The 144,179-nt window shown below is 40.3% G+C and overlaps 1 protein-coding gene and 2 pseudogenes across 2 annotated transcripts; 2 read left to right on the forward strand and 1 right to left on the reverse strand.

Moving 5' to 3' along the window:
* The first annotated feature begins 16,291 nt into the window (after positions 1-16,291).
* LOC135710619 (homeobox protein B-H2-like) lies at positions 16,292-115,014 on the forward strand. 2 transcript variants are annotated; one of them, XM_065233239.1, is made up of 4 exons: positions 16,292-17,669; positions 94,186-94,364; positions 94,525-94,682; positions 114,638-114,726. In XM_065233239.1, the coding sequence occupies exons 1-3, from the start codon at positions 16,889-16,891 to the stop codon at positions 94,666-94,668; spliced, it is 1,104 nt and encodes a 367-aa protein (XP_065089311.1). In that variant the 5' UTR covers positions 16,292-16,888; the 3' UTR covers positions 94,669-94,682; positions 114,638-114,726. The 2 variants fall into 2 exon arrangements, with proteins under 2 accessions (XP_065089311.1, XP_065089310.1); XM_065233238.1 differs by lacking the exon at positions 94,525-94,682 and having other exon boundaries at positions 114,638-115,014.
* On the reverse strand, positions 48,320-49,641 carry LOC135710620 (dynein beta chain, ciliary-like; annotated as a pseudogene).
* Positions 58,955-60,281, forward strand: LOC135710618 (uncharacterized; annotated as a pseudogene).
* Positions 115,015-144,179: the final 29,165 nt, after the last annotated feature.

Genomic DNA, 144,179 nt, shown 5'->3' on the forward strand with positions numbered 1-144,179 from the left:
ACTATGTACCCATCGATAAATAGGAAAATCCACGAACCCCTCATTTTATCTGTCAAACTTTCATAGCGAATCAAAACAAACAAAGTGTAGTACTAGAAGGCTCGAACAAAATTTCTCTAAGAACTAGTGTTGTTACCAATACACTGGTAACATTTCCTTGCAGTCAAATGCTACATCCAGGTGGACATAGTCAACTCAATAAAATAAAATAATTATATTAGATTAGTTATTAATAAATTAAACTAGTGGCACATTAGATTAGGAGTTAAAATTAAAGTAAAAAGAAAAGGAAACAAAAATAGGTACAAACACCCCATAAAGACGGCTTACATCTCTGCCTACACATCAGCAGGCGAAATTGACCTGTCAGTTTATTTTGGCATATAAATATCCGGACAAGAGAGAGAGAGAGAAGGAAGAAGAGTAGATCGAGGGAGAGAGAGAGTGAAACACAAAAAGGGAGACGAGAGCTAGTTGCTAAAAAAAACGAGGAGACAGTTTCCAACCACCACAGAAGACGGATCACAAGGAAAACTATTAAGAAAAAAAGGACTGAAGCAGAAGGAAGAGAAGTGACTGGAAGTACGGTTTCTTCGAAAAGTGGTTCCCCCGCGAGTGATTGGTCAGCCCGGGGTCTCTCAGTTCGAGACGTGTTATACGAGACGTGTGTTACGGACATCATCGAACCATACCTGTTGAGTGGATCCCCGGTGTAGTGATTGTCGACGGTTGTTCGGCGAGCCCAGAGTGCTGGTGGCTGACGAGCGTTGTGCCATTGCCGCACCACACGCTACGGGTGAGTGGTAACAAACGTTCTGGAGGTGAGGGTTTGGCCAGGTCTGTGTGGGTTCGCCCCCGCTGATCGGACTCAATATCCGATACGTTACCGCCCCGTTAGCGAGCACTAGGGACGTCGGACCGAAGGTACGGAAACCACGTGGAGTTGAACCAGCCCCTAACCACGAAGTCGATCCGCTGTGGAGACAAGGGACGAACGAGAAATCGGCGAGTCTCGTGCTGGTGGTGGACGAGCGTCGTGCCATTGCCGTACGACACGCACCGGGTGAGTGGTAGCCGAAGCCTTGGAGGTGAGGGTCTAGCGAGGTCAGGTGGGTTCGCCCCCGCTTGCTAGTGCCCAATATCCGATGAGCTACCGCCCCGGCAGCGAGCACGAGGAACGTCGACCGCAGTGGAAGCATCGGACCAGTTCCCCGTCCCAAAGTCCTGAAGCCCAACAGTACCTAAGCTAACCACGAACCACACACACTCTCTCTCTCTCTCTCTCTCAGCATGCATGCAATGGCCGCAACGAACCCCCTTTCACAAAATGTAACTTTAAAGAAAAAAAAAAAAAATGTAATTGAGTTAATTTGTTGTGTTTGTGCCACTATCCCTCAATAGGAAGTCCCTGCATGTAGACCGACTGTGTTGTTGTTGTCCCCTTCGATTATTAAGTGGGTTGTGAGTCCACCGAACAGGAAGCCGGCCTTGAGATAGAGGTAAGAGTACCCGGTTCGAGCTAGCCGCTACTTACAGTGTCTAAAAACTATTCGACTTAAGCACCACTAACGGCAACTTCACCGCTAAAAAAAACCCTCTTTGACAACCTGATAACGCTGGCGTTGCACAACTTACACTAGACATTAAGTGCTGGTAGCGTCAAGTGGCAATTTTCAATATAAAATTTATCGATACTAGCGCCAAATTGGTCGAAAGTGTTACCGTTTTGGTTCCTGTACCTTATTGATTCACTTCGAGCGAAAAAAAAATCAGGAGATAGCGAGAGCGAGGAATAGGGTATATGTGTATTCATTGTGAATTCAATCAGTATGTTTCTTGTATGTAATATTGTCTTGTTTTGAGTGTAAATATAATTAAATACCTATGTAAGCCAAATGAAAGACCACTCCCAAACCAACGGTCCAAAAAAATATTGTAACCCAGTCACACCAACAACACATAACGGGAAGGAGTAAGGATGAAGGTGAGCGTTGGAAACAGGAGAAGGATATGGTCAAGGGTTGGTGGAAAAGTGGGAGGGAGGTGAAAATGGGCTTAGGTCAAGGGGGAAGCTACTGGGTCAAACTGAAGAGAAGATTCTCTTCTACTTCAGCCATTGCGTAAGATAGTTCATATAAATTAACAGTAGTGAAGAGTTACCAACAAATACCGGTTAATACCATCGAATACGGAGTCAGGTACACAGCAAAAAAATAATTTTGATATCACGTCAAAGTGGATGCACTACAATCATGTCGAAAATATGGTGTAATATTACTTGCTAAAAAGGACAAAATTATCATTAATACAATGCATGAACTGACATTGCGCTGCTTTTACTGCATTTGTTTATTTATGTGGTCATAAAAATTACATGAAATTTTCGACATGATTGTAGTGCATCCACTTTGATGTGATATCAAAATTATTTTTTTACTGTGTAGGACCCAATTAATAACCCGGTAGCGGAATTTCCAGCCCTAAGACCACCTCTCGTATTCCCCTCAGGACCCATTAATTATGGGCTAAGCCACGAGGGCGTCCGTTAACACGCCAACACCCGTGTAGCAAGCGTCCATCGGTAATACACCGATGACCACTGAGAGACCACCGTCGATCACCCGATCGAGCCCCAGTGCAACATCCGTCGTGCAACACGGTGACAACCGTCGAGCACCGGCATCCACTGTGAACAATCCGTTCATCCGCCGCCGAAAAACTCCACCCACTGCAGAATCCCGTCATCGCTGGCCAGCAACCTACACACTCACACTAGACATAACAAGTGAGTGAGACAATAAATAGTAAAAGTGATTAATAAGTGTTTTGTGCTTCTGATCAGTGTCTACAAGCCAGAAGCCGACCTTGGAGCTCTAGGGTTTCAAGCTCGAGCCAGTCAACAAAAGAGGCGAGTGTAGCCCACCCCATACGATCTCCGTGGCTAGACCAGAGGTTAGGGGAATCCCTTTAAACTAGCCCATCTGGCTAGCTATTAACAAAAGTTGAACATTTATAGCGGAAATCAGGAGATGCCAGCGCCACGTAAAGGCGATGTTCCCACTTATCTTTACACAAGTTTCTGACCGAAGTAGGACGTCTGTTTTCTGTGGTTTATTCAAGGTTCAGAAAGCACCAAACCGCAATGAACGACAGAATACGACAACTAGAACGCGGACACGTAAGCTGTACACACAAATGTTGACATAACCATACTGCTGTATCATGGACGATGAAACATCCGGAGTGATTTGAGATTCGGGCGTAATTGCTTTTGTAAACAAACACGTCAATCGCCGATTTCTCGTCAATAAAAGCTCAATCTCGTAAACTAACTATACCAAATGATAGAGGAATCATTCCTTTACCTCATAGTTTTGTTAGTTTTCGAAATTGAGATTTTATTCGCGAGAAATCGACGATTGACGTGTTTGTTTACAAATGTAATTACGCCCAAATCTCAAATCACTCCGGACATACGTAAAAACGGACTTCAAATAAATTTCGGGAAACCAGTTAGTGACTGCGAAAGACAAGTTCGATATTTCAGAGTCCCTCAGGAAACAGCAAGTGTCAAAGTCATCAAAAAAAAATCATGATTTGGCAGGCGATTTGTTCGTGTGCCTTGCGTAACAACTACAGCCGTAAATGGCCAAGTCTTCCTGAATGAGTGCCTGAAGAAACGACTGCCTTCATTTTTCAAATCACGCAACGTTCCTGCAATACTCCAAGGATGTTCTGGAGTGGTTCAGACGAATGGGGTCAATTTCGTGCCGAAGGATCTCAATCCCCGAAACACACCGGAGTTGCGGCCGATCCAAAGATACTGGGCTATAATGAATCACAATCTCCGTAAGCATTATGAAGTTGTTACTACGGAGCAGGAAAAGTTGAAATCATGGTTGAAAGCAGACAAAAATATCGATTCAACCGTAACGTAACCGTTGTACAAAACCAGATGGGCATTTGGATTTGGTGAAGAAATAGAGTGAAATAAAGATATATAAACCAGGTTTATTTATAGTATTACATTCCCTGAACATTTCATTGCAATCGTTGGGGGGCTTAGTTTGGGAGAGTACACAGCGTAATTTCTGCCCCATCTATCATATAATTTGCTTCTACAACAAAACAACCGTAGGTTTTTTTAATCTAATTTCCGTCCTACTAAGCACATCCCGCACTTTACCGCTCTTTTTTGAAAGGGTTTGAACGAAACATGAAATGTTTTTATTGAAGATAACTTCTAAATGTATTCACTTTTCCATACGTACCGTTGGATTTGCTAAAGAGTCAAACAATGTTGAGATATTATTAAAAATCTAACACTGTTTCTGGATTCTAAATTCGTCCTACGAGTTTCAATTCCGTCCTAACGCATTGAAACGCCATTAGATTTTCGGATGATGGTAGAAAAAGTAGATTCGCTAGAAGCGCTTCTTTTGTTTTGAGAACAATGAGTGTAAATATTCATACAATGCGCTGTAATAGGCTTCATGTTGTGGCTTATGAACTAACGGATCGAAACAAACGCATTATTGTTTTGTGCATGATGAAATCATTGACATTATTGATGATTTCTGCTCGATAGAACGGAAATGGGCGATTACGACGAAGTAGCGTTGTTCCCTATGCTCTATACTAAAAGGATAGTATGCCACACAACGAAGTTGTGACATTCCCCAGAGCGTCAATATGTAAACTGCACAAAGATCGAATAAATATATTTTGAAATACGCTTACCAGAATGACGTAAAAAAATCATGAAAATGATATTTTTTAGAATTTTGTTTCGAATATTTATCTACGGAACTTGACAGCTGTCAAACTTTCACAGTAGATTGTTTCCATCAACTACGGTTGAACCTTGATTCGATGATAAACAATGGTGTGTCGAGCATACTATCCGTGGGTGAACCGATGTAAGAAATTTATAAGTTTACAGCAAATGTTACATTTCATTTGAAAAAAAGATGCGGCAGGCTTTTAAAACTTCACTTTATGCACTTCAATAGAACAAGACTGGGTTGTGACTAGCTTTTTTATCGCTTGATATCGCTTATCGTAATGATGCAAAAATATATATAGGAAGGAAGCTTTTCAGAATATTGTTTTTATTATTGATTCTAAACACATAAAAGCTGTCGAACTTGCATAGTAGAGTGCTCTCAATAATTACTTGAATTTTCCATCATTGTTGAATTAAATAAACGTTATATTCATAGAAATTCAAGGGGCGTTTTATTCATTTCTACCCTATGCTCTACTCCGATTTTCTGTTATTTTCTAGATTTGCTGTTAGATTCTCTAGAAATACTTTGGGAATTCGCTAGAATCCTTCCAAGAGTACTTTTGAAATTCAAATCCTAAGATTTTACAAAATTTCTCTACGACTACTGTTCATATAAATATTAGATTCACACTATTTTTTGCAGCAAATTTTCAAGCAGCTCAACTGTAATATATATTTTAATAAACAATTATTTCACTTTGAATTAATTACTAACTTACTTAAATAGTCCTCTCTAATCCCTCGTGCTCTGACACAGCTTATGCTGCTGTTTTGCGTTCCAACACTAGTCCTAAAGTTTCTTATTGTTTTTGCATTTAATATTATTCTTTATAGGTACTCACAAATCAATCAATTAATTTTACTTGTTTACGGATCTATTTTGGTGGTGTCTTCCACTTCTGGCACTTATCCGATTTAGAAATTTTACCTTAGTTTTGAAATAAGATATATCACATCCAGTAAATAAAGTGCATTACATTATGTTTACTCACGGAATTATTAGCACTAAACTAATAAACTACCACCTCCACAGAAAACTGGTTTAACTTTAAATTATATATAATTTTCCAATTTTGTTAATAAACTAAACTCCTCCACTATCTATTGCGCGCATACATCTCGCTTCTCACATCTCACTTCACGGCAGGCCGGTCGCGAGTACAGCTGAAGCCCAGTGGCGTCAACTTCAAAATTCCAAGTGAGATTTATCTCCTCCAATTGCTCGTGGAATTCATCGAAATTCATTGTTATGTTCTTCATCTCCTGTTTGCATTCAATGGAATCTCGATTGGGATTTTTTAGGATCTTCCTAGCAGTTATAAGGAGCTCCTGTCTGACTGAAAATTACACTTGGAATACTCTAGAATTCAATTCCCAATATATGGTTGAGAACAAAGAAAATAAGAAGAATGCAATCGTCCGAGGCGGGAGTCCCTACTGGAGCTAGTCCTGGAACGAATGCAAGAGCGGTCTTTCAGTCAACCGGCTCGACCCGTAGCTCAAACCCGAGACCGAACAGGCAACAGTAGACTACACCAAGGCAAGGCTGCACCAGCAACAAAATTAATGATTTTTACTAAACATCACATAACATAATAAATTCTATGTGAGTTATTGATTTCATTAGACACTTAAGGCTCATGTCATTAAGTAGTGCAATTTCCAATTATAAGATCACAAGAAAGTTAGGTGAAATTTACATGGATTTTTTTCCATTGGTGATGTTATTTATTTTATGAGTGTAGTATATCTTGAAGTTAACAACAATGGGTGGTTCTTAACCGTACTACTTTATCTTATTGCAACGTTAATGGAAATAAGTTTCACATATTCAACTTGAACCTTCTCTGATGTGGTTAGGCTAAAGTTCCTTTGCAAAAATTTATTGGGAAAAAGTAAGATTTCGTATGGTGATCGTTCTTAATCAATATGGTAAAAACTTTATCTAGGTATGGTTCGATTAAAGTTGGGTGAACCATTATCATTATGGTTTTCACAAGAAGATAAACCATTTTCAATATGGTTATCGTATGGTTGCGTGTTATGCGGAGAGTGCTTCAAGCTGGATATGGGGAGGGAGCGGTAAACATGTCAACGGAGGAGTCAACCAGTCCAGGACAAGTTATGGACCAGCAACGACAGCAACTACCGGATGAACTAGCTTTCCAAATGAATGCAGTGGCTACACAGTTCTAAGGGACAGATCATGTCCAAAATAGGAATCCAAAGCTGCAGTATTCCTACCGGCTAACGAGTGCAGTAAGCATTCTAAACCAGGATATTGTGCCACAGTACTTGGAAGCCGTTTAAAACCTTGATGCCCTGCAGTACATTGAATATATCCTCTGCAGATGTGGTTGTTGTACAAATGTTGAGATTGCGGACGTACCCGCAAGATGTGACGGTGAAGGTCGTGCACGCCCCAGAGCACCAAAAACCCGCATGGGTGACACACTTGGAGAGCGGAATCGTCACACAGCGGACTAAGGTTGATCGGTAGACGCAGTACAAAAGGAGAAACCCATCATCGAAGCTAGCTCGACACATTGCTGAATTTGTCAAGCCCACAGAGCTCTATGACCTCATTGAAGCTGATATGACTGAGGTCCTCGACACCCATGTACAGTGATTGAGTGATCTTGTTAAACGGATGTGACGTTATGGAGAAAGTTCGTTGCGGAAGCATGAAGATCGAATGTTTAACACTAATGAAAGGGAGTTCTACAAACGCATCCATTACAACAAAACAGACTACAGCGTGGGTGGATTTGTGGTCCTCCCGCACTCCGGGAGCGGTCTGGTTGTACAACATTGAACAGTCGACTAAAATTTAATTTTGTCTCCATCCAATCATTACTGACTAAATGGATTGATTCGAATTTGTTTTAATATATGTAAGTGTCCCTTAATGTTCTTTTCAAACAAGGTTTTAGTTCACTTAAGTCTTAGTGCGCTCTTTTCAGCATCTAATTACACAAATTGGTGTAGTGGAAGAAGACTTAGTATCGCATCTAAGGCTTTCGTATGTGTGCTACGCATCGCGCCTGTTGTAGATTCCGTAGCCAGTATTTGCAACTTTTCTAGTTTGTTTATTGCACACTTTTCCTTTGCTTTTGGTCACCATACTAATGAGGCATATGTAATTCTGGGTTGTATTTTAGCCGTGTATATCCAATGGATCATTGCTGGCCTCAGTCCCCATTTATTTCCAAAGGTTCTTTTACTTATCCATAGTGCATTTGTTGCTTTACCTATGATTTGGTTTAAGTGTTGGTTCCAGTTTAGTTTATAATCAATTGTAACTCCTAGATATTTGACTTCAGGTGAAAGTTTCATTGATGTCCTTTCCATGTGAAGACCAGCTATTTTTATGTTTCTTCTTTTTGTGAATGGGATAATATGTGTTTTTTGAGGATTTATGCTCAATCCTTCTGACTTGCACCACGCAATGGTGTAATTTATGGCTTGTTGCATCCTGTTTGTAATGACATCATATTTTCCCCGAACAATTATTACAATATCATCTGCAAACCCAATTATTTCAAAACCCTGTGATTCCAGATTTGTTAGTAAATCGTCTACTACTAATGACCACAGAAGTGGAGACAAAACACCGCCTTGTGGGCATCCTTTAACAGCTCTTACTGAAATAGATGAACTACCGACGATCGAAGTGATATTTTTTCTTCATCCAATCCTCATTTTGTAACACAATAGAATCAATATTGAACATTTTTAGGATGCTCATATGTCCTCTAAGATCACCTTCAAAGAAGTGCTGTGACCGTCGGATTCTTAAGGCACTCCTTTCGGCTTCTAATTGAATAAATTGATGCAACGGAAGCAGATAAAGTAGAGCATCTAGTGCCATACTTGGTGTGCTACTCATTACACCAGTTATTGAGAGAGTAGCTAGTATTTGCAGCCTCCCCAGCTTTTTGTGAGCTGATTTTTCATTGGTTTTAGGCCACCAAACCAATGATGCATAGGTTATTCTGGGTCTTATAATCGTCAAATAAATCCAGTGGATCATTTTAGGTTTTAGTCCCCATTTCATGCCAAAAGTTTTTTTTTACTTATCCAAAGAGCATTTGTTGCTTTACTAATGACTTGCTCTAGATGCGAATTCCAATTTAGTTTGCTGTCAAGAGTAACTCCCAGATACTTGACTGTGTTTGAAAGTTCTAAAATTATTCCTTTCAGTTTAATACTATTTATGGACATTTTTTTCTTCGTGTAAATGGTACAATAGTTGGTTTAGATGGATTAATATTCAATCCTTCGCTAGTGCACCACGATGAAACATAATTTAAAGCAATTTGCATTATACTTGAAATGATATAGTCATATTTTCCACGCACTAATATGACTATATCATCTGCGAAGCCAATAATCTTGAAGCCCTGTGCTTCTAAGTTTTTGAGAAGATCATCAACTATTAAAGACCACAGTAGAGGTGAAAGAACACTTCCTTGAGGACACCCTTTTACAGCTCTTACTGTTATGGATGAGCTTCCAAGGTTTGCTGAGATTTCGCTTTTGCTAAGCATTTCGTTAATCCAATTAACTATGCTTTTATCCAACTCATGTTTTATCATTGCGTTTTTCATTGAGTGATAAGATGCATTATCAAATGCTGCTTCAATATCAATGAACGCTGCTAGGGAAATTTCTTTTGATTCAAAAGATTTTTCGAGTTTTGTAACCAGCGTATGAAGAGCTGTTACGGTTGATTTATCAGTTTGATATGCAAACTGATATTTATTAAAAGGAATTGTTACTAAGTACTTTGACTTTATATACTCATCTATTATTTTCTCCATTATCTTCAGCATAATGGAAGATAGGCTAATCGGCCTGAAGGATTAAGGAGACGTTTTATCCTTTTTGCTAGCCTTCGGAATAAATATAACCTTAACTTGACGCCAGTTTATTCGAAAATAGCTTAATGTTAAGCTTGCTCTAAACATGTCTGTAAGAATAGGTGTCAATGTTTCTTTCCCTTTCTGGAGTAGTACTGGGAAAATTCCGTCCCTACCTGGTGATTTGAAAGGTTCAAAAAAATCAATCGCCCATTCAACTCGTTGCTCTGTAAAAATTATTTTGGCCAGATTTTGAGCAGCTTTCCTGGCTCTCTCTGATCCAGTCGACTCGGTCATTGTTTCCTGAACATACGTCCTGGTTTTTTCAGAGACAGTTTTTTCTGCACATATATTCTGGTCTTCATTTATGTTAGAAGTTGAACATGGAAAGTGTGTTTTCATCATTATCTCTAACGTTTCCTCCGCCATTTGAATGATCTTTTGAAAGAACTTTTTGCAATCTAGCAGCAATTAGAGTATTTTCTTTTTGATCTTCTAATTTCCCTATTATAAGCTGTTTGGGCTTCTCTATATTGATCCCATTGCTTTGTTATTTTTGCTCGGTTAACATTGATGTGCGTGATGCAGATTCACTTGGATGAATTTGATTTTTTTGTGTTTAATGTTGATTTGATTTGCCGCGCTTGCTGGGTCTTGTTTTATACCCTACATCGGTTTTGCGGTTACCAGTAGATGGATGTTTATTAGCCTGATCCTTAAGTTGTCGTTTGATCATCATTTTTTTCTTCACTAACTACAGTTGTAGTATGACCAGAATTTAGTTCCCGGCACCACTTGATCCTGGGATTTGGGAATCTGAATGATCTACGATCATTCTATTATCTCCAGTTTCCTCGTGGGTCTTATCAGATCCATGGTCGCTCCTAATGTCTGGCCTCCCACAATTATCTTTGTTTTGATAGTTTGACTCAGTTTTATCCGCTTGATTTTTGCTTTGGAACTTCTTCCTTATTTGGGCATTTCCAAATTTAAAATCCAGCACAAACTCACAATCTTTAATAGCGTTCATGGAAACCCCATCTACAGTGAACACGAGTTCAACATGCTGCAGGTAAATAATGTTACGCTGGAGTATTCTCCATGCGTCAACTACTAGCCCATTATTTTGGCTCTCCAAGAGTGCTAGAATTTGGAAAAAAAACCCAATGAGTATATCTGGTCGAGGGATGTCTTTTTCATCGACCACAGTAAATTTTGCCCCAGTCCATGGGTTTAGCTCCGGAATTATGCTTCTTAACCAGTTAGCTGTTTCCTGGTTTTTACAAACGATGACTAAGTAGCCGGGTTTAAAGGCACCATCTACTTAGAGAACGCAAATCTTCATTCAAGTGTAAAACCGAATCATCTACATCCTTAGCTGCAACGAATAACACAGTCTCATGTCATTAGTATACATAATGAATAACAGGGGCCCTAATACACTTCCTGGGGCACTCCAAGGTTATTCCTCACGGGACTGGAAACATTATCATTAAAAACAGTCCGTTGAGTTCTGTCAGACAAATAGCCTTCAAACCATTTATATGCAGTACTCGTAATTCCAAATTGCTTGATTGATCTCCACAATAAGGGCATAGAAATTGTTTCAAAAGCACGTTTTAGATCCAAAAAAATGCAACAATCGTATCTTTAACTCCAAGCTAGCTTACTGACTAGCTTATTGGTCCCAAGCAAATCGATTCTAGTCATTCTACCCATTCTAGTCGAAATTATAGTACTACGCTATGTTTGTTTTGACTCGCTATGAAAGTTTGACAGATAAAATGAGGGGTTCGTGGATTCTCCTATTTTTCGAGGGGTGCATCGATTAGCTTGGGACCGAAGAGAGTACCAGAGCTGAGTTAAAAAGATGAGCATGTTTCTTTGGAACCTTCTGGTCTTAGAGTTACCTCTATGCTATGACTATTTAAATACTCCAACAGCTGGCCTTTAACAACAAGTTTTAAAATTTTCTCAATGTCTTCGGCTTTGATCGTTCCAGCAACTTTTTGAATAGGAACCACTAAGGATTCCTTCCAAATTTCAGGATAATGTCCTGTTGGCCTTTTTGTAATAATTGGTCGATATACGGCTAATAAAGGGCTTCCCAGCTCTATATTCACGGTTTCTCTAAAAGAAAATTATGATTATACATCATCAGTAACGCTGAAACATCCACCAAACGAAAGCTAAGAATCGCCCCTATCCAATAAAGGCATCAAAATGTTAAATCGGAGGGTATATTTTTTTTAGTGTAAATAATATCCAAAATAGTTATTTATGCAACAAGTTGCAAAAAGAAGACTTTTTCAACACGGGTCATAGTTTCTGAAAAAAAAAAATCGAATTTTGCAACGAGTTACCTACATACAGAGTTAATGTACACGTGCATCCATCCCGCGTGATAGAGACACGCTTTCTATCAGATCTTAGGTTCCTGGTACATTTCGAGACGAATTATTTCGCGTCTCTTTTTTGTTCCTACGTGCCTCATTCCTGTCACATGTGCTGTGTCTCATGAGCTAAGCTCGGCGAGCTCCAGGGAGATCGGCAGCGTACCTACGTCCTGCGTGCATGCTAAAAATGGCTGGTTGGTGATTAAGAAAACAACGGAGAACTGTTGATCGAGTAGTCCTGTCACATTCTCGTGTTGCTGGTACAGCTGATTGATTTCAATCAGTTGGTATTCAGTTTTTGAGCGTTGAGAAATTGCGGTTCTATAGAAGTATTTCAAGTAGAAGATTACGAACCAATTACCGGCGGGGTTATTTGGTACCGATCCATGCGCACGGAATTTCTATCGTTCAAAATATTGATTTTGCTTCACCAAGTTCAAACAATGTCAAATCAGCTCCTGATCATTCTCACAAAATTTGATCTCATTACGATGCGAACTCATTCTGCACTTGGCCCTTTGTAGTTTATGTGGAAAATTGAAAATTGAACTTTAGGATAATTAGCTATAATAGGACATAATGGGACTATTATGGGCTATTATGTCATAAGGGCAAGATGCAGTGTTGCCCTGAAAGCAGCCGATCAATCCTACCAGAATGTTATCAACTTGGAAATAATTAATAACAAATTTTCTTGACATTCAATTGAAAAGTGGTTTTCATCAAAGTTGTAGCTGGGAATATTTCACGTAAGGGAGGGGGGGGGGGGTGCTTCGATGGACAACTTTTCTTATAGTAATTGCCATATAAACTTCAAAGAGCCAGTGCAGAATGAGTTCGCCATCAAATTAGCACAATATTTTGGAGATTGATCAGCCTGATTTGGAACCGATTGAGCCTGGTGGATCAAATTGAAACCATTATATTATGAAAAGATACTTTGCAGCTGGCAGCGAACCAATAGTTCGGAGGGCCCTTTAAAACAATATCTTCGTTATTGAAATTTATTCGAGTGACTTCATCCTTCATTTGTAGAATTTTTGTCCATTACATATTTTGAAAATAACGTGTCAAAAGATGTTAGTCATGCAAAAAAATAAACAAAGAATATTCTAATTGACCGGCAAATGAATGGTTTTGGCTGTTTGAGGATTTCAAGAATAAAAGCACTGCAAACATATCAAGACCAACAATTGAAATGACCTCAACTCCATTTTGCAAAAAAAAACCTTGTAAGGCCATTTTCTCGAGAACCGAAACCTACATTCGCAATCCTAAACCACAATCGGGGTAGAGGAGAATTTTCCCTACCTGATCATTCTGTTGAAATGCCTTGGCGGACTTCGGTTCGCGAAAAAATGGCCTTACAAGGTTTGTTTACAAAATGGAGTTGAGGCCTTTTCAATTGTTGGTCTTGATATGCTACCTTTCCTCTAAAATAGGAATGGTTTGTGGTAACGGATATGAAATGTCGGTCAAAGCAATCAAGTTTCAATAGCCTGTATTTCGTTTACCTACACTTTCCAGAACTTAGAGCTCTGCTGTTCTAGCATTAATCGTAGCACATGAGATTGAGGCACATGAGATCAGCGCGAGTTTTTGGGTGTCGCATTTGTTTCTCGCTCGTATCTTATTCTCGCGTGTCTCTTTCTCTCTCGTCACATGTTGTTTTCGTTGCGACGGGAGACGGTTTGTTGAGAGTCTCGGCAGCACATTTTTGCACACACGAGGATAATGTAACTCTGCCTACATACAATTCGCCTTGACACCAGTCCCGAAGTGACGTTTCTTCACACACATTTTGACAGTTCCTTATGGGGTTTTGCGTTGGAGTGAGAGAATAAGAAAAAGTCCGCCATGTTTCACGCATAGACTGACAGTTACATGTGAGATTTCTCCAGAGGAGTAAAGAGTTACTGAGCTCTCGTAAAAGCCAATATTTTCAACACTCAAAAGAGTATCGCAAAGTAGAACTTTTCGGAACTGAATGCTGATAAGTAGTACTCTTCGATACTGTTATTTTAGTTATGAAAAGTAGGCCATTATGTTATTCAAAACTGTGTTTTTTTTTTATCTAGTTCGTTTATTTGGAAGGCTCAATCGCGTTAGCTTTACGGAGCCGATAATTCATTGTTCACTGTGTGAAACAAAATTCACTTAATTCTATGTCTAGTAGGAGTTAGGCCGATTACTCGCGGCTTACTCGAGGTTAGGGTTCAAAACTGTGTTGAAAAGTGACACTTTTCAGTAATGAGTGGTAAAAAACATTGTGACAGTTATACATATTCCATAACCTACTTGATCAAAATTTTTTATCAAACGCATGGATGTTCTCTTGAAGCTGCGTTATATACAGATAGAAATAATTGAAATACAAAGGGTATTTTTCAAAATTGCAAATAATGCTGTATGCAACTCGTTGCAAACATAATTTTTTCAGCACTCGCCTTAATTATTTAGTTTGGCAAGCATCGTTGTATAAACTACGACTCGTGCTGAAAAAAACTTATTTTTGCAACTTGTTGCATATATAGCTAATTTCGCCCTAAAAATGTATTGGAAAATAAACCCTGATACAATAGTTTTAAACTAGTCTCAAATGGTTGTTGGGTGGGTTTTATTATATATTATTCTACAAGAGTATATAAGCCAAATATTGCAAACGGTGAATCAGTATGGGCTTGTTAGTTATTTGGATTAGTTGCTGAGAATAGACCGCATGCTGCTGCCGTTGTTGTTGATTTACAGCCTGCCAAATATCACTCTTTCGACTGGCTTTTCGAGGGTCGGATTGAAAAGAAGCTTGATTCATGAACATTGGTCAACGGAGGGATACTGTAATTCAAACATTAAATACACGTATATTCAAAACTGGATGCTTTGTTAAGTAGGTATATTCTTGATACACCGACGGCAATCTGACCGCTCGTCATGCAAATTGAACCCCTTCAGAGATCATTCGCAAGAAGTAGGGTAGGATGGGGAAAAAAACGGCCCACGATGTGTTTCATAGCCATTGTCAATTCGTGAATTTAAAGAGTATCATTCCTAGTTAACAATACTTTAACCATTCTGGCACATAGCACCCTTGATTTAATAATGGGAATGCAACGAAAAACCGCGTGGGGCCATTTTACACCAGGGTGCATTATGGACTGTTCTCCCCTATCCTGGAATATCCGCTCAATGCTCTTGATTGACATGCCAATCAGATCGGGCATTTGCACAGATATGATAGAATAAAAGACGATTCACCATTAGCGGAGCAAGAATAAGCTGTCAAATTAGAAGCCACTGCCGACGACCATTATTGATTGAAAATTCAACGAAACGCAGTGGCGGCGATGACGACGGTTGCGGCCACCAATTATTGCAATCGAACTAAATTACACGATAATTAATTAATGCCTTCTCTCGAAATTGCCTTTCCGAGTGGATGGGTTTTAAACTAATTTCAATACACTCAGGCTGAGTGGCAGGAAAAAGAGGTCGGACGGTCAGTGAAAAAATAACCCGTCCGCATCGACGACGGCTTGTTCAACCATTGCTAATTCGTGTTCGTGTTTTAAAAGTGAGTGACACCCACATTGATTTATATTAATGGTAACACGCCGGACTGGGTGCGAGAGAAGCACAAAGAATAAGAAAGAACAGTCACAGGACGCACACTACTACTTTGCGTCACGATTACGAACTTAAAACAGAAACAGGGAAAATCAAGTTTAGTCAGAGAAGGGTGGCCGGCAGCCGCTGGCAGAACGACGGTGAAATGTGTTAATGGAGAAACAAGAAACGACGGCTCCGCAAGCAATAAATAATACATTTAACTCTAAATACTTTTACACTTAGCCTAACTATATGCGCTCAAAAGTCAATTAACTAACCTAACAAATTAGCCTTCCCGGTGAAGCGAGCAAACGCTCACATCTTGCCGTAGTTTGGTGTATTGGTGCCCGCTATCTTGACAGCGCCGACATTTTTGCTTTTATGAAGCCGCCGTCACAGTAACCGGGCCCGTCATTGGTGCAAAGCCACGGAAGCTCCTCCTCTTTTTCTCCGTCGCTTTTGCGCCCATCTTCCATCAAAGTGAACTAAACCAGTTGTCTGCTCTTTTCACTCACACATGCTTCAAACGAGGTTGGGTTGCTTTTTCACACTTACACAATCCAGCCAAAGCGAAAGCGGCAAACAGGCAAGAGAGTAGGAGAGTTTCGAGCCCGCTGTCAGTTTGTCAGTGCCCGCCGTCTTCGTGTGCCGTGTGCGTGTTTTTGAAGCAACCCGCTCGAAGCGTTGTTCAGTGTGTACACTTTTTGAACCCGGTTTTAACCTGCCAGCCCACCGATGGTTGAGAAAGGTGGCTCTCGTAGTTGTAGTCCCAGCGTACAGATCGACACTAGTGAGCGAGTGCGCGGGTGAAGAGGCGGCTGACTTGCCATTAGCGGCTTGATTGATTGATTGATTTGAGCATACAGACTGCCGCCGTCTGCTTTGTTTGCTGCGAAGCAGAGCAGAAAAGAGCGAAGGCAGCCCCGTCAGTTTCGAAATTTGCGTTTGTCGGTGCGTTTCGCGATTGCGTTTGGCTGTTGTTCGTTTTTCGACAAGTGCAGATGCTCAGATATTTCTTTTGAAAATGATGGAACAAACTTGGCTACGGCAAAGGATTATTAGCAGTGTTATGGCGTATTGTTGAATGACACGTGAAGAAAACGGTTGAAAAGTTTGTTTCCACTTTGATAAGTGACAACGCGGTACCAGAGCGTACTTAACGACAGTGAAAAACAAGAAAGCGTGTCCCAACGCTGAATCTGTGATTTAGTTGCAAGATATAAAATAGTGGTAAAATGTTGTGCAGAAGTCCTCCGCCAGCGAGTCCAGTTGGGTCGGAGATCTCCGTCGGATCGCCCAGTCCACCACCGGTAGACCACCATCACCATCATTTGCAGTCTCATCACAATCGAGGTGATGACTATTTTAGTCCATTGAAGCGACTTCGGATGGTTGAGCATCACAGTACAAGCCCGAAGGAACCTAGTCCAAAGCCAGAACCTCCTAGCCCTCCACCAACAGCTGCCGCGTCCGCTTCGAGCGTAAAATCGTTCTCCATAGCGGACATTCTTGGCCGGGACACGGAAAACAGCAATCGTGATAGTGCACTTGCCCTGCATCACCACCACAGTACGCTTCAAGCTGCCGCTACGAAAATTGTGCGACCATGGGATCACCTCCGAGGTCCAATTCCTGTCCGACCGTTCCTCCCGCCTGCACTGTTACACTACGAACACCGGTTGGCGCTAGATTACCACCAGCAGTTGCAGGAGCATTTTCGAGCGCAGGCTCAGCTGCTACGACACATGAGTATGGACATTATTCCCTCGGAAAGTGGCTCGGAGCGGTCAAGTTCGGCGGCTAGTGGTGATTGCTGTTCGCCGGAGATTGGACGAAGTTCTGAGCATCAGTCCTCGCAATCGTCATCTTCGGGATCGAACAACAATAATGGTGGAGGTGGAAACGGTGGTGGAAGTGGGAAAACATCCGGCCAGAAGACTACCCCGAACGGAACTCCCCTGGATGCGCTATTCCAGATGACCAATAAAAACTTTGACGAAGGCAATGAAGATGGGGGTAAGTTGAAGACAATTATTTAAAGAGCGTATTGATTGGATTTAGAGATTGATGCTGAACAACTTACCGTAACGATACAACAAAATTACAAGTTGAACTTTCGTGGAGTCCTGTACTAATTTACAGTGCAGAGCATAAGCATAATACAATTCAATGTTCTTTGAGTGACTAAGCGTCTCCACCTGACGAAGGCTTATTTGTTTCTTGGTTGGTCCCAGCTTAGGATTGGGCGATCTTCAAAGCAAGATCGATCTCGACGGATTTTATATTCGGCACTAGGATCGACGCTCCGATGAAATTGATACCAAGAATCGATCTTTTCTTCATGGTGTTTACATAAATTTTGTAATTAATGAATAAATTATGAATACGTATTACATGATAGATTTGTTTGTTTTTAAAATGAAATCAATGAACAGCACACCATCCGCTCGCCAGCCAAAACAGATCCTGTGATAATCCTGACAACCACATCTAACCGATGAAAAATGTCAACTTTTGATGAAAATGATCAATTTTTGGAAGTACACACTAATCAAGGCCTCTGCCGATCGGTAAATTTTGAACTACGGAACGGTTCGGTAAAAGTTTGAAAATGTTTTAAAAATCCTATAATTAGTAAATGTGTTCCAAACTTGTACAGACTTTGTTCCCCATTTAGCTATGAAAAATAAAATCTGTCAATTTTATTGACTTATCACGTTTAACGGTCATTTGAAAATTTTACCGACTTGATCTGCTGTTCAAAAACCCGGTAAAACTCTACTTACTTCGGTGATCTGAATTAAGTGTGTAGGTAGTCAAAATGTGTAGTGAAACTTAATAAATTATCAAAACAGTCCCTTTTAGCTGAGTTGTTGAACGTTTAGTACACCTCTCAATTAACTCTCTCAGTGAACAAGCAAAATAATTTACATTCTAAAGAATAATATAACAAACTAAAACATAGAATCAACAAGGAAATGAACGTCCCACTAGATAACTATCAATTCGATTCAATTGTTTATTCAAATATCATATCAGGCCCGGTAACGTCAAACTTACTTCTTGGGGCCTCCAAAGCCAAATCGGTAAAGGAGGCGGCGGGTGGTCTAATCGAGTTAGTCTTTCTCCATCAACTTTTCGAAGCATAGAATATCATTGCGCTGCCACACAATATACAAATTCATGTATTGATTTATATAGAACGCTGTGAAATAATAACTGTGAAAGTGCATCAAGAGTACTAAATTGAGTGCAGGCAAAACGCTCGCATAAGAAGCGTAAACAGCCTGGAAGAAGCCGAACGTCTAAGAGATGGCATATTTAATTTACGTTGTTAGACCTGTTATTTTGAACATAGTTAAAGATGCTAATTTCAAATTTCAGACTGTAGTGGTAATTTTTATACGATAGATGGAGTAGATGAAAGCATAGAGTTGATAGTTCCGTTAGAGTACGGCAGTGTGAAGATTGCATATAGGTGGAGGGCTTTTGAACATGTTTAACCTTCACTATCAGAGCTTTTAATTTGGTTGAGAAACTTTTTAAATAGGACTAAATTTAAATTTCAGCAATGTTAGGCTATTTTGGAGTTTCTATGATGTTTGCATGTGATTTTAACACTCTAAAGAAATTTCGGAGTTCAAGGTAATTAAGCGGTTTTAATGCAATTGGGTGTTTTCAAAGTCAGTCTGGCGATACTTAGGCAAATTTTTGGTGATGGTAGGGTAATTTTCATGTTTGAGGCCATATCAAACTGTTGAAGAATACTTTGATGGCTTTCAAGGCTGTTTTGGAATCTTCAAGCTGAATGAAGTAATACAATTGGGTTGTTAGCGGAAAGCTTAAATAAAAACAGCAAATAAGGTAATCTTCCATTTAATTCCACTTAATTAATGTTGATATCTATGACAGATACGTATTTCGACTACACTGTGCAGTCTTCGTCAGTGTCAATCCCACAAAAGACTTATCGAAATCTGACCCCTTAAGTACTCATCAGATTTTGCCTCTCAGAATTCCAGGGGTAACGAACCAAGTTTGTGCGGTAGTTCGGTTATTTTGAATCACGCCTGTTTTTTTCTGAATGGCGTATTCAATATTATTCAATAAATCATAGCATGAAAACGGCTCATCTATTCGAAGTGACGTCTGACACAAAGTTGTAGAAAATTGGATTCCCTGTTCAGAAAATATTTTAAAACTTACAACAAATTCTAACTGTTAGAAATGGCTGCAACGGACTGTTGAAACCAAATTTGAAATTTTAACTAAAAGTTTATGATTTACGATCTCGGTCTGTTTTCAACCGTATGTTGTATCCATTTCAATGGTTTATTTGTAGGCTCAAACATCCAAACTGACTCCACGAATTTAATAATTACATTTAAATATTAAGAGGTCAGTGTTCACTCGGCTGTCGACAGAAGCAGGCCACTCTTGATGTGTGTCACGCGATCGTCTGTTTACTCGGCAGCAGCCATTGTGTGGTCCTCCTCATTGTTCTTCATCAGCAGTTATTTCGGTCCATGCGTCGTCGACTTTGGAAAGCAACCGTTTCGTGATGAGTGTGTGAGTGCTGACCACGTTTTGCGTCCATTGATGTTGGCGATACTGCCATACAATGAAATCACTGGAAGTGGCTTCCGTTCTGATGGAGCAGGCTTATTGGATAGCGGAAGATAAAGTGTTTATTGTGTTGTACCTTTTGACTATAGTTTTAAGATGTATTTTATAGTGAACAATCGGCTCTGTAAAGTTAATTCGATTGAGCCTTATCAAATAATATAGTCCACTATCCCGAATTCGTAGTAGTAATACGCATCATTTTTTAACTTGAAAACAGCCGTCTGCTGTTTCTCAGCAACGCTTGCTTCCTCTACTCTGTTCTTCTCGGCATCCGGGGACGTCACATCCATCACCGCAACGTCTTCTTCCAGGTCCTCAACCAATTCCTCGTTTGGCGATGCACCTCCAGTCACTACACTAGTGTATGTACTGATCTCTTCCTTCATTCCGTTGTTGGTTTTCTTCTTCCGTTCGTTGTTGTATTGGCTGCTTCCGAGTCTTCCGCTTGGGGCTGGAATTCATCCGTCTTACAAAGGAAACACAAATTTGGGTTAACTTGATAAAGTATGTTCCACTTTCGATTGAAGAAATGCAGCGAGTTGGGAATCTACTTTTTACATCCATATATACACCTCGCACACCTGTTTGCATATCGAGGCCCAAGGTGGCTGGAAATTTCTCCCGAAATACACGCTTTACATCACCGTATTTCCCTAGCACCAATTCTAGATAGCTATCCGAGACTCCTGGTGGGAGCTTGTACACTCTCACGTATTGAACTGTGCTTCCAATAGGTAAAATGCTTATCTCAACGAAATTAATTATTCACGGTTGTGTAGCAAACAATAAAGCATCGAATCCTCTAATTTAAACTTGATGAACATAGATTTTTTCTCTACCATGTGATATTTAGCGATCATCTTAGTGGGACCGCGTCCAGCGATTTCACTAATTTTGCAATTTCTTCCATTGATGGTTTCGCCGAGCCATGGGGGAAGCTGAACCTTATCGTCAGTTTTATTTCCACCGACATCTTGACTAGTTGTTTACTTCCAACGAGGTCACGGCTAAAGCGAACAAACTTCAAACAATAAGCAAGCACCGCAACAATGAGTTGCTATCGAAAAACAGACTATCACGAAACACTCACAGCTGCTTGTGTCGACAGCTACAAGGGAACTGAAGTTTGCATTTGTGATAAGCTTTCAAATGAACAGAAGTTATGTATTCTTTAAAATATACTTTTCTTGTTAATGAAATTTTAAACAGATTTTTTTTTTCAGGTTTTGTTGAAGATCTGAGACTTTTGTTCAGTATGTATTTTTTTATGAAAAGGTAATCCAGTTTCTTACTACTTTGTCTCAAACGTCATTTCGATCAGATCAGCCATTAGGTGTAAATCAAAATGGCCGAATTACAGCACATATATACTCATCCCAAGTAACAATTTTGATTTTACCATAGCCGTGTAGGCTATATTTGGTCTTAAAGAATCCTTTTTTTTTATCTAGTTCGGTTATTTGTAAGGCTCAATCGTGTTAGCTTTACGGAGCCGATAGTTCATTGTTCATTGGTTGTAGCAAAATAAACTTATTTTTATGTCTAGTAGGAGCTGGGCCGAATACTCGCGGCTTACCCGAGGTCTGAGGGATACATTGTCGAAGGATAGGATCAGGGGAGAAACTTGGGGTGGGGTTTCGTTGTCTCGTCAGTAACTCTAAGACTAGAAGGTCCAAAAGAAATGTGCTCAACTTTTTGGCTCAGCTCTGGTACTATCTTCGGTCCCAAGCTAATCGATTCACCCTTCGAAACATCGGAAAATCCACGAGCCCCTCATTTTATCTGTCAAACTTTCATAGCGAATCAAAACAAACATAGTGTAGTACTGGAATTTCGACTAGAATGGGGTACGTTAATTGATTTGGTTGGGAACAATAGGCTAGTCAAGTAGTGAGTCAATTTAAAATCTTTAGTTTCGAATTGATTGTTGGTAGTGCGGTTCTAGCTTTTATATTCTCTTGTTTATACATCTGCTTACAACTTTCATATTATGTATTTCACTGTGGTAAAGTACCAAAAATCCTCAAAATTACACAAACTCTAGTCTTTTCTTTCTTTTGATGATTTGGATGATTTGGATAATCCAACAATATTATTTTAGGACACAATTCATAACTTTATATGATGTAATGAGTCTCCGCGAAGCACAAAATGCTCAAAAATTCTGAGTAGAATTCGAACATGATTTCGATTAACCTGTGAAATATCTCCAGGCAAATTTGGAGAATGATGTATTGGTTAGATATTTTTGTATTCCACAAAATGTTGTTTGGCATATAGAACTTCAAGATCTGAACTCCAAGAAGATTTGAAGAACTTTTAATACTGCGCTTATCCTGCTGATGCATTGATACATGCTTTTTCCGACATACCAAAGCAACATTTAGCAGGTTGGCAAGTGAACCAGGAAAATCAGGAAAACCGGGAAAAAGTCGAGAATTTATTTTCACCAGAAAAAAACCGGGAATAAACCAGGAATTTAATAAGTCCACCAGGAAAATAATCTTGTTTGTATAATTTAAAAAGGTTTTAAATTTTATGTATGTCAAAGTTTCTTTTTATAATCAGGTCAAAACTAATCATTTTGTTCAAGCTAAATCTTTCACACAACTAAACATTGATGAACAAAATTTACCCTGAGGGTTTAGTGATTATATTTTGTATTTATTTTTAATTTAATTTTTTTCTCGAATCAATTGCATGTATGATTTTTGCTTGATTGATAGTAGACTTAAGCAGTGCCGACGCGTAACTGCTTTCAAGTACCTGTTCAACATGTTCAATAAAAAAAATCTGTTTCTAAAAACTTCAGATAAGGCCTTCGAACTTCATGCAAGTCTTAAAAAATTCGGGAACGTCTTACAAGTTTCAGGAAAATCCTGTGAACTACTGTGATGACCTACGACGGTCAGGAAATCTTTCCGAACCTTCAGAGAAGGTCTAAAAATTTCAGAGAAGTCTTACGAACTTCAGGGAAGTCCTTTGATCTTTGGGAAATAACTACGAATTTTACAGAATTTTCTACAGATTTAATGTAACTTCTACGACATTTATGCATTGCTTAAAACATAAGGATAATCCTACACTGAAACAAAGACCATAGTTAGGAATACTATTTTGCAGAAAACACTTATTTTCAGTATAACTACGCTTAATGCCGTTAAATCTACCATGATTTCAGTATAGTTGACTAAAAATATAATCAAATTTACTACCATTCTGTCAAAACTACTATGCTTACTCAAACGGCATAGTAGTTTTGATAGAAACAATAGTAAAATTAAATGAATTTCGTTTCTGCACAAATCTATTGGTGGGAGTATTTAATTTAAACCATCAATATAGTATTTTTGCCAATGGATTTTGTTTCTGTGTATGACACTTTTGCATTTTTTCCGAGCTTCAGAGAAGTCTTCAATACTCTTGGGAAGTCCTCTGAACTTAACATAGTTCTCCAAACTCAAAAAAGTTCCTAGAACTTCCGAGAAGTCGAAATTTTTAAATCATTTCCGCCTAACCCCTTCCATTAAATTTTGCATGGTGGTCTCATCAACCTTATTTGCCGCCGAACGCCAGTTAGATTTGAACTACTGCTCGTTTTCCATGGATTTATTAGTTTTTTTGAGATTCTGTTTGACTAAGGCCCAATACTGTTCGATAGGGCGGAGTTCTGGGCTGTTGAGAGGGTTGTGGTCTTTGGGTACCACAACCACGTTGTTCGCATCGTACCACTCGATTGCCTTTTTTCCCATAGTGGCAGCTCGCCAAGTCCGGCCAGAACAGCACAGGTCTATTATGTTGCTTTAGGAATGGTAGCAGCCGCTTTTCCAGGCACTCCTGGATGTAGATCTCTTGATTGATGGTTCCTTTTCTTGAAGTTGCTTGAAATCCGCCTTCACATAAGTTTCGTCGCCCATGACGACACAGCTTTCGGTACCGCTGCTTTGCCAACGTGTTTTGTTTGTAATCTCGGTTCGCCACCTTCACCTTCTTAAACGTCGACTACCCGGCTCGTTTCTTGGCCCGCTGCACTGTAGTATGGGCGACATTGAGTTTGCCAGCGACGTCGCGATTGGAGAGGTTAGGATTTCACCGCCACCTTCTTCGTCGTCGCTGCCACGTCCGGATTACGATTGCCGCCGCTTCCAGGCTTCCTGGCGGTTGACAGACGCTCCCCGAACACTTTGTCGCGGTCGATTTGGCAACATCCAGCAATTTTGCCAACTTGGCGTGTGAGAACTTCGGATTCTCTTGCTGCGCGAGCAAAATTTTGACACGCTGCTCCTCTTGCTTGGACGTCATTTTGAAAACTGGAGAGCAAACGGTGAAAACTCATCATAGCAACCATTGTATATACACTCAACTTCCAAATGCAGCATTTCTAGAGTAACATTTGAAATGGGCCTATGTCCAAAACGTAAACAAACCAGAAAATGAATTTTAAATTTTTCCGCCACTAATCAATTCATATTTAAGAAAATTGTAGTATTTTAGGCATTTATATTGTTCACAAAGTAACTGTATCTCAGTATACAACATACAAAACATGCGAAAAGCTTTCAAAAATATATGAAAATCGATAACAATTTAATTTAATAAATTAATGAGCCTTTTTGTGAATCTTTCAATGGATAGGCCCTTTTTGTTAAGCCGTTGTGCTTGTCATCAGAAATGGTACGCCCTTTGCTAAGCCTTTTCGCAACGTCAAATAAATTCAAAACAAATCATCGGCCCTGCCTCAAGCACCAGGGTCTAGCTTTGGTTTCAAAATTTCCAATCATCGGCCCTTCTACGTCACTAGGCTTATCATTGAAATGAAATAAATGAATGGTTGGCGTTTTAGCGTGCGGGTCTATTGATGAATCGAAAAATTTCTTTGGTAGGTTGTTTCGAAAATCGAATTATTTTTAATGATTTTTCTCGATTATGCAGAACTTTCCTACACGATTAGTAGCTATCAAGCGGTGCTAAAGAATGGTATCAAAACCCGATTTGTTTACGTTTTGGACATAGGCCCATTTCAAATGTTACTCGAGATTTCAGGTTTTTTTATGCATTTTTAACAGAAATACACCAATTTGAAGTTGACCAATTTTTGCGCGTTTCTAAACAGAGAGTTACATAGCATTCACATGGAGACGCATGGCTGTTATCTATTGGAAGATTGCCGTAAAAGCTCAACGCAGATGTCGCCACTGCATGATGATGATAATGTTGACAGACTGCATATAAAATTCGTGAAAATTAGCGTTAAATCATAATTTTCATCAAGCCTGTGTAAAATCCTTCCAATATAACATTCGAATTGAAGAAGAAAACGTTTTTACGATCAGACTGATGTGCATCTTTGACTTTTCCAGTTGAACTTTCATAAGATAAATTCATTTCATTTCGCGGCTCAATCAATGCTGCATCGTAAATATGATGTAAACAGAAGTAAATTACTCAATTACTCAAAATAACGATGAATTGTCATCTTGTTATCACTTTGAAGACCATCTAATACCATTTTATAGTATGGTGCGTGTTGAGTAAAGCAAGTTCCGTTGCGTTTTTCGTCGAAAATTGTGAGTATCAATATGTTTGCTTAGAAAAGGCAAAAATGAACATTTATTTAATATTGGCGTCCTATACAACCAATTCTCCATTACCACCAGGATGATACAACCTTTCCTAAGTAAATTAACTTAATTTCCACTTTCATCTTAGTGGAAATCGCACATATTCACCATTTTCCGAAAAATGCAGCTGCGCAGGAGGTAACCTCTCGCTGTGGGTGCAAACTTGTTATGCATTATTTTCCATGAAAACCTCTCCGATCCATACCGAAATAATAACAATTAGTTTTCAAACACGTTTTCTTACACGATTCAAGCAAAAGTTTCCACGGGAAATTATTAGTTTTTCTTTATGAACCGATTTGCCCCAAAAATCGTCTGTTTTACTTGGAAAATTTGGAAACTATCCTCTTTCTAGTAATTCTCACTTCGAAATGTAGGAGGCAAAAGCTTGGAAAAGTTTCACTGCAAGACGCCAATAGTGTATGAGTTTGTTTTACCGAATTAACCGATGGAATCCGCTTCTGCCGGTAGTGACATGTAGGAGGCCAGCCATCTTGAAATGTATGGGCTTGGTATTGAGTAATAGTTTCCACCATCAAATCCAACAGATGTCGGCCCACCAGTAGTGGATAAATCAGTTTTGCGGTATGGAGATTTTCATAAAATCGTCAATTTCTTTTCCAACCTTGCTTTCAACAGTGAGAAAACAAATGTGACATTATGTATAATTAATACATCGGACAAATTGTACCATTATTGATACTTTAATTAAAAGTCAATTTCGTTACACATTCTCAAGTCGATCTTCCACCAGCCCATACGACTGAAGGCTGCTCGCGAGGGGGAAGACAGAGCAATCCCGAGTAACTCTGAGGAACTCTCTTGCTCTCTGATGAACGATTTTATTATCTCGATTGTTTTGACAGCGCAGCCCAAGCAATCACATTTATCGGAGTTTGGAACTCGCAGGACTTATCCTCAAGTACAAGTCACCGGAGTTGGTTACTGGAAGGTTTTATTTATCTACTAGCTTACTCTAAGCATCTGGATGCTCAGTAGTATTACGGTGGCAAGATCTTGGACTATTTCATTACAATTGCAAAACGAAAATTGTCCTGCAGAAAGCCATCGCCACAGTGATTTAAGAAAATAGTCAAAACCTCTATGAACTGGTAGAAAACGAGATCATTTCCTTATTTAAGGACACTAATGACGGAATTAATTTTCTACACAATTTGGTTTAACCACTTTGCAATTTCACGGTTACACATCTGGCGATCTACTAAGTTCAAAATTAATCTACATATCTGCTGCAGAGAAGCAAGCATCTTATTAAATTTGCCCACCTGTATGACTTCTGGATGGCCAGTCAGTGCTAGTAAAAACGCGAAGTGGAGGGATTCCATGAACCTCAAATATTGCATCTGAACTAACATTTGCATGGTCAGATTTCAAAGTCTATATGCAATACTAATTCTGTTTTCGTCGCAAATCAAAAATCACAGAATTTCCCGCCGAATTTTATGTATGGGGCGGGGCATAAAGTATCTTTTGCGCAGAACATGTAAAAAGGAGGGACTTTAAATGTTAAAGCAAATGCATACATAGAGGTACCAGACATGTTTTGTAGTGTCAGGTACTCTATTTTGTAATCTGTGAAAGGGAATTCACTAATCGAGTGTCAACAAAATACATGGCATGTGGAAAGATTCAGGTCGTGAGAGCAAATTTTCTCTCTCAAATTTGAATTTTTTTGGCTCTCTGGGAACTGGTAGTAAAGCAGGTAAAATTGTATGGGGAAAAATCATTTTTATTTAATTGTAGCTTGTTTAGCATTAATTTCTGGGAAAAAACTGAACGACAAAGCCCCTGACTAATTTCTTTAGGTTGTCGTTCACTTTTTTTGACCTGAATTTGCACCGAAAGCGAATTATTCCCACTTCTCTCAATTTCTATATGGGGATTTTTATTACTTCCTACCAGCGGAACAGCGCCATCTCTGTGGAAAATGGTCGAACAAAATGATTAATTGCTGAGAATTTCATAAATCAACGATTTTTCCCATACTGGAAAAACTGCTTGACTACACACCAAAAAATTCTGAATTTTACTGGCGATGTAAACATCCATGCATGCAAATATTCATACATGTAAACTTCCTGTTCACGTAAACTAGCAGCTTGCAAGAAATGTTGCAAACAAAAGTGGACAGTTGCATACAATATATGGAATATTGCATGGCATGTCTCATAAATTTACACGATATATAATCTAAACCTGTATGATATATGACGCTCCATTTATGTGCATCATAGTAACGGAAATTTACACTACTTTTTTTAGCTGTGTACCACGAAGGGGGTTGCCATCTTTGAGAAAAAAAGCTAGCCAGCCGCTTTGAAAATGGTTAATTGAACGCATTTCTAAACTGAATTCTGCTTTCTGAAGCTAACGAAACTAACCTAACAGTGATCATATGTCATATTGAAACACAGGAAGAGCCAGTAGCTTAATTATTGACAGTACCTATTTACCATAGATTGAGAATACATTGATCAACAAGGTAAAATTGATGACGATGTTCCCGCGTAAGTTCTCTTTGATAACAATTTACTGAAATTTACACAGAAAACAAAGTTGTTGAATATTACATCCAAACTGCTGCAACCAGGTCAATCCATCGGTTGTGTAATATAACGTTGTACGATGTACATCAATTTTGCATTTTGTTCGTTTGCACATCCATTGATGTTATATTGTATCTACTTTTTGCTATTACATCATTATTTCATACATCAGCTTGAATTACATTGATCGATACTACATTTTTTTTTGCTGTGTAAATATTATTACACAAAGGATACCTCCAATGGCTGTTTTATAAGTTTTATATTGCTAAAAAATCTCGATTGCAGCAAAAACACTAATTTTATTAGCACTTTTTCCTAACAAATGATCACGGGGTTTGCAGCAAATTCTGTTCATAAGCGTGAGCTTATTTTCACCGGTCTTTTCACCTTCATAAAAGTCTGCACCATTTACAAGCAACTTTCGCCAACCTCTCTACCAGTACATTAACCATGCTACATTGTCGTTCTTTGAAATTCACACGGAAACAATCGCTCACTCTCGGTTCGTTTGACTTTGCTTATTGTTGGTGATTACGTCACACGATTACTGTCACAAACCTTTGTTCGATAATTGTTTCAACAAAGTAGCGAATCACCTTCCAAATTGACAATTACCACACCATTGTCGTCATTTGCCAATCGGAGGTGTTTTCTAAGTGCCCAAACGGCCAATGAGAGTAGCTCAAAATTGAGTCGAATTTGACTCAAAATTGCAAAAAGTTGGGATACTCCGTGAATGAGCAAAATTTTCCTCAATTTTCCAGGATAAAAATCTTGGATATATATAAGACCATAAAAAGATGGACAGGAAACATAAAAGTAACGTGTTCGAACCGTACCTACTGTAATGCGCATTAACGTGCATCTACTGTGTTCACCCCAACAAAAGCCTTTTCCATCGATCGATCGTATCCAATTGTATCCGCACGTTACGTTACCCACATCGTTTGGTTCGCTACCGCTGCTGCTTCAGCACCGCACCGACCGACACGGCGCTAATGTTGGCTAATATCTTGTCCGATTGAACGATGGGGCTACCTCCTTCTTGAACAATTTATTGGCTTCGCTCATGCAACTTTCATGTGATAACGAATCATTTCTGCTGTGCCCGGCTTGTTGGAAGTAGGTAGCTGGCGAGAAGGTTGCCACGCTACTAAGTGCACACGCGCATTCGAACGCGTGAATTCAAATTAGATTAGTGATTTACAAATGAGATATGATTATCGTGGTGGTTTTAGATGGAAGTGGTTGGCTGGTAGGTGATTCGTTGGTTGTTTTTTCTACGTCTTTTAAAACTGATTTAAAATACAATGCATAAAAAAATAGTTTAATGAAACATGAACACGAAGAAATCTGATTCAGTCCGTGCATGAGGTGCTCGGAGGGGGTTTATAATTAAAAATGTTAACTTATTTAAGTTGCTTTTTGCTTCGTTGTCTGACTTTCTGACATTAAGATCTCATTAAGGCTGCGTTGAGTCGGTGGTCGCGCAGCGGAGTAGAAGTGAAGGAGGTGTGAAAATCTGAAACCGTTTTGTTGTTGTTGCGTGCCTTGCGAAACGGTAACACAGATGTAGCAACATATTCATAGTCAGCCTAAGCATATGCAGTGGTTTAACGAGATTCTAGTTAAGCGAAATTTTACTTCTTATCATGATTCAAAAATACCGCATTTGCAGTTGCTCAGTTTTTAGTTATGCTGGCTTTAAGCCAGCTGAACGATGGAATTGTTCTTCCAAGTATGGCTGCCAATTCGCTGAACGCCTTTCGCGTTACGTTAAATGGACCACCCTAGGGGCTAACGGTGAGGAAATTCAGCTGCCGCTCGAACTGTCTTAATTAACACGCTTCGACTGCATATTATAAACAAAGAATGACATTTCTGCTTGTTTGCGTTCCGTCAAAGCGATGCCAGTAGATGATAAAATCTCTCTCTTCATTTGCTGTTATTTTGCATACGAACAAGACTCATAATTGTGCCCCTTCGTGTTGCGCTCCTTCTCCTTCGAAGGCATCATAGGCGTGCGAAGTCCCTAAAAAAAAGGGCCAACTGTGTTGTTTTAATACACAATCGGTCACTGTACTACAACAAAGCCAAATGTCATTGCTGTAAATTGGTAACCATGCAGCACAAACCTACGAGCATCACCAACACTACTCCCAGATTAAGATAAAGGAAACGTGTTTGATCTCACGCGCTTTTGTGTCTCATTTTCGCGGCGGTTCCTTTTAGTTTTTGTTTGTGTGGCGTGCATAAATATGACTGCATTAATAAGGTAATTACTGGGCGATCGTTTCCATACCCCTTGCGTTCGGAAACACACGGGACCCCAACCCCGAATCCGGAGTTCCAGGGCTTACATGAATATTAACACCACACAGTTCGTGTGTTCTTTTTCGGCCTCCCTATGCAGTTTCGGCAGGCAATCCTTTTGATCTTTTGCGCTTTTTGTGCAAATCGACGCCGCCGCCGTCACCGCCTTCCCGAAACAAGCGCACACCGAAAACAAGCGATAAAAATGACAGGCGTGAAGCGCGTCTGTTGGAGTTGCTGTTTTGCTTCATTTTCTGTCCATTCAGCTGACTTGCAGCGAATTGATGGACCCCTCGGATTTTGACAGTTGGTTGAACTTTGTACACGTCCGCGCCCGGGCAAGGTCGAAATGATTATCACCTGTCATAAACGGTCAGCCGCGCACAATCACTGCTGTCACTTGGCGTAGTAATAAAAGTAGCTGCTGGATGTTGTTGGATGATGAAAATTCATAGTATTGAGAAATATGATCAGCAACAGTGAATCAAAGCGAAAAAACTGCTGATACAGCCACAAGAAGAACGGACGGCGCACAGTGGCCCTAATTGGCTTGCCACGGTCGGGTGTAATAAATCATCATAATTTCTGACTAATAATCTTTAGCCGTCTCGCAGTTGGTAGTAACAGCGTTCACCTCGGCGCGAAATGTGTGCGCGTTTGTATGTGCGAGAAACGGCAGGTATCGTGAGTCATCTAGGGAGTTGGTTCACGAGTCTCGATTTCGGAGCAATCACTGCAGAAGCTCCCAGGTCGACCTTAATTACAAAAAAAAATATATGTTGCCTAGCTGCTAGCCAGACTAACTGAGAAATATGGTTATGCCATGAATATCAACCGAACTCCTCTTAACAAGTTGCTCGAAATACAGAAATCCACCCATTAGTGCGATTTTGTATGTGTGATTTTTAATTGGGTAATTCGCATTGCAAAATACTAGAAGTATCTTCGAACGGGTGGGCTAGTGGAAAATGAAGTTCAGAATGTGTGATAATATATGATGCGTTTTATTCGTCGAACTATATTTACTTAATATCGCTATTACTAAAAACAATAAAACGTAGAAATGTGTTCTTCACAAGAAACTAATTATGTCATGCAAAATTTAGTAAAATTTTAGCCAGAGTTGCTTCCACTCACTTGCTATAAAACAATGGTTTTCTAATTTATGAGATCATAAGATGATATAATGCTATGCTGTACTTGTAAGTAACAAGAAATGGTGTAAAGAATGTGTTTGACTCCAAAAACCTGTCAATTTCGCTTTCAGACCGTCACAATCGGCCATCTTCTGATTCGCGAGCGTTCATTCTGAGTGAGCGCTCACGAATCGTTAAATCGCTGATTGTGACGCACTAAAAGCAATATTGACAGGTTTAACGTGTCAAACACATACTTCACGACCTCTTCACGAACTTACAAGTACTTTTTATCATTATCACATCTAATGTTTTCATAATTCGGAAACACAATTTTTTTATAGCAAGTGCGTGGAAGTAACCCTGATTTTAGCCCTTTTCAACAGTCCGGGCGCGAGTATTAATGGTTTGAAAGTGAGGATAACAATTGTAAGATTACCGTAAAAGCTCACGCAGATGTTGGCACTGCATGATGATGATAATGTTGACAGGCTGTATTTCTTAATGTAATAAAATGAGCGTTAGAATATTATTTTATCAAATGTACAAATCATCCTTTCAATACAACCTTCGGATTGTGTAGGAAATCGTCATACCTACCATACTGATGAGCATCTTTGACTTTTCCAGTTGTATTTTCATTCGAAATAAGAATTTGATTCTACGACACCGTCAATGGTGCACCGCACATAAGATGTAAACACAAGTAAAATTCTTAAATTGCTGAAAATAAAGATAATTTGCTACTATGGTATCAATGTGAAAACCAGCCTAATGCATTCTAGAGTAGATTGCTTGTTGATAAAATGAAGTCCAGTTGTATTTTTCATCGAAATGTGTGAGTATCCAAATGTTTGGTTAAAAAGAATTATTACGAACTATTGTTGAATAATACCGTCGTATTAAATCATTTCTTCAATATCACCAGCATGATTAAAGCTTTCCTTAGTAAATTTACTCAATTTCAACTTTCATCTCAGTGGGAATCGCACATTTTCACCATTTTCCAAATAATGTTAATAAATTAATCATCTTTTTACTGTTATTTTGAAGGCTTACACTCACATGAAGCCCTGATATTGTTGAGTTCACTTTATGCATTGCCAAATACAAAATCACGAAGTTCAAGGTTGACCCCTTCCATTTTCCTGTAATTTTTCAACGAATAACTGTGAAAAATCACAGAAAATCAATGAAAAATCACCGAACTGTTTACCGAACGTTCAGCTGTTGAGATTTCGGTAAAATTTCACAGAGTTTGGTAAAATAATCTTAGTGTGATAGTTTTGCACAACCTTATTGATTAAGTCCGATGACAATATACGCCATTTTTTTTTCACATTATCAACTTATTCTGGATCCTTCTTGCGGTTTCTCATAATGATTGTATAATGAATTTAGCGGGTTCTAGTTTATGACTACAACTGCAACTGGTGTTCGTCGTATTTGCAAATTGCTGAATCTGATACTTGGCTACCTTCACTCGGATCGAAGACAACAAATCAAGAAGACTGGCAACTTTGCCAGAATCCAAGCAACAGATACAATGGCGCTGCGCTTGAGTGAAGGTGGAAGCAACGCATAGAAAAATGAGTAAAACACCAACTCTTCTTCAGAGGATGCAATCTTTGCTATCAAATTCGTTCGAAGCATTTACCTTTGAGCGGCAGATGACACAATTGTACCTGTCTCATAGCGTTCGTATGAGAAAATGGAAGAGTTGCCAGTTTTCTTGATTTGTTGTCTTCGCTCGGATCCACCAATCGACTACAGCCGAATATGTTTTATCCCAAGCCGGAGGATCACTACATTTGGACACTTCAAACTGGTTCTACATACACAGTTAGAAAAAGTAGTGTAAATTTCTGTTCAATATGATGCACATAAATGGAGCGTCACATATCATATAAGTTTACATTATATATCATGTAAAGTTCTGACACATTTCATGCAATGTAGAAAATATTGTATACAAAAGCCCATTGTTGTAAACAATATTGTTTACAAGTTGCTCGTTTGCGTGTAATGAAACACAAGTTTACGAGAATCAATGTTTACATCACAATTATTCTGTGTAGAACGGGACTAGTTTATGTTGATCCCCATTGATCCCCATCAAGCGAACCATCTTTGTTTGGAACTATAATGCAACAATAGCACGGATGCTTCCTGTGGGTTCATTTGGACTAACTTGGTGAGCTCGTATCTGATTTTATCTATTTAAACTAAATTTTTCATGACTATCATAAATTTGACAAATTATTAACGGAGTTTTCTCCACGCATCCCATTTTTTGTGTCTTTGAAATCATCATTGAACGCCAAATGGATTGTCTGTACATTTTTGAGCATGTGATAGAACATTACTGTAAATCATATATGTTAAACATTATATTATATACTGGGTTGGGGGGCAGCTCAAGAGAATCAACGGATTTGTTGACTGGACGAGAGTTCGTGGATTCGCCAGTCCCTTGTCACGTGATTACAGATGGCCATCTAGTCGTTTTATTTTCCAAAGGTCTTCAATGAAGCTGATTCACCTTCCTGCATCAAACCATCAGGCAGAACTTTACAACCGGTAAAGTATCTGCAGACATTGGTAATCCTTGCACTGATGGTGGGTTCCATACACATCACATCGCATCACATCACTGTAACGTTGTTGGTTTCATACAATGTTCATGTAACTATACCGCAATTTGTCATTTGTCAAATTGTCAATGACACGATATCAGGCCAATACAGCTTGTAATTTTCGTCTAGCCCGTGGTTTATCCACTCAGGGTCGGCTGGCTTGCTCAAGGAGGACTCAGAAACAAAGCAGACAAAGACACAATAAAGCAGAACAAAGACAAGTCATCCTTAGGCTCGGAAAATAGAAATAAAGTTACAAATAGAAATTTCACTTAAACATTCTTAAATTTTATTCCAACAAGATACATAGGTTGGAGGGTGAGCTCGTTGCGGCCGTTGCTGCATCCGATGGGGCCCTTTGGTCCGTTGCATGCGAGGAGGAGGAGGAAGGGAAAACTCATACCTTTGTTGAATGCAGGTTACATGCCAAAACGTGGTCTCCGGGCAGTTTCTGGTTACCGCTTGTGACTACGCCCGGTGCTTCTTCTGTCCGGGGTGATCTTGAGAGGGTTCGTCGTGTGCCCGCCGACGGGAAGTGAACTCATAGGTCAGGAGCCCAATAAGCGGGGGCGGACCCGCCGGACCTTAATGGGCCCTAACCTCCAAAACGTCCGTTCTAGCTTCCACGTCGCGTGTGGTCCAACGAAGTAGCGGTTGGGGCTCGTTGACCACCGGCACCGTAGGGTGTTGAGCAGGGGCTTACTTGTGGTCCGTCCTGGAATGATGTCCAACAGTAACCCTCCGGATGACGTTCCAGGGGGGAATTCCGTGGATATTCCCCACACTAATCACCGAAGAGGGGTTCGAACACGCCGGACTTGCAGCGAATGATCTGGACACGCCGAGGTTGACGCCCCGATCAGTACAGTCACACGATCGTAGTCTTCCACGCTGTATCCTCCAGGCTAGGAGCCGTAATAGTACCCCGGTATCACACTTCACTGACTTCGTGGTTACTTCACCAAGGTTGACTCGTGACCTTCAACCAACCACTGTCACTTGAACACCCGATAGCTGGTAGTGTTTTTTTTTTTTTTGCGCACTTCTGCTCGTTTCGACGGACCAAGCTCAACTGTCCCGATCTCTACCATTCATCTCCTCTCAACCTCCTAGATGCTCCACTCCTCGTCCTTTCCTCTCTCTCCTCCTCCATCTCCTTTGACATATCTCCGGAACTACGAAGACGCATTGTTTGCCATGGTGAGATGTGAGATGTCTCAACATTTATTCCCATGAAGCAGCATTCAATAGTTTTTAGTACTTTTTTGTAGGGTAAATGGTTTAGTGCGGTCTTTGCCGTCTTTTTTATCATTTACAGTAATAGCAATCTAGTAAACCGTACACCACTTTTATTATGTGTGTTTACGAGATTGTTCTTTTTTTTATCTTTTGTTTTTGGTTCTTATTTTGTCTACATGCAAAGACTTACATGATTCAATTAAGGAGTGCTGGGTGACTAGTTATATGGTTTTTTTTTTATTTAGGGTTAGGTATTTCATTATGTGTTGTGTAGCCGGTTCTTCAGGTTATGACCACGGGAGTCCAGCAATGTATATATATGTTTTCAAGTCTGCCTTATATGTGTTTCAAATTGTATAATATAATTTAACAGACTGTTTTTTTTTAATACACATAGAAAACAAACCCCGTGAAGGAAACAGAACACATGAAATAGTAACTTAAAACTACTGTACATTTGAAAGAAATATATCGAGCCGAGCAAGAACAATAAATAAATTAAGTATTTTTAAATATTTGATTACTCCTAATGGAAATTTACTGTGATAAACAAAACTGTGTCCCTTATCTTTTAAGTATAACTTGTCCTTGGACATGAATATTGTGCCGAGCATTGAACCGGTAACAATTATCCCGCCTCCCAAGGAAAAATTGTTAACCAACTTAACAATTTTTTTTTCACCATTTCATAAATCGAAACGTCCGCGCAACTTAGCTGTCCGTTGAAAATACAAATATCCGGAATTTTTATTTTAGGCTAATTATATTCACCCGCTGCTTACTGATTAACTGGATTGATCCCATAATTCCGTTCCAACTTCAATCTGCGGATACGTATTTTGCTCAATTTTTGTGTGTGTGTGTTTTCTTTTTTAGTATCTTTACTTTAAATTATTGCCAGAGCTATAATCCTCTAATCTACACTAGTTTTTCTACTTTTTAACGATATTCCTAAATTTAACATTCTCATTCACACTCTCAATCATACTCTCATTCATTTGGGTACCCTTTTTACACATTCATTCAACCGTTTCATTCTTTTTTTTCTAACCCTATTTTTTGATAAGTATTTTTACCAAATTTCTAACTTATGTGTCCTAGGAGACAGTGTTCGTCATCCAGAATCTTCGTAGAGGCCAAAGATACAACTACCTCCACGAAGGGTCGTAACCAACCTAGCCGCTAAATACCTTAGAAGACAATTTCTGTCTTCTAGGTTCTCGAAGAGGAGAATATGTATACTACCTCGACGAAAGTTTAATTATTTTGACTTTTCGCGCGCGAACTATCATCCTTTCTCCCGGAAAGGTGACGTTCTGGAGAATTCCTTTTTTTTTTTTTAGTGTGACCAAACCGTTTTCTTAATTTAAAACTTTTGGTCCCTCGATCACAGGATTTTACTATAAACCCCATCGACCACAATAAGAAAAGATGCGAGCCAACATTTTGCTCCCATAATTTAAATGTGAACGCACAGTCGCTATAATTCGCAAAAAAGGGGCTCAACATGAACACAGAGATAATCCAGTCACCTATGCTATTGTTTAGCTAACAACGACTTGCTACGTGCTGATGCGAGTGAAAACGTTGAATTTCGATCTGGGATAAGATTTTTTTGAGGACAGCTTTTTCTTGGGACAGATCGACTACAAAGCGGATATGATTCGACATCTTCGGACTGAACCGATGACAACTTCCGAATTTAGCTGCTTTTGGAGGACTTAAACAGTTTGTTTACCCTTTTTTTAATAAAGTGTTGCTATTTACAGGTCAACGACCGGACGTGTCGGATTCGAGTTCGAGAAACAAAGCGAACCATTATAATCCCAGTAGTGTTTACGGTATGGTTCTTCTTCCTCACCCTGGCTTCAGATGTACGGCGGGCCAAACTCCGAGAGACTTTCCATCAAGGTCCTCAATCTCATACGAAGACGAACCTATTTTACGAACGATTTTTGCAGGCAGATACTGAGGTCCGTATTTAGCGTTATACGCTTCTAGAGCGCTGGACAGTTTCATATTTCGTCTGTAAACTAACTGCCCTACATTCAGGGTTTTTCCATACACTCTGTGGCGAAGCTCATAGCGCTTTTGTCCTTCCCGATGAGCATCTTTCAGCTTATCTTGTACCAGCCTGTTGATGTTGTTGAACAATTCGGATTGTCGTTGTTCGCGTTCAGCAGTGGATCGGGCAGGATCACCATCACCCAAACGATGATCAGTTCCCTTCAAAAACATCTCATACCCGTGAGTGGTGAAAAAGGGGGTCAAATCCGTCGCTGTGTGTACAGAAGAGTTCAACACTGCTTCAATTTCGAATAACCTGGTATCCCAAAGTTTTTGGTCTGTTTTGACATAGGTTCGTATGGCTGCGTTGACTGTTCTATTCACCCGCTCAACCGGATTAGCCTGTGAGTGATACTTAGAATTCAGCCAGTGCCTGATATCGAACCTAGTCAAAAGTGAACGAAATTCATGAGACAAGAAGCACGACGCATTGTCAGTGATGACTACTTCTGGAACCGAATTGCGATAGAACCACTGTTCTTTCAAGACTTTGCACAGCACTTGACTGTCGATCTTGCGAAACGGAACTAGCATGATCCACTTGCTGAAAAGATCGACAACTGATAAAATATGTTGATTTTGTTTCCGACTTCGAGGAAGAGGGCCTATGAAATCCAGAGCTATGATCTGCCACGGATGAGTAGTGATGCGTCGATCACCAAACGGCGGTGCTAATGCTATGTTGGGAGCCTTCGTTTCCTTGCAGACAGTACATTTGTTTACATATTCCCGTACTTCAATAACCATCCGAGGCCAATAGTAACGCAGACGGATTCTGCTGAGAGTGCGGTCGATTCCAGGGTGCATGGAATTATCGTGACTCTCTCTAATAATCTCAGGTCGTTCATTCGGAGGTGGAATTATCTTCCAGTCGAAACGATTATCATGAGGATCACTGGGATTCGGTACGAATTTAAACAGCACACCCTCATGAACTTGGAAGTCCACATAATCATCTGGTTGGTCAGAGGCTTTCTCCAGCAACTCTTCATACCAAGACTGGGGTAACTCAATTGGGTTTGGGTTCAATTTGGCAGTGGCGAGGGGAGTGGACGGAGCAACAACAACAACATCATCTTTATCAGCAACAGCAGCAGCACCTTGATCAGCAACAATAGCAGCAACACTACGCGAGAGAGCGTCCGCTACAATGTTCTCTTTGCCCCGACGATGACGAATTGTCATATCGAACTGTTGTAAAGAGAGGCACCATCTACTACAACGGGAAGCTGTCTTCCATTTCGCAGTCAGGATGTGGGTTAGGGCAGCGGAGTCTGTGATGACCGTAAAATGTGAGCCCTCGATATAACCTCTGAAGGCCTCGATGGATAGAAGAGCTGCTAGTGCTTCTTTTTCACAAGCATGATAATTTCTTTGCGGAGTAGTAAGCTTGTGCGAAAAGAAGGCTACAACTCTTTCGTATCCACCTTGTATCTGCGTCAGAATCCCTGCGACTGCCACGTCACTGGCATCAGTCTGGATAGTGAATTCTTGGGAGAAATCTGGGCAGGCAAGGATCGGGGCTGAGATGAGCTTCTCCTTGATTAAGTTGAAGGCATCTTCTGCAGCCTCATTCCAGCCCAGGACCTTCGACTTTGTTTTCAAAAGGTCGGATAACGGAGAGGTGACTCCACTGAAATCGTCTATAAATCGGCGATAATAATTTGCCATCCCTAGGAACCTCCGTAGTTTTGTGACCGTTGTTGGTCTTTCGTAGTCTACTATTGCTCGGACCTTTTCCGGGTTGGCCCGAAGACCTTCCGTTGATAGTAGGTACCCTAGGAATGGCAATTCATTCACTCCGAACTTAGACTTTTCGACATTGATGGAAAGGTTGGCCTCTGCTAGACGTTTCGCTACTGAGCTAAGGAGCTGCATGTGATGCTCGAACGTCTCCGATACGATGACGATATCGTCCAGGTATACGAAGACGTTCGGCTCTAACTCACCGTGCCCGAGAACGCGGTCCATTAATCGGGACAAAGTAGCCGGGCTATTCGCTAGGCCGAACGGTAGTCTGGTAAATTGAAACATTCCCTTGCCCTGTACGCTAAATGCCGTGTACCGCCTAGAACCTTTCTCCAAAGGAATTTGGAGGAAAGCTTCGGACAGGTCAATCGTACTCAGGTATTTGGCCCTGGGGAGTTGACCGAGGATCCGGCCTGGATGGGGCAAGGGATATGCATCACGAATCGTCCTCTCGTTTATTTTTCGAGCATCTAAGCAGAGGCGAACCTTCCCAGAGGGTTTAATGACCGGCACAACATTTGAACACCAATCAGAGTGAGCTCTTTCGATTATACCGATCGATAACATTCGCTCCAACTCCTTTCCAACTTTTTGTTGCACCTTCGGGGAAAGCGTGTATGGATACTGGCGAACAGGAGGTTTCCCCTTCCATTCGTCAGAAATTTCAATACGGTGTTTGATCAGAGGCGTCATGGTCAGCCTTTCTGAACATGCCCCTTGAAACAAATTCTTAACTTCTTCTAGTTGAGCGAGTTCAAAATCATTAAACGTTATTTGAACTGGCTCAGTCCTTGGAGAAGTATCGTCTTCTACTGTGGCACAATCCTGGATGGTCGGCCAGATCCGAAATTTCCGCCAAAAGTCCATGCCGAGGATGCAGTCTGCAGATAAAGTTCTAACTACTAGAGTTTGAATTATCTTTATACGCCCAGCGAAGTTAAATGGAATGGACAATTGACCTAGTACTTCTAGTTCGGAGCCATTTGCGGAGCGAATCACAGTAGGACGGATTAATGGTTTCAGTTTTTGGTTATTTATTTTGCAAAATACATTTTCACTAATAAGGGTAAGTTGGCTACCAGAGTCCAGTAACCCTTTTGAAGGAATGCCGTAGATTTTAATTTTGGCATACGGTCTGTTATCGTGGGTATCGACTAGGGTAATATTGAGAACCTGAGATTCCTCCTCCGAACACAAATCCCTCGGAAAAGGTTCCCAGAATTCCGCAAGGGTGACATCTAACGGCACGGAGTTTACGCGGATGGGCTCGACGGTCGGCGATTTTGGGCCGTCTGCAATCCGTTTTTTCTACAATATGGGCAGTTGTGGGCTTCGAACCCTTTGAAACCACACACCAGGCAAAGTGAACCCCTATAACTCCTACACTGCTCCAAGGAATGATTGGGTTGTCGGCAGTATAGGCATTCGTAGCTACGAGGGGGTCGATGCGCTTCTATCAGCCTCTCCAATGTCCTCGTAGGTTTAGAAGGACCTTCCTTCGGATCGGGTTGCTTTGAGGGACCTGTTGGTGGAGGATTGTTGGGTTTCCCAACCTCCATTTCTTCTTTCTTTTTAAAATTCCCCCCTTTTGGCTTGTTATTATTTGGACTCTGCTGGTTTGGTTTGAACGGAGGACGGTTGTTGAAATTCCTGGGATCTCCTCTACCAGGTTTGAATTCCGAAACCGCATTGGTGGACTTTTCATTCCCGAACACTTTAGCATACAGCGAAAAGTTTGACGCATCAATCACATGCCCCGCTTCTAGCAGTTCGGGAAGACAAAAAATCGGCTTCCAAAGAAGCGTCTTCTTGTAGTCCGGCCTCATATTCCTTTTGAGGATATCCAGCTGCTCTGTATCGCTCATGGGTGTGATCATGGACCTGAACATTTTTTCCATATCGTAATAGTATTCCTGAAATGATTCGTTCCTCTGCTGACGCCGTTGGTAGATCCTTGTTCGCACCAACGAGTCCAATTCTGGGTGAGCAAAAGTTCTCCGGAGTTCGCTTACTAAGTGTGGCCAGCTGATCAGCCGCCCTGAGGAACGCATGGTCATGTACCAGTTAAGCGCTGGTCCTGTAAACAGATGGAAAGCCGAGTCAAATAGCTCAGCCTCGGTGGTCCGTTCCGATAGGGCTAGCTGTGATACTAAAACCAGAAACTCATTTAATTTAAGTCCCTGATCTGTTCCAGCGTATTTCTCCAATTTCCACTTGGACACAGGTAACGATTTGTGTCCATAGTTACCACGCGGGGCCTCTATCGGAAAAGGGTACAGAGATGGATGTGGTACCTGAACTTGACCTGGAACTGGGTAAGCAGGACCGCCCTGAAAATGCTGAGGATTCTCACGGCTTACCGAAGGCTGTGAAACTGCCACCTGCCCTGAGGTGAGAAATTGATTCCCTGATGGCGGAATATACTGCCCTACAGTGGAAGCGGGAACGGTGTTCCCCTGACCGAATGGTTGCCAAGGATAATATCCCGGCCATGGTGCATATGGCATCGTAGGGGCTGTCGTCACCGGAAGATACGCTGGAGTAGTAACCGGAACAGCCTGAGTAACGTACGGCATCGTTACTGGACCTAGGTGTGGGTTCAAATTGACCGAAGTCGCAACACGAGGTATCGAACTACTCGATGTTGAATTAGTTGTGAAACTGATCCTTGGAAACGGAGCGGGCACCTGAGGAATTGACGGAATGACTGTCCTCGGAGGAAACCAACCCGAGCTGACTACAGTCGGAAACGAATATTTGGGGATTGTACCCGTGTAGGTGGTGGTACAACTTGGTATCGTGTGGTTTTCCTTGGTCGTAGTCAGAGTCGGTATTTGATTCTCCTGGAAAGCAGACCGAACTCCCCTATACTTCCGAAGTGAATAAAGTTCCTGCTCTAGCGATAGAAGTGCGTTCTTCACATCACCGGTCTGTATTCCCTCTGGATTATCAGGGTCTAACAAGCCTAACCTGAGTAAAGAGTCCATAATATCGTTTTCTTCTCCTGTGAGGGGATTTGTGGTTATGGCTCCTACTGTTGACGAAACGGGCGGGATTGACAAAGGGAAAGTAGTTTCCACTGAAGGCTTTCCTGTTTCATCGAAAAGATTAATCAACTCATTCTCCTCCAACCCGTCCGATAAAGCCAAACGTTTACCATAGAAGTATCTATTCAGCCGCGACAAAACTGCTTCTTGCATTCTACCAATGTCTAATCCATCTTCCGGTTTTACATATTCTTCCAAAAGAATCAACCGACTACCTACATGTAATAATCTCGACTGACACCTTGGTGGTACGCTCTTGGATGATATCTCAATAATCTCATCAATTTCATTGAATTTTGCTACGCAAACGCGAAAGTCCATCACCGGATTTTGTTTGAGGGACTTTTTTGGATTCTCTTCCGATTTTTCAGTTTTCAACGTCTCTCTCAAAGCTCTTCTTTTTCTCGATATTGATTCGTTATTATTGAACACAATATCCCTAACTTCTAATTCAAAATCTAATTCATCTTCGTTTAAATGGTCTACCCTAATATCGTAATAAAGCTGTTTTAATTTTTCAGCAACTAAATCCAGTAAAGCTGCCATTTTTAACAATTGAGAGGATAAATAAAAAAAGCTATGTACAAAAAAGAATTCAATTAACTTAATCACTAATAAATTTGAGCAAAATAAGGTATCTACAAAATGAACTTAAACGCTAAAATTGTGAGGATCAATTCAGTAACTTTCTGTGGAGCCATTATAACTTACCAATTATTTTATCTTGTATCAAACAGACTTTGCATTGAATCTTCGAACACGTAAATCAACGGATCGTTACGACAATTCACGATGAAAAGAGGCGGAATCGTGAGTCTCCCCGAGCAAGTGCCAAAATATTCTTGGAAACAAGAATATTTTGTTTTTCTTTAGTTATTTTTCGTTGGATCGCCAATTGTAATTTTCGTCTAGCCCGTGGTTTATCCACTCAGGGTCGGCTGGCTTGCTCAAGGAGGACTCAGAAACAAAGCAGACAAAGACACAATAAAGCAGAACAAAGACAAGTCATCCTTAGGCTCGGAAAATAGAAATAAAGTTACAAATAGAAATTTCACTTAAACATTCTTAAATTTTATTCCAACAAGATACATAGGTTGGAGGGTGAGCTCGTTGCGGCCGTTGCTGCATCCGATGGGGCCCTTTGGTCCGTTGCATGCGAGGAGGAGGAGGAAGGGAAAACTCATACCTTTGTTGAATGCAGGTTACATGCCAAAACGTGGTCTCCGGGCAGTTTCTGGTTACCGCTTGTGACTACGCCCGGTGCTTCTTCTGTCCGGGGTGATCTTGAGAGGGTTCGTCGTGTGCCCGCCGACGGGAAGTGAACTCATAGGTCAGGAGCCCAATAAGCGGGGGCGGACCCGCCGGACCTTAATGGGCCCTAACCTCCAAAACGTCCGTTCTAGCTTCCACGTCGCGTGTGGTCCAACGAAGTAGCGGTTGGGGCTCGTTGACCACCGGCACCGTAGGGTGTTGAGCAGGGGCTTACTTGTGGTCCGTCCTGGAATGATGTCCAACAGTAACCCTCCGGATGACGTTCCAGGGGGGAATTCCGTGGATATTCCCCACACTAATCACCGAAGAGGGGTTCGAACACGCCGGACTTGCAGCGAATGATCTGGACACGCCGAGGTTGACGCCCCGATCAGTACAGTCACACGATCGTAGTCTTCCACGCTGTATCCTCCAGGCTAGGAGCCGTAATAGTACCCCGGTATCACACTTCACTGACTTCGTGGTTACTTCACCAAGGTTGACTCGTGACCTTCAACCAACCACTGTCACTTGAACACCCGATAGCTGGTAGTGTTTTTTTTTTTTTTGCGCACTTCTGCTCGTTTCGACGGACCAAGCTCAACTGTCCCGATCTCTACCATTCATCTCCTCTCAACCTCCTAGATGCTCCACTCCTCGTCCTTTCCTCTCTCTCCTCCTCCATCTCCTTTGACATATCTCCGGAACTACGAAGACGCATTGTTTGCCATGGTGAGATGTGAGATGTCTCAACATTTATTCCCATGAAGCAGCATTCAATAGTTTTTAGTACTTTTTTGTAGGGTAAATGGTTTAGTGCGGTCTTTGCCGTCTTTTTTATCATTTACAGTAATAGCAATCTAGTAAACCGTACACCACTTTTATTATGTGTGTTTACGAGATTGTTCTTTTTTTTATCTTTTGTTTTTGGTTCTTATTTTGTCTACATGCAAAGACTTACATGATTCAATTAAGGAGTGCTGGGTGACTAGTTATATGGTTTTTTTTTTATTTAGGGTTAGGTATTTCATTATGTGTTGTGTAGCCGGTTCTTCAGGTTATGACCACGGGAGTCCAGCAATGTATATATATGTTTTCAAGTCTGCCTTATATGTGTTTCAAATTGTATAATATAATTTAACAGACTGTTTTTTTTTAATACACATAGAAAACAAACCCCGTGAAGGAAACAGAACACATGAAATAGTAACTTAAAACTACTGTACATTTGAAAGAAATATATCGAGCCGAGCAAGAACAATAAATAAATTAAGTATTTTTAAATATTTGATTACTCCTAATGGAAATTTACTGTGATAAACAAAACTGTGTCCCTTATCTTTTAAGTATAACTTGTCCTTGGACATGAATATTGTGCCGAGCATTGAACCGGTAACAAGCTTAGGGTATCAATGCTTTTTAACAAAAGACAATACAGAATTGTTCAAACACTCGTTCACGTAAATATTCTGGATGAAGATGCCAGCTGTCATAAAGAAAATTTACCTACAGCTAACCAGTGCAAATCACCTGCCCGACCAAATAGTCTTCTTTAAAATATCATTTGATTTGTTTGCCTAAGTTATCCTGAACTAGTTCTGTTCCGGTTGCAGTATAAAATTCTTGACAAGGAAGCTGTTTAAAATCAGCCTTCACAAATAATGATTTGAATTTAACTAATGAGCGTGCAAACTTTTAAAATGCAGGTTATCTTATTTGGTAGTCATCTTAAAAGCTGAAGAAAACACCTTCGAAAATCAACGAGAAATAGACTACATTTTGCTCGTTTCACCCTTTAAACGTTTTGAAAGTCTGAAGTATCTATAAGAAGTTGTGGATAAACAATGAATCAATTCGTTTCTCAAATAATCGATTTTTTTAACGCATTAGGAATGGACATTTGCGCGCTGCTTGCAAAGACTTCATCATTGAAAAATTCTACCGCAATTTATTAAATAACTAGGATTCATTGAAAGAATGATTAAATGATGATATACATTTAAGATTTCTCTTGATATCTATCGCCGACCATGTTATACGTGACAATTAAAAGTGCAACGCATAATGATCAATTTCACCCCGGTGATCAATTTTACGGATCACGGTACTTCCTAAACAACTTACAGTCTTGAAAGAACATTTAATTTTTAAACTGTAATTTATGCAACGTTTCCTGAACACCTTCAAAACTCCCTTAAGTTTTACAAAATTTCCTCAATTTTAAGGAAATTCCCAGAATTTATTACAAATTTCATATATTTTTTCCATCTCTCTTAATTCTACGAAGATCTCTGAATATCTTTGCACTTTTGGAAAAGCACCTATCATCTACAAATATTCTTGAACATCTGGAAAGTTCCTTGAAATTTAACGAAGTTCCCAAAACCCCCAAGAAGTTCATGGAGCTTTTTCGAATTAAGATCTCTGACAAACTACAACGAAGTTTCCTATACTGAATCAAGGATCCCTGAAGTTCTTAGTAGTTTATTGAACTTTCTTTAGATTTCCTACAAAATTCTCTGAACTTTTTCAAAATTTCTTACACTTCTATGAAGTTTTTGGCAGCTCCTCAAAATTGTATGAAATTCGCAAAACTTCTACAAAGTTTGCTGAACTTCTACATTTCTCGTTGATTTTTCGCGAAGTTCCATGAACTAAATTTCATGAATTTATAGGTTTTTTTTTTTTGCTTTGGTTTGTTTTTTCCGTCGATCTTGTTTTCTGTGCTGAGCACCAATGCTACCGACGTACCAGGAAGGCAGCTCCCACACACCTGGACCCTACCTATCGACCAACTCATGAACCGGGGAACAACGGCTTTACTTCCCTTCCGAAGGAAGGCGTGATCAGAGATGTTATGCCTCAGAACATCCCGGCGGCGCGAACTGGGATTGAACCCAGGCCTGCTGGGGTGTGAGGCAATCACGCTTACCACTACACCACCGGCGCCGTTATGAATTTATACGTAATTTCCACAACTTTTCCAAGATCACAAGGCTTCAAAAAAGTGTTTTGAAATTATATAGAGGTTCCCGATCAATAATGAGCTTCCCTGAAGTAAAATAATGTTCCCTTAACTTCTACAAAGCTTCTCAAACAAAAATATATTTTCCATTTCTACGCAGTTTTCAGAACTTTTCCAAGTTCCTTGTTTCTACGATTTTTTCGGTAGATCTATGAAGTTCCCACAATTTCTAATAAGTTTCTTCAATTTCAACGATGTCTCCTGAATATCTTGGAAGGCATTGAAGATTTACGATGTTCCCAGAAGTCTTTTTATGCCATCGATTAAATATCTGTATAATATAATTTCTCATAATTGCTGCTTCGAGTCCAGAACATAAGAAAAGAAGTCAACAAAAAGGACTTTAAAAAAAGAATAGTAACATTGAACTTGACAAGCTTGACAAAATCCCGGTGAACAAAAGAAAACACCAATAGTTCTGGGGGCCTAGATAATTCTCCTTTTTGGGTCCCGAAGAAAAGTGTTCAACTTTTTGGCTCAGCTCTGGTACTCTCTTCGATCCCAAGCTAATCGATGCACCCCTCGAAAACATAGGAAAACCCACGAGCCCCTCATTTGATCTGTCAATCTTTCATGGCAAATCAAAACATACATTGTGTAGTACTAGAATTTCGACTAGAATGAGGTACGTTAATCGATTTGCTTGGGACCAATAGGCTAGTCAAGTAGTTAGTCAATTTAAAATTGATAGTATCGTATTGATTGTTGCTACTTCCACCTTCGCCCGAGTGCAGCATTACTGTATCTGCCGCTTGGATTTTTGGCAAAGTTGCCAGTCTTCTTGATATGTTGTATTCGACCAAACTTATCCTACCTTAACATGCAGGTGATTTCTAGTTGCCGATAATAGAACAGCTGTATGACACGCAGATTAAATGGCAAGGATGCCGAATAGAAATAGGTGGCAATGAGCTGAGAAGATTGAAGTGTTGTTAAAACGTTTTGCAACAGTTTTCGACAATTTCATCGATTGGAATGGCTAGAGCAACCAGCAACTAGCAAATGTAAACAAACAAACACGTTGATATATGTGCGCTATTCAGATTTCCACTTCTATGGACGCTGATTAGATTGCCGAGAATACGTAAGATCCCATACTGTTCTTGAAATGATTGTTCCCTTTGTACACACGTCAATGTTTTCGTAATGTTCGGGAGTCGTCAAGCACTTACGTAAAATCGTTTTTTTCTGCTTCTTGGTGACATCACAGTGCAGACACATCTTTTTCAGAGGAAGCTCGTTATTTCTCACCGTTGACTGCATGATTGCAATGAGCAGTGACAGTGAGTTGAAGAATCCTGCGAGCTAAACTGACGTTGGAAGCTGAAAATAACCGAGATTGAGTTCCATTATAAGAGTGAATAATTGTCAAACCCGGCACCGGCGTCACATTGTTCGAAACCGGTTCTCGGTTGTTGTTGTTGTTGGTAGAAAACCGATTTCCGCATTCGGGTGTAATCCCTACAGATACGGTAACTCTGGATGCATTGTGTCGTCTATGTAAGCGTGATAGTCAACATAATCAGTTTTCAGGGGAGCGACGAATCCTGGAGCTAGAAACAGTTCGCCGTCGACTAGATCAGGTTGCATAAGTTCTTCAAGATAGGTGATACACGTTCTGCGGTCCCAATCGTCGGTAATGTTACCACCGTACATAATTTCACCGAATAGATAACGCAGATCTTCCAGATAGTTGTACAATACCGAATCTGAAATTTTCCGATTCACGATCACGTTGAAGGGATAGATTTTGTTCCATCCTTGTGGTCAAAATTTGCGCCGTTCGGTAACGACGACATGGAAGTAGCAAAGTGAGAAGTGAATTACTTTGAATTCAGCTTCCTTTCCACATATTTCCTGTGTTTCCTGGGTAAAGTTGTCTAAGGCCCCTAGCAGCACGCTTGTCACTGAACAATTGTGGTTACTTGTGTGCAACCCATTCCAGTCACAATCAAGTTATTTCTATGCAAGTGTGCTGCTTGGGCTTGTGCCGGTTGGCCTGCATTCCGGTTGGCGATTCGTTAATAATCTTGATCGAGAACTCCAGGATGCCTTGGGGAATGATATGGGCCGATGCGGTAGCCACAGATTCTGCACTCATGAATATGCGATAGCTATCGTGGGATCCTTCCGAGTAGTACTCCATTTTTGTCTTCAAGGCGGGAAGCCATTTTTTCACCAGATGAATGTTTTGCAGTACAACCCAGTGCCCACTGGTTGCTGGTTTATTCATGGCCGCTTCGGCAAACACTTCTTGACATTGGCCAATGAGACGTTATAGAAATTTTCATTATTTGCAGAGTAGCCCAATGTTTGCCCAGGGATTCAACATCCTTCAGTGGATTGACACCCGCTAACAGAATGAAGAAAATTGGCGTTAATGGACTGGCTTCTTCGAAATGATTTTGCAAATTCCACACACCAAAAAATTCTGAATTTTACTGGCGATGTAAACATCCATGTATGCAAATATTCAAACATGTAAACTTTCTTTTCGCGTAAACTAGCAGCTTGCAAGAAATGTTGCAAACAAAAGTGGACAGTTGCATACAATATATGGAATATTGCATGACATGTCTCATAAATTTACACAATCTATAATCTAAACTTGTATCGGGACTTTTGGTTTTGACGACTTTGGCCAGAAGTTTGTCCTCGAGACCATCCCTGGTTACGGTAAAGTTGATGAGCGTAGTTTGCGCTTGCATTTCGAGTTGATAGTGCTGAAAAAGAGAATTCATATATACAGACCAATAGTCGGGCAATCATATTACATTCTAGGTATACCGAATTTGCCAGTTTAATATGCAGAATCAATCAAAACTTGTCATTGTACTCCACTTCCTTGTCTCCTATCTTGATGGCTCTGTGAGCTGTAAAAATGTATTTAGAATTCTACATAGATTTTATACATTCTAAATTCTGACGAAAAAGAAAATTGATACGCCCCTCGCGCGCCGCTAGCACGCCTCTAGTATTGAGAATCGAAAATCTTTGATGGTTTGTTTACACTTCTATAGAGAACCACTGGTGCAAGTTTGATCAAAGTAGTCGATCGCGTTCAGAAATAACGTCAAATAGAACTCGAAAGAAGAAAATATATTGTGCAAAACTACTGGAAAATCCGAAGTGGTTCGGTTCCAAGCTGGCTAAAGTGCTGAAGATGCCGAAAACAACACTTTGTTGAGTGTTCAAAACCTACAAGGAAACCCTGAGTGTTGAAAGGAATTAGCGGACCAACGAAAAAACTGGAACCAGGGATCGTCAGCTGCGCAGCAAGGTGTTGAGGTGCGTTAAAGCCAACTCCCCGGCAAGGTGACAGATAATCTTAGTTTCACGTACCCACTTGCAAATAGTAGATGTCGCCACACAACGTAAACAAAGGGACTGCCCTTCACCGCCGCAATAGTATTTCTCTATGGGAAGGCAACTTTTTGTTTCACCATGTGTGGATGTCAAGCAACAAGCAAGAATGCCATGTGAAAAGAACGATTTGTGATTTTCGTGGTGAAATGAAATAAATCCAAACAAATTGAAACAGATTGATGGAAGTTTTTCTTATATAATCAAATAGAAATAAAAACACATTGGTTAATTCTATTATATTTTGCTCTTGAATATTATCAGTCTTGAGAATAATGTTTCTGAGCATACTTGTGCGGTGAAGACTTGCAATAAAAAGCCGTATCATTAAAAACAGTTTACTTCCCCATCTTTCTATTGAGGGGTGAAAAAAAATACAAAATTGATTCTTATTCGCGGTGAGTAGCAGGTTTGCTGTGTGAACGCTAACATTTCGTATATCCATTCAAACATGAAGAAATAAATAAAATAAATTAAAATAAGCGTCTCTCAACAAAAGATATTCATAATGAGCTTCTAAAACGAATAAATTTCAGTGATTGTCTTTTGTTACACCCGTCCGTTTAATTAACATTGTTCCCCATCAACTTGAAGTTTCAAGAAACAGATGAGGCTATCTGTTTTTATGTTCAGTATTTTATTTACTTTATTTACATATCTGCATTCGCCCTATTCAGATAACACTTCTGAAATTTGTGAGTTTGACAGAACCACCAGCACCAAATTTTCGGAGTACACTGGAAATGTACTGGACTTGTCAAGTTGCCCCCGGGTTGGTTAAAGCCAACCCCGGTCTTTCGATCCGAGATGTGGCCAGAAGGTACAGCGCCAACTTTCAAACGGTGCGGAACATCCTTTCCAGAGAAGGATACAAGCCGTACAAAGCCAGTAAACATCCAAACCGGCACATGAAGCAGAATTCCGTGGCCAAAAAGCATGCAAGGCTTTTGTACGACCGTGTTTTGACGAAACACAAGGGTTGCACTTTGATCGAGGACGAAACATACGTCAAACTCGATTTTAAGCAGCTTCCCGGTCAAAAGATATACATCGCGACTGGACGCGGGGATGTGCAGGGAAGATTCCAGTTTGTGTTTGCCGATAAGTTCGAGAAGAAAGCCATGATTTGGCAAACGATTTGCAGTTGTGGCCCGAAAACGGAAACATTCGTGACGTCCTCGATGATGACATCCCAAGTTTACATCAAATAATGCCTGAAAAAGCGTGTATTACCGTTCATTCGCAAGCCTAGGGGCAAAGTCATATTTTGGCCCGATTTGGCCAGCTGCCACTACTTCAAGGTAGTTCTGGAGTGATATGCTGCCAACAAGATCGATTTTGTCCCCAAGCTAAGGAATCCTCCGAATTTTCCGGAATTTCGACTAATCGATAAATACTGGCAATTTCAAAGTAGTGACTTCGCCGACTGATTCCGTGTTCGTTTCCACTGTGCGGGCGCTGATGGGCTTTATCAAAAGGAAGGTTCGAGATTCCGTTCAAACTGGAGAAATGTAACCATCTTATGTTTTACTAAAAGTATTGTAAAGCAACCATTAATTGACTTTTAAACTTATTGAATCACGAATTACAGGTATTTTTTGTGGGTACTAATTTACTGTTAGTCAGCCTTTACTTACCTTCTTTTTTTGACCAGGTTTCTTCCTAGCAAAGGGTTTAACACAGGGTCTACATTTTCTCAGATATTCTCAATCAGCATGGTACTTTCTTTGGCTACTGCATTTTGGAATACCTCTAGATATCCTTTAGCTCCAAGACGGATAACTTTCAAAATGTCTCCGTAGTTTTGCTTGATCCATTTGATACCTTGTAGCTGCGGGTCGATCATCAACGGCCATCGATCGGAGTTGGAAATCGTAGCATTTTCGATGGAGATTCGATCACTAGGCAAACCCTTATTTTGCCTGCCAGGTTGCAATCTGAGTGCCATCGGTTAGTAATCTTAATGGTTCAAGGCTGTCCGTAATTGGAATGCCTGGTTCTAGAGAGCGCCAGAAAGGTAGCCACATTTGGTCAAGCAAGTCCACTCGGAACTGTTTTGTGAAACAGCCGACGTATGATATGAAGGCCGTGATCTAGGCCGTGATTAACAAAATATTTCCCGGTAGGGTTGTCGCTTGCTGCATGAATCTGAAAATGATAAAGAGCTTGCGTTTATTGACTTTTGATAATTGTATTCCGTTTAATTGATTTACCCAGCCACTGCTTCCGCCCAACGAACGTGATATGTTGTCTTCGGTTTAATAGAGTCATTTTTCCGTTTTAAGACACATGCTCTTTTAAGGCATTTTTAATTTTTATTTAGCTAGGGTAAATGACGGCTCCGGAAAGCACTGACTGTTTATGGCAACCAAAATAAACAGCTGGTTAATTTTTGTTTACGACGGCGCGAACGCAACGCATTAGTTCGCGATTACAAAATGTTGTACCTCTGCTTGGAAATTCCTTGCAAAATCTTCCCAAACTAATCAAAACATGTGAACAACTCGCCCAACTGGTTTTGGGAACGACCAGCCGTCAGCTTTCACACCCTCCCGAAGCTCCATTTATCGACGTAATTGAAAACGCAAACAAGCGGTGCAATTTCGCTCTTGACGGCCTTCAATCTCGTTCACCGATAATGAGAATCTCGTCCAGTCGGAAACCTGAATCCTTTCTCCCCGTCGCCGTCGTCATCGGCTTCGCCGTAACATGTAGTTACCCAGTTCTCCAAGACAACGAACGGCAGAAAACCAGAAGCAAAATCACGTACCACCAAGGATCATTATCCAAGTTGGTTGCGGCATTCGGCAGACATGGGATTCCCACCGGCCGACGTCTTTTAATCGAGATTAAATTTCCACTTCCAGAAGTCGAAGGAAAATTTGCATTTTGCACCCCTTCTGGGAAAATTGCGGCTGATTCATTGAAGCCTGCGGTAGCATCAGCAGCAGTAGCAGCGGGGGGTAATAAATCAAAATCCAATTACCGAAAATATGATTCTCCACTTGGAACGAGCAGCGCGGCTCATCCCGACAAGGTCGTACCGGCTGCCAAAGTTTTGATTAGTGAACAAATCACCGACCACATGATTGCAAATTGGTGGCGTCTCGGTGAAAAAGAGTGCGGTTTTTGCTTTCGTACTAACCGCGTGTGAGAAACGCAATCAGAAACGCATAAATTTGCGATTGTCGATTTCCAACCAGATCGATGACTAGTTGCTTGCTTCTTGCTTCGATCGGCCATAAGTCAGTAAGTTATTGGCCGATATAAATCTAACGCCGAATTCCTTACTGCTGACTGTTGAAACGCCAAGCGGCGAGAAGGAGAATCCAAAGTGAACAAGAAAATAACATGTTGTATCCAATTTGATACACCCGATTTAGATTGATCCAACAATTATGTTATTGTCGGTTTCGGTCGGTGTTTTTTACGAATTCCATTCCTTGACACCCTGGGTGAGTAACCGATCATCAGCACGGCTAATCAGGTGATCCTTGACGAATGATGCAGTTGCTGGGATTTGCCACACACTCGCAGTTTCCCGAAAAGTGCACCTTGCCGTAGCCAATCGAGCAACATCGCAGCGCAACAGTTGGCAACACTGCTGTCAGTTCGAGTTAGGCGGTTATTGTTTTCTTTTTTCTTTTTGTACCTTCAAATTAGCATGTAAGGCATGTCAGAGAATGCACGGGAATCTTTCAAGCCGCTCACTCTAATGAGCGCATCACTGACACTTTAGTGTCGGACAGGTTTCACACGCGGTCGGGCGTGAAGATTGTTTCAATTGTTTTTGGAAGCCTATACTATAAGAGTTTGACAGCCAGACGTAGTGATATGAAAATCTGCGAAGCTTCCTTGAGATAGAACAACGGTTTCCACAAATGAGGTTAGGTATCAGTGATTTAGAACAATAATTATACATTGTGTTTAATTACTATTACTCATAGAGTAAGTAGCATTCAAATAACTCTCGATCAATCATGGTATCAATCATACTATTGTGCCTGATGTGAAAATATTGCTATGCTGTCAAGATATCAGCGTTTTGTGATGCTGGCAGTGATGCTAGTTTGCTACTCGGAAAACAATCTGCTCCTGAAAACGCTCCCGTTCTCGAATATGGGAACGGTCTTCTATACGTATTTGCAAATTTATTAGCAATGCTGTCATGATTTTTATGACTGCTTCCGATTAAAAATCTGCAAATAGGTTCGGGAGAAAAATAAAAAAAAAATGTGCTGAAAATGTGTTAGAAATGATTTTGCAGATGAAATTACGGAATCCATTTGCCATTACCGATTCTTTCGTAGAAGGGTAAATTTTACTCAGGAAAACGCATGTTAAAGTCTTTACACCTTTCTGCAGCGATGCAGCATCATATTCTCTCACACTACAGAGAGAATTCACGTTCTTGTGTTGCGCCTCTCTCAATCGCACACTCTCTGGCCGTGGATAAAAAAAAAGTAGAAAAACGAGCCAACCCCGCAAAGAGAAGCCAACGAAACCGGCTTGGAGTATAATCAACCGGTACTAAAGTGATTAAGTCAATCAATGAAAAATTGATGATCTGTCGGCAGGTTCTTTGAAGTTTCCGCATTCCCCGGCACCTTCACCCGTCGTTCCTGGACTCTGATTTTTTTTTGGTCTCCCGCTTTTCGGGGGTCCCTCGCGCTCTCACTAATAAGCTTTGATAGGGTTGTAAAAAAGCATCGGAGCTGCGATCCGCGCCGAAACCGGGATCGTGTTAATTACGATGATATATTTTAATAATTTTTTGCCTATCGCCTCGTTGCCTTGGTTCCCACTGCCATGTATTATTTATTTTAATCATTTCCCATATCCGTGCGCTCAGAAATAAGCAGAAAGCTAGAACTGTTTAAGCTTTCGGCCTGTCTTTGGCGGCGTTCCTATTAAATCATAAGTTTATTACCTCGACCACGGCTTGTTTCATGAGTAGAGAATAAGGCGCCATTTGGATCGGTAATAATCTCCATAAAGTAGTGTGCGTAAGTGAAAATTGGCCTTAATTGGATTCAATCAAATGGACCGCTTTAAGTTGGAGCTACTGCGTTCCATAGGGTAAACCAGGTTACGCCAAGTATAAAGTGGGTATCTGTTATGAAATCTCCCGCATATGGATCCTCTGGACCGGCTTCCGGTCTCGCGCGAACCCATAAATCTTCCCATTCTACGTAGGTACGTTAAACCATCCCTCCCTCGCACTTCCGGAGAATCCGATGCCGACCGTTGGTAACCGCACGTACGGCAATATGTACCTCATAAATCCTACCTCCGGCTTTGGCGATTAATCACCTGCTCTCTGAGACCACAAGCTATCGCGGATCAATGGGTAGTGGCCGCAGCAACAGCAGCAACCGCGGCTCCTCAGAAAACTAATTAACGCTAGCAACAAATTAGATTTGAAAGCGAAGGCTTCCTCCCATTCGCCTCCCCTTTTCTCGCCGGCCGCACGATGTGAAAGAGTGGCCATCAACGAGCAAAAATGGGCTTATAATTTGCTTGCACAGTGGGACCACCCCGAAGCCGGACCAACGCCCGCCGGAAGCTACTTGCAGCCTTGGCATTACTTGCACCCGCTTAAAATAGGAAATTAATTGAAACCAGTCCAGGTGACCCGAAATTTCTGCCCGGTCACTCTGTACGACCCGGACCGGGATCGACTGTAACCGAAGGCCTCCCAGGCTGCTGCGATGGTTGCCGTCGCCGCGCGGTGCGATAGAGTTATTACTCCTGCATTGATCTTCAACCCGCGCGCCCGGCGCGAAAGATGATGATGAGAAGGCAAAAAGCGGGCTTCGCCTCGCAGCTCGCCACTCACACACAAAGACCTCGGAATGGACGAAGACGAAGAAGCAACCCGATGAGGCTCGTTTTGCGTTATATGGTGTGGCGGTTTCCTTTGATCTCCTTCCAATTAGCTCAGCCGACACCTTAGGCTCTGGCGGCATTGGCCTTTGATCAGTGCCCAAGCTCTCTGGTTTCTCCCTCTCGCGAGCGCGCGCACATACACACCCATGGGGGCTCTCGCGCGCACGCACGCAGATTCTGGAGAGTCTGGATGGATGGACCACACTCGGAGGCTGCTCATTTCGAAGCTCCATTCGAGACGCTTTTGCACCTCCGCTTTGTGCCTTCAATCATAATACTCATTCTTTCACGCTGCTTTTTGCCGTCATTTCTTCGCGCGGCAGACCCCCTCTTGTCAAGTCGGCAATAGTCATCAAACCGAGCCGAAATCCTTTTTCCGCGCTCGCTCCCAAACGGGCTAAGCCCCAGAATAGAAGAGCCGTAGAGGCTCCCGGGTCCCGCGGGACCTCTTTGTAATGCTATTATGACGTTTATTGTTGGTGTCTAATAGCTGAATGAGTTATTGTAGCGGCGGCGACGGCAACGGCGGACAAGTCTTCTGAACGTGTTGTGGTCACCCGGACAACCGACGGTTCGCTAGGTGTGTGTGAGTGTCTGTTTGTCCACCGCCTTCTCCGTTGAACTATTGAAGCGAATCTCTATTCTCTCACTCTCAGCAGTCTAGCGACTTCAACTAGCTCCGACTGGTGTCGAGAAAAAAGGCGATGATTTAGATTTCAATGGAATTATCAATGGACTAATAGCTATTAACAGGTTTTCGTCGGCCCAGTGCCCTTCCCTATGCGGCCCATGGCTGATGCCTCATCGACCGACACGGTGTGAATAGAGCATTTTGGGAAGTTTGGAAATCTTTTGTGCCGTGATTCTCCTCACCGGGGCTAAATTAGGTAATGTGAATGTAAATTTGTTAATTGTAGCGCTAAAAGAGCGTTGAATTGGCTCGCTCTGGCACTGGCTGCAGCGTCGTTCGGCGGCGGTGCGGTTACTTTTGATATTGGGGTTAAAAGTACGTTAATACGGAGCAACCTGGTTGGATAGGTTGAGGGAAGGTGTGCGCGCTCAATACGATAGATGACAGCTGATCCCAGGAGACGTTAGAAAAGGCGTGCGAATGGACTTTGAAGAGCAATCGTAGATTTCCGGTGTGCGGGAAGATGCGTCGTCGGCATGATCAGCGGCTGTGGTAATCGTGTGGAGGGCATTGAGTTGCACTCGCTCGACTAGTTAGATTCGAAGCAGCATCATGCTAGTGGAAAAGGTTCCTAATGCTCTATGTCAGGCAATGTTTATTTGACGTAGCTCTTTTGTTTTTGCCTGTTTGTACACCTTGGTGTACCGAAAGGCTATAATATTCAATAATAGAAAAATTCTGGGAGATTATGAAGAACAAGCTCCGGAAAACAGGGAAGTTCTTCAAAAACGACAAGGATTTGAAGAAAGATGTGGATGAAAGAGTGTAAGAAAGATGGCGCAAGTGGTGCACAGGATTTGATGGGTAGCGTTAAGTGCAAGGTGCGGGCATATAGCATAGGGGGTGTTGAATAAACCAGCTTTGCAAAAACATAGCTTATATGTGTTTATTTATTCCCTGAGAGTTTCAAAAATATCCGACCTAAAATGAAGTTTTGGTGATCATTTTTGTCTGCTGCATTTTTTTCGAGTACATTCTTTACGAGACGTATTTTTAGAATGAAGAATAGATATTCTTTTTCTATAGTATATTAGTCATGGATGCCGTATTTCAGGGTGAGCCCAACAACCCAGCCGAAAGCCTCACCTGCGGCATGTCATACCATCAACGTCAGCATGACCAAATTGGTGGATGTCAACACGGGCAACCCTTCCAATTTTACGGTAGCGGATTGTATGAAGATCAAATTTTCAATTCAAATGTAAAATCTGTGCTATTATACGCCAGCGAGACGTGGTGTGTATCAGCTCAACATCAAAAAGCAACACTCAAAATCTGCAGGTCTGCATTAACCGATGCCTGCGCTACATAATTCGTGCCTGGTGACCTCACAACTGGAACTCGAATGTTGAGCTCTATCGACAGAAATTCGAAAACGTAAATGGAGGCGCAAACGAAATATGCAAGCAAGCGCTGGATTGGAGCCCGGTAGGATATCACAGCAGAGGCAGACCCAGGGGCTCATAGTGGAGGAACCTTAACAAGGAAATAAAGGAAGTCGACTGGAATCTGACCTGGGCCCATATCAAGGCAAAAGCGAGTAGCCGCTCATTATGGAAATCTTGCACGTTGGTTGTATACCCCACTAGGGTGTGCAGGATACATGAATGAGTGAAAGAATTCCCCTGTAGATCATTTTATCTTAGCTTCTAGACGATTTGTAGAGCCTAGAAAATCTTATAGACATGGAATTTTTAAATGATGCGTCTGCTTCCCAAGCAACAATTTTGGTTTTATAACACTCTTGAAGACCATGGTTTAGGGTTGTAGAGTGCCTTAAAATCTCGATAAAACTGGTAATGTTACTTGGGTTTAAACATGTGTCGTTGTGGAATGTTTTTTTCAGGTGTCGTTCTGAACTCGCTCTACCCAAATCGGAGGTACAAAACATCCTTATGGCCTTCAACCAGTACAACCCACACCTACAATTCACAATTGAAATGGAAAACAATGGAGCTCTACCCTTCTTGGACACCCTAGTTTTTCGCAACGATGACCAAACCATGAACACAGATTGGTATTCAAAACCCATCTCCTCCGGACGCTTGCTGAATTATCACTCTTTCCACCCAACGACCATGAAGATAAACCTCGCAAACAACTTCATAAAACGCGTCCAACGGCTGAGCACTAAAACAACAAGAAACCAACAGAAACAAATAATTTTCCAAGATCTCCGACAGAATAATTACCCCTCATCGTTGATAAACAGGCTAATTAACCAAACCCGTAATACAACTCAGGAAAAACCTTCGCAGCACTCAACATCATTGATACCGCTAACACAAGAAAATCTACCGACAGCATCCAATATCCAAGATCCAACGTTCACCTTCAGTCCAGCTTTCCACGGCCCATGAACGACACGAAAACAACAACCAAATTTCGGAACAGCTAAAAAACCGATCAATGCCAAACATCCCAATCTTGAAGTCAGCACTTGCCGCAATCCTAAAAACAGAATACCCTACAGTAAAAATAGCTCCAAGAACGATCAAAACAACCAAAACACTCCTACAACCGGCAAAGGATCCAATATTACCACAACAACACCACAACGTCATCTACAGCATCCCATGTAGGAATTGCGAAGAAGTTTATATTGGTATGACCTTGGGGGGTGGGGGACGTGCTGTCAAATCAGCCTACTGATAATCTTGAATGAAACTTGTTCCAAACGTAAACAAACGCTGTAGGTTTCTTATGGCTTGTTTACGTTTGGAACCAGTTATGCGAGGTAGGCGACGATTGTTCGTATTTGACAGCCACCTCCCCCCCTTGGGTATGACCACAAACCACTTAAAAATACGATTAAGTGGACACAAATCCAATATAAACAAACTCGCAGAAATCCTACAAACGACACAGCACATCCATGCGAAAACCGCACTTATACCGAGGGGGGCGACTCTATCCACGATGCAAAAAAAAATGTGTTTTGCAGTGGCTAGCTGCGCGCACGCTGAGTAGATAAAAAGAAGATTGATGACGGTTCTGAAGATTTCCTGCAAAAAGATGATGAGCGATGCAAGTAGATGCGACAAATGAAAGAAGATTTTTCGAAGATTGATTCGCTAGTGTGAGATTTGTTGAGCATCCAAACTTGAGATTTAGATGTGTCGCCCCCCTCGACTTATACAACACATAGCAGATCACCAGCACACGTTCAATCTTGAAGGTACAAACATAATCGATGACACCTACCGAAGTTCTGCTTTATCGATGCTAGAAATGTGTCATATAAACAACACATCTAACACTGTTAATTACAGAACAGATGTAGCGGGGCTAAACACAACGTATTGTGGTATTCTCCATACCGTGAAAGCTAATCTCTCACGCAGAGAACGATCACGAAACAATACACACAGTCAAGTTGAACAAAGCACAAACGAGTCGACATAGATGAGCTTTATCTACTTTTGTGTATGCTTTATCCCACCATCTTCTTCAAAATAACCGTTGTATAGTGTAGTGTCATATAGTGTCCTATGTTAATTAATATTGAACTCAATGTAAGTCCAGTAAAACAAAATACCGCCAAATGGTACCTTAACAACATTTAAAATACAGGCACCATACAGGAAGCTCCTCCAAGCTAAACACGCTTATCGTGGCAACAAACAAAAAAAAATGACGACAAACGGTAGACTGTGTATGTTCATGTTATATCAATGTTTAATGTTAGTAGTAGTCTCTATAAGTTTTAATATCTTTCTAGTTCACCCTTGAAAAAGGCCACAATAAACGGCCGAAACGTCGAGCAATGCACAACTAACTGTTTGAATTACCCTAGACTGAGAAAGCCATAAAAACGAAATGTCCATACAACCAGTCGAACAACCAAATCAATCACTAAACATATAGTCAAAGAATATCAAGTTAGTTTGTCGTATCAAGCAAAGTAATCGCATATCAGCCCCAATCTAAAATTCAATCGTTCAAAAGTCAAGTTACAGCCCATGCCCACATATACACGGACGGATCGCTTCCCCGAGCCAGGGTGCGAATTGGAGTAGCCGGAGTTTCAGCACCGTTGAGTAGCAGCCTACCGCCACAATGCTCGATATTCTCCACCGAAGCGGCGGTCTACTTTGTTTCAGTTACAACACCCTCGGACCGGCCCATACTGGTGCTATCCGATTCGTACAGCGTGATACAAGCCCTTACATCTGAGACCCCGACTCACCCCGACTGGATACAGGGTTTCGTTGAGGCCACACACCCGAGCACGGTGTTCACCTGGATCCCTGGGCACTGCGGTATCCCAGGAAATAGCGAAGCCGACAGTCTGTTAGGGTCTGGACCAGCTGGTCCTTGTTACACCGACGAAGTGCCATTATAGGACACAAAGTGTCAGCAAAATGTGGGAAGCCTAGGAAGTAGATTGGTGCCAATCCCAATCCCTCTTCATCCGAAGAATCAAAGGAACGACGAGCAAGTGGACGGATATGCCGAAACTACGGGGCCAGAAGGTGGTTTCTCGTCTTAGGACAACAACAAGGATCTCACATAGTTTTGGTGGGACGCAGTTCCACAGAATGTGCGACGTTTGCGGGACCACTGCATCGGTGGAACACATCCTATGCCTGTGTCCGTAATACCAACATCTACGGGTGCAGTACGCACTTCTCAACAGCATTAGGGACCTCGGGTGACGAACCTTCCACTTTAGCGACAGTGCATTATTTCCTCAAGAACGCTGGACTATACAACAACATTTAGGTACCTTTAACTTTCTTTTGGCTGTCGGGATATCTCTTCCGGACGGAGGCTTAATCCTCCTACGGTGGAGCTCTGATCTCGTTCAAAACCCTACACAAGTACCAGATTGCATTATTTTCGATTAATTGTCACATATTAATCAGCCTAGTAATGATCCAATAAAGTAGATTAAAGGCTTTGGACCCCTTGGATACTTGGGTTTAGAGGTTCCGGATGACTTTTTCGATCGAGGCATGAAGCTCAGAGTTCACCTAGAGTGAGAGTACGAGCGTTTTATGCCCTTCCGCTCACAAGTTGTGAGCCGCGGTGGAATGATTTGTGAGGAGGGTTTGCCAAGAGTAATGCCAAGCTCAACTCACTTCAGGCTCACCAGTGAGGCTCATATCAAGCCCAGTATTCGGAAAACCATTATCAAATCTCATTCATGGAGCTCTTCCGAGAGAATAAACACTCATGTGAATCTGGCAAACTAATCTCACCCTTGTGATTCTTATGCATTTTTAAGCACTCAGACTCACAATGCCAACAATTCATTCCTGCTTAAAACGCATGACATCAATTGATAGCATGCTAATGCATATTTGTAAGCTTCCCATCCACTGATACAACACTGATGCAAATGAAAAACGCTAAAATATAAAGCAATGAATTCGGTGATCGGTGATTTTTGTGCAGTTGAATTTCGCATTGCAAAACTCGTAGGCGAATAATCTCAAGCGTGAGATTTGAATTTTTGAGGTTTTCCGTCAAGCCTGGATCGTCTCTAAATTGAAAAGTTCAGAACGTGGAGAGGGGTTTTTCTACTTTCATCCGTTTGTAGAAATAACCACGAAAATTGAAAAAGATCTCGCGTCAGCTGGAGGTACGTCCGCACCTTGTTTCTCCACGCTGAATCAAAAGCCATCCCTCCAAAAATTTGGTTGCTTCCTGGACCAGTACGCTGGGAAAGTAGGATGTGACGGCCAATTCCAAAGATACCGAAAACTCGCCCTCGTCGATTTCTCCTGCAGATTGTACCTACTGGGTGAAGTCCTGGGTGTGGAACTGTGTGGGTGAACCATCCATTGAATCATTCTGGTATTTCGTTTTCCGGTTTGTGGGTTTTGGGTTTTGACAGACCGGGTAAAATGGTTCTCGATTACGCAGCGGGCAAGGTAGATCGAAGACCTCCCTAATATAAATAACCATAAGAAAGAGCTTATCGACGTGTTCAGGGTATCATCCAAACCATCTGTGGGATAGTTCTACCATCCGGGTTACCGTTCGTTTACCGTCCTGCGGAGCCTTCGCAGATTGCGAGGCTGATGACGTGCAGCCATGGATCCAGTGATCTGTTTACGAATAGCAGAGGACACCCTGGGCATAACCTGACTGGTAAGGAAAGGACTTTGGGGAGACCGTTAATCCTAGGAACAGCGAATCCAAACACATAAAGCAACCAACGATACAGACAAGACGCTTGCTACGACTATCCCGACAAACTCTCTCTGCAACATGCTATATTGCTTGCCTGATTTGTTGCCATATACATGGTTGAGGACCTAGCTTGATCGGAATCGGGACAAATACATCATCTTCGGCTTTACTTCGTGAAGCAGCTTGCCAACAATTTGGTCGTTTCCTTGTACCAGCCCGGGTGAGCTGTGTTGCAGGAGCTGTTTGTCATAAAAATCTAGGAAGAAGATTATATCATTATTGCTTTCCATTAAGCTGAGTTTAGACTAGGCAAGTCAAATGATCAACTCAGTTGAATTCAATTGGCTTGAAAAGTTGAGCCTGGTTCAACTTTTTTCAATTCAAGTGAGTTGATCGAGTCAGTTTACACGTTCAATTCGCATTCAAGTCAGCTGAATTCAACTGACTCGATCAATTGAATTGCCCTGTCTAATTCCAGATTTACTGATATAGCGTTATCATTTGGCTCGTTAATCGCTTGTCATTTTGTCATTTGGAGATATTTTTGATTCCTTGCCTAGGAAGACTAGAATTCAACAACCGCAAAGGGCCTTCTGCATCTGCTAACACTGACTTACATTCCTTCAATGTTTTCTCCACTTGTTTCTCTAGGGTTATGACCAGAAAAATGACTTAACTTTAAACCAATTTTGCGTTCTTGAAAACCATAAAAAAAAACCCTTTAAAACATCCAACGAAAACGACAAAACAGTTTTTTAAACGTCAAAAATGGCCTTAGAAATATCATATTTACGCAAGCAAAACTAAAAACTAAATTTAAAAATGCCTTTGAATCTCTACGACAATAAAACGCCAAATCGTCCTGAAAATCCAAAAAAATTGCCATGGATAGACCAAAATTATAGTAAATTAAGTAAATACATCAAAAACTGGTATAAGCAATGCCAAAATTGTTACAGAGATTTATTAAAACGTCATTAAAATTATAATTCAAAAGCACTTCATGAAGGGCTCTGCTCTAAAATTGACAGTACTCATGAGCTTTTGACGTAGGACTACTTCTGTGATTTCTATATGAGAGTACACTTTGAGAAAACCGAAAATGTAACAAAATTATGAAATATTTTGAACGCTAATAACTCAACTGCCCCTGGACCAATTTCAATAATTGTATCCCCAATCGATCAGATATATTTCTACGCATCTGTCAAATTTAAGACGTTATAATTTTTCAAAATGTCACTATTGAAAATTGCACGACTGTGCAACTGTTGCTTTGAGCACCGATTGCCTGTGAAAAGCGATTTCCCTAACACAGATTTCAAAGTTGAATTCCATCCGGTCTCACCAAACGGTGTTTATTCAATTACAGCGTGGTGAGTGGTGATGTTCTCCAGTATACAACGAAGGGCTGTCTGGAAGCAACGAGCTGCATCCCACATGAGCATCCAAAGAAAGAATCTATAGAATAGATAGAAATCTTGCGTCACTTTTCAAATAGACCAATGTAACATATCCGCCATATTGAGAAATACGAAGTTGAAGATCGACAGATTATTATTTTAACTGTTTAAAAGCAATACATTTTGCAGTACTATTTTTAATGTTGTCAGTAACGTTCAAAATTCAGTAAAAACGGTAGAAGCTCAATTTTACTTTGAAATTCATGCTACAATATAGAAAAAACCACATAGGACGTTTTGACTAGTCAAGTTGTACATCGGACATGTTACATTGGACGATTTTTCTCAATGACATAATCAATGAGTGTTACATTGGACGCTTTTTTTTTTTTTATAATTACTTTATTTGTACAGGCTCAATCGAATAAACTTTACAGAGCCGATTTATCCTTTGCGTTATACATTATTACTGTCTTAAATTTAAAGTTAAAGGAACTGGACCGAGTACTCGCGGTTGTCTCGAGGTTAGTGGAGATTTACAATTTTTTGGATGGGAAAAGGGAAAAAGGAGGTTTGAAATGTGGTTTTCGATACAACTATTTAATTAATCCTAAAGCATGAAATTATTTCTATTCATCTTGAAAACAAACATTGAAAAAAAAAACCCACACGTACAAAATACAAACTAAACACAAGGTTAATCAAACTTACAATCTAAGGTTAATATCCTTAAAGTAAACATATATGAGTTTCATAAACTCCAGATCGCGTCTAGCCAAAATATCCCGAACTGGAACATTAGGTTGTCTACCTCGAGCCCGAAGGGAATCATAAAAATGTGATCTGACTCCACGATACTCCGCACAAGACCAAAGGATGTGATCAGCGTCCTGGTAACCTTGTCCACATTCACAGAGATTGCTGTCTCCCAACCCCACACGGAACAAGTGAGCGTTTAGACAATAGTGATTGGACATGAGACGAGACATCACGCGTATGAAGTCTCGACTCAAGTCCAACCCTTTGAACCATGCAAACTTCGACACCTTAGGGATAATTGAATGTAGCCATCGTCCCAAGCTCCCTTCATTGGACGCTTTGTTCTACATGATATTAGATTCCCATTCACAGACTTCAGAGTAGAGTACCTAACTTTAGATTGGCCCCATCTTTAGAAAATGAGCACCAATCATGTTAGGCAGTCGGAATGACCGAAGTAACAATCATGCACCCATCATTTCAAACTGTACATTGGACAATTTTTGACCTATGATTATCTCAAATAAATGAAAGTAAATTTGGATGGATGTTTTTGTATCACATACAATGATAGAAGAGCAATAGTTGGTATCGCTTAACTCGATTTGTTTACATTTGTTACATAGGACTTTTTTTTAAAAGACGCGAGCACGCTCAAATGCCTATTCCTACACAAAACGCAAGCTCCTGCTGCAGTTAACAAATAAGATTTATTATATAAGACCACGTATGTAGTTCTACGTCACCATTGCGTACAACCCCATAGGTCTGTCCCTTGTAGTTTTTAGATAGATAATAGATAGTTCAAAAGTTGATTGTAAATGCATGTAAATTGACCCTCCCATACATCGCGATGCCAAATTGCCAAATCTGAATTTTTTTCTTATCTTGAGTCAAGTATCTGTGTTACGAGTCCACTTGAGCGCATCGATTACTCAAAATCCTCTATCGCTAGCCCCCCCGAATAGTTTAATACCCTCAAGCTCGTTTGTCAATCCGACCACTGACAGCAAACAGTCACAACACACCGGTTCGCTTCTTCTTCGCTCGCCGTACTCCGGCTTCGGATACCTGGTTGTCACCGGTACCGGCCACCCGTCACTCCAAGACGCCAAGCGGACTCTCGGAGACGGCGACGGAGTGGGCTTCACACTTTAACAAGATTACGATACACTACTCACCTGTCACCGTAACGTGTTGTGTAGTTGTCAGTCGTTTTTCTCTCATCCTTCCTTCCTCGCGCTTCACCGGTCCCGTTGTTCGTCCGTTCTCGCCCGCCTCTCATGTACCGGTTTCCAGGTAATGCGTGAAGTGTTTTTTGTTTCTCACCACCTCCACCAAGCGCTCATCAACCTCTCATTAGCGAAGAGCGCGCGGTGCGGCGGCTCACGGGCCCTTGTAATCTCTACTGTTGTACCTCCGCGCACCTCACAGTCAGTGCATACATACATATCGAATTAATCTTATCGACAAAAAGTGTTATCCGATCCTCTTCGGGCGGCTTTGTTTCCCATCTCACACGTCATCATCATCGAAGGTAGCAGCGAAGCTACGATTCTCTTATGAATGAACATCAATTATTGATTTGTTAATTGATTTCTTTCTTCGCAGTTGGCAGCCCTGATCGACTTAGGAGCTCCCCGCGCTTTCGATCTCAGCCATAAATTCTGTTCGGATTTCGAAATGCTGAAATTGAAGTTACATATGAACCTGAGTTTGGGATAGCAGTCATCAGGAAAAGTGGAGGAGGGAAGAGGGAGCCTGACCTAAAGTATCATTATTATCACTCCCGAAGCACACTGCGGTTGCCGTCGAGAGAGTGAAAGAGTACTCGCGCGGCGTCCTTTGATCTGCACGGATTGACCACCGCGGCCAGCGAGAGTTCGGATTGCGTGAGAGCGAGATGGGTTTACATGTGTGAGTTCATATGTGAATGTAATGATATGCGTTTATGATTACTCTTTTGGCTTATGGAACTAAATTTTGGAGGCTCTCCGGGAAACATATGAGCGAGAGAGCATCGCTCACCACCACTCGGCTTACTTTGATTTTTTTTTTCGGGTGTTCGGAAGATTGTTATAAATCCATTTAATGCGATAGCGGCAAACCGGAGGCTTGTAATTATGTGGCCAGCCCTGGGCTATATTCTAACACCAGAAAAGATCAATTTAGTTCTGGGATGGAATCTTCGTGTGGTAGATTTGTGACCGTTGCCACAAATTGAATCTTACGACGATGATAAGTACGTCGCGTGAGCGTAATACAGGGTTTTTTTGAGGTGAGAATTAGACCACCGAGTTCAACCCTGGTGAGAAGGGAAGTGTGATGTGGAAAGCGAAAAAAGGAAGGTGCAAGAGCGCACTCAAAAGCTGCTCGTGTTGACGTTTATGATGATAATTGAAGCCTACGTTGAGCCGACTCGTTTTTTTTTTTTCCTGAGTGCAAGAGTTCCTCCCGAAGGCAGTTAAATTAGAGCAATTTGCGCTGCCCGAAAAATTTGCATTTCTTTTTCCGTTTTCCAATCGGAAACCAACAATTGAATGCTTTGCGATTTTCTTCCGAGTTTTTTTTTTTGGTGTTGTTGTTTTGAATGGAATACGAGAAAAAAAAATAAACCATAATTATGTTTATTTATGACCACTTATCATTAACATTGTTATGTAAATAATTTTCGTAAACAGAACGGGAATACTTTTGTTGATGTTTCACAGCGGTAAGTCACCCACAGAAGCGGTGGAATAAAATGGAAAAAATCGTATCGTTGATAAAATTCTCGAGACACTAAAAACTCAACTTCATCGTTTTAGATTGATCCGACGAGTTGTCCCCAAAGATAAATTGGCAAACTTAAAAAATATATCTTATGCCAACCCTAGCTGGTGTTCCCTGCTTATGGATGGTTCTGAAATTACGTTCACAAGACTATGTTTCCTCTCTCTGAGTTTTGACAGTTGAACCGTGTAAACAGCCAAATGAGTCTCCTGGGAAATGAACGGATAGGGAGCCGAAGAGATGTGGTAACGGCTAACGGAGAGCGGAACCGAGCCGGTGTCCGATGACAGATAAAGTGGGTGTTAAATGATTTTTACTGAGCTCAAGACATGTGAAAGCCATTGAAAGTATGGTACCTACATGGATGCGCTTCGATGGAGCTGTTGATGGAAGTGGGTTCTCAGGGACAAGTGTTTTCAATTTCATTGCCTAACTCGGAGAAAGATAGGAATTTGGTGTTATATTTTATGGCTGATAAGTATGATTGGGGCAGTCTGATGTAATCCGGCCAATCAATCAAACTATAAAATCACTTAAAAGCCCATAGACAGGAAGCATGTTTTGACAAATGACCGATTCTGAATGGTCGAAAAACTAACAAAACTCACACTAAAAAACTATAAACATTAAATTTATGATACGGTCCATTGCGGATGCAAGCATTGAGGGGTAGGAATTGCTGACTCCATTTCCCCGCCCGTTTCGAACGCCTGTTTTGTTTACGACCGCTGCCACACGGCCGCTCCGCTGAAGTGCAGTCGTGTAAAATTATGACCTGCTATCCGCAAAAAAAAAAACAACAACCGTATCGGAAGGCGAGGTATTAATAAATACGAGCTTCTTGCTTCGTTTTACGATCACTCGAATGCTCATTCATCAATTCCGAATGTTTATTTTTATTGGTTTGCAATGGTACTCGCACGCGTGAGCAAAACAGTATGCATAATACCCAAAGTTCTTCTCTCGAGCGATGGCAGTGGACCACTTCAAAAAGTACCGAACTATCACAGTGGAGGTCCGCATATATGTGTACTTAAAACGTTAGAACGCGCTCGCGCGCCACTTCTGTCGGATGCAAGCAATCGATATTGAGCAATTACCGGTGGCTACGGCCTGTCCGGCAGCTGAATAGGTAGCGGCAAAACAAACAACAACTCACGGAACTAGTCTCAATAAAATTAGTCATGATTGAGAGAATTAACTTGAAAGGCAACACTAAGTGAAGTTATTAGATTTCGGTATCGCTGTTGAGGAAGTGTCAATGGAAAACAACAGTGACGGGGCAGATTAGACTTTAAAGTTGGGAGGATTGGCCCTAGGAAAGTGTGATTACTGCAATTAAATCTAATGACAATGACGCTTAAATAGATTGTTTGTTCAGGATTTTCTTTGCGTAAATAAACAGAACTCACCTGCAGGTCACAAATGTCACTTGTCACTTGTGTAAACAGTTCATATCGCCTAAGTCTAACATGGTCACACGCACGCATAATGACATTTACCTTAACGTGCCCTAGTGCTAGAAGTATGAACTCCTTCGGGAGCTTAACTGAAACAAATTTCATTGCCTCACGCGTGAATAACATCAAAAAATGTCAACGATGAGTGAACGAATGAATGAAGAATAATCACCATGGATATAAATCAACGTGCCGTACTGCGGGTGCCTTCCCCCATTTGACAGCAAGAACATGGAGCGCTTAATGCCATAAAACATTTTCCTTTATTGCCTTGTTGGCTCGGTAAACTGGAGAACAGTTAGATCGAAACAAACCACGCTCGGTGACGCCTGAAATTGACTGCACGCTGTTTTTGTTCTCTTACCGGCCAAGAAGCCCGATGTTCCGTGTTTACATTGGGGATTTATTAAATGGAAACAAATATAACAATAAACACACGCACACACACATAGGCGCCGAGCCGGGTCAAACCAAGCCGCTTTTCCGCCTGACTGGCTTCCAATTGAGCAAGTGTTGCCGACTTTCAGACCAAAAGGGAGGCAGGGAAAGTGGCAAGAGATTGATTTATGGCTCCCTTTCGGGTTATTCCATCAACTACGGAATCAGTGAACGGTGGCTTTCAGAAGGGTCTAAGAGGGATCGATTACAATAGCAACGCTTAAGGTGGCCTACTGCGGGAAAGCTGAAAATTAATTAGCCAATAATCGACCGGCATTAATTTATTGACTTTCCAAGCATTTGGGAGCGTTGGGAAAATCCGGGGGGTGATAAATGAAAATTTATCGCACTTTGCATGACGAGCTGTCAGCGAGGGGTGATTTGCTAGACAACCGCAGCCACAGGTGACAGTATCGTCATCTTCCTATGGGCGAGGAGCGGTCCGGAAGATTGATCGTCGTGGAAGGCAGGAAATTAAATTCCTTCAACCGAAACGGGCCGAACAATGGAGCCGTGCACGATGACATAGTTTTTTGCCTCTCCACAAGAAAGAGACTAAACTAATGTTACCAGGTGACGATGGCTTGACACTGAGCGTCCGGTATCCATTGAAGAAGTGTAGAAAAAGCGGAAACCCGAAAAAAGTTTTTATGCGTGGTGAGAGAGGGAGAAAAACAAACAAATGCCATCAATAAAATTAATGAGAAGCAACGAGATACCGCGAGCGCGATAAGAAAACCGCTGCGGCAGTCGCTTCAAGATGGCGGCGATGACCAGCTTACGCTCCTCCAAGCGTGACGGTGAAACGCTTCGGCAATAAATCAGCCAATGAATTGGAAAATGTTTCCATTTTCTGATCGGTGCAGACCACACATTATGACCAGCCGCCCAGCCCGTGCTGGATGGAGATCAAATGGGCGAGAAATTAGTCTTGGCTGAGCGGAGAGGGCCGTTAGGTTCGTTTAGCGAATTGATTGAAATTTTCAACTCCGTAATTAATTACTACATGCAGGGTGCGAAGCGTTAATTAAGTTAGCAGCCAAAGGATTAACGGCAATCAGCTGGATTGGAAAAGCGCTGCGGTAGGTGGCTGTTGAAATCTGGGCCGCTCAGGCAGGAAGCATTCGTGTGCGGTTTCTGGGTGGGCCAAACTACTACCCGGTGTGCCAAAAGTTGTGAGAATCCGTACGTCCAAAACGCTTCACCTGAAGGCCAACGGTTCACCTTGAAGAGTTTCCATCTGCCACTGGAAGGTTATTTCAATGGACAGCCATAGCAAAAACAAAACCACCACCACCACCACCACCGGCTCTGTGTGCAAATGTCCGTACTTGTTTGTTGTCAGACTGCAGCAACCGTGTCGATTTGCATCTTCCTTTGACGTTGGATTTGGCTCTTTTGCTACGCCGGCCGCCGTCTGGTCTCTTCTCGATTCGTTCCGCTCACTGTCATCGCAAACACGCAACAGCCTTCTTCTCGTCGGGAAGAAGCAATTCATCTTACCGCGAATGCACTCATCGATGGAATGCCGGGAATTCCCAACCAGTACCAATTGGTAGTATCGTTTAAATACCATAAAATTAATAAATGAAGAGAGCTAAGGATCCTACCAGGGTCAATCATTCATAAGTGGTTTCCAGTGGAAGCTGATTTATTAAACCTTGGTGAAGTTCCTCGCTGGTGTTTTTGCCCGATTCATATTCAAATACTTCCATTCCGACATGAAGCCGTATTTTTCACTAACATCAAACCATACAATTCTTTTTGCCCTAAACCACTTACGAGTAATATCCCTATTTAAGATACTACACCACCGATAAGCGGCCGTAATTATGATATTTTCAAAACATAAACATTGACTTAGTTTTGTTCACTTCTGCACACAAACCGACGGCCCTATTACTAACGTTCACAAGGGCCAAGTGATCAACAACAACAACCACGGTTCAAACGCTCAAGTGGCTGCTCTCGACAACAGCCTTGCTCCTGAGTCTTTCCAGGTGGCGCAGTGCATGCGTGTTCACTGTGTTTCTGCGTTCAAACCCCAGGAAAATGTGATTAATTTTCCCTTCCTCGGCCGATTCAAAGTGGAGAAGCACCCAGACAACACCGAGTTGAAGAAAGAAAAAAACCTCTGAGATCTCTTTCGGACAAATAACAATCATTTTTGTCGGTCATTACGGTTGCTCGGTTCTCCTAAAAAGGGGGAAAAAGAGTTTTATTAATTTAAAAATCATTTACTTTTAACAAAAGTGTTGCTCCTTTTTGCGCCTGCTCTGTCTCTCTCGCACACATTCACTCGCTCACCGATACAAACAAGCGGAAAGCGGCCCAGCTTGGGTCGGCGGTACTTTTTGCCGCTGCTGGTGCTTCTTGTGCCTACCCTGTTACTGGAAATGATGATGATGATCAAGCTTTTATAGATGAGCTGCTCGTTCATTATTGTTATTATGATGATTATACGATGATAATGACGAAACACGGCCTGGTTGCTTTTGCCTCTGATGGTGGGATATATTAACTTTCAATTTTAAGGATGAACGAACCCTTTGAAGTTTGCCGCCACGGCTTGTAGAGCACTGCCTTGTTGCCGGTGTGCGAAATTGGCCCACTTTGTTGCGACCATTTGATTTTCGATTGGAGCAATGCGTTGTAAGATTTCTTCTTCGCCTTGTATTGGGTTCTGACAGTTATCAAGCCGCCGTCCGCCCAGAAGGCGCCATCTGCCGCTTCCCGATAGATAAGCACTTTTTCGGTGATTCAATTGAAACGTAATTGCATCATTCGTCTACTTAAGATTGCTCCGTTATCTGCCAGAAAAGGGAAAACAAACATAGAGAAGTGCCGCCAAAGTGTCAGTTTAAGGGAGGACAAGCAAACAGAAAACAAAATACTTCACTCCTATGTCAGCTGATAATTTATTGCTCTCATTTTTCCTCAAATTATGGTAATTGCTTTCCACATGGTTTCTCCGTCCTTGGGCTAGGAAATTGCTGCCATGTGCTACACTTGTACGATTGAATTCTACCGAAGACTTTCCGTTGCTGGAGAAAGCAGAAGGAATTCAATTACATCTCTTGCAATGTTTGAAAATATTTTGACTTGAAATTGGAGAACAGGGCTTTTGCCGTACAGCAAACTGTAAGCATCGTAGGGGTGGTCTAGCTGATGACCACCCGTGTGAAAAGTGACCGGTTTAAATCACTCCAGAACATGGAATCCAATCATAAATGGAGAAGCTTTCATACATGCTATTGCTGGAGTTATTTATTTACACTAAGTGTCTACACTAAGTCTTTATAATTACGGTTAACGAGATTTCGCTTTGTTGATGCGGGCCGGCATTGTGTGGTCCCAACGAGCATCGTCAGTGCCCATTTTGCATGCTAATTTAATGACTTGTGCATGGCTTTGCGTCGTACAGCGGAGTATCAATTTTAACACGCTTTGATATCAGTAGCTCCATCGTTCCAAAATAAAGCATAATATTCTAAACTCACTCGATCACAACCGTACAGAAAATCGACCCATCACTGTCTTCTTCGTCCATTTATTAAACTTGATTTGTTCGTGCGCGACAATCTACTCATAGTTAGCATAACACAGAGCTCATTTTCCATCCACGGCAGGTTTTATTTTATGATTGCAAAATAGCGCCTCTTGCACTACACGACTATTGCTGTCACATTCCAACACATACACAGGTAAAAGTCATACGTTGCATTCGCCCGGCGAGTCTGAACCGTCATAATTTTCACGGCGTCTGGTGTCTCGCGTGATAACCATTTAACTATTTCCACTCACCCTACTTCAGCGATTCCTTTAAAGCCAACTTCTTTTTTCTGCTATTATTGAAAATTTGCGGCAAATTATCCGCCTTCTGGATCCTAACTACCGCTATAGGAACAACATCAAAATAAACACGCACACAGACATACACTCAAACCACCCTGGCTGGCTGGAAGCGAAGAGTGGTTTGAACGCGATGCGAAGCTCGTTAAATCCGCCAGTCACGTTCGCAACTTTTGTTTAAAGGCTCGTATATTTTCCAAATCGATCAACTTGACGTTTCTGCCGCCCGGTCAATATTCGTTGCAACTTGTGCTACTGTCAGAGCACGCGATACTAATATAAATAGCTACTTGTTTGTGCCGATGAGTAACAGCAACCGAAGCCAACGAGGCACCGTAGTTTTCTGCAAAATGTGTCATAAAAATAATTATCAAATTTTTATGGTGGCACCTCTGAACAGCACACTGAAAGAAAAGTGTTCACATAGTTTCTATTGGGAACGCACATAACATTTCTCCAATAGAGCTTTTTGGCGTTTAATCGGCGCACACTACTGCACCATTTAAATCGAATGAGTGCAAGCAAGAGGGAAACAGATTAGTGGGAAAACAAACCGTTCATTCATTCATGTGTGCTGGATAGAGAAAGACTATCAAACGTCAAAAAGGTCTATAACAAAATTAATGATTTTAAGGTTCATACACTCTACGAAAAAGTCATGTAAATTTCAGTGCTCTGAGACCGGCACATACAAGCGGCCCTTTTGACATAAAAATCAGTTGAAAAGGAAGAGAAAATCAATACAATCAAACGCACTTTTCGTCGAGTTGCATATGTTTCAGGTTCAGGACACTTAATTTTACATGACATGTTTGTTTACGTTCTATTATTTACGTCAAAGCTGAATAACGTCTCGTGTAAACATTGAGTATGATTTTGTGGTGCAATTTACAATTATGAGGTCACGTGAAAATTATGTGAAACTAACATGCACACTTAGAAATAAGTAATTTTATACGTGACGCAATCCACCTTTGACATAAAATATGAGACGTAAACAAACATGTCATGTAATATTAGGTGCTCCGAAAAGTTCGCTGTTCGACGAAAAGTACGTGTTTCGCGTCTGTTATGACTCAATTTTTTGTCAAAATTTACGCTCATTTATGTCACTCTTAGAGCACCTTAATTTACATGGAATTTTGTTAAGTGTGTGTATCTTTTCCACTGGTTATTTGGGTTTTTTTATGAGTACAGGGATGCCAATTACAACTGTCAAAATTATATTTATATCTAGATAGAGCTGGAATTAGGGCGTAACAGCTTTAGTAAACAATGACTTCTGTCGATGATTTCTAGAAGTTCAAGACAAGTCCACGCAACCAAACGTAACCATCAGGTAGCGGAAGTCTTACCCTATCCGATGGAGATGTTGATTTGCGTGAGCGAGCCTTGACTTTTTAGAAATCATCGCGAAAAGTCATTGTTTACAAAAGCTGTTACGCCCTAATTCCAGCTCTATCTTGATATGCCTAAACCCTTTATCACTCGCTCAGCTAACAACATACATGAATTCGCAAATCAACTTCAGGCATTAGGAGAGATTCGGGAAGATGAAGTCATGGTTTCATTTGATGTCACAGCACTTTTTTCGAGTGTACCAGTAAATGAGGCCATCAGCCTTTTAGACGATTGTCTTTTGAAGCAACGTGAGGATTTTACTTGAAAAAAACAAAGTTCGGTCAAATCCCAAGCTTATGTAATTTCGACAAAAACATTACCAAACTATTCATTTCGAAGTTTAGAAGTTTTGGCCTAGATTTAGTATTCAGCAGCAGGACAAATCAGCTGAAGTCACTGTTAGGATCAAGAAAAGATTCAATAAATGTCTTAGGGAAAGCCGGAGTCTACAAAATCATTGGTCAGACGAAAAGGATTTTGGAAACAAGGTTTAAGGAACACATCGCTGATGTAAAAAAGGCTAACAAAGATATGGATAAAGGATTTCATTGTGAATTTAAATCCAAGGTTGCAGAACATATATTTACAAAGGGGCACAATTTGACAAAGGATTACATTAATATTCTGCGAAGTGTATCATCGCCTTAGAAACTAGACGTACCAGAAAGTTTAGAAATATTCAAACATAATCCATCAACATTGCTTAATAGAGATCAAGGAAACGGATACTCGAGCATGCTACCTAAAACCACACATCGTAGCATGCATCTACCTGTTGGAGACTAATGTCGTTTTCGGTTTTTAACCTGGGTCAGAGTCAACCCTGACTCTTAATAAACGAATGAAAATGGATCCGAGTAGGATCTGAGGTCGAGTCAGTATGATGGTGTTAGTGCAATCGTTCGAACTGTCAAAGTCAGAGTAAAGAAATCGACGAAATCCTAACAGCCCATTTTTGTGCAGTGCTTCAGAAGTTCAGTATTTTAAAATTGTAAAATGATAGAAGCGGAAATCGATTTGTCCAACTATCAGCTTGTCCTGAATGAGGAAGGGAATGTGCTACATTCCCTGAGTATTCCAGGTTTTCCAGGAAAAATAAAATTCCGTGAGGATTCCTAGTTTTTATGTAGTAGGCACCCTGCTTTAGTACCCCAAGGAATTCCGGAACATTTTTCTACCATGTGTACTTTAATGAGTCTATATGCGTGAATCTAAACAAGAATTCCTTTTTTGATGACTTCAGAACATTTCAGCCCAATCTTCAAAATTTGTCTATGCTAATTTTTTTTTGCTTGTTACCTTGATAAATCGCTCGGAACACTTTGCAGAATATCTTCGGAATGTTCTCAAGTTCATTAGAATCATTCCCCTTCTAAGAGTTCTTTTTAGAATACCACTAAAACTAAAATAATCTTAAAATTTTCAATGGTATTCCTTTGAAATTTTCGTAATAACAGTCGACAAAATTTTCGAATTTTTTAGAATAGCCAAAAAATTCGCAGAAGTTTCCTTTCATAATTCTACTTAAACTACGCATGCAATTCATTTCAGATATGCTTTGAAATTCTGCACAGTACTATCTTGGGATTCTCCTCTGCAATTGCCCTTGGAAACTTCCAATATTTCCCTACTCTTCAGAATGCCTTGGATTTATCCTCAGAATTCCTTGAAGCTTTCCTCAGAATCCCTTTCTAATTACCCTCGAGTTCATCTCGGGTTTTTCTTAGATCTCACCTCAGAACTTTCTTGAAATTCTTCTCAGAACTCCTTCAGAAATCACTATGAATTGTCTGAACTTATTTGGGATACTCATTAGAATTGAACCTGGAATTTTCCTCGCAATCGTCAAAACGAACGGATTTACCTTGGAAGTCGAAGATTTCCGCCAGATTTACTTCCAAGAGAACTATGACTAATGAGGATGACTATTGCATGTTGAAAAAAGACGAAGGCCAATTATTAGTCGCAAATGGGGAATAAATAGGAAATTTAAAATCGCAGCAGAGTTTATTCTGGAAAATCAGGAAAAATATCGATGCAATGCAAAAATATAATGTTCCGGTATTTATTAATTCCGTCTTATTATTAATTGTTGTACAGATTGACGTGATGAGACATACGCCTCTTCCAACATGTTAATCGTCAGTTTAAACTTGCAGCAGGTACAAATAAGGCACAATAAATTTAAGAAATCTCAGTGTAAAGCTTACTTGCACATTATATTGGTTCAATTTATGGTTAGTTTTGGGTGGCCTATTTGAATCCGGGATAATATTACAGTCACCCCAGTATTATGGGCCACTTCCATTTGATTAACACGCAGAAATGACTGACCCATAATATTGTCTAGCTGGCCCATAATACTGGGGTGATTGTAATTTCTTTCGATTGCCGATGGTAATTAATAATGTCACTCGGCCTGAGACAGCAATTCCAATAAAAACCGGTAATAAATACATGACCACTATGTGGTAGCTGGTGCACAATAATGATGAGGCCACTGTTGCCTTGTCTGTCGTGAAAACTTCCGGAACCCCGGAGGCCTTCTACTAAAACCAAACTAATTTTACACATATAATATGAAGGTAATTACCTGCTCATCGCTGTAGTTATCCACAAAATCTTCAACGAAATTGTAAATCCTTATTTTTTTCCTTTGTGGGCCATCTGAGGAATCAAGATTACTGAACAAGATCTCGGTGTCGGAGTCATCATCAGACGAACTTGACGATGATGATAATAACATTTCAATAAATTCCATGTTCTGTAACGAAAACGTACGAATTAAATACAATTAAATAATCTTATCACAACACTTACCTCAATTTTTCTATGCTGATTTTCAATCCGTTTAACATTCGATTACATTCGCGAATGGTGAATAATGTAAACAACATTTGATTTTGACAGCTAGCGTTTGTGTGTATTGGTGAACCCAGGTTGGATCTCAAAAAATCGACAGAGCAAACCTCTTCAAGTTTGAGTCAGACCCAGGGCGGATCTGGATCCAACCCACTCGAATAAAGAAACGTTTTGACAGCTGTTAGGGCGGATCTAGGGCGGAACTAGTTTCGCACTAGAAATAACCGAAATGTGTTTAAATTTAGGTACCTGGGTAGGTAAATTGTGACATGGCAGTGAATACCTCCTGTTTTTAGTACCTATTGATTAGTATACAACTCGTAGATAAAAGATGGATTCTTCAGTGGTGTTGAGTACTTGGCACTGATGAATTCTGCAAGTAGTAGACGAAATACGCGTATCTCTCAAAAGATAAGCAATTATAACGGAATTTAAAGGAAATTAACCAACACATTCAAAGCTCTTCATATATATATGTGTTCACCGTGGACCACCGTTACTCTGAACCACACTGCGTGCATATTAACCGGGTTCTTATTAATTTGAAGTTCTAGTAACCCTATGCCAATCAGAAAAGCGAGTTTCTGCTAGTCTTATTTGCTGTTTTGTTTTGATTTTGCGTTCCACTTCGAATCGTTCTATTTCGCTTTACTCCATTCCATGACGTTTGAACAATCTTTAGTTTGCACGGCGTGCAGATTAGTGGAGCTCAAACTAAAGAGAGTTCAGATTAAACACGATCAGATTACCGGGAGTCCAACCTCCCCCCAATAGCCAAGAGCCACTGGCTGGGAGGAAAAAGTTGGCAATCGAGACCGTTAAACATCGAAAGCCGAATTAAGAACGAGTTAAGGGCAGGAAGCAACTCGGCGGCGCTCAGACATTCCGTCGCGAAGATGCTAAACTTCGGGTACCCCAGGCATACGCACCGTTTTACGGACGGGTCCAATATCACACAACGGAGTTGGGATAGGCATTGCGGGAAAGATCTCGCCAAAGAGCTTGAGCCTACCGCCACAATGCTCTGTTTTTTTTCTGCAGATGCAGCGACGATTTTCGAAGCAGCAATCACACCATCCGACCGACCAGTCCTAATCCTCACTGATTCACACAGCGTAATTTTTGCTCTCCGGTCTAACATGCCCACTCATCCGTGGATTCAGGAGATCAACAGACATGACCCCCCCCCCCCCCCAACACAGTATTCACTTGGGTTCCGGGGCATTGTGGCATCACTGGCAACTCCGACGCTGACAGACTGGCCGGGCGGGACCATCTGGTGCCAGATACACCGATGTAGTTCCCCTTCTGGACATCAAGCGATGGGTTGAAACTTCCATGCAGACTAGGTGGCAAGAAAAATAGTTGGCAAACCAAGGACCGCTTCTAAGTAAAATCAAGAAGAGCACGCGCCCATGGAAGGACCTTGGGAACCTGAAGGAGCAACGAGTCATCTCCAGGCTTCGCACAGGTCACACCCGGCTCTCACACGATTTCGGCGGAGGAGTTTTCCGCAAGACCTGCGTCGTCTGTAATAAAGGGTGATACGGTCAAAATTTGGTCAAGGGAAAACGCGTGTAAATCGGTGACATCGTTTATTTAAAAAATCAAATTAAATTTATTTTTCAAGTTCAATTAGTATAAAATTCAGGAAAAATATTCAGTTAGGCTTCCGCTTTTCCAAATCCGAATTGCCGGGCCTTATGCTTGACCCCTGCCATCAGATTTTGTACAGCCACCTTGTCCACCTTCTTCGCCGCAGAAAGCCAGTTTGCCTTGAACTGCTGCTCGCCCTTAGCAGTTTTTTTTTTGTCTTCTTTAGGTTCCGCTTGACAATAGCCCAGTATTTCTCAATTGGGCGGAGCTCTGGCGTGTTGGGAGGGTTCTTGTCCTTGGGAACCACCTGCACGTTGTTGGCGGCGTACCACTCCATGGCCTTTTTACCGTAATGGCAAGATGCCAAATCCGGCCAAAACAGTACGGAACAACCGTGTTTCTTCAGGAAAGGCAGCAGACGTTTATTCAAACACTCTTTCACGTAAATTTCTTGGTTGACAGTCCCGGAAGCTATGAAAATGCTGCTTTTCAAGCCACAGGTACAGATGGCTTGCCAAACCAGATATTTCTTTGCGAACTTTGACAGTTTCATGTGCTTGAAAACATCTGCTACCTTTCCCCTTCCTTTTGCCGTATAAAACTCCTGTCCCGGAAGCTGCTTGTAGTCGGCTTTGACGTAGGTTTCGTCGTCCATTACCACGCAGTCAAACTTCGTCAGCATCGTCGTGTACAGCCTCCGGGATCGCGCTTTGGCCGTCGTATTTTGTTTATCATCGCGATTTGGAGTCACTACCTTCTTGTAAGTCGATAGTCCGGCTCGTTTTTTGGCTCGATGCACGGTTGTAGACGATACACCCAGCTTATTTGCGGCATCTCGGAGAGAGAGGTTAGGGTTTCGCTTGAAACTACCGGCAACTCTCTTTGTCGTCTCAGCGGCTTCCGGTTTTCGATTTCCCCCCGATCCAGACTTCCTGGCTGTCGACAAACGTTCCCCAAACACTTTAATTACATTTGTAACGATTGATTTGGCAACTTTTAGCGATTTTGCAAACTTTGCGTGCGAGTAGCTCGGATTTTCGCGATGCGCGAGCAAAATTTTGATACGCTGCTCTTCTTGCTTGGATGGCATTTTGACAACTGAAGAGTGAATTCCAAAATCAAAATAGGAGCAACATTCTACACACACACCTTCAAAATGAGGGGTGTTCAGGTTTTTTAAATGCAAAATTGAAAGAAATACGTCAAGTTGATATTGACCAAATTTTGACCGTATCACCCTTTATTCCAGCCACCGTCGAGTATATCCTCTGCGTGTGTCCAAAGTACGAGCTCGTGCGGCAACACTACGGCCTTTTGGGGAATATTGGCGACATACTGGGCGACAGACCTTCGATCCTGGCTACCCTGAACTCCTTCCTGAAGGACGCTGGTTTGTTTTTCCATGTTTCATTCCTTCCTTTCGGCCGTCGGGGCATCTCTACCGGACGGGGTTCACCGCCTTCCACGGTGGAGCTCTGCCTTGTTCGGATTAGTCAATAAGTTAACTCAATGTCAATGGTCCAGTTTGTTCTTCTGTGTTTCCCAAATTTTAAATGTCGTCCAGACAAAATAATTTTAAATTCCAACTGTGTTTCTCCCAAGGCAGGCCTTATACCTCTTATATTTTTCCTGTGAAGTGAAGAATTAGCCAATGGCTAAAATTCACTAAAATAAAAAAAAATACCGGGAGTTCACGGTATACCGTAGAACCTATGTATGTCTGTTATCTGTTTGAATATCTAAAATGGCAATTAATCGGTGTGAATTTAGCATTTGTTTAACTGGTACTCCTACACAGGTGTATAACGCCGTACCTGTGTAGGGGTACCAGTTGATCAAATTCTAAATGAACGCTGTTTAATTGTAATTTTAGCTATTCAAACTAACGGAGTTCTACGGTATATATTTATATTGAACGGGGGAAAATCCCCATGATAAATAATTTCAGTGTTAATTGATCACTGTGTTTGAGGTTGTGCCCGCCGAAGTGGACTGCGTAAAGCCGAGAGCAGAAATTAATTACCAAATAAGGAAATGTCGTGACATCCACATGGGCTTGTCTGCTTACATACCACACACTTGATAATTAATTGTTTCGTAACCTGCCCCGGTTGACTCCGTGTTTGGGGTTTTGTTGAGTTTGGTGTGCGTGCATGTAACCGGCGGCGGATGGTGGTGGATTGTCAAATGAACAGGAGGAATGCGAAACTGGGAAATAAGAATAGCTTTGTGAAATTATATGCGGATTAATAAAAGTTATGTTAAATTTTGAGCAATTTAATAACATTGTTTGAACAGTAATGGCACCGGTTGGAAATTAATGATTTAAAATTGGTTTACTACTTGACTAGCCTATTGGTCCCAAGTACATCTATTAGCATACTCCATTCTAGTTGAAATTCTAGTACTACACTATGTTTGTTTTGATTTGCTATGAAAGTTTGACAGATAAATAAGGGGTTTGTGGATTTTCCTATGTTTCGAGGGGTGCATCGATTAGCTTGGGAACGAAGATAGTACCAGAGCTGAGTTAAAAAGATGAGCTCGTTTCTTCGGGACCTTTTGGTCTTAGAGTTACTTCTATGGTAATGGTGCGTTAACTTTTCAATTCTATTAAAATTTTATAGTCTTTTGACGTCTTCAAGGTTCCAACTCTAACTATGCCGTCTTTTCCAGGACGGCCGGCATGAATGTGGGCTATTTTTCAACAAAGGGGAGAGAGATCCCAGCCGAGGTTGGCTGGGATCTCTCTCCCCTTTGTTGAAAAATAGCCCAACTGAAAACCAACCTCGGTGGGATTTTTCTGAGGCAAAAACAAATCTTTGGTCACGTCTTCCTTCGGAAGGGAAGTAAAGCCGTTGGTCCCGGTCCATGTGTGTTGAATAGGTGCGATATCGTACACAGGCGTGGAAGCGGCCTTCCTGCACATTCGATTGCCGTCAATGGATGGCAATCGATGTCCGTCGGTGATTGAGTTAAGTAATCTATTATCGAATGTTTCCAAATCAGTTGCAGTTTCTGTTGAATCAACTGCCAGTAATATAGTCTGTTCATAGGGATGTTAACAAAGATCGAATCTGGAAATTGTTTCAAAGGAGTACCAATAACGAAGTGTTCATTCGGATCATCTGATATGGCTGTCAGAAGTTTGGCTTCAAGATGATTCCACCTGCGTCAGTACCGTGTTGAGATCTGAAACTTTTAGCAAGTAACACTTTGCAGATTTAGTTTTGGCAATCGTTAAAGTTGGTTACGGGTTCCTACGAAATTATTCCCGTCATCGGATAAAACGTCGATATAACGTCAAAAGGTCAGTTAGAATGAACTGCCTTAGTACATATGCAGACGATCAGTGCAACACTCACTGTTGCTTTAAGCGCCAATCCTTGTCTTGGAAAATGTCCGAGCAACAGTAAGTTTACCCATGAACTCGTTTTGGGTTTGGTTCTAGAGCACCGTAAACCTTAATTTTTTACCAGGTTGTTTATTTGGCAGGCTCGACATAGTGTTTCCGATCCGAGACATCCCGGAATGCCATTCCCATCTAATTTACAATAATTGTCATTTGTCGATTCCCGGGAAACTGGTTTCACTTCCCGGGAAACCGACTTTTTGTACAGATGCCATGCTAAACATACATTTTCACTAAAAATAGATGGTAGCCTTGGGAAATTTACTTATTTGAAGATATTATTGGATATCCAGAGGTGTCGGTTGAAACTTTCGAAGGATGCCACGGGAAGCCAGAAAACATTTTAACCAGATATAAGATACATCGAGGAAAAGTCTGAAGAGTCTTCTGAGGAAGTCAGATGAGATTTCCTAGGAAAATACGTAGAGGTGGGCACATCGTTAATGATTTCCACTAGAACGGTTAGTGGTTTTTCTGCCCACCACTGAAAATTACAGTTGCTATATTTATAGTCTAGCGGATAGAATTTCGGGAATCAATTATAGGTGTCAAAAAACTGAACCAATCGAGTACTGAATTTGGCAGTAGAAGTATTGTGATCGAGCCATCATTTCTGGATCAATTTTAGACTAAGTATAATGATGTTTTTTTCCTCTGTTCGGGACTTAAAACCACTGCGACCAGTAATTTGATCTATTGTAGTTAATCCCGTGTTCTTAGTTTAGTGCATGTCATATTACTCCATCACTATTGAGAAATGATGAAGTATTCGATTTTTTTACAGTTGTCATTCTTGCATTTATCGCAAGGATCCGACTCTAGTTGAAAGGTTCCGCTCTTTATACCCTTCGGAGTGTTGAAACACCCTCCAAAGGCGCGCCCCTTTGTCAGTCAAAATTGGATTCCTTAGCAACAAATTAAGGAATCACACTGATAATGACCATTGGAGTTCACATGACTTACGTTAAGCTATTTTCCCCTATGGGTAGTTCACTTAAAACGAAGACAACAAATCAAGAAGACTGGCAACTTTGCCAGAATCCAAGCGACAGATACAGTAGCGCTGCACTTGAGTGAAGGTGGAAGTAACGCATAGAAAAATGAGCAACTACACAAAACCCTTCTTCTGAGGATTTCTCTCTTCTTTGCTATCAAATTCATTCGAAGCATTTGCCTTTGAGCGGCAGATGACGCGATCGTACCTATCTCATAGCGTTTGTATGAGAAAATGGAATAGTTGCCAGTCTTCTTGATTTGTTGTCTTCGCTTAAAAGTAATATCTTGCGAAAAGTCAAGCGAGCCTTTTCAATTACTTTTGATTGCACTCCCGATCAAGTACATATGGAGCAAATGAGCCAGATAACCCGTTTCCTGGATTTTACTGATGGTAAATGCCAGATCAGAGAATGCTTTATCGATTTTATCAACACGGCTGAGAAAACTGGATCAGGACAGTCGAAAGATATTTTACAAAAACTGCAAAACGACGGAATCAACATAGGTGATTGAAGTTATGACAACGGTGCTACACACTTAGAAATTATTATTTTTACACGAGACGTAATTCAGCTTTGACGTTAATCATGGAACGTAAACAAACATTTCAAATTAAGTGTTCTGAAACTGAAACATATGCAACTCGACGAAAAGGGAGTTTGATTGAATTGATTTTCTCGTCCTTTTCAACTGATGCTTATGTCAAAAGGGCCGCTTGCATGTGTCGGTCTCAGGGCACTGAAAATTACATGTCTTTTTCGTAGTTTGTAGTATGGCGGGAGAAAATAAAGAAGCACACGCCAAAATTTAACAAATTAACAAGCCCGTTTTGTTCTTTGCGCTGCCCATAGTCTAAATCGTGTCGGAGTTCATACAGCCAGTACTTACCCTACAATGATAACCTTGTTCGGAACTGTACAAGAAATGTTTAAATATTTCAGTAACTCAACTACGCGATGGAGTGTTCTTAAAAAGTATTTGGGAGTATCGTTGAAAGGGCATTCCGATACAAGATGGTCGTCTAAACGACAAGCAGTATCTGCTCTAAAACGATCAATTCGTTGCGTTTTTTCCGTTCTCATCGACTTAACTCAGTTGACAAAGTATAATAGTGCCACGGTGCACGGTCCTCAAGTTCTTACAAAACAAATTGATTGAAATTGAGAGAATCTTGAATAATATCGACAAAGTGAACGAATCACTGCAGGTAAAACCATCACCATAGATGAGGCCAGTAAACATATCAGAGGTTTGCAGACATCATTTGATGAAATGAAAACGGGTGAAGCTGATCGTGCAATACAGTATGCGAAGGAAAAATCCATTGAACTTGGCATCGACAATAACTTTCGACTGACACGACAACGGAAAATGAAAAAGATCGATAAAGATAATCAAGCTCGAGTGAAGACAGCTTTAAGCGGGAAGTAAGCTCCATATTCGACAAAATACTCCAACAGATGGAGCAGCGCGGCGAAGCAATGGCGGATACAGCTTTGTAATTTTCATTTTTCACAGGACACGGACTCGCATCTATGACTATATTTACAACAATTGAATAAGCTCGGGGCATACTTTAGGCTAAAGCATTCTACTGACATTGATACAGTATATTTAGTTTGTTTCTGAGGTAGAAGCTTTTAAAACATAGATTAAGGAACTGTTGCCTAACCTGAACTCTTCGACTCCCTTACACATCAACATTAGCAATATTAAAAATACAAACACTTTCGTGAACATAAGTTACAAATGACCCAAGAGGGCAAACAATGGCTATTTGAAATGGGGCGTAATTTTCTTGGTTTGCCAACCCTCACTACGTCCCAGGTTGAAGCTACAGTCTAGATTAATCTTCACTAGGGTAGAGAACTACTTCGGCCTAATAGCCCATTTTGGGCCTATCAAGCAGACAACATGAAATATATCCATGATTTCGACATAAAAGAGTCAATGATACGATTGGTACGATACTTTAATTCAAAAGCTACTAAACATAGTTTAAACGCATGGTATGAGTGTTTACACCCAAATTTCTCAAAAACATTCCATCAGGCTTGCTGTACTGGAGTGGCGTTTGTCCTTCATGACACGCCACACTGAAAAATCCAAGGGGCTGGATGGCGGCCACATATCTTTCGGCCAGAATGCAGATGTTCCTTCAGCCGAAGTAGGAGAAATTGCAAAACTTAATAATTTTCGTTTTTATCACAAGGCGACTGAAGTGGTATGAAGAATATCCGTCAAACACTTTTGAAGCATTTTTTTGATTCAAAACAATGTCAAAATCTGAACATTCATGAGGTCCCCTGAGTAGCAAACTTGAATTAATCAACTCGTTATACATCAGAACAACACTATCAGAATGAACCAGGGGAAGCTCATAAGTTTTGACAGGCACACCGGCGACGAGATGGTGGGCAGGAGCTCACGATCTTCCGGTGAGTTCTTTGCCGTTAATGTTCACGAAAAGTTCACTATTTTGCCATACAGAAATTCAAAACAAAAAAATGTATGGGTGGATTTGGACAGTTTTTGACCTGTTTCGTACGACCGGAAGGTGTATGCTAGTCATAAATGCCGTGCCAAACTGATTTCCTACTCAATGAATCCACCTTTGATGTGAATTTCGCTAATAAACTCGAGGAGCATTTCTTATAGCAAAACATTCCATGACAAAATGAGCATAGTTCATTTTAGTAAACAAACTAAACCTTCTTGCTTGTGTGTCACTTTTGATGAAGTTCCTAGCACGGACGCAACCAACGGATGAGAGATTTACAACTGACAAGAGAGTGAGAGCGAGCTTTTGCACTCTCTTTCTCCCATACCCTCTTTGCCTGCAATCAGATATCCAAGTGCACAGCGAGAAATGCACGCTTTAGACACCCATAGATCACGAATTTTCTTCTAATTTAAACTTACATTTTAAACCGGTTTGCAAGTATGATAACGTCCAAAGCGCACCAGACTGCTGTTTCCGTGTTGCTCCCGTTTGACGCGTGACTGCTGAAAGCTTCAATTACAACCAGTGGTGCAAACCGCCATGTATTGTGGAGAATGTGTTTCAAGAGGTGATAGAAGGTCTGCTTTGCTTACATCACGCATTTGACCATTCACAAACTTGTCACCCACCACCCAAAAAGCTCGCTTTTAGATGCACTATTTAACGAGTGTTGTCATGATAGTAATATCAAAATTCTTAGAAATCAATGCATTAGTGATTAGGCAGACCATCCGAACTGAATTTAATTCTTTTTGAAGCAAACCAAGGTCGAAGATTTAATTAAGCCACACTAAAAAATAGTGCATTCATGGTCGCTGGTGGTCAGGAGTAAAGAAGTACAGCAGTGACCAGAAAATCTATCTAAACGCATTTTTTAAAATTATTTACACCTGTGTTGTGCACAGGTTGCACATGTGGACGCGACGCAACTGGTTCCGACAATTTTCCTGGTATTAATGGAACCTACCGTATGAGCCCACCGTTTTCGGAACATTCCTCAAATTTTCGGAACTTCCCATAATTCCTTGAAACTTCTTGATAGTTTTTGAAATTTTCCTGAAGTTAAGGGAAGTAATCCAAAGTTCTTTGTTATTGCTCGGAGTACTCGGACCATTTCTGTAGGTAAAGAAACTGCCTTAAAATCTCTAAACATTCCTGAAGTTCTTTGAACTTCCCTTAAGTCTTAGAACTATGTGAACGTTATTTGATCCACGACATTTTTCTTAAGTTCTCGACACTGCATTGAAGTTATCTGAACTTCCCTAAAAATGATATCACATTTTCCCGCAGTTCATGAAACATTCCGAAGATTTCGAAATTTTACTGAATCTCCCGGAACTTTGCTGAAGTTTTCAAAAATTTCCTGAGCTTCTCAGAAATTATTTGAAAGTCCTGTAATTTCATTGAAGTTAAGTGAACTGACCTGAGACTATCTGTTCTTCTGTGATGTTTTCGAAATTCTTCTGAGGTGCTTCTCTGAAGGTCTAAAAAAATGGAAATGTTCGAAAAACTTTAAACTTGCATGAAATTTTGCGGACTTCTTTGAACTACTTGGACTTTTCGGTATTTTTGTGGACTTCCCTGAAATTTCTGGCACTTTTTACAGGATATCTAAATATTCCTGAATTTTTTTTTCTCCATGATTTGTTTTTCGTCGATCTTGTTTTCCATGCTGAGCACCAATGCTACCGCCGCCAGGGAGGCAGCTCCCACAACTAGACCCTACCTATCGACCCATCAACTCGTGAACCCCGGAGACCAACGGGTTTACTTCCATTCCGAAGGAAGGCGTGATCATAGATTTTATGCCTCAGAACATCCCGGCGGCGCCGACTGGAATTGAACCCAGGCCTGCTGGGGTGAGAGATTATCACGCTTACCATTACACTACCAGCGCCGCTCCTATTCCTGAAATTCTTGGAACTATCCTGAATTTCTTTGGAACTATCCTGATCTGCTTAAATTCTAGTATTTAATAACCCAGAAGTTATTGGAACTGCCCTTAAGACCTCTGAGATTCCCTGAAGATATCTAAACCTAGCGTCACTGAGCTTTTTGAAACTTCTTTTAAGTTTTTACAATTTTCTTCAAGTTCTGTGGACATCTCTGAAGTTTTCTTGACTTCCCAAGCAATCAAAAGTTCCGCATTCAACGATAAAACTCACGTTAAAGTTCCATAAAGTTCAAAAAATGTTTCGATAAAATTTACAAGTTCCATAAAGTACAAATAAAGTTCCAATAGAACTTTCTCCCCAAGCAGCCAAAAGTTCCGCATTCCACGATAAAACCTACTCCATAAAGTGCATATAAAGTTCCAACAGAATTTTATGGCTACTTTGTCCTTAAGAATGCACACGAGGAACTTCAGGCTCCAAAAAGTTCTGATGCGTACTCTTAGCAACTTGAAGTTCAAAATAAAGTTCCAAAGAGCATCACTACACACTACAGAAATAACTATTTTTACACGAGACGTAATCCATCTCTGACGTAAATTATGGTACGTAACTCAACGAAAAGTGCGTTTGATTGAATTGATTTTCTCCTTTCTTTCAACTGATTCTTATGTCATTTGGGCCGCTTGCATGTGTCCGTCTCAGGGCACTGCCGAAATTTACATGACTTATTCGTAGTGTGTAGGAATTGCTGGCAAGTTGGAGTCCCAGCGGAACTTATTAGCAACTTTAAAGTTTATTAAAAGTTCCCTGCGGAACTTCTTAGCAACTTGAAAGTTTCTAAAAAAGGTTCCTCAAAGCCCACATGCAACAATCCGCATAAGTCTTTATTAGTAACAAAATTTCATGTACGTTAATATGAAATGATTAGTGATTAAAATAAATCATAATTCTTATATTTATTCAGTTCATCAATATTCGATCCAAACATTCGTGCTGGGGCTCTCACGCAGAAGGACTGGGTGTAATTTTTCAAATAGCTCTAATTACTACACACTTAGAAATAACTCCTTTTTCACGAGACGTAATCCATATTGGATGTAAATTATGGAACGTAAACAAACATTTAATGTAAAATTAATTGTTCTCAAACCGAAACATAATCAAGACGCCGAAGAGAACGTTTTATTGAATTGATTTTCCCGTTTCCTTCAACTGATTGTTATGTCAAAAGGACGCTCGGCCTCAGGGAACCGAAATTTACATGACTATTTCGAAGTGTGTAGTATTAATACTACTAGTAATGTTGATAAATCAATACACGTTCATTCCTGGGTTCAGAAATAACTTTCATAAATACCTATTCATTAACTTTCATAAAAATGCGAACTAAATTTAAAACTGGTATAGAGTACAAAAACCCTTTTTTACCTATTTCCTTCAAGTGCCGTTTATTTTCCGCCAGAAGCTGCTTAGAATTCTCTTCAATTATGATACAGGAACTTTCAAGTTGAGGATATACGCCTTAAAAATGAGGCTGCTTAGAATTCTATAGACCACCTTTAACTAAGCTTCTTAAGCCTCAAATAGCCTTTTATCAGAACTTTTGGTCACTTGGTTGTATTTTGTTTTTCTTTGCAACATCACACTATATCATTCCCAGGTAACAATATTGAAATGTTATTACTTGTTTTACAGAATTATCTGATGAATAATAACTGCTTTTAAGTTGGAACACCACCAAATTAGCTACTTCCCATCTAAAAAGAATCTCAACGAGAAAACTCCCAAAAGGCGAATGTTGGCTATACACAAATGATAAATTGATATAAGCTTTGAAAGCTTAAAATTAACGACTCTGCAAATTTCCGCTAATACGTATTAAATAAAGAAGAAGCAGATGTTAAATAAGAGCGTCAAATTGGTACAGGCATGGTATGAATGGTCACAGTAAAAATTTGTAGCCCAATTAACGACTTTAAAGTGTCAACATTTTTGAAACATTTTTGTTCGACACAAAAATTAAGAAAGTCATGCAAAATGTGATCCTGGTTTAGACGAACTCTCAAACTTCCAACGTTTGATATTGAAAAATGCTAAAACTATCATAATTCCGTAATTTCTGAACCAATGTTTTATCTCAGGCATAACATTTGATAACGGCTAAAAGCATTTGTAAACAAACTTTATAAGGCCCTTTATACGCGAACCAAAGTATGCCCACGCAAACCAACAACATCATCGGATAGGGACAACTATCACCTTTCCGAAGCTGGTATTGGTTTGTGTGGGCGTACTTTGGTTCACGTGTAAAGGGCCTTAGAAAGTTTGTTTACAAATGCTTTTGTGCCGTTATCAAATGTTATGCCTGATCTATCCTTATATAAAAAAAAAACACTAACTCCGCAAGTTTCGATGAGCTATAAAGGATTTATAAATTAAATCTTTTAATTCTAAAATATTTTGAATTCAACTGGGGTAGTTTTTTTTTACATTTGGAGTTTGAGAGTTAAAATAAGTCTTAAACGTCTGATAGACATCCCGGAGAAATCGATATCCACACCAATGCATTGTGTTCAATCATTAGGCATTCCCACTCCAGTCCAACCCGAATCTAATGGGAAAATTACCTACTTCCCGTCGGCAAACAAACCCATTCACATCAGAAAAAATGCACAAAAGAAAGTCACAAAATCGATAGCAGTTCCATCTTTCGAAGGTTTGTATTCGCGTCACAGCAGCAACGTGTATTTTTTTCCACAATGTGGTAGCCCCCAACTGTCACATCAAAGTCACCGAGTTGTCACTGTCAAACTTACCGAGCACTGCCAGCACTGTATGCCACGTTGCTATTGTTTGCGGTTTAGGATGGAGTGATAGACTGCACTCGTTAGTAATCGATCGAGAAATGGAGTCTACTTAGGCAAATAACACACGGGAAAGACAAAACAACACTAATGAGTTCCGAACAAACAGGGCTGGGCTAGCCCCATGACACTATGGTATCATTTATCATTGCCTACGCTAGTGCTACCGTTGCTTTTATTCATAATTGATTAATTAAGCAGATATTATAGCTGGGTGGCGGTGGTTGTTGTTGTGGTTGTTGTCAGGCACCACTCCTTGATTTGTGCTGGGTACACGCGTGGGTAGGTTATGTCACGAGGGAGTAATTACGATGCTCACGCTCCAGGGGTCTAATTACACATCCTGTGGCGGAATCGATTAGAGACAGCGGCAAGATTCAAGACACACCATAAATTATGATATTACACTCTAGTAAATATCATTCGGTACACTCCACGACCCGGCGGCTTTTAAGTGCCCGCTTTGCACAAACACCAGTTCACGAAAAACCTATACAGGTTGTCAGTTATGCGGCGTCGTGCCCCCTCGCTAAAGTCACCAGTGAGAAAGAGCGGATGAAGAATGAACAGCAAAAAAAAAGAAACGAGAGCGCCATCTCACGTGGGGCGTGGCAATGCTCACACCCTACGCGCATGAATCGGATCTATTCTCTCACACACGCACGCCCCTGCACGCGCTATGCTCGGAAAGGGAGAATATACAATCTGAAGATCGACGACGCAGATCAAAGGCATTGGTGCCGCGACAAGAAGGTACCCTTTACAAAAAGCATGGCATGGAGTCCAGTTTGAGCTTTTTTTTTTTTTTCGTTCGCGCTATCTACAGTCCACAATATTTACTTTACCGATGGTGACACAGGTTGCTGCGATAGCATAATGGTGAGTGAATGACATGGTTCCACCAATACTAACGCAATCTTGGGGACGCTTCGGCTCAGTGAACCGCGTCGTGGTTGGTGTGATCTTCTTCACAAACATAGGTTGTTTGTTTTCATGGTTAGGGCTATTGACTCACGTGCTTTCGGCCATTGTCTTGTATGCTGAACTTTTGATCGGTTCGAAGTTTTCTTGATACTCGATTATTCATCAGTTTTGGTAGATCATAGCAAATGTTTTCTCAGTTCCAGAAACTAATTACCACTCTCATAAAAACATCTTCGTTTCATGGATTGCTTTTTTCCTGATCATGGAGGCGAAGCCAACCAAATCAAACCGGCTCATTCTGAGCAGCAAATGCGGTGGCAATGGATTATTCTGGAAGCTAATTAGAGACATCATCAGTCATCAACCGCGTTGGCAGCGTAACATAATGTGCGACCAATGAGCTATTGAAAACAACTGGCAACCCTGCACACCGGCTGTCATCAAAGCGTTTTGACTGATCAAAGCAATCTGCAGGCAGTGCGGAGCGCAGTTATTCGCATCATTTAGCCACTGCTCGCTGGCAGGGACCATTTCCCAGAAGTGACGATTTCGACTGCTGGGCTAATTAGCCGCCTCTCACTTTGCGGCCAATTTGTGCTGGGACAGATTAAAGATCTCTCTGCCTGCGCCCGCATTACGTTAGGCGTTCTGAACCCATTTTGTTGTATATTTGCATATCAGTAAAGCAGCCACACACGGCATCTGATCTGTCAATTGGTTTTCTTGTTGCATCCTCCGTCGAATCTGGAAAGAAGAAATCATTTTTATTTTAATAATTTTATTGCTTCTTCTAACCAAAACGAAAAATAACAAACCGCCAAAGTTCTTTTGGCGGCTTACCGAAAAGAGATCCGAATGAAAAGTCTAATATATTATCGTTTAATTTAATATTTCCTTTGCCGGTTCCAACAATCAAAAACGCAGTTGGTTGCGAGAGAAGTTAATTAGTACTCATTTTGCTGTTTTATGAATACACATGCGCTTTTGATCAAAAGCCGCACCCATATCGATGCACGACAGTGACAATCGATGCTTGCTGTGATGAACATGCTAACGAGTACGACAGCACGCGGCTGTCAGCGGTGGGCTACTACAACAAAAGCCCCTCGGTCAATTGCGGGAAAGCAATTTTGCGATTGTTGCTAATGAGATTACACCTGAACACGACATTCTTGCTATTCGGACCTTCTCGTATATTACGAATAATGCTTTCAACTTATATTGAAACCATTTTGTTCCACCGCACACTGTCAGTACTGTGAAAAATTGGACAGCTCGTATTAAAATGCAAATGAGCACGCATTCTTCTTCAGCCGTTCGTCAATTATAACGTGCGCTCTTCTTGGCCCGAGCTTTTCGTCCATCAGAGTTGCTCGTCAAGATATGGATTCAACCTAGATGAATCAGCTTTCTTGAAGGAAAAAAAAAACTTTTAAATTAAATTAAATTAAATGAGCTTAATTTACGACTCGCTCGTAAATTCGTTAATTTTATGAAAATTTATCACCGGACCTACGAAGCGAAAACATTGGAATTTTTAATCAGACAGCTCCGCAAGAGTTATACCAAGTTCGCACTAACTAGCAAATGGAGTCTACTTAAAAAATACTCCATTCAACTGATTTGAACAAGCAGGAAAAGTTCACGCTCATCAGAGAAAAATATGAATTAGTGTTAATTTATCCACGCTACGGTGGTGCGGTAACCCTCTTCCGGCGGCTGACATTTTATGACCTTTTGTGCCGCTGCACCGCTCGAGAGCTACCGAAAGGAAATCAACATTAACAGAAATTATCATTTCAACCTCCTCAACAGCCATAGCAGTTGTCTGGGTTCGTTTTCGAAAAACTGTGGAAAAGAACAAGAAGAAAGTCAAATCACAATAAAAATTTATGAATTTACAGCAGCCGCTGAATCCGTCGCCCGACCTAGCCGATACGCGGCGGCTTCTTTCTTCTCTCATTTTAGCGAACCAATTAACAAGTTGTTCACCGTTTCCTCATGTTTGTGTATTTGTTTGTATAATTACAGAACAATCGCATTTAAACCTATTTGCCAACCGGCCCCAACCAAAGAAAAAGAGGAAATCCCGAACGGCATTTACCAACCACCAGATCTTCGAGCTCGAGAAACGGTTCCTCTACCAAAAATACCTATCGCCCTCGGATCGGGACGAGATTGCGGCGGCACTCGGCTTGTCCAATGCTCAGGTAGGTCATGGCACTGTAGTAGCAAATTCGATTTCCTCGAAAGGTTTTGTGGGACCCGATGAACACAATTCGATTGCCTTTTAAAGTCCCTTAAATTGACTTTAATCACTTCTATTGATATTCCTTTCATCCGTTCCTTCTTCCTTTTTTCCTGGTATAGGTTATAACCTGGTTCCAGAATCGACGTGCCAAACAGAAGCGCGATCTGGAAGAACTGAAGAAGGATGTTAACGCTGTCGAGGTGCTCTCGGCCCACAAAACCTTTCTCGAGAATATTGGATTCCGGGAGGCGGGTTCGCCGTGAAAGTTAACGGAAAAGTAGGTTTCTTTTTGATTTTCATACTTTGGCTAATAGGTGATGGGAGTTCAGGACAATTTTTAAACTGAAATCATCTAGATGGGGAAATGCCCCTGAATTCATGGTTCATTCACACTTTTGCGCATGTGTTCTTGGGTTAAAATTTAGTCAATCGCCGCTGTATTCAGTTGCGTGGTATATACGACATAAAGTAAATGTTTGACATTTGACATGAATCATTTTAATAAAAAAAGAAATTTTGGTACATTTAATAACTATAAATGGACCTGATCGAGGGATTGCTTTCCAAAACAGAAATGGGTTCAAGGGTTTAATAATTTCTCATTGAATTATTCCTAAGTGTTTGTATTAAACAAATGGAATTCTAGCATGCCGTTATCCACTCCTGTATCTTGTTTTTGTTTTATTAAAATCACTGATTGAAAGCTGATAAAGCCCGATGGTATAATATTTAAACAAATAGTTATACGATCGTGCTCCGTGCAGCACTTAGTGCTCCGCTATGGCTTTACTAGTGCTTTGTAGGTATTTTATGAAACATGATATTTTTACCATACCTTTTAACTAAAGTTTGAAGTCACTTTCGTATTATTTTAAAACGCTGCCCAACAAAAAGTTTGAGCTGATTAAAAGCTGAATAAGCCAAGTTTTAGCAGAAGAAGTTAATTTTGGCATGAATCAGCTCATATTCAGTATGCAACTTGGGGCAAGACAGCTCTTCCTCACGACAGATTTTTGAGTTGATTTTAAGAAACTCTGCGTAAATCGTGTTGCTCAATGTTCAAAACCCGCAGCAACCTGATTTTGTTGTTAATTTCTCTACTGTCATCTGGTAATTTCCTGTGATTCGTGAATTAATGCAGAATCGATCGCTGCCTCGTAAGCATATCAACGACAGGTTAAATGAGGTGAGATCTAGTGAGATTATTGTGCTGACTTAGATAATAATTCTTATCGTTGATCTTAACAACTCCATGTAGTTATTGAGAAAAAATGATAAATTGGAGAAAGTATATTCCAACACAAACATAAGGACAGTGAATAATGTGGGAAGTAGGCATTTTGATAAATTAGTACTCACAAACATCAATTTCTTTTTTTTTTTTGTTTATTAATTTATTTTATAAGGCTCAACCGAATTAACTTAACAGAGCCGAGGATTCTTGGTCACTACACAATACATCTTAAATATATAGTCAAAAGGTACAACACAATAAACACTTTATCTTCCGCTATCCAAAAAACCTCCTCCATCAGAACTTGAGTCGCTTCCAGTAGTTTCATTGTATGGCAAATTGTTGTACGCCAACGAGGGTCAGAGCGCGTCCATTGCAGCAATGGACGCAAAACGTGGTCAGCACTCACACACTCATCACGAAACGGTTGCTTTCCAAAGTCGACGACGCATCGACCGAAAGAACTGCTGATGAAGAACAATGAGGAGGACCACACAATGGTTGCTGCCGAGAAAACAGACGATCGCTTAGCACACATCGAGAGTGGTCTGCTTTTGTCGACAGCCGAGTGAACACTGAAACATCAATTTCCTCTGGCATAGATTTGCAATGAAATCATAGGAAGAATCATTAGAGGAAGAATATGCAAAATATATTAAAACAACAGTAAAGGAAATTAATTTAAATAAATAAATAAAATAAAACCAACTCTTCAACAAAAACATCGAAATTGCTATTAAATATTTTATAATTTATTTGTCATTCAAAGCAGAACAACTGCAATAGAAAAAAAAATATCAATTTGAAGATTTTGGGTACAGGAATTCTGGAGTCACACAAGGCGTATTGGAGCGAATCTAAGTTATAAAGGAAATACTATGAGTTGTTTGAAGTGAGGTTTGAAGCTCTCATTCTGGCTGAGGCTCTTACTCTTGCTCTTGCTCATGAAGGTTTATTCTCTTAATTGATGCTTGCTGGTTTGAAATTATATAGCACAGCTCAATCTATTAGGGACTGTGAGCATACATTATCGCAAGACCAACAATTGAAAAGGCCGCAACTACATTTTGTAAACAAACCTTGTGAACCGAAACCTACATTCGCAAAACTAAAACACGATCGGGTACAGGATAATTAACCCTACCTTTTCATTTTGTTGGTTTGCGTTGGCGGACTTTGGTTCGTGACAAAATGGCCTTACAAGGTTTGTTTATAAAATGGAGTTGAGGCCTTTTCAATTGTTGGTCTTGATCGTGGATTGATTTTGACAAGTTTCAGACTGCTGCGTGGACAATCATCAGGGCATATTTTTCAATTCAATCGTCTCCTCGAACAGCTCCTTAACATGATCAATCCTGCAAATAAACAGTGACTTTATTATAAAATTTCAATCTCGGATAGGTGACACAACTCTCAACTTTTCAGTTGCTGCTCTCGCTGCAATACTATTTACTCTGAGTAAAGCTGACTTGCCCCTTGGTATGCAATGTTTGTTGAGTAGGTATCTGAGAATCTGATAATAAGTATTGTTAAAAATGTAATTTCCAGTGACGGCATAATTCTCACTCAAATTAGTTTTTTTTTCTTTCTCATCTCACGAATGATATTGGAATAAAATATCAAGCATGATTTTAATTTGACAAGCTCCTTTGATATTGCGAGACTATTCAGAACATGTAAAATTGTAGAACAACATGTAAAAACTGATTCCGTTGGACATCATTTTCATTGAAAGAGAAAGCATAGTAAGCTATATTTCTTTAATCTTCACTGATGGCAGACACGAAGCTACTGCTGCCAGCAGTGATGGAAGTTTCGATTCATGTTCGGGTGTACATCAAAAATCTTGAAGCTCAAACTCACCACAGTTTGGTGAGAATTGTAGCTGGTGAGTTTTGTTAGAATGATATCAGGGCTACCGTATCATAGCTTGTAATATCATCCGCTGTTGTTTGCTTGTTGATTTTGTTCACGATAATCATATTAGGTATTGCTCATTGGTGAGATTCGATCTTTTGATCAGTGTTGGGAAAATATCAAAAGATCAAATCTCACCAATGAGAATAATCGCATTTGAGTATCGTAAACAAAAATCAACAAGCAGACAATATCGGATGCTATTACAAACTGTGGTACGGTTGCTCTGATATCATGCTTACAAAACTCACCAGCTACAATTCTCACCAAACTGTGGTGAGTTTGAGCTTCAAGATTTTTGATGTACACCCGAACACGAACCGAAACTTTCATCACTGCAGTAGCTTCGTGTCTGTCATCTGTGTAGAGTAAAAAGAGATAGCAAGGTATGCTTTCTCTTTCTAAGAAAACGATGTGCTACGGAATCATTCTTGTGGTATGTCAACTCGTAGCCTCAATTTTACATGTTCTGAATAGTCTCGCAATATCAAAGGAGCTTGTTAAATCAATATCATGCTTGATATTTTATTCTAATATCTCGTGTGATATTGGGAGCCCTTGAGAGCGAAACAAAATCATTTGAGTGAGGATTATGCCATCATTGCTTTTGATATTCTTCCAACACTGGACTCATTTCATTGATATACGTTTGCAAGCTGTTTTCAAGCTACTGTGATTGAAGGTCATTTTTAATTGAAGCTAAAAAAAACGTCTAATGGTAAATAATAATGCAGCTTTTCCGGTGATAATGATAATGTCGAATGAAAGCTGCATTCATGAATCCTAAATCAATTTGGATTCCAATCGACCTAAAGTTCTCCAAGTCCTTTCCTTGTCGTTTGATTTTGGATATACCTCAACGAAAAATAGAAACTTGTAGTCTTTACACAGTTTGACAGGGAAATATCTTTTGAACGTTTATATTTTCTCAAAAGGCTCCAAAATTGTGTATGAATTTCGAAATCTGGTTTTTTTTTATTAAAGATTTTCAAAATTTGATGAAATGCATTGTTATATAGGAGAGTGAACTCAGGAACATGTTACATACATTCATTCCTAAATGTACAGTATTCTAAGATTTGCCATAAATCGCATTTTTAAGAATTGGGAGAAAATTGGAGGCCTTAAAGCTCAGTCAGTAAAGGCATAGCTACAAAGCAAAACCATGCTGGAGGTGGCTGGGTTCGATTCCCGGTCCGGCCTAGGAATTTTTCTCGACTTCCCTGGGCATACAGTATGATTATACTTGCCACACAATTATACTAATGCAAAAATGGTACACGCAATCAGGCTTCCGGAAATCTCACGCGTACACAAATGCGACAGCGAGCTGTGAGACGGAGCGTCGCATGACTCTCAAATCCATGGTGTGCTACATTAATTGTACAAAAGAGACACCAGAACTATGCGCGCGACAAGCTACACGCTCTCAACAAATTCAAGCGTTTCAATTTTTTTTTTTCTCATCGCATTGCTCTCTCAATGTGACGCATGTATTCAATCACATGCGACTGTTTCGTTGAAACATCTCAATGCGCTCGCTCAGGGCGCCATCGCCGTGCGCTGTTTCACATGCCTTGACTCTCGCGTTCCCATCATATGTGATGTTGTCGGGTGACGAGAGAAGGGACTGCAAGGGTTTGTTCACAGAAGACTTGTGTGCCTTTTTCGTATGTGTCTTTTGAAATGGGGTGAAGTTTTTAGATGGTTCCAGAAATATCTTCTAGTATAGATTCAAGCAGACTCACCGTAAGATCACCACTCATGATCCTAGGAAGACGCAATGGCTTGTCGAAAGGATGCTAAAGGAAGGTAAAGGAAGACTACATGAGCGGTGGATAGCAACCTTACGGTAGTTGGGATACCGTAAGCATGTTAGCACCCCAAATAATACCGGAATATCTGTGGAACTATGTGTCCTTCAACAAGTCCTTATGCGGAAATCTTCTAGAATGCATTTTTTGGAAGCCTCTGAAGCTTTCAGCCCATTTGGTGGAAAAATATTAGACTCAGAATCCCTCAGAATACTTTTACTCAGACCAGTAAAAATATAAATGGACGATTTTGAATGTAAAACAGCACTACATTATACTATACAAGATCATATAGTCGGCGTTTAGTCAGAAGGGACTAAGTAGCAAAATAAAAACAAGAAATGAGTTAATGATATCATAAGATCAAGAATTCCCTCAGCTAGATTTAATTTTTTCAGCTAGATTTGAAAAATTAGAGAAGCAAGAGAAAACGGTCAAATGATTTGTCCCATTACATAAGACACAAACAGCCAACTTTAAATTCGTTTTTCTCGAAATCAAAAAAAAAAATCACAGTTCGGTCTGACTTGACCGATCATATCAACACGCTAGCAATGATAGAACTCTGAAGATTAATATTTGTATTTTGTCTGGCTTGAGTGAACACTATTTTAAGGAATTATTTTCAATGCAGTAGTGTACTTTGCTGCAAAAACGTTGGTGGTGACTTCTCATTACATACACACAAGTCTACACTTAAAAATTAACTAAGTTTAACATGTTGTAAATGTGTTCTGTTATGATCCATTGAGCTGAAATTTTGACACAAAACTTGCTTTTCCATTGACCTTTGTCCGATCAGCTATGCACAAATTTTATTTTTATTGTCACCTTCCAGCAGGTAAAGGGTGTCCACGATGAAATTGCCACACACAAAATTGATTCGCAAAATTCGAGTTTTCATCCGATTGCCATCAAATTTTCAGGGATTGAGAAATAACTATTAAACTTCATTTTACCATTTTACTCGTATTTTATTTACAGTCCATACGCAAATGCCCGCACCTTGGCCTTAACCCCGGCCATAAGATTCTGCACAACCTATGAATCAACCGTTTTTTGCATGTAAACCCATACTTTCTTCAGTTCCTCGACTGTCTTCACTACCTTAGGTCGTTTAAAAAGGTACTGCTTCATAATCGCCCAGTACTTCTCGATGGGGCGGAGCTCCGGAGTGTTGGGAGGGTTGAACATTTTCGGCACGAAATTGACCTTATTGTCCGCATACCACTTCAGCACGTCCTTGGAGTAGTGGCATGAGGCCAAATCCGGCCAGAAGATTGTTGGGACGTTGTGGGCCTTCAGGAGAGGAAGCAGCCGCTTCTGGAGGCACTCTTTTATGTACACCTGTCCGTTCATCGTGTCCTGGGTCACGAAAGGTGCACTCCGCTTCCCACACGTGCAGATGGCTTGCCAAACCAGGAATTTCTTCGCAAATTTGGACATCTTCTGAGTGCGGACATGCTCCGGAACGCTGAACTTATCCTTGGCCGTGAAAAACAGGTTGCCGGGGATCTGTTTGAAGTCGGTCTTCACATATGTTTCGTCGTCCATGATGCAGCATTCAACTTTCGTCAGCATGTTGAGGTACAACTTCCTGGCACGGGTTTTGGCGGACTTGTTCTGCTTCTCGTCGCGATTAGGGGCCTTTTGTACCTTGAACGTTCGAAGCCCAGCCTTAGTTTTGGCCTTCTGGACAAAACTTCGGCTTAGGTGCAGCTTCTTAGCCACATCCCTAACGGAGGCGTTCGGATTTCGGTTGAAGGCCCCAACTACGCGGTTGTGATTTTTGGTGTTGTACGGAATACTTTTTCCTTCACTTCTGGGCTTCCGATCGGTGGTCAACCGTTCCTCGAACCGCTTAATCACTCGCGACACCGTGGAATTCGCGATTCCCAACGTTTTAGCGATGCACACCAAAAAATTCTGAATTTTACTGGCGATGTAAACATCCATGCATGCAAACATTCATACATGTAAACTTCCTTTTCACGTAAATTAGCAACTTGCAAGAAATGTTGCAAACAAAAGTGGACAGTTGCATACAATATATGGGATATTACATAACATGTCTCATAAATTTACACGATCTATAATCTAAACTTGTATGATATATGACGCTCCATTTATGTGCATCATAGTAACGGAAATTTACACTACTTTTTATTAGCTGTGTGGAACGATGCGAGAGATCCTTGTTCTCGTGATGAATGCGCAAGATTTTATCACGCACGAGCTGTTCTTTCGACTCCATTTCCGCGAGTTTTGATCACAGGACTTTAAAACTTGCAGGATGTAAATAATGCACTATGAACTAAATCCACCCAAGTTTTCATTAAATTCTACCCAACGGTTAAAAAGTTAGAGCAATTTCATAGTGTGGCAATTTCATCGTGGACACCCTTTACTTCAAAAAATTTGGTATTTCTTACACGTGAAATTCAACATATTTGTAGTTTTGCGTCAAAATTTCAGCTCAATTGATCATAACAAAACACATTTACAACATGTTAAACTTGGCTAGTTTGTATGAAAACGACCTTTGTCCGATCAACTTTGCACCGCAGTGTACGTTGGTACGAAATGCTGGATTAAGGTTAATGTAATAAATTTAGAAAAAGTTGTGTCATATCTGTATAACGGATTGTTGCTAAGCTTCTTGCTTCAGGAATTGTATTGAATACCTGTCAATCAACAAAAATTACTACGGCAGCAACTGAATTCTTCAGATGTGTTAGAGTAAACGCTCCTATAGTTGTGATACGTTAGAAACGTTAGGTTCCTATAGTTGTGTATTGAGTCTCCATACACAACTATAGGAACCTAAAGGCCGGCGCACAATGCATACGTTTTCAGGTTTTTTGACATGGCATGGGCTAACTGTCAAAAAACCTGAAAACGTATGACAACATTAACGCTTAACGCTTCTAACGTACTGCTATTATAGGAGCGTTTACCCTAGTGCTCACAGAATAGTTCATATCAGCCACCATGATGCTGAATTGACACAATCAATTTGCGACAACAGATTTCCAAAAAGTCCTAGTGTTAGTACCGTGGACCCTCGGTGTACATTTCACTTACCAAAGCCACATCTCTTCCTTCGTTCGTTATGAATGGGCTATTTCTCAAGTTAATCCTTTAATCAACGAAAATTGCCGCTAGGAAAACTTTGTTGGTCATAACCATCCGACACCTCTTCTCCATGTTCGATAAGAGTGTAGTAGCTAGGTCGCTTTCCATCGTTTTCAAAACAAAACAACACTTTTCCCACATCAAGAACACGAGTTGGTCTTCCAGTTGAGTTTGTTATTTCGATGTCGCATTGAAAGGTCGCTTAGCGACGTCTCATTGAGAAAAGCGCATGAGCTTCGGCTCACGCGACGTCGCATGATACTCGTTCTCATGAAACGCATACATCCGGAAATGTGCTGTGGTTACAAAACAGTGCGACACACAGACTTTATGAGAACGTGAGATGCGACAAAACTGAAGAGAGAGAAACAAAGTGCTACAAATCTCTTGCGCATGAGACTGCTATGACTATGAGACTATTCGTATTGCGTCTCGCATACGGTAGCGCGCGCACTGGAAGCCTGCACGCAATAAGCTAACATGCGATAAGCAAATGCGAAGAAGATGAAGACTTGATATCCCCTTTTATGACATGCATTTGAATATGTGTGAACGTGTGAATATTCCGGGGAATCAGGTCTTCATAAACAGAGTTCAATTTTTATCATATTCATATATCAGGTTTTAGTGTGTAAGCCTTTGGGGATCGAGTATCCCCTAACTGAGTTTTCAACTTGATTTAAAACTGAACAATAATTCACAATAATAAGCAATAATTCAATGATTTTAGTCGATTCTGACGGAAATGTCACCATAATATTACCTTCCGTCTAGACGAAACTTTGTGGAAACTTCCCTCAAAAAATATACTCAGAATTTCGGGAATCCAAGGAGGGATCAAGTGTGTCCAGTCTCCCATACGAATCCATTTTTCCTTGATTTGTTTTCTGTCAATCTTGTTTTCCGTACTGAGTACCAATGCTACTGACACCAGGAAGGCAGCTCCCACACCTGGACCCTACCTATCAACCCATTAACTCATGGACCGGGGACAAACGGTTTTACTTCCCTTCCGAAGAAAGGTGTGATCAGAGATGTTATGCCTAAGAAAATTCCGGCGGCGTTGGCTGGGATTGAACCCAGGCCCTTCGGTTGACAGGCAATCACGCTTACCACTGCCTACCCAGACAACCAGAAGTCGTATATCAATGTACAGACAGTATCGTAAATTGCTACAGTTTAAGTCAAAATCGCATATAAGAATGGCATACCTAGCATTATGTTTAAGTTAAATCGTATAGAATGCAAATTTCTGACCTATATGCGATGACTCATTTTTCTGTCGTACTGTATCACAAATTAAATCGGATTACATCGTAAGACTTTTCAAAATGAATTTGTTATTACAGATTAAATCGTATATGATGTTGAATCAACGCGTTTAAAATTAAATTAAAATATGCACGTATATGGCCTCCACTTTTGTACGTACAAGCCATTTATTTGCATTCTATACAAATTGTTTGTTTGTATATCACGAAAACAACTTTGAATATACGTGCATTCTGGTTGTCTGGGTACTAATCCATGACGGATATTGAAAACCCATGGAGATATTTCCACGCATGGATTGAAATCAGCTGAAATCCCATTGTGGATAAATTAACAGGTCAGGTCAGGAGCTGCGAAGAAAGTGGCTCAACTAGCTCGTGAAGCACTGTCGAATTCCACAGATGATCGGAGAGGTTAGCGAGGGACATGCTAGACCGAAGGAGATCTGGAACTGCAGATTGTCGAACTTTGAAGGAGGAACTGCGCGCAACTTTTGGAGAAGAGAGTGAATCAAGACTTCAGGTTGACCGTACAATCTCCGCAATACATCTTTAATGAAGGGCACCGACTGTGGCATCAGCAACCTGCTTCTCACTGATTCTAAAGCATTCCCTTTCAGACAGTGCTGTAGTCGCGCAAGTATCTCCGAATCACTAAATCTGCATGTCTATGTAGTGGCCAATCCTGCGGGTCGCACGAAATGTTTGAAAGCTCTATCGGCATCTTGTAGCTGTTGTTCACTGGATGGCCCTGACTTCCGGTGACAAACGACATTTTTGTGTTAGTACCAACGTACTGAGAAGTGACAAAGTTCTACGCTGTTTGGCGGAATATTTGTAGCAAGTGATCGACCCAGAGCTGATTTTGTTCTCAGGAATGTGGAATTGTAGCTAGACATTCGCGTACACCCATAGTTTGTTGAAGAGACTTTTGGTACCCTTTCAACTACTATACTATCATGAAACATTGACCCACTACTACCCTCGCTGCTACCCGCATAATCGTCACATCCTGAAGCCCAACTCATGATTATTGGAACTGTTAAATTATTGTGGCTGGATATTGGAGAACCCTCGATAATTGAAGGCAGAGCACTACTGTTGACCTTTCGCGGAGCACTGATAGAGTTGGTACCGGTAGAGGAATTGAATCTAAATAGTCAGCAGCGGAGAACTTACCAGTTTTCGGGGAACACCACAGGGTATTTCGATGTGTTATACGAGGTCGCCATTTGATCTCACTGGATTCGGAACTTGAGCTTCCATTGTCGTTGCAATGGAACACTCCACACTTCTGGAACCATCCACTGAATTTGGCGTGGAAGTTGACGGTGGGCCCGTAGCTTCTAGGGCAAGATCGTTTGATGATATTGGGTTGGAGACGGTAGGAGCAGGGATTGTAGACTGCTGAACTGTTTCTGTAACTACGGCCGTTGTCAAACTGTTACTGGATGGCATCACTTTCACTCGATGCGCTGTGCCGACTTTCTGTTCACTTAGCCACGACCGAACCTTCTCTCTGCTAGCTCGATTGCTCAGTTTCAATTTACTACTGGCTCCATCCTCTAAATCACCCGCTTCTGCCAAGGGAAGTACATACTTCTTCCTCAGAAAGCTCTCCTCCTCCTCAGCTGATTTTGTCCTTTTAGCCGCTTGAGCTGCTTCTTCCATAAGAATTCTGCATCGAGACTGGTACATAGAATCCTCCTCACGGCATTGGTCGCATTTCTAACTGCGATTAACTTCGGCAATGGAATCCGTCACCGATCGCACTTGGCGCTATGTTTCGCAATATCGATCTCGTTGCGAGCACCAGAAAATCTTTAAAGATTATTCGGATAGATTTTCGGGCAGACGCAAACACGGGTTGAGAGCAATAAATGCAGCTTCAAAGCTGTAATTTTATTTGATTTTAAGGTCAACTGGTTGCGGAGATATGGACTGAACATGTTCCGAACAATACGGGTTTTGAGACTAGATGTAACCTGAAGCGTGCCAAACACATATGCGACACCTCAAATCACATGAGAAAATTGGTTGTCATATCGACTTCCCAGGTGCACATCGGTCACATCCGGATATGTTTCCCCAGGAAAGTCGCCATAATTTCTGACGAAGCCAAAGCTCATCATGAGACACATAAAATCACATGAGAATTCAAAAACAAATTCAATGATAGGCATAACGGATGCTGAATCATTAGGTCGAAGTACGTTAGGCCGAATGGGTCATTAGCAATGGCGGTTCGAAGAGGGGGCTAAGGGGCCACTCTCACTCCACTGTCGCTTCCATCTCACTGGCACTTCCGCTCAACCGGCGCTTCCGCCGGTGCTCCAAAGAATTACTCATGAAGAACTGCTCATGTTTAAATGAAGCATAAACTTTTAGAAATTATTCATGAATAAAAACACATAAGCCTAAAGTACCGACAATTAGAAAAAAACAATATGCTCACGTTAAAAAAAAATAAACCCCAAGAAATGAAACATTTAAAAAAAAAATCAAATCAGAATCAGTACTGCATATTTTCTAAAGGGAAAAAAAATCTTCGGCCTGTTTGGTCTAATATCCTGACACTCTTTTAACCGATGCATCGTCTTTGCCTTCCAAGTGAACTATTAACATAATTTTGAAGACTTCACCACTAAAAAAAATCCAATTGTGTATTTTACCTCCAGCTTCCCTGCATTATTATGTAAGCAATTCTCGCTGAAACCGGTCTACTAGTTTTCTGAGGTTCTGAAATATTGGATGATTTAAATAATTAAATCTCTATAATTCTTGCATAAAACCCTAAATGTTTGCATACCATTCGAAAGAGAAACGTCAGGGATTTCTTGTTGGCCGCCGTGTTGAAATTATCCGCCATATTGGATTTCTACGAATAAATTAGTTTTTCTTAAACGTCTCAATTGAAAATTAAAAATGCCATTGTAAAGCACCAACTTTTCCAAGAAGATACCTAGTGTACAGAATTATAAGGGCCTAACTGCGATGAACGATTTGCCTAATAGATTTTCTCTGTTGTTAATAAGTCGGCTGGATTACCATTTTTCGGTGGGTTTGTTGTTGCTTTTGCTAGCTAATACATCCCTTTAGTACACTGTACAATTCCGGATAATTGGTTCACTTAACTATAGTAATGTGAAGAGAAAATCAATTAAGAGAATCGATCATCGCAGTTAGGCCCTTATGATTCTAAACGCTAGATACACATCAAATCATGATAAGAAATTCCCGTACAGACTATGGCTTATATCATGTAATATAGGCTATCTTGCAACGAACACTCATACATCTAGTTTTAACTGGAAATCTTATGTATGAGTGCTCATTGCAAGACATCCTATGTTACGTAATATAGGCTGTAATGTGTACTGGGAATAAGAAACCAAAAGAAAAATAAATATGAGGTAATATGAACCCATTCATACGTGATGATTTCTTACCAAAATAAAAATTGATATGTATCATACAGGAAAAGTCACAGCTTTTAAATGGCGTACTTAGATTTTAAATTGGTGTCAGGTAAACTTATGAGAAATTAATTTCATCGAAAAAAAAAACAAACATGGTGGTTTACAATATGGCCACCATAAATTCTTAAAATTCCAAATGAAGACCCAGATGTTTCCCTTTTAAATGATTTGCAAACATTAGGGTTTTTTTTGAAGATAACTTATCAAGAAGATTGGAAACTCTTCCATTTTCCCATACCACCTTTACTGCCAATAAAAGCATATCAGTCTCATATGGAAATGTTAACTGCTGAGAACATAGCAAGTGAAGTTGTTTTGTTTGATTGTTGCTTTATATGCACTGAATACTATTATAGCTTAAAGCAAGTGTTACTCAATTGTACCAATAAAAGGAGTGGCATATGTATTCTCATAAGTTTTAAGAATTTTAACTTGTATTTGGAACGTTAAAATAAAAGTTGGGACTCGTATGCCTCGCATGTTGCTGGGCAATAATTTCCGAGAAGATGAAGCAGTAGATTTCTATAGATGTAAATCCTCTATATCAGTAGATCCTGGCTGTAGAAGATGAAGCAGTAGATTCCGATGGGAGTTTTTTCGGTGAAGCTTCAGGACCTGTGTGTGTGTGTGTGTGTGTACAAGCTAACCCCCACTGTCCGGCAGTGTTATTATGGAAGAAAACTGCTTTTTATTACCCTTAAATTAAAGCAGGTTTAGTGCGGGAGTTTGGAGGTGTTAGCTCTATTGCAGCTTCAGTGACCTATTTCAGAATGCCTGGTAATTCACGACCACACCGAGGTCACTTTTACTTACAATAAGCCCCGCATGTTCACTCTACCTTTATCATATGGATAATGGTACCATAAACACACTTCCAGATTCAAAAAATATTATTTCCAAATCTGGCATGTATATAGTTTTGAAATTTGTTCAACTGTATTAAATCCATTTGAATGGACATTTCTTACCAATTTTGTTTCGAATATCTTTTGATTCATCTGCTGGCAGCCCTTACTGGCCCTTACCGGCGACCAACGTGTCTGCCCGCAAAAGCAACAACGCCCAAATCTCAAAGCTCTCCGGACGTCCCCTCGAAAATGCAATCGAGAAATGTATAAGAACAATCTTCAACTGGAGCGTACTCGCCAAATCAATATATCTGGGAGCACATTCACGATGCTTATTTTTCTCTCGTAAACCCGTCGTCGTCGAACGGCAAAAAAAGGAACTCGGTGAGCAATTTTGTGATACGGAATTTTCACTGAAAATCAACCTCAAATTCACGACACCCAACTGCGAAACACGTTCAGAAGCACTTTTGGCACACTTTCGATATCAATTTCGTTCTAGGTAATACACTTAATTTTTTGCAAAAATAGTTGCAAGCGAACCATCATTAGCACCGATCGTAACGAGCTCTTTCACGCACCTTGCAGCACGTAAATAGACTGAAATTAAAAATTATCACTCGCGATGCCACTAATTTCTGGTCCGGCAGAAAAAATCAAACAACGCAGATTGCGACATCTCTTCTGATGCTTGCAAACATGATAAATCACTGTTTCTTTATCGATTCTAAAACTTCCCGGAAAGCGAGAAAACTACCAATCACACAAGTATAACCGTCCGGGAGGAAGAGCGCCAGTGATAATCCGGGAAATGCAGCCGAAAACTATGAAAACGAACGCACGCACAAAACAGACAACAAACTTAAACCACGACCGTTTCCAAAGGGGTTCAAAACTGCACTCCGGTGAAGCTTAAGGACCTGGTTCGAAAAAACTTAAGGTGTCGACGAAAGAAGCAAGAAGAAAGGACGTCATCGAAAAACTTCGTCTGCTACATCCTGTTATTCACGATTTCTGTGAGTGCAGTGTTGGAAAAATATCAAATAATCAAATCTCACCAAAGAACAAGATGACGAATGTTTTTCGTACACTAAAATCAACAAGTAAACAACTGTAAGCTGTGATATCGCAGCTCAGAATATCAAGCATACAAATCTCACCAGCTGCAAATCTCACCAAACTGTGGGGAGATTGAGTTTCATGATTCTTGCTTTACAGAGAGATAGCATTATTAGCACCTTCTTTTTCTAAGAAACTATGTGCAACGAAATCATTTTTGTGTCGATTCAACTCTCAGCTTCAACTGTACACATTGTGAATAGTCTCGCAATATCAAAGGAGCTTGTAAAATCAATATCAATCATGATATTTTGCTCCAATATCACGCGTGGTATTGAGAGCGTATCCCGAGCAGGAGAAAATAACTAATGAATACCTTATTCTGACCTGATATCAAAATTTAGTATTGATCAGCATGACATAAGAGGTAAAATACGAAAGAATAAAACCAAAAAAATTCATGCAAAATACTTTGCAAATAACAAAAATTGATATTTGAATACCAAAAGAATACCTGTGTGGTATTGTTTTGGTATTGCATTATCATAATTTGTTATTGGAATGGTATTATGGTATTTTTTTGGTATAATTTTTTGGTATTTTACCTCTTATGTCAGGCTCATCCATACCAATTTAAGGTATCGAGATATTTGTTCCTGCTCGGGATGAGAGCGGTAAAGTATAAATTTTCTAATAATTATACCATCACTGTTTGGGTGTTTGAAAGACTGTAGAAAACGTATTTCTAAAGATGATAGAATTTAAGCAAACCGTTTATTCTGGAATCTTGATTCGAAATAACAGACCAGTTTTATACGTGAACATGTGCAACTAATGGAGATTACTAAACGAATCCATAATACGCACATCGATGATGGCCTTCGTAAACATACATACAAATACCATGTACCAGCGGTACTGTGGAAAACGTCTACCGAAAATTTATCTAAATACTCTAGGATATTCAGATCATTGCGGGTAAGCTACAGCGTTATAACATGTTATGTTAAATGTTTAACCAATCCATTTAATATAACAGGAACATTGTATACCGGTGCGTTGATGGTGATCACCCAAAACCCATCAAGCTTGCCAAGTATCAGAGGGATACATCAAAGCGCGATGTAATAAAAGCACCCATTTCTGCATTCAAACCAACCATTTCGCTCTATTGACGTGAACATGCACTGAATCACTTATATCTGCTATCGGATTTGTCAGAGAAGAATATGTATGAAGTGTTGCAAAACCGTAATATGCATGCCAGCTATGTCCTGCTATTGCTGAAGCAAATGAATATCTCACTTGTTAAACTAGGACGCAAACAGTGCGAAACCTGTGTTAAAGCGACCCTACACGAAAAGCAGACAGGACATTCGACTTCTGCGGTCCAAGAAAACATGTGTTCGATTTGTGACAGCTATGCAGTCCACTTAAGTGAAGATGGTGAAGAAACAATTCCAGGAAGAGTTGTGTTTACTTTAGATTTGTAGAAGGTACGTTGCAGGGTAGACAAATCAGTTAAAAAATTACAAGACTCGTTGTTCCAGTTGGCAAATATTCGAGTTTTCTTCTTGGGATGAATCAACCAGTGTAAGGTAATCCAGTGATATTTAAAGAGGCTTCCACCGTGTCATTGATCAATTTGGTGATTCGAAAGAAATTGTTCTGTGGCTCGATAATTGTACGGCCCAGAAAAAAAATTGGGACTTTTTCTTCACCTTATTCTTTTGATAAACTCAAAACTTAGTAAGATGCGAAAACTTGTTCTCAAATATTTAAAGACTGTTCTCGAAAAAATGCAACAGGTTAAAATTATCACCAAAAATTCATTTTAAGTCGGATATTTTTTAAACTTTCAGGGAATAAATAAACACATATTAGCTATGTTTTTGCAAACTTGGTTTTTTCAACCTCCTTTCCAAGGCTGAATACCAACACCTTGGACTTAACGCTACCCTTAAAATCCTGTGCAACACTTGCACCATCTTTCTTCACCTTCGTGGGACCAGAGGAAGGACAGCAGGCGCTTCTGGAGCCATCCTTCTCTATATATTTATTTGGCCGTTGATGATGCCGGTCGTTATGTACGGCTTGTTGAATTTGTCGCACCCACAGATCGCCTGCCACACTAAGTACTTCTTGGCCAATTTGTCGACCTTCTTCTTCCGAAAGTTCTAAGGAACATCCAGGCGGGACTTTCCAACGAAAAACTCCAGGCCGGGGATCTACTTGGCGTCGGCTTTAATGTACGTCTCGTAGTCCATTACGATGCATTTCGGCTGCACCAACCACTCGTGGTACAGCTTCCTGGCACGGGATTTGGCCACCGTATTCTGTTTATCGTATCGGTTAGGCGTCCCTTACCTTGAAGTCCGGTCCGCTTCATTGTCTGCTGGACGAAGCAGACGGAAGAATTGCCCTTCTTGGCCACGTCTGGAATCGAAAGGTTCGGATTGCGCTTGAAGTAATCTCTCACCTTCCTTGCATTCACGGGGTCGGTCGTCTTCGCTTTTATTCCACTGTCAGCTCCCCGCTGGGTCTTCTGGGTCTCCTTGAACGATTTTATCACACGGGACACCATCGAATTGTCGATTCCAAACTGTTTCGCGATCCACCTGTGGGACTGCCCTGGATTTTCCACGACCGCTCCCATAATGTTTAGTCGAAGCACTTCTTGCTTGGAATGCATCTTGATAACCACTTGACAGATTGTGACGAGATGTGGCACATGTAAACATTACACTCTAAACTAGTTTTACTCAAAGTTTCTTCCATTTTTACCCATGCAATAAAAAGTTATACACAAAAGAAAGTGTTGCATTTTATTCGAGTAAAATCTTTAATCTGAGCGCAGCTTTAGGGTAGATAGGGGCAATATGGTCCCCCTAAGAAAAATACTTCATAACACATGAAAAGCATTCATAAATGTATGATAGCTATCATCATGCTCATGCTTTGGAATATGTTTGATAATATACAATGTTCAAAATAGGATAGACTCAATAAATTATTATGTTTCTAAAATTTCAGTTTTTGCTCCGATCAACAATCATACGGGTCAATATGAGCACCCTAGTAAAAGTTAACGTTTTGACAGGTTTTCACTAGAAAATAACATTCAGGGATCATGTGAAATAGAAACATAAGTTCTTTTAGCAACAGTTACATGTATTGCTCGCTGTAGAACCAGCGGATCAGTAAAATGTAATATAGTGATTGCAATGCTTGTTTTCTTGGCTGCATATCTTATAATATTCTAGATATTTTGAGCTAATGTTACATTTCCATTATTAATTTAGACATGTAATTGAATTTTGATACGGTTTTCATGGAGATGCATATTAGAAGCATTTTCAACAAGTTTATAAAAAAAAATAGATTGAGTTAATAGGTATTATGCCCAAACGAACGGTGGCCCATCCCGCCTCGTATGGTTCTTGCCCCATCCCCCTTATGTATCCAGACAGTTTCCTTGCAGCCGTGGAAAAGCAGATGCATTGGCATAATAAACTAAAATATGCCAAAAATTCATATGGGACTGATATGCTTTTATGGGCAGTTTATGAGACAGGCACAATTGCGTCATCTGCCGCTCAAAGGTAAAGGCTTCGATCGAATTTGATAGCAAAGATTACAAGCAAGTTTTGTGTATTTACTCATTTGCACTGCTTCCAACTTCACCCAAGTGCAGCGCTACTGTATTTTTCGTTTGGATTCAGGCAAAGTTGCTAGTCTTGTTCTTCGCAATCCATTTTAATGAGATTCAGGAAAGCAATTTCCGAGACTCAGCAAACAAACGTCACTTTTGCTGAGATCTCAGTAAAACAGATTGCCGAGCACTCGACTGTGCAAATCTCGGCAAATGTGTGTAGAACGATTTTTCTTTATAAATAATTAGAGCTATCGAATAAGTACGAAAGGAATGGTCTCGAACAAACAGTGGCCAGTTTCAGCGAGAGTTGCTCATATGCATGCTTGGCGTGCACATTTGTGCACGCCTACTGCTCATTTGTTAATAATTTTTCACTCAAATGTTTAAATTATGTGTTCTTTAAAGTAATTAATAGATTAGGATCACAATTTACTGTAGACATGCAAAGAGTAGGTTAATCTTATCATTTGAATCAACACCAATGAATTTTTACACTTTAAGTCCGAGATATGAAGTCTAGACTAACATTTGAAAAGGGCGGAATTCCAAAATCACCATATTGGAAAATCGCTTGCGAATTTTAAAGACCTAAAAATTAGTCCTATATCACGACTTTCCATTTTCTGGATGATTTTATAAGCTTTGCATATACAAATAGTGTAATCTATCATCGTACATCACTAAAAACTAAAAAAAAAGTTTTTTTTTGCCGTGAAATTGAGAAGAAAACATACACCCTGATAATTTCTTTCATGTTGTTACCCCCCGGATCTTCCACCCTTTGAACTGCCAACACTGGTGATACGCCGTGGAAATACATTCTCGGGATTTTTTGTTTGTTGTTCCGTCTTGGTTCTTCGTTCGCAAATTTTGTGAGAGTGGAATTACGCCCGGAGATTTTTTGGTCTTCTTTTTGTTCGTTGTTTACACGTGAAATATCAATCGGATGCATTTCAAATGAATCGGGCGTGACTAGTTACTACAGAATAAAAGCATTTTGCATATTAAAACAATATAATTCGTAGTTTTGGAGCAAGGCGTAATAACCACATGTATCATAGAGTTGAAAATTGGAAATACGCCATGTAAAAGGATTCGTTTTTGATGATTTAAAATTATATTTTCTTCTACTTTTTCGTGTTTATCGAGTAGTTTGTGAGCTGTTCTCTCCATATGTGGCAAAATATGGTTTGTTTACATTTTGGCTCTTCCGCCTCTTTCAAATGTTGGTCTAGAAGTGAGCATTTCTCACTTCATTTTTGCAACGTAAAATTAAATACAGTTTATTACTAGCATTAAAATATTTTACGTATCTATAAGAAGCTTAAACCAAAGACAAACAGACATAACACTCGCAAGTAGTTAATCGAACAAGCATTTAACGGAAAATTTAAAAGTATCGTAGTTGGTAGTACCGCCACCTGTGGCGCGCATAGTCAATTACCTTGAGGTTGACGTTTACATACTACCGCCATCTGTTCACAGCAGTGCCCACCAAAGTGTACTCTACAGATGGCGGTAATGTTTTAGCGACGATGTTTTACAGTGAGAAATATTAAATGTGTTAGTCTGTTTGTCTGTGCTTCGATTCTTTTCTATCGACAGCTTCAAAGAGAACTATGTTTCGTCAACTCTGTGCAAAGTTATTAGCAAATGAGCAGTTTGTGAGCAAAATTGTGTATGCCAAGCATGCTCATATGCCATTAAATTCTCAAATGTTTAAACCTCCTAAAATTCTTAAAATAGAGTCTGTACCTTTACAAACGAATTACAATCCATCTAATCCAACAACACATCATTTCTCTCCACCCATTCCGCAGGTGATAACCTGGTTCCAAAATCGCCGAGCGAAGCTGAAGCGCGACATGGAAGAACTGAAGAAGGACGTCGAAACGGTCAAGGTCCTTTCCGCCCACAAATCGTTCCTGGAGAATGTGAACGACATGAACATCCTCAAGAAGAAGATTATGCACGACCACGGTGGTAGTCCGCATAAATAATACCTAGAGCCACCGTTCTTCGGTGGCGGCGGCGGTGGTCATCCGGCGGCTACCATTAATGCCGTCATTGGATCGTGTCCTGCAACGCCAGCCGAGCAGCAGGCCGCCACCAAAACCCTAATCAATCTCACCACCTACGGCAGACTGCTGCAATCAATTGCCTCCGATAAGACTTGAAAACAAAACAAACAAACAAATGCGAACAAATCTTCAGCACAGGTGAAACGCTTCTGTTGCTGGTATCAGTACTACTTGTGTAAAGTTAACTAGAACTGTTGTAATTCCTACTGTGGACGGCGAGCGAGTGTCTGATGAATGCACGTGTGATGAAAGTAACGTATCCAGTGTTGATAGTTTTATCCTATTGTTTAATGTTATTTTGAAGAAAAGAGAGTTTTTGTCTTTTTTATATATACCAATTAGATAATTTATTCGATTCGAGGATGTTCCTCCGGTCTCAGTATCCTTTGTAATTTAGCAGTGTAAGTCGCGTAATCCAGGTCGAATCGTATAGATGTGTTTATTTCTTCTCACTCGCAGTAAGAATCTTGTAATTTTCTGTAAAATATAGCTAATACATAATGGTAAAGTAAACGAATCGAGAGACTAATTACATTGAAATTAGTTAGGTCTCATTTTTCCCTTGCTCCCTGTTTCTGTAAATAACTACTGTTCATCGAAAAGCTTGCTCGGCTCTTCCCTTCGGTTTAAACTGCAACACATGCAATGTGATTAATCCGCTTATTTTGGTTTTGAAACGGGCACATCACGAGATTTTAATTAAAAAAGAAAGTTGACATCACACCAAGTAAATAATTTTCGCAAAATGATGCAGAAAATAGCCAGTTGAGAGCGGCAATATTTGATTTAATTAACCATCCTCCTCGAGCACGCCGAAAGCAATTGTTGTAAATAAACAGTAATAAATTGGCTCTCGTGGAATCGAGCGTCCGTGTAACCTCCAAACGAGGGGTTCAACCATGGGGTCCGGCATCCAATGGACAGAAAATTGATTTTTGTATTACCTTCCTTTTTGAAATAAAAAAGAATCATATTTACCTGTTGACCCAAAATATCTCAAAATCAATTTAAATCATTGCTTTAGGACGGTAATCAAAAACATTATTTCTGCGTAGGCCCCTCGGTTTCTCGTTTTGAGGTTACGCTCATATTTCTCGAGGTGGGAGGGACTGAGGCTGCTTTCAGCTGCTACTTGATCTCCGCTGCCGTCACCATCGCCACCGCTGCTGTTGCTACTGTAAAAATGGGTATTAATTGAAAAATGAAATGTTAAATAATATTTCCTATAGCGTAATTAAAGGAGCGCACAAAAGTGTAGTTTAATTAACAGTGATTACGGGCGGTGGCCGCAGCTCGGTTAAAGGGCAGCAGCAGTGAATGGGTGAGAAATTTATGAAAGTTACAGAAGTGTGAGAAGTAAAACAAAAACAAAAAAGATAATCCAATATACTACACTTGGGCCGTGTTGTTGCAGTAGCGGCAGGAGGATCAAGAAAACGAGCAAATGGGTAGACGTACTCAAAAAGCGAATCATGAAAAATTGTAAATATTTAATTATTATTGGTAGAGCACTCATTTTTCCTCTCCGTCTCATCTTTCGCTGAGTATGGCTTAACATCCCTTTGGATGAAGCAAGTAGCACTAAAGAAAACTTAAGAATCAATCAGGCAGATAAAGTATTCTATCGAGAATTAATTACACAAATTTGTCATTTGATTGCTAGATGAAATGATCTGTACTAAATGAAAATGTATTTAAAATATGGATCGAAAACAAGTGAGAAATCATATATGAGATGAAAAAATATAAAACTTTAAAACATACTCAAACGTGCACTATCATAATGGAAAAATATGAGAAAAACCAAGGGAAAACATCTGACAAACCTCCTACATCCAGGTTTAATCGGAAGCTATGAAGTTTGACGTGTTGGATCCGATCTATATTTTTTTATTCAAGATTATTCTCTGCCGGTCTCTGTTCCACACCGACGCAGTGCACTTGCTTTACTTTTGCTGGCCCGACGTTCCTCAGGATTTTACCTGCATAACAATGATGCACCAACTAACTCGATCCCTGGTTGCTTGTCTCCAATTCCTCGAGCGTTTCAGATCTTGCTCCACTTGGTTCAACCACCTAGCACGCTGCGCTCCTCTGCTTCTTGTTCCAGCCGGATTTGAGGTAAACACCATTTTGCGGGATTATTATCCGGCATTCTTACAACGTGTTCCGCCCATTATACCCTTTCAGCTTAAGCGACTTTCTGGATATTGGGTTCACCATAGAGTTGCGCCAGTTCGTGGTTCATTCTTCTCCTCCAAACACCGTTTTCATCTACACCGCCAAGGATGGTCCTAAGCTCGCATAGTTCGAAAACTCCCAGTGCTTGCAGGTTCTCGTCTATGTCTCATGCCCGTAGAGTACTACCGGTCTTATCAGCGTCTTGTACATGGTACACTTAGTGCGGAGATGAATTTCACCTGACCTTAGGGTCTTGTTGAGTCCGTAGTAGGCACGACTTCCGGCAATAATGCGTCTCCGAATTTCTCTTCTGCAGTTGTTATTTGACCGTCACCAATGATCCGAGGTACACAAATTCATCCACCACCTTGAACTCATCTCAGTCTATTGTCACACTTCTGCCAATGCGACCCCTATCGCGCTCGGTTCCTCCAGCTAACAGATACTTTGTTTTCGACGTATTCACCTTTAATCCAAAAATGGTACAGGCATCGAAAGCTCTCAATTAATAACTGTGGAAGTGCATCTAGAACACTAAGTTGAGAGCACGCAATAAGCTAATATGCGATATGCAATAAGCTTGAAATGCGAAGAAGAAGAAGAAGAAGAACAGGTCTGCCACCACCTGAAACGTTCTTCTGACAATGTCCACGTCGTCAGCGAAGCAGGTGAACTGGCTGGACTGATTTGAAGATCGTGCCCCGCATGTTAAAGCCCGCACGTTTCATAACACCTTCTAGCGCAATGTTAAACAGGCGACAGGAAAGGCCATCACTTTGTCGAAGTCCTTTGCGTGTTTCAAACGGGTCTGATAGCGCAGCCGATTTCTTCACGCAGCACTGTACACCATCCATCGTAGCCTTAATCAGTCTCGTCAGTTTCCCGGGAAAATCGTTGTCGTCCATAATATTCCACAGCTGTGTGGTGATGTGTAGGAACTTGATATGCATAACATTTTTGGAAGAGCTTGCCGCAACGTGAAGATTTGGTCTGTTGAGGATCGCCCGTCCACAAAACCGACTTGATAACTTCCTACAAATCTGCTTGCTAGTGGCGATAGACGGCGGAAGATTGATATGGGAAAGCACTTTGTAGGCTGCGTTGAGAATGGTGATCACTCGGTTGTTCTCACATTCTAACTTGTCACCCTTCTTGTATATTGGGCATATTACTCCCTCTTTCCACTCCTCCGGTAGCTGTTCTGTATCCCAGATCCTGACTGTGCAGACAAGTTGCTAACTTTACTGGGCATATTTTGATAAGCTCCGCTCCGATACCATCCTTCCCAGCTGCCTTGTTGTACTTTAGCTGTTGGATATCATCCTTAACTTCTCTTATCGTGGGAGTTGTTACTTGTACTTCGTCCGCCGCAACAATGAAGCTGCTCTCCACCTCTGTGTCATTAAGGTGTTCATCGTAGTGCTGCTTCCACCTTTCGATCACCTCACGTTCGTCCGTCAAGATACCTCAATCTTTATCCCGAGACATTTCGGCTCGCGACACAAAGCCTTTGCGGGATCCGTTGAGTTTCTTGTAGAATTTGCGGGTATGTTGTGAACGATACAGTCAGTTCCATTTTTTTCGCACGCTGCTTCTTCCAGGCGACGCTTGTTATCCCGGAAAAGGTGATTGTCCGTCTTCCACATTTTGACGGTTACCTTGCTGCAGCGCTGCATTCTTCTCGTCTAAAATCGTCTGACACTCCTCGTCAAACCAATCGTTTCGTCGATTCCGTACCACAAACCCAATGGCACCTTCTGCTGCGCTGTTAATGACTGCTTTGACACTATCCCAGCAGTTCTCAAGAGGGGCTTCGGTCACCTTTCCCTCATCCGGCAGCGCTGCTTCAAGGTTTTGCGTGTAGTCAGTTGCGACTTCGCGTAACTTGAGTCGTTCCAGATTGTACCGTGGCGGGCGTCGGTACTAGCAATGGGCGATTTTGGATCGAAACACAAAAGATCGATTATTTTGGATCGATTAATCGATTTTTGGAATCGATCTCAAACACGACAAAAATCGACTGGATCGATCCTTTTCATTTGATTTTTGTTTCGACCAATAAAAAAAATTCAGTGCATTTGCATTTGCAATTTTAAATTGATTTTTTTTTCACCTTCGCACATCACTTACCTTGAAAGTGGATTATACAAATAAGCAGTGAGACAGTTCAGTAGGCAAAAAAGAGAAATAGTTTACACTCTTTTTAAAAACTATCCAAATTTGGGTACAATCCACCCAGATCGGTCAGAACTGAACCTACCCAAAAATGGGTAAACTGTGTTGGGAGTGAGAAGTTGATAAATGAACAACGTCGATCGGATTCATGTCAATGTTGTTCATTTGTCAACTTGTAACTTGTTTTGAAATAGCGTGTAGGGCTCCAGCGACGATTATGGACCTTTTTGACGTTTAATTGTCTTTCTCTATATAGCACACATGCATGAACGGACGGTTTGTATTCTCACTAATCTGTTTCCCTCTTACTCGTGCTTGATAACTTCAGCAAAGTTGTAGCTGGGAAAATTTCCTACAAGTAAAGTTGACCAATATGGTGAATTATGAGATAGACATGAACAAAAATCCTTATTTTACCATAGTAATTCCCATAAAAACTTCAAATGGTTTGTGCCATCTCAGTTTCTCACCAAATGGGTTCACATTTTGAGAGGTTAGTGAGGATCCGATTTGGAATCGTTTAAGTATTGTGGATCGAAAATTCCAAATTTTGCATCTAATCAATACATCGGTTATTACCGATTCTTTCGACCTAGGTGAACAGAAAACACGCTGGAAGTTAACTACCACCGGACGCAATTCCTTTCTGGCCCCGGCTGCCTCAGGAAATACTTGCATCGGTTCGGACACGCAACGTCACCCCTCTGATCGGAGTTTGGCAACGTGGATGAAACGCCGGAGCATGTGGTCTTCGACTGTCCAAGGTGCGAGATAGTGCGAACGGAGATGCCTGTCCTTAACATGGATAATGTCATCGATGAAATGTGTCCAGAGGAAGGCATTTGGAATGGTGAGAAGAGCAGCGATCTAGCAACGCCAGCTAGCACTATCACTGAGAGTATGTGCACCCATTATCCTCATAACAAAAGAAACGCTCCGACCAGGCATGGAAAATCATTTGCATTTATTTTGTGCATTCATTTACATTCATTTGCCTCTAACTTTTTTATGAACATAATTCCGCTTTTGTTGGTTTTGTTATTAGCTACAACTTTTGTTAACAACTCAAATCCGTATCTCTTATGCATGACGAACCAGAGCGAACACTACTGTTTTTCAGTGAATGTTTTTTACATTCTCTGAAAAACAGTAACAAGTTCTGCCCACTCTGATTCGTGATGCATAAGAGATACATCTTTGAGTTATGGGCAAAAGTTGCAGCTAATAACAAAACCTACTAAAGCTCTATACATCATTTTGCGGAATGCTGTTGATGACTAAAGTTAGAAGGAAATGTATGTAAATTTTATTTATTTATTTATTTTATTTATTTATTTATTTATTTTTATTTTATTTATTTCTTTTAAATTTTTATCTTCATCCCATAGGCCGATGTGTATTTAAAGGCGTTTTAATGGCGGTTCAATGCGTTAGGCTGAATTCAGAATCCGTAGGCCGAGTTTGGAGTCAAGAAGCAGTGTTAGATTTTTAACAATATCTCAACAATTTGATTCTCTTTATCAAATCTTACGGTACGTACGGACAGGTTAATAAATTTAGAAGTCATCTGCAGTGAAAACTTTCCATTTTGTGAAACAAAAATCCACTCGAAAAATAGAGTCAAAAGGCGGGTTGTGTTTAGTAGAGCCAAAATTTGATTTAAGTTCCACTGCATATCGTGTAGGTATTAAGACATGGTTCACCCAATTAATAATTTTAATTGCAGAACGGCTTGGACGGAGAAAAATGGGTTTATGCAGCTAATTTTTGCCTTTACAAGCTGTAATTATAATTTGTATAGTAATTAAGAACCAGATAATTTATCGCTGACAGATCACAACTTGTTGCTACTTCCACACCCAACCGGGGGATGTAAGATTCGCTTACAATTATGTGGGATTCATCATCAGAGGATGTTAGTGGAGACCGCATGAACCGAGGATGCGATATACCGAGACCGAACAATGTAAAGGGTGTCCACGATGAAATTGCCACACTATGAAATTGCTCTAACTTTTTAACCGTTGGGTAGAATTTAATGAAAATTTGGGTGGATTTAGTTCATAGTGCATTATTTACATCCTGCAAGTTTTAAAGTCCTGTGATCAAAACTCGCGGAAATGGAGTCGAAAGAACAGCTCGTGCGTGATAAAATCTTGCGCATTCATCACGAGAACAAGGATCTCTCGCATCGTTCCATCGCTAAAACGTTGGGAATCGCGAATTCCACGGTGTCGCGAGTGATTAAGCGGTTCGAGGAACGGTTGACCACCGATCCGAAGCCCAGAAGTGAAGGAAAAAGTATTCCGTACAACACCAAAAATCACAACCGCGTAGTTGGGGCCTTCAACCGAAATCCGAACGCCTCCGTTAGGGATGTGGCTAAGAAGCTGCACCTAAGCCGAAGTTTTGTCCAGAAGGCCAAAACTAAGGCTGGGCTTCGAACGTTCAAGGTACAAAAGGCCCCTAATCGCGACGAGAAGCAGAACAAGTCCGCCAAAACCCGTGCCAGGAAGTTGTACCTCAACATGCTGACGAAAGTTGAATGCTGCATCATGGACGACGAAACATATGTGAAGGCCGACTTCAAACAGATCCCCGGCAACCTGTTTTTCACGGCCAAGGATAAGTTCAGCGTTCCGGAGCATGTCCGCACTCAGAAGATGTCCAAATTTGCGAAGAAATTCCTGGTTTGGCAAGCCATCTGCACGTGCGGGAAGCGGAGTGCACCTTTCGTGACCCAGGACACGATGAACGGACAGGTGTACATAAAAGAGTGCCTCCAAAAGCGGCTGCTTTCTCTCCTGAAGGCCCACAACGTCCCAACAATCTTCTGGCCGGATTTGGCCTCATGCCACTACTCCAAGGACGTGCTGAAGTGGTATGCGGACAATAAGGTCAATTTCGTGCCGAAAATGTTCAACCCTCCCAACCAGGGCATCTGATCGTTCCTTTTTTCTAGCGAACGGCAGCAGCAGTATGAATTCAATTTCACCACTCCCTTATGTGCGGTACTTTGTATACCATTCAATACCCCCACACTACGCTTTGCATTCATACATGCCGATGCACAGTAAAGCGAATAGATACCAAAAAGCATTCCCACTTTCTCTTCTTCAAAATCCTCTCCCGTACAGTCGCTCCCTTTCGCTCTGGTTTCATTCCCATTTTGATTTCATTCAGGTTCCTTTTTTCGTTTTGGGTTGGGAATGTCCGAAAAAACAGTCAATGAACGGCATTCATCGAGCAAAGTGGTCGGTGTGTTAGATGCTAAAAAATAATATGTTGGTTTGAAAGAACAATGTTTGGTTTTTGAATAACAACATTCAAGAATCAATATGATTTTTGTTTATCAGAATGAGAGTATTTGAATGAATCTATAGTGCCTTTTCATATAGGATTGTTTAATAAATTTTATTTTTATTAAATTGTCAACCTATTAACTTCTACCTTTAAGAAATTCATCATAAATACATTCGCACGGATTTCAGACCTTGCACTCAGCATGCCACGTTTACTGAGCCAGCTGTTCAACAGGATGAACTGGACAGTTTTTTAGCGGACATGTTTGGAGGCTGTCTAGCAGGTTCAAGCGGAGACCCGAAATGTATCCCAAACAAAACGCTTCCAGAACAGTTAAGTGTGTTGGATGTTGGATTGCGACAACCACACCATGTCAACGTTTGGGAGTACTGGGTACAGAAGAAAATCATGCAAAAGGATCTCTTTGAAGCAGCTGCTGTAATTTAGGCCGTTCCATCGATGCAACCAACCAACTCAAATAATAGAAGTAATGGAATGGTGATGATTTAATGAACTTCAAGGCAACGTGCAATCATTTTTTAACAAGCAGAGACATAAAAACCTAAGTCTACTCTACTTAGGTTTTTTATTTCTATGCTTTTTAAAAATGATTGCACGTTGCCTTGAAGTTCATTAAATCATCACCCTTCCATTACTTCTATTATTTGAGTTCAACAAGTAGTAGAGTAGATGTTTGGGGCCTCCCTTAGCTCAGTCGATAAGGAGCAGCTACAAAGCAAGATTATACTGGAGGTGGCTGGGTTCGATTCCCGGTCTGGTCTAGGAATTATTCGGGTTGGAAAATTTCTCGACTTTCCTGGGCATAGAGTATGATTGGACTTGCCACACAATTATACTACTGCAAAAATGGTACAGGCATCGGAAGCGCTCAATTAATAACTGTGAAAGTGCATCTAGAACACTAAGTTGAGAGCACGAAATAAGTTAATATGCGATAAGCAATAAGCTTGAAATGCGAAGAAGAAGAAGAGTAGATGTTTGTATATTTTTTGACTTATTAATCGCATGCCGAGTTCTTATATATCATCATCGTATGACATTTGTCGAGTTTAGTCACGTTAGCTCCGTAAATATTAATATTTTAATAGATTTCTTGAGTTCTAAAATGGTATCAAACATCCATTTCCGACTTCTACAAGTTACGCTGTTTCCGGAAATATCCATGTTGTATGGTATTTGCAGATTCATAGTGTTCTAGTACATCGGAAGTCGTTATCTTGTATTCCAAAATGGCGTCGAAGATCCATTTCTGGCATCTACATTCTGCACCGGTTCCAAAAATATCCATATTGTATGGTATTTGACGAGTATTCATAGAGTTCTAGCATATCGGAGGTCACCATCTTGGATTTCAAAATGGCATCTAACATCCATTTCTGGCATCTACATTCCACACCGGTTCCGGAAATATCCATATTGTATTCTAGCATACCTGAAGTCGCCATCTTGGATTCCAAAATGGCGTCAAACACCCATTTCTGGCATCTAAATTCCGCACCGGTTCCGGAAATACCCATATTGCATAATGTTTGACGAGTTTTCACAGTTTTATAGCAAACATAGGTCGCCATCTTAGATTCCAAAATGGCGTCAAACTTCCATTTCCTGCATCTACATGTCACACCGGTTCCAAAAATACTCATATTGTGTGGTATTTGACAAGTTTAATTGTTTGCCTAATCGTGCGGGAGTCCTTCATTTACGCGAAATCCGCGTCGCGGATCGCTGTTTTCCAACGCTTAACCCGCTTAATATGACTGCCGATATATAAAAAAAGATATCATCGAGATGAATCGTATCATACGTATATATTCCAAACGCTGCTATTTCACACTGGAAAGGAAAATAATGTGTGTGCGAAATGCTTCCGTGCGGTAGCCGATAGGTAATCCGTCTGAATTTACAGCTCCCGCAGTTGGCGATCAACTTGACCAAAGCAGAAGGAATGAATTTAAAAATCGGCATCTGCAAAGCAACTGCACAAAGCACAATGCAGCGTAGAAAGGAAATCTGACTGTTTTTCGATCCCATTCAGTGCGACTGTTTTTTCATCAGGTTCAGTGAATGCCGATCACTGCGAATGATGAATGCGGAAAATGTACAAGTTCATGCAGTCACAGGCAGAATGCGTTCCCTCTTCAAGCCCTGCTCCCAACACTCCGGAGCTCCGCCCCATCGAGAAGAACTGGGCGATTATGAAGCAGCACCTTCTTAAACGACCTAAGGTAGTGAAGACAGTCGAGGAACTGAAGAAAGTATGGGTTTACATGCAAAAAACGGTTGATTCACAGGTTGTGCAGAATCTTATGGCCGGGGTTAAGGCCAAGGTGCGGGCATTTGCGTATGGACTGTAAATAAAATACGAGTAAAATGGTAAAATGAAGTTTAATAGTTATTTCTCAATCCCTGAAAATTTGATGGCAATCGGATGAAAACTCGAATTTTGCGAATCAATTTTGTGTGTGGCAATTTCATCGTGGACACCCTTTAGTAAATTAGTTATGTCGAAAAAAATAGGAAACAGGTTGCCAACTAGACTCGAACCACGAACGTTGCGATTATCAGATCTGTACTTTCTCCACTGCTCTCTCCATGCTTCTGAATATGGATAGCCTAAAAGCAAATACGGAGGGCTCATTTTCTCGCATACTCGACTTCGTATGCTTTTTCTGCTGGAGAGATTCGAGACAAGTGTGCGCGTCGTTCTACAATGTTCTACAATGTGCGTAAATAGCCTGCATGGTCAATTTCTAACATTCGTTGCGATGTTCATGAACAGAGGATGATAGGAAACGGAACTTACATTCATTATAATAGATTTTTGGTTTGCATGCACTAAATTTTTTAAAGATCCTGGCGATTATTTTTGGACTATTTAGATCATTTTTGATATTGAGTAACTATGTTTTACTCCGTGCAAATATATTTATCCTGCACAGCACAGCTGGCTGCCCCTAGACTGCACCATTTAAATTTAAAGTTATCAATGGTTCCATGCGCTGATGTCTTATGATCATCCCCAATCAACTGCTCAGCAGGCAACATTGGTGTTTCTGGGGCGTTGAATAGGACACAAAAATCATGGCTACTATGTCACACTGCAAAATACAGTGTTGCCTACAGAGCAGCTGCTTGATCATGTCATAAGTTTACCAATCTCTTAAATAATTAATTACTTTTTCCTGTCTCGGTTTACATAGAAACGATCTTGAGCAAAGTTGTAGCTGAGAAAATTATCTATAAGAATGGCTATCTAACTGTTTCGCAGCTCGATATGGAAAAAAAACTAGAAGGCAATGAACAAAAAGTTGAGATTTCCCATAGTAATTTACATGTAATCTTCAAATGGCTTGTGGGAAGTCTGTTGCTAACCAAATGAGTTGCAACTTTGGGAGGCTAATCAGGACCCGATTTGAAACCATTTAAGCACTGTGGAGCGAAAAAGTCAAATTTTGCATCAGTCTTCTGCACACATTCATACCACGCGTTCTTATTGACTTCGTTCTGTAGCTTTTTGACTAAAGTGTCGTACCAAATGCATAATTGACTTGTTAACTCTGAAATAATGGATTTATTTGAAGTTTTCTGCTCGATAGGCTCAAAATGATCGAATAGGCCGAAGTAGATCTCTACTGTAGAGTTGAGGTTACAACTTGTAGGAGTTGTAACCTCAACTCGTTATAATCTTCGGCTGTGTATTTAGTGATTGTAGATGGTACTATATTCAAAATCAAATTAATGAAGTGAAGCAAATGTTCTAATCTTTACGGACAATTTCAATTATCGGTCCATTTATATAAGCCGAGCCATAGCGATCATTGTGGTTACTTGTCTAATTTGGTATTAATTCTGTGATACCAGAATATACCAGTGACTAGAAGTGAAGCCAGTCTTTCCTTTTGAGTGACTTTCATTGTGTATTGTGGGTTTTGATGTATCAGCAATCAAGATATTCATATTGAAATTTTGATTTACTCGTTCATTTGGATAGGCGTGGCACTACAAATGTAGTATTTTTGAGCAGATTTTGTAGACGTTACCTAGTTGCACACTTTTCCGTCTACCATTTGCCAGAGCATATCATATTTGACATCGATGTTCTTCCCGTTTATCGTCAGCTTCAATGGTTGCAAACCCGATATCTGTCGTTTTTCTTCAACCTATAAACAGTTCGGTTGTTTCATTTAACAACTGAATATGTACTGGACGACCCAAGTATCCAACAAGCCCGCTAATTCGCATTTTTGTAATACACACGGCTAACATAGGGCATGCTAAGGTTTATATTAGCCTTATATTGAAAAAAGCGGGCTTGTTGGTTACTTGGAGAAGACTGTCGAGGGTTTTGAAAAAGGCACTTCTAGCCAGGCATGGAAAATCATTTGCATTCATTTCATACATTTATTTACATTCATTTGCCTCTAACTTTTTTCATCAACAGCATTCCGCAAAATGATGTATAGAGCTTTTGTAGGTTTTGTCATAAGCTACAACTTTTGGTCATAGCTCAAATCTTTATCTCTTATGCATCACGAACTAGAGCGGGCAGAACTTATTACTGTTTTTCAATGAATGTAAAATACATTCACTGAAAAACAGTAGTGGCTTCTGTTCGATCTGGTTCGTCATGCATAAGAGATACGAATTATACTTGTTTACAAAAGTTGTAGCTAATAACAAAAACTACAAAAGCTTTATACATCATTTTGTGGAATGCTGTTCAAGAAAAAAGTTAGAGGCAAATGAATGTAAATGAATGCACGAAATGAATGCAAATGATTTTCCATGCCTGCTTCTAGCCGCTTCGAACCATAACGGGAACAATAGATGTTATGAGCATGTTGGAATCCGATTAAGTTGCATAATCACAGTCAAATCGTTGTTTATACTCGGCATGACCTGAGCTGCCATCAAACCCCCATTTTACGGTAAGCACGACGTCAAGCAGTTCACTTTCTGAAAATTCATCAAGCTTTGCAGTATTCGTTTAGATAATTCTGGTTCAGCAATTCTTGAAGTTTCACTTCGGCGGCGACGTCTTCGGTAACGGCGATGGCATCGCTATCTGGATAGTAAGCTTTTTCAGCAGACCAAATTTCGTGGTAATTCGGATACAAACTAGCATTTCTCGCGTTTGCGCCATGTCTCATAACAAATTGGCATTCAAAATCAATGCCAACGCCTCACTATTTGAGTATGGCTTGATCTTGGGCTGGCAAGCATCCGTTTGGCCCGAGTAGGTGTCGTTCTTGTGGCAATCCGGACAGCAGTAGCTTCGTTACTTCTACCGCACGATCGTAATTTCATCTGATCTGCGTAGCACAGCTCACTTGCTTCATAATCTTTGTAAAGGTCAGCTGTCTTTTGCCTTTTAACATTATCGGTACAGTCGTCAAAAGGCACCGGCTTTCGACCACGCTTAATACCGTTAGATGTAGACGGAAGTTCATTCATAATTTCTTCCGGTAATGGAAACGGTTGTTTTAAGTATTCTACGTTCTGCTCGAAAACATTATTCAAGGTTCGATTGTGCTTATCCCACAACCTCTTAAAGTATTTGAATGAATCTCTGACAGGAGGTCGGCATCGATGTCGAAAATGCTCAAAATACGTTGAGCCACAAAAAAACACTTGTGAAGTGTCAACAGAACAAAGTGAAACTAAGGAACCATCAATATAATGCACTAAAAATAGAAATACCAACGTACCTGACGAAGTTAAACGTTTTTCGGACTCCATTTTTAACTAATCGTTTTCCATCGGCGACCTTGTTATCCTGAATTAAAGTTTACAAATCTCAGCCGAACTGAGCTGCAAGCTGCACTTCACAATTCACTTTTTTCTCATCACCTCACATATGAAGGTGCTGGACGACAGGAATGTTCATGCGTCTCAGTGGGAGTCAGGCGGCGGAGCCCTTATAGTTCTTTCGACCAATTTCAACTCAGAAATCAGAAGCACATAAAAATTACAAAAAAACACAATAATAGTGAAATTTTGGCTATTTATTTGGACATATGCGATTGACTGGATCAAGCCATCAGTAATGCATTTGAAGAATTTAATTCAAAATCAATAATTCCTGTCCAAAGAACTTCTTCATTTACGTAAAAACCAAACTAAAATCTGACAATTTTCCATCAATAATGCATCTTGACGAACATGTCAGGGATAGCTCGGAAAAAAATGTAATATTTTTTCCATTTTTTTCAATAAATCTATACGACATTTTCCGAAGAAGATCACGACCGTGATTATTTTGCATTTTATACAGATTTTTGAATTTTATATAGATTCTTCAAGGGACATTGGCGTCAATCAACTTCAAGTGCAGGATATTTTGAAGGCTTTAAAGAATTTAGACGCCTCAAAAGGTCCAGGACCTGACGAAATTCTTCCAGTATTTAAAAAAAAGTCTAGCAATGGAACTCACTGCTCCATTGTTTTGGCTTTTTAATTTGTTACTGGAAGCCGGAACCTTCAGAAAAATATGGAAAAGCTTATTTTTAGCACCTAATATTTTAAATCCGGCCGGAAATCTAACGTACGTAATTTTCATGGAATAGCCACTATCTCTTGTATTCCTAAGTTTTTCGAGGTAAATGAACAATTATTCATTCAAACCAAGCATAGAATTACTGACATGCAACACGGCTTCTTTGACGGACGTTTGACCTCGACAAATTTACTTGAATTTATAGACTATTCATTAAATGGAATGGATAATGGAAACCACACACTCAAACAGAGACCCTGAGTTCGGTAAAAAAGTTACCGTCTTAGATCGGTAATCCTAAAAATTACAGATGTTTCGGTATTTCCTCGCTTTTTTGCTGAAAACTGTAAATAAAATGACCGAATTTCGGTGATTTCATTTCTATTCAACGAAAACGGTAAAACTAATTACCGGCAGATCTGTAAATCAGCTTCATCACTGACATCGGTGAAACATATGACTGAATTTTCGTTACATAGCGTTACATTACCGAGCCCGGTAGCTTTGACAGCGAGAAACGTCAAATCCACCGTAATGTGTTTTCAACCTTTTAAAAAAAAAGTTTTTAAGTGGAAACTGTTATGAAAAATAAAAAGTGGAATGATGGATGCTTTTATGGACCAGCTGCAACGCAAAAAGATGGGCGAATCGTAAATATTTTCCGTAAGTAATTATATTTCGTTATCTAAATAAATACCCATTGTTACAGATGGCCGTTGTTGTTGCTTGTTTTTTCTGTCGGTCGCAAGTTCCAGGTTATGTTACCGGACTGCATCAATGACCACATAAAAAACAGAAATTTTATACCGGCAGCAATTTTCAACTTTAGTACATTGACCACAACTGGAGCCAAATATGTGTATGGATTGTAGTGACCGCCAGCGCTACGAGTATGTTTTGGGTTTTAGATTTTCATAAAACATATCCGTAAGAATAAAATAAAATAAAGGATAAGGAAAAATGTATTTAATTTAAGCTATAAACCAAGAAGATACATTGAAACAATAATTTAGCGAATTACAGCTGAGCCGGTAACCTTTTTAAAAAATTACAGATCTTTCGGTAAATTTCATTTTCTATATCGACTCTAAAAACACAGTTCTCTGGAAAAGTCGATTACAAATCAATCTTATTTTTTCGGTAAACGGTACCGATCGTTCGGTAAATTTGACAACTAATTTTGCTGATTCAGTTTACAGATTTTTCGGTAATGTTCTCGATTACCGAAAACATTACCGACCGTTCAGCTGTTGAGAATTCGGTTAATGAATTACCGAGGTCGGTAATTTTTTCTAAGTGTGCACGTAGAAGCCCTCTATGCGGACTTTAGCAAGGCAATTGACCGCATTGACATACCAATGCTACTCTTCAAATGAAAAAGAAATGGAATTGAGCCAGGATTACTGAAACGACTTGAATCATATTTAACTAACCGACAACGAATAATTAAATTCAACGGAAAGAAATTGACCCCAATTCAAGAAACCTCAGAAGTTCCCCATGGCTCTCATTTGGGACCTCTTCATTTTATTCTGCAAAAATGCAACTTAATATCATTTAGCAGGAAAAGAACACCGTCAAATATTTCAATTGCATTAGGAAATCAGAATGTAGGAAAATGTGAAAGAGTAAGGGATTAAGCAAGGTTTCAAATACTCATTCAGCTAAAATAATGTTTTCCGGAATAATAAAACCAAAAGATGGTATGATGACATGATTTACTTGTAACTTACAAGAAGAGGTTACACAGTAGTGAAATAAACAGGTTTAATATATCAAACACATTCTTTGCAACCTCTTCTTGTATCTTACCAATTCAAAATATGAACATAGCATCTAATTATTTCATAATTTAAAAAAAAAAACATTGCTTTAGCTTAAATGAGTATTTGCAACCTAGGATTAAGGGATTATTTTAGACTCCAAACAAACAATAATGCACAGGGCAAATAACATGCTAGGCTTTATCAAGCGCTTTTGCTATAACTTCCAAGACCCATACACAATTAAAACACTATATATTGCCTATGTGAGGTCAATTCTTGTAGCATTGTCTGGTCTTCGTATATTAGGTTGGATATCATTTCCTCTTATGAAAACATTAAAAGAGCGACATGAAAATGCAATGGTTTCGTTTGTAAACGATATTGTTTCGCAGCGCATTAACTCAGCATAACTTTTATCAAAAATAACTTTGCATGCAGCTACTCGACAACTCAGAAATCGAAATTTATTTGTCATAACCTATCATTACACAAACTATGCAAAATTTGGGCCATTAAATCGCACGATGGCGTCTAACAGTCAATATTGCGAAACCATTGACTTAACAATGCCTCGGTATAAAGTAAAACAATATTTTAACTCTATACGGAATCATAACTCGTAGGAAGTAAAAACAGAATACCAGACAATTTTTTAAAATATTCTTTAAAAAAAAACAAATTTGTATATGCATTAGTACTAGTCTACATCGGTTGTTGAAATAAATAAATGAAAAAAAAATGTTGTAGTTCAAAGGCATACTTTTTGGGTGAAGATGGTTTGGTTTGCCCGTTTTTGCCCGTTCTCAAGATATTTACATAGAAGGTAAAATATTGAATAACTATTACTAGTATCATTATAATAATCTCTTATTTTCTTATAAAATGCGTATTTCAATGATATCTACAACTTTCTTAGACAAATCTTTCAGCTAAAATGAAGTCATGAATTTTTTTCTAACAAAAATGATTTTTGAGGGTTTTTCATATAAATGTCAATTAACTCATCATAGAATTAGTAAACGGTATTGACATCTTGAGCATACTTTCTAGTATTTGTATTATCTACAACTTTGCTCAACTTGTAAGGACAGCGACCTGAGTGCCATACAACATAGCGGGAGCAATAACAGACTCGTATATGATACGCCCCAATTGCCAAGTAGGCTTGTACTTTCTCAAAAACTCCATTATTGCTCGGGAGACTCTAACACTGTTTTGACATCTGGTGCGAACAGTTTTTGGGCGCTCTAAACGGGCCGTTAGGTAGACGCCCAGATAACGGAGAGGTTCAGTCGTTTTGTAATTCGTATCACAAATGTTAATCTCAGGAACCGCCTCAGCATTAGGCTCGCGTATTAATACTTTGCACTTATCTTTGTTAAGCTTCAATCCCACGTACGAAAGGTACTCAATAAGCTTTGTAAGAATGGCTTCAACATCTTCAATGCTCTCTGCGATAATAATAAGATCATCGGCGAATGCAAGAATGATAGGCAGGGTAAGACGGCCTTTCTGATCCAGACGAAGATTTTGCACCTCGTCTGCAACCGACTCCAGGACGGACTCCATAATTAGGTTAAAAATAAAAGGGGACAATGGACAACCCTGTTTTATCCCCCTCTTTCGTTCCATTGGCCGTGTCATCTGGCCCTGCCACAATACCTGCACTTGTTCTCCTCTCAGGCATTCAAGAACGCGGTTGATGAACGCATCAGGAACCCCCTTACCTATACCGAAAAAGAAAAATACAAAAATCACATGATTCTAATACTATCATCTGATAGAGGAAAGCTGCAGATACCAAGTTTCTACTCCCGTGTTATAAACATTGCACGGTCCGAGGAAAAAGCAGAGATGATGTTGAATGGGATTAATAGTTGGAAAACAAAGACATAAAGTTACCTCGTAGTATAGCTGGCAACGACTCCAACGACACTTGGTCGAATGCCTTTTCGATATCCAGCGACATAAGAAGGAGCGGCTTTCCTCCATTCCAATACTCTTGCAATATCCTCTGGAGTACGTGCAGATGGTCAGTTGTGGACCTGTCCTGGAGAAAGGCGGCTTGATGTATTCCCAACGGTCCGGTAAGGTGCTGAAGCTTGCGAAGGAGCCAGATGGCATAAACTTTGTAGCCGGTACAGCTGAGACAGATACGCCGGTATTCGGCAACCGTCTTAGGGTTCTTAGTCTTGGGAATAGGCACAACAATTACCTGCTTCCACTCCTCTGGCAGCACATTTTGTTCCCAAACCTTCGTCAGCAGCTGGTGTAATTCGGTGAGGGTCTGCTCGTCGGCGTACTTGAAAAACTCACTGCAAAGCCCATCCACTCCTGGAGTCTTCCCATTTTTCAGTTCAGTAACGATAGACTCTACCTCGCTTAAAGTAGGACCGGAGCAAAGATCTTCATTAGCTGGTTCAGGTAGCAACGTTGGTATCTGCGTAGCGCCGTCGTCAACTAGCAGCCAGTCATTTAGACGGATCGTTGTCTCTTTACGTGTGGCCACACCCTTTTTCTTGTGCCGTTTTAGGTAGCAAAACGTCCGATTTATCCTCTCACCAGCTGGGTACTTATGAAGGTCCTTAAAAAACGCTTCGATTTCTTTTTCCTCGTGATCACGCTGGAGTTTGCGTAACTCTTGCTGGGCCTCTACTAGTCTATAGGTCCACTTTGGGTGTGGAGACCTTTTAACCCAAAACGACATCTTCTTCACCTTGGCAAGAGCTTTTCTACACTCTCGGTTTATGAAATGTATGGGTTTCCTCAGGACCGACTCGGCTGACTGGTACACCTTCTGCCGGAGCCTTGACCAATGCTCCTGTAAAGGTGTGGATGAATTTATGCTACCTGTGCGGTTCTCCAGTTCCATGCAGAACTTTAAGCGAACATTTTCGTTGCACAATGGAGCCGGGTTCAAACGAGTGACTGGTCTACTGAATTGTCCCACGCGTGAATTCGTGCACGGAACAGAGCGGCTCTCAGTGATGTTGCACATCAACACTCTATGATCGGTAGTTACAGATCGAGGGGACTTACACTGTAAGTGCTTGAGGTACAACTCAGAGTTGATGTGCGTCAATAGGTGATCTACTTGGCTCTTGGATCTACCATTGGACCACGTCCACCTGAAACTAGCGTTTGCAACAGATTGAGTGGATCGAGCAGCGAAACAGTACAAATTCAAGAACAGCCGCATCTGCATCCCGTTGTCGTTAAAATTATCATGACCAGCGTATTTCCCAATAAGGGCGGACTCCGAGAAAGTAAGGCCTCGATTGCTCAAATGGCAGTTGAAATCCCCAACAATGATGACACGTCGAGAACTCGAGAGGTTACTTACTAACCTTCCAAGATCGGAAAAGAAAACATCGGAGTTCTGATTTGGCCCATGAACATGTACTATTTGTAGGCTACGGGAAATATTTTCAACCTGTAATAATGAAATATTTCTTATATGTTGACTATCAAAAGGAATAGAAATTGTATCAAATGCAATACCTTATAGACCAGCTCTACGTACTGGATGCTGAAACCATAATCCCTGATGGCTTCTATTTGGGCATCCAACCCCAGTCGGACCAAAATGGCAAGGCCCCGCTTCCGACTTCCAGATGCAGCTCCCATATACCAACGATAATTAGACGAGATAAGCTGTAGGCAGTCAAGGTTAACCTCCTGCAGACACGCGACATGGACATTCTGTGACAAGAAATAGTTGTCAATCGCTTCCTGCTTGCTCTTCATACGACAGCCGTGGACGTTGAGCGATGCCAACCGTAATCCGCGACTAGCATCTACAAATACTTCAACCTCAACAGTTTCCTGAGATGCTGACTGTTCGTAACGGGACACTTTGGAAGCAATCAATAGATGATCCGGCGGTGGTTTACGACGCAACTGAGCGGACACTGAGGGACGAAGTCTTTCCAAAGAAACCACACTTGAGAACACATTACAATCACCTCGATCCTCTTCAAGAATGTGGACGTATGCAACACTCGCAAGGCCCATCGGATCAAGTCGACGTGTTTCTTTAACGTCACTATGAATGAAAATAGTTATACGAAACAGTGACGCCATAAGGGACAATGCTGCCAATCCGGCATCATGATGGCCAATACGCAACCGAAATAGATAAGAAGCTAAATCTTCTTGTTTGCAATCGATTCCGCACAACTCCAACAAATTCGGCTGAGTCTCAAGTTCACTTGCGATCAAACCTCGGTAGATATTCAAACTCTCTTCAGTTGGCGGTACTCGAGTGAGTTGATGGTGCAGCGATGAAAATATTGATTGATTGGTATCTCCAACAGATACGACGGTGGCTGCGATACTTACATCAAACAGCAGAACTGTATTCGATTGAAATCCAGCGTAAGAAAAGGCAGGTAATTCCCGAGGACGAAAACATAAAACGCTGTCATAATGGGTGCGAACCCCATCATGCATACCCCGATAAAAAATATTATAAACGGGCCATTCCTGATGTTCGGATCTTGTTGGGACAAACTCGATCTTTCCGTTATCCTGGTGTACGACTATAGATATCTGATGATGGTTGCAAATTGCAGCAACAGATTCTGCACCACCCCAGAAGCCGTCCGACCATAATGCATCCAAATATCTTCGAATTTTAACGTCAATCGGAACATTCTCCAGCACGAAATCTTCAGCAAAAGTGATCAAATGACCAGTATAAAATTCCAGGTTTTCACGGATCTCATCAACAGCTGCTACCCTTAGCTGCCTGCTATATGAGCAAAACAGATCATAGCTGGGTACTATACCAAACAGCTGATGAACAATTGCCCCAAAGAGACAATTTCCGTCTCCCGGAATTTGCAGTAACCAGTAGAAATCGCCCTTATTGTCAGTCAAAAAATCCATGGTTGTAACCTAAAAATACATGGTTCGTTGCGAATATACCTATATTAACATAATCTATAATATATTTAAGGATTTCATACCTCAGAGATCGTTTTGGGAGTATTATGGGCACTGTTCTTAATGAAACACTTTTTTTTTAATATAATTTCGACTTAAATTTTAACGAGGGAGTAAGTAGTTTTACCACGTGATGATTGCAGGGAATATCTTGTAGATCTTGCTGCCTTTTTCTCAATGATAAATGAGGCGTGGGAGTGGGGGGGTTTGGAGGAGGAATAAACACAAAGCTGTATTAGTGTGTGTGGAGACAGAACAAAAAAATTATGAATGAACGTTGAATGAATTTTATTCTATGACTAAGAGTGTGAATGAACCCAAAATGCATGAGTGAATGTGAATGGGGCATACGTGATACCAGTATGTATTGTATAATGGTATTTTTACAGTTTGTACCGTTCTGATTCATATTACGAACACGCTCAAATTCTGAGCACTTGTGTTTTTGTATGGGACGGATTTTGAAAAATTTTCTTTTAGGATGTCCATATTACGATAAGTCGTGAGTTTAAATACATTCTGAGCGGATCAGCAATATTTTAGGTAAAAAAGGTGTTTTTCTAAGGATGATTTTAACGCACTGTTCGGAATTTGAATCAATACGGTAAATCGCGCGATGATCGAGACGTTTCCGTCGGATAAGATTATTTTGCGGCCGAGTGTCTAGGAAGCTATGGAAACCGAAATGGCTCTTGATTTTGTTTTATGCCCTTATAGTATAAACCACCATCGCACTTCGTGAGTTGCCCCAATAGAACCCTTGCTTTTGGTTTGAATCAGTACAAATTCGTTCTATTATATAAAAAAAAGAAGTATACATATTCATTTTCTTCCGAACTAAATAAACCACCATCACACTTTGTGAGTGGCCCCAACAGTATCCTTGCCGTTGGTCTAAATCGGGTCAAATCGGTTCTAATAATTATTTTATATTCAATCAAGTAAACCACCATCACACTTTGTGAGTGGCCCCAACAGCATCCTTGCTGTTGGTTTAAATCGGATCAAACCGTTATAATTAATTATTTTGGTCATTGATAAAATAAAATAAACCATCATCACACTTTGTGAGTGGCCCCAACAGTATCCTTATTGTTGGTTTAAATCGGTATACACACATCTAATAATGATCTACATCTCTAGACAGCCGGCTGTTTAGAGCATAAATCGAAAACACTTATAAATAACTACACAAAACAAAAGATCGCATCACTTATCAAGGTGAATCCTGATCCAACGAACCTAACCCACTAACAAAACCTCCTTCCTGTGACTTTTGTGGGATGCAGAGGTAAACACGGTCCCAAAACAACAAAAGTCACACACTAACATTCCTTCCCTCTCCTACCTGATTGCAAGGACGTGGCCGATGACGTTATTGATCTTTAAAGGTAGGAGTCACTGGAACATGTACACTGAGAATGGCAGGTTACTCCCAAGCCCTATTCAGTTGATTCTTTGTACAATTTCACTGGTTCAGATCAATCACGGAGTGCAACTATCGATACGTGCAGTCAGACTAAGCTAAGCTAAGCTAAGCTAAGCTATCTACAACTTTGCTCAACTTGTAAACAAGTTTTGGGCATGTTCACAAAAATTTTAAATTTTATATTGCCCTTCTAGATGGATAGATCTTAATTTTACTTACTTCAAAACAAAGCTTATGAAATATCTATCAACTTCTCTCAAGACACTACCCTTTCAAAATAATGTTTACGTATCCAAAATAAAAAAAAAACGCCCGTTTTGGTAGGTGGTTCAATGTCCGTAAACAATGAATGATAGAGCTACAATGAATCGTATTGTAACCATACAATTGTACTTAACATAAATTGTTTTGTCAACAACCATGAAATAAAAATAGAATGGTGAATAGGGTAGTATACAATATAACAATGTAGCTATATATCTTAATCGTACAAAAAATCACTTTTTCCAAAACAAATTTAAGCCATTTACCATTCATTTTATTGTTTTTCTACTGTTGAAAATTCAAACTGTTTGGAACGTATTGTAGATCTATTGTAATAAAAATATATTAAATTTTCTTGTATGAAATACTTACAATAATATCGATTGTTGGCAATAGATTTTGTTGTGATTTTATATTATTTTATGGTAATTGTATGGTATGCGTCAACGCAACGCAAACGGATCTAATGTGTGTGTTACAATGAATTTGACGCGTTCTGCTCAAACAAACTATCCCGTGGAAAGGTTAACATGTAATGCAAATTTCGTTATTCTTTTTGTTGAATCATATTGTTGGAAAGAGATTCTCTTATTCCCGCGGGTTTCGCGTATGTGTCTCCACTTACGAATCCATCAACCCTTTTTGACCCTTCATACAGCAGTATATTGAATTCAGAATGAAGACGAAATTTGATATTGCTGTTGAGAAGAGCCTACATACATACATACATACATACAGTAGGCAGTGATAACACTAGTTTACAAAACAACATAAAAAGTGTGAACTTTAGTGGTTGACCAACGTTTCTAATGCAAAATCCTACGCTGAATTCAATGCCGTGGTCAGAAAAAATTAAGCCATTTTTGAGATATAAAAAATTTTGATTTTTTGAATTTTGGACAAAAGTATGATTACTAAAATGTCAATATCTTTGGAACTAGTACACCAATTTTAAATCTTTTTTTATGAAAGTGAAGCTAAATAAATTTGCTATCGTTCATTACAAAATTATGTCTTAATTAAAAATGTAATTTTGAAGTCATTTAAAAATTTACAGCATTTTTTTTTATTTTTCCTGCGAATTTTCCATAAAAATCTTGTTTTAATCAAAATTTTTAATGGGATAAAAAGATTCGAAAAATCATTCCATAATTTATTCTTAAAGTCCATTAAAAACTGGAGAAAATGAGCCTTTAATGGATGAAATCGGTTGGAAATTGTCTAAGTTATGAAATTTTTTGTAAAATCATGGAAATTGAATGTTCCAAGATTGGCCGTTGTCCCGCTCCTAGGTTCATGCACCACTTCCAGTAAGCCTTTCTGCGGACGTGTACGCATACGGTGCATTTCACTAACACTACCAACTGTCACGCAAAATTAAATGGGATATTTTCAACAATATAATTTACGCTAGTATTTGTGAGACCGCTCGGCGAGAACCTATCGCAACCAACTCAATTTGATAGCTTTCTTTCTTTAACATTGCTTAACGATGTATACGACAAAACGTGAATTCAAGTGTAAAAATGACAAAAGTTAAGCAACAAGGACGTCACAAAACAGTTGAGTATCCACAAGTGGCTTCTATGACAAAACCTGTTCCACATTCAAGTTCGGTCCCGTATCCTGTTTATCCAAAGCGGAAACGAGCGCCCTCTGTTGAATCGACCGTCACAAAAAGTGAGGAGGAATTCAAGGAGGAATGCGAGGAAGACTTCGAGGTGGAATTGGAAAGAAACCCAAAACTGTTTACACAATCCGAATTTAATGATTTGGTGCGAGATCTCGACTTATCGAAGGAGAAATCCGAATTGCTGGCATCACGCTTGAAAGAACACAACATGCTGAGCAAGGAGGTCAAAATTTCTTGTCACAGGAATCGTCACAAGAAATTTGACAAATATTATTCTACAAAGGACAAGGCATGTTTTTGCCATGACGTAAACGGCTTGTTTGAAGAGTTTGGTGAGCCATATGATCCAGCTGAATGGCGTTTATTCATCGATAGCAGCAAGTTGAGCTTGAAAGCCGTTTTACTGCATCAAGGGAATGAGAAACCTTCTATTCCATTAGCTCATGCCGTTAATATGAAGGAAACGTATGAATCAATGGCGCTATTGCTCAATTTGATAAATTACAATCAACACAATTGGAAAATTTGTTCCGATCTTAAAGTGGTTGCCATGTTGACTGGATTGGAACAGGGATACACAAAATATATGTGTTTTTTGTGTAAATGGGACAGTGGAGCTCGTAAGGAACACTACGTCCGAAAAGATTGGCCAAAACGGGATAATTTCACAATTGGTAAAGACAACGTTAAAAATGATCCTCTTGTGGTAAAAGAACGCATAATACTTCCACCACTACATATAAAACTTGGGCTATTCAAAAATTTCGTCAAAGCGTTGCAAAAAGAAGGGCCGGCATTCCAGTACTTGAAATCAGTATTTCCAAATTACTGCTCAATTATTCCGCATTCAATACAGTTTTGACACCAGATGAGGAAGAAGCGTGGAAATCGTTCCAGCGTGTTGTCACAACCTTTTTAGGAAATTTTAGAAGCCCAGATTATGGGGAAGCCGTCGATGAATTGCTCAAAAATTATGAGAAAATAGGTATAAATCAAAAATATTGTGTTTGTTACATATAATTAATTTCAAATCCTTTTATTTCACTGAACACAGGTGTGAATATGTCTTTGAAGATACATTTCCTACATTCTAACATGGATTTTTTCCCAGAAAATCTTGGTGACGAGAGTGATGAGCACTGCGAACGTTTTCACCAACAAATGAAGATGATGGAACGTCGTTACCAAGGGTTTTGGGATGAAGCAATGATGGGTGACTATTGTTGGTTTCTGATTCGAGAAACAAGTTCAATACATCGAAGACAAAGTCATTCGATTCTCAATCATTTTTAATAAAACCTAAATAAATTTCTTTTGTATCAACTCGGTTTTAAATCCTGATATGCCTTAATCAAATTGATATGTAGAGAAAAGAATCTCCCATGAAAACTTTACATGCAAATTGGATGCTTACAACGACACCTAGAAAAGGAACTCTAAAGCTGTTGTATTTCAGCAACATTTTTAAGTGTTTTACAAAAATGCTCATAACTTCGACAATTTCCAACCGATTTCATCCATTAAAGGCTCATTTTCTCCGGTTTTGAATGGACTTTAAGAATAAATTATGGAATGATTTTTTGAATCTTTTTATCCCATTAAAAATGTAGATTAAAACAAGATTTTTATGGAAAATTCGCAGGAAAAATAAAAAAAAATGCTGTAAATTTTTAAATGACTTCAAAATTAAATTTTTATTTAAGACATAACATTCTTGTAAACGATAGCTTATTTAGCTTCATTTTCATAAAAAAAGATTTAAAATTGGTGCACTAGTTCCAAAGATATTGACATTTTAGTAATCGTACTTTTGTCCAAAATTCAAAAAATCAAAATTTTTGTATATCTCAAAAATGGCTCTACTTTATTTTTTTCTGACCACGGCATTGAATTCAGCGTAGGATTTTGCATTGGAAATGATCATCACCTTACCGAGTTCAAAAATGCTGTAAACTAGTGTAATCAGCTTTTAAAGATTTTGAGCTATTACAGTACTCAAAATATAGTAATGACAATCGAACTGAAAACTTCAACAACTGTTCTACGCATACAGTCCGCTATCCACTTATTGAAATCATATCCAAAACTCGTACCTACAACATTCTTTTCATTCCTATAGAGTACATATACCAGTCATGGTAATAAGTCCATATGATGGTATGTTCCAATTTTGGCCCAAAGGAATAGGATTCCATTACTGGAATGCACCATACGAACGTATAACCATAACTGGCACATCTTCCCTACATTATTTAGTCGAAAAAGAAGAAATATTACAGAGTGCCGGTTGTGATTCTGCGATGTGGCAAGAAAATATATCGATTTACTAATTGGGATTGAATATTCAAATCAGAAAGGAGTGTTTCTTTTTAGCACGAGTTACGAGTTTTCAGCACATCAACCGAAAACGGGGGTGAGAAACATAAACTGACTGAGCTGAGTGGAAAACTCCTTCATTATTCATTACGAGAGGGTGAGCCGTGCTGCACGTTCTCCGGTATCATGTGGATGTTGTTCAAGCACACGGGTGCCCTTTTCGTGCTCGCTCACCTACCCATTCGTCCGATATCGTATGAATAAACATCAAATTAATACTGATATCCCATGTATTCACTCAATATTTTACATATTTAACGAAGCTTGGTTCGCTTCATGAGCTGCGTTTTTCTTGGCTTCTTGTATTTCCTTCGAGACACGGACGGCTAGAAAAAGTTTAATGATTGTTTGCTTATACCAACAAACCCCGATGCTGCCCCTTCTCAAGTCACGTGCAAGCCAGATATAATTTATGGGGGTAAATGATGGATTTCTAGTTTACCTTTAACGTAAGGAGCTGGCAATAATTGCTATCCCCACCGCCCTATAACCTATTTAAAGTCTCGTCATACACATCGATCGGTGTCATGAGGGTTAAGTTATACGTTGTTATCACGGAGGAGCTCTCTCGTCCAATTTGTGACGATGAGGAAAGATTGACGACTCTTTAGCCTCTTGATGTATAAGGAAAGTTTCGTTGGCATTAACAATAGTGAATGGTACTTGTAGAGGTATGTTGGGCTATTTGAATCTATTAATGTACTATTGCATTTGTAGGTACAGTCCATTTTGTGAAATGACAGGAGCCGGTTTGCCTGACAGAACTGACGATATTGATGTTGCTACCCCAGAGTGGTACTAAGGGTATCAAAACACGCGTTTTTTTAGTAGAGAGAAGTTTCTCAGTATGCAAAACTCCTTCTTATGGTACAAAAAAGATAACGATTAATCTCCCTACAAGTGAGACACAATATTTATTTTTTGGGAACTAGGTGAGATAGAGAATAATTATACAGGGTTGCTTCCACTCACTTGCTATAAATTTTTTTCCATTCCCCTTTAGTTTGAAGAAATACAGCTATGTGGGAATTTCCATTTTCACATACAGCTATCCCTCGAAGAACGCGTTACCCACTGAGTTGCACGTACCGCTTTTTCTCGGCGGGGTTTCAACCAGTCGGTCTGATTTTTTGCATGTGAGTAGTGCCAATGGAGAACTAGTCACTCGCAGAAAATCAGAGCACTTGGTTGAAAACCCACCGAGGCAAAGCGGTGGGTAGAACTCAGTGGGTAACGCGTTCTTCGGGGGAAAGCTGTACATATATATTTCACGTACACCAGTCTACATGTCAAAGCACAGCTCTGTATAAAATTTCTCCACTATTACACGATAAAATTTATCGTATTTCCCCAGCACCAACGCAAGATCTCTGTTTCGAGGTTCAGGTGGCAGATGATATACTCGCACATATTGAACATAATGCCCCGCATTCGGCATGCGTACCTCGATTACCTTTCCATCATCATAATGGAAAAAATAAATGCTGTGGGTTATGCAGCTACGTATGGAGCATCAATTCTTCGGACTTAAACTTTTTGAAAAGAAATTTATCCTCAGTTATCCTGTATGCAGCAATCATCTGGACGGGATCCACTTAGGTGGATTCCAATTTCGTCCATAGTGAGTTTTGTTCTTCCATTCCCAAAGCTAAGTTTGATGGTATTCTTAATTTCAACACCGCCACTTATCACACACCGAACAATAACCGGATGGAGTAAACAACTGCTGAAAGCGAACTGAGGAAAACAAGTCTGAACTGGTTTGTGGGGCGTAAGGCGTATCTGATTTTGTGAGATTGAGCATTTATTCACGAGAAATTGGAGATTGAAGCCATTGTTTACAAAAACATTTACGCCCATATCTCAAATCAGTTCGGACGTATGTAGGCGAAGTCTGTGCATTTACATAGTTTAAATAGAATCTAACAGGGTGTTGCCAACTAGAAATCCTCAGAGGAAGAGAATGATTTGTGCCAAATAAACTGTCAAAATCGGAGCGAATCTTCCTTTAAATATTTTCCGAGGATTTCTTGTTCTTACTAGATCATATTTCAGAATATTGTAATCAAATAGAAATTCAATCAGCTTTATTTTTCATGTGCTTCTCAGATTCAACTGGTTTTTGGAATCGAAAATAATATTCTAATGCCACGGATACACTTGTACCACAAACTACGAACATGGGCATTTTTTGAATAATAATTATGGGCACGATACAACAACTTAACATAAACTGTACGAGTTTGAACATCGATGAGCACTAGTTTTATAATACAAATAATGCTAATGCTCATAGTTTGCCATACAAGTGTAATGTGTATCCGCGGCATAATTAATGGCATTAATAAATGTCCTGTGAAATGCTACACACCAATTTATAATTTCTAGAAACCAGCTCAATTATGCTCTATCTGGAAAACCAGCAATCTTTTCAGCAAAATATATATTGCTGGTTATCTAGCAAATCTTTTTTGACAGAAGTTTGCTGGAAAACCAGTAATTTATTTCTGAAAATTATGATGGAAATTTTGCTGTAAATTCAGTGATTAAATAAATGCTTTTTTTTTCACTTCAATCAGGGGCTTATCAAGTAATGGGCCAATCTATTTTTTGGTTTTGAATTACTTATTGGTATGTCCGTATCTTAACGTTATTTTTACGAAAAATAGTGAACTTTCTCAATCATAATC

The sequence above is a fragment of the Ochlerotatus camptorhynchus genome, unplaced genomic scaffold (genome assembly GCF_037179485.1).
Source record: "Ochlerotatus camptorhynchus isolate MF236.1 unplaced genomic scaffold, CSIRO-AGI_Acam_v1.1 ptg000393l, whole genome shotgun sequence".
Classification (NCBI taxonomy): Eukaryota; Metazoa; Arthropoda; class Insecta; order Diptera; family Culicidae; genus Ochlerotatus; species Ochlerotatus camptorhynchus.

Excerpts from the sequence above, each read along its gene's own strand:
- LOC135710619 (XM_065233238.1), top strand. The coding sequence starts at position 16,889 with ATGTTGTGCAGAAGTCCTCCGCCAGCGAGTCCAGTTGGGTCGGAGATC. Across the intron at positions 17,670-94,185 it reads CGAAGGCAATGAAGATGGGG|AACAATCGCATTTAAACCTA; the intron begins GTAAGTTGAAGA and ends GTATAATTACAG. Across the intron at positions 94,365-114,637 it reads TCGGCTTGTCCAATGCTCAG|GTGATAACCTGGTTCCAAAA; the intron begins GTAGGTCATGGC and ends CCCATTCCGCAG.